Source organism: Apodemus sylvaticus, chromosome 3, assembly GCF_947179515.1.
Source record: "Apodemus sylvaticus chromosome 3, mApoSyl1.1, whole genome shotgun sequence".
NCBI lineage: Eukaryota > Metazoa > Chordata > Mammalia > Rodentia > Muridae > Apodemus > Apodemus sylvaticus.
In genome coordinates, this window is record NC_067474.1 from 85,971,116 (window position 1) to 86,096,295 (window position 125,180).

Sequence of the window (125,180 nt, forward strand, 5' to 3'; positions counted from 1 at the left end):
GTACACAATATAAAGTAAAATATTAATGATGTAGTTATAGATATTAGGTTTGGGGCTCATACACATAATGAGTCTTATTCAAACTTGTGCAACATGTAGGAATAGAATGCAAATCTCCTACCATCTATAGATATCTTTACTCCAAGTTGACAGTAGTTTACAGAGCAAATGTTTCTTTTTTCATATTTTACTTTTATGTGTAGGGATATTTTGACTGAATGTATGTCTGTGTGCCACTATATGGAGTGAAGGCTGAAGCGAGAGGAGGGTGTCAGATCCCTAAAACCTAGATTTAAAAAGGTCATTAGCTGCCATGTGGGCATTTGGAATTGACCCTGGGTCATCTAGAAGAGCAGCCAATACTTTTAAACTCAGAGAATTCCAGCTCCATGTTTTAATTTTAGATGATGTTTTTCTAATCAAAGTCTGAAAATCAGAATTTAAGGCACTGCATTTGTTCACTAAATTGGTGCAGGAGACAATTTCCTAAAGAGAGTACCAGTGGTTCAGGCTCTAAAAGCAACAATTGGTAAATGGGACCTCATGAAACTGCAAAGCTTCTGTAAGGAAAAGGACACTGTCAATAGGAAAAATTTGAAGCTTACTGGTTGAGAAAGGATCTACAGCAACCCTATATTTGACTGAAGGCTAATATCAAAAATGTATGAAGAACTCAAGAAGTTATACACCAATAACCCAAATAACCTAATTTTAAAAATGGGGTACAGAACTAAACAGAGAATTCTCAACAGAGGAATCTCAAATGGAAATGAAAATCAAAATAACTCTGAGGTTCCATCTTATACCCATGAAATGGCTAAAGTATGGTTGGTCCAGAGAGTGGCACTATTAGGAGGTATGACCTTGTTGGAGGAGAAGTGCCCTTAATGGAGGAAATGTGTTCCTGTGGGAGTGGGCTTTTGAGACCTTTTTCTTAGGCATCTTAACAACAGTTTGCTCCTGGATTCCTTTGAATGAAGACATAGAACTCTCTGCTCCTCCAGTGCCATGTCTTGCAGGACACTGCTGTGCTGTGATGATGATGATGATGATGATGATGATGATGATGATGATGATGATGGACTGACCTCTGAACCTGGAAGCCTTTATAAGAGTTGTCCTTTATAAGAGTTGCCTTGATCATGGTGTCAGTTTACAGTAGTAAAACATGAACTAAGAGTCAGTTTACAGTAGTAAAACATGAACTAAGAGAACCCGTCAGAATGGCTAAAATAAAAATCTTAAGAGATAGCACATGCCAGTGAAGATGTGGAAGAAGAGGAACACTTTTTACTGCTCATGGGAATACAAAATTATGCAACCACTTTGAAATCAATTTGGCAGTTTCTCAGAAAACTGGAACTAATTCTACCTCAAGACCAAGCTTGATGACCTTTCCTTCAGTCTCTGCTCCACACTTTGTCTCCATATTTCCTCCCTTGAGTATTTTATTCCCCCTTCTAAGAAGGACAGAAGCATCCACACTTTGGTCTTCCTTCTTTCAGAGACTGCCCCACCTGGGGATCCATCCCATATAGAAACACCAAACCCAGACACTACAGTGGATGACAAGAAGTGCTTGCTGACAGAGGCCTGATATAGCTGTGTCCTGAGAGGCTCTTCCAGAGCCTGACAAATACAGGGGCAGATACTCACAGCCAACCATTAAACTGAGCACCAGGTCCCCAATGGAGGAGTTAGAGAAAGGATTGAAGGAGATGAAAGGGTTTGCAACCCATAGGAAGAACAACAATATCAACCAACTAACACCCTCCCAGCTCACAGGGACTAAACTACCAACCAAAGAATGCACATGGAGGGAACCATGGCTCCAGGCCCATATGTAGCAGAGAATGGCCTTTTCAGACATCAATGGGAGAGAGGCTTTTGGTCATGTGACAGCTCAATGGCCCAATGTAGGGGAATGCCAGGGCAGGGAGGTGGGAATGGGTAGCTGGGTGGGGGAGCACCCTCATAGAAGCAAAGGGAGGAAGTATGGGATAGCAGGTTTCCAGAGGGGAAACCAGAAAAGGTATAACATTTCAAATGTAAATAAATAAAATATCCACAAAAAAAAACAAGCTATACCACTATTTGGCATATATCCAAAAGATGCTCTACCATCCCACAAAGACACTCACCCAACTATATTCATAGCAGCTTTGTTCATAATAGCCAGAAACTGGAAACAAGCTAGACGTCCCTCAACTGAAGAAACAGTGGTCCTCTATACAATAGAATACTACTCATCTTTTAAAAACAAAAACATTGTGGATTTTGTGGGCAAATAATGGAACTTGAGAATATTAACCTGAGTAAGTTAACTCAGACAGAAAATGGCATTCAGGGTATATACTTATTCATAAGTGGATATTAGCCATAAAATATAGGCACCATGCTACATTCCACAGACCCAAAAGTGTTAAAACAAGAAGGAAGGCCCAAGCAAGGAAGTTTGAATCTCACTTAGAACGGGAAATAAGTCATAAAAGGCAGATGAAGGGGGGAAAGTAAAAGGAGGATGGATAAGAAGGGGAATGTGGGGATTCAGGATCAGATAGTGAGGGGGAAGACAGGAGAGATGGTTAGATTGCTATGAAAATGAATGGAAATATACAACTGATGAGGGTTAGTAGCTGGGGGCATCTCCAGGATGAGACAGAGACCTGTGATAAGGTACATGTGATAAGAATAGGTAGGAGTGACCTTAGCTGTTACTCTCTACATTTGGGGATATTGAACCTGAAGAGGCCATCTTCTGTAGCCAGGCAGGAACCCCAGTGTAGTGACAGAGACACCAAACCAACCATAAAGCATTCAACCCAAGATGTATTCTGTCCACAAGAAATGTAGGCATGGGGGAATGGATCAAAGACTGCGGGAATTGCCAACCAATAACTGGCCCAACTTGTACTTTGTGGCATGGGTAAGCACCAATTACTAACACTATTAACAAGACTTTGTTATGCTTGCAGATAGGAACATATTGTCCTCTGAGAGGCTCCACCCAGCAGCTGAATCAGAATGATACAGACACCCACAGCCAGACAGTGTCTAAACATACAGGAGCTGGACCTAGGCCTCCAAGCACATATGTAGCACATGTACAGGTTGGTCTTCATGGGGGTCCTGAACAAGTGCAGCAGGGGCGATCCAAATAGCCTGCATGTGGGCTATGTTCTTCTATCTGGGCTGCCTCAGGTGAGAGAGGAAGAGTCTATGCTCCCAGCGACTTGAAGTTCCAGGGTGGGAGCAGTATCTAGGGAGGTCCCCTCCACCTCAGAGGAGAAGGGAGAAGGGGATGTGGGAAGGACTGTGGGAGTGGGTAACCTGGAGAAGGTCAGTGAGTGGGATATAAAGTGAATAAGTAAGAAATCAATAAATTAAAAATTTAAAAGATATTTCTTCACATGAATAAATTATCAGAGAACTTGGTAGAAATCTCAGGCATTTGAAAAGGTAATGACAACAGTTCTGGGGAGGCTAATGAAAGAGGACCATGATTTTATGGCCAGGTTCAGCTACATAAGGAGATACTAACTTATAAATAAAATGATAATAATGGTAAAAAGTCCAACCCAAAAAACAAAACAAACAAAAACTAAGTGATTTAATTCCTGTTCAACACAGCCTTCATTTATCTGCTTCACAGATTTACTACAAGAATTTAATGCCACAAGATGTCTGATTATTGTACCTATGCTAAAAAAAAAAACTATGCTTATTTTTATATCATTATTAGTTTGGAATGAGGATAGAAGCCAGGTCTTTCCTCAATACTATTCCTATCTTTGTTTTTATAGATAAATTTTGTATCCATTTTTATTTTACCTTATATGTACTGCCCCTGGCAGCAGGTTCAGAGACTCAGCTCCATGCTGTTACCCCTGCAGCCTAGATACCACTCTCTCTTTTTACAGAGCTACACCCAGGCAAAACCAGGACCTTGTTACCACAGAAAAGAATGTCATTATCAGTTGAGATGAAGCAGCATTGAAGTTTATTAAAAGATATTTTAACACATATCTTAAACACAAACCTTAATACAAAGAAATGCTCAAGGAGAGAATAAGAAACATCTAAGTGTGACTGTGGGCCTCTCAAGGGAGAGTTGTCCTTAGTCGTCTTTACAATAGACATATATAAGATTTTCTTAGGTTTCTAGTTACATCTGTAATAGTAGCTAAGAGCCCCTTGTCCTTTTCAACAATGCTCAAATAGTGTATTTTATAAGGGTAAAGTGTTCTAAAGAGGTTGTCAAAACTGATATAAAGGTAGAGAAGTGTCAAAATGGATAGTTGCAAGTCATCCTGGATCTAGGTTAGCACAGATGGCTTTAGGAAACTGAGTAGAGTATTAGAACTCAATATTTCATGTCATTCTGGCCTCAAGTAGGCAAAAATGGCTTTAGGATGTGGCATATAGTCCCTGTAGGCAACTTTTCCTATTGGTCATCTTTGACGTTTACTGGCTCTGTGACTGTCCGAATGAAAATCAAGCCAAAGCCCTGTGTTCTCTTGGTTTTCTATATTTTATCCTGCCTCACATACTGTTTTAGACATCACTGAAAAATACAAAGATGAGTAAAAATAAGCTTGTTATCAGGAAGGTCATTCTGTACCAGAGGAGGTGGAGAAGCAACAAAGCTGCCTGTGATCCACACAAAAACCACACACGACAAAAGAGAGATGAGGAGCTGTAGGCTTTACCCATAATAAAAGGTAAATGATACAAAGAAAAAATATGCAAGGCTCTGTTTTGTTGAAAGATTGGAATTTAAGAAAGTTCCCAATCAATTCAGTTTCTGAGAAGTTAACATAAATTTGATGTTGCCAGTAAGGACATTCAAAACAGAGAGAGGGCCATAACCAACTCCAATCACAGAAACTTAAAATGCAGAGCTAAGATGACTTAAGAGAAAGGTTGTGATGTCTGCCTGCAACTCTTCTACTTCTTTGTAGAGAGGTGGGACCTTGTAATTAGTTCTAAGCAGTGCACTAATAGTCAGGGTTGTTGGCTGGGATAGTTGTAGGAGGTGGAGGAGGAAGCAAAATTAATAACTCGGTGTTTCTGTTTGAGACAGACTACAAGGCAGAAGGCCAGAGAACACATACTACAGGCACAGTTTTACCTAGTAAGTCTTCAATACTATTCATAAAGCACTGTCATTGAGGACCCAACCACACGTATTCCATGAGAGACACATCTTGGTGAGGTGATTCAGTTGTTTCACACCAAACTCAGACTATCTGCCTTGATACCTGAATATTCATGTCCTCAGAGAATGACTTCTTACTGACAGTGGAAACAAATATGCTCATGGAAGATGTAGGGAATCAGGATAACTTTGACCTCATAAATTGGGCAATGTTCATTCTGTTTCTATTTCATGGATTAATATAAAGGTATTAGAATAAACTTTATTGAAAGTCTGGTAGAATTCTGCACCGAAATCATCTAGCGCTGAGGGAGTCTTTGTTTTGTTTTGTTTTGTTCGTTTTTTGATTCTAAGTCTTTTCATGACTGCTTTATATTTCACTGGGACTTATACGTCTATTTAAATTGCTTTGTCTGATATTGACTTAACATTGTTAAGTGTTATCTACTGAGTTAAAATTAACCATTTCATTTATATTTTACAATTTGGTAGAATATAATATTTTCAAATATGTTCTTAGGGGTCTCTGGATTTCTTTGGTGTCATTTGTTATGTTCCCTGTTTTCTTTCTGATTTTCTTAATTTGAATGTTCTCTCTTTGCCTTTTAGTCAGGTTAGATAAGGGTTTATCTATGTGGTTAGTTTTTTTTTTTTTCAAAGAAACAACTCTTTGTTTCATTGATTATTTGTATCTTTCGTTTTTTATTTTATTGATTTCAGCCTTCAGTTTGATTATTTCTTTCCATCTTTTTGGGGGAGGGGTGGAAAGTGATGGTGATCCTAATGAAGACTCCTAGCAGTTGAGGATTACTGAGCCCCAACTAACCATCTCTTATAGCCAGGCAAGGCTTCCAGTGGAGGGACTGGATTATAATCATATGAGTTGTTGGCCACAGAGGCCCCATGTAAATCACCAAATAATACAGGCTAAGACAAGGAATTGCTCTCTACAAACTGACTGTGGGGGCCCCATTGCTGAGGACAACATCTACAAATCTTATTAAACATAGAGAAGTCAAACTGGTGCCTATATGGAGTCTTTATTACTACCTTCTAGTCTCTTTCTCAGGCGATAGAAAAAAAAAATGTGGACACTAAACCAGCCACAAATTCCCAGGCCTATGATCTACCCTACCTACAGAATATTCTATGGCAATGGTAGCACAGAAGTTGGAGCAGTAGCCAACCAAAGTCTGATTTGACCTAAGGCCCACTCCACAAGAAAGAACACATAGTTGACTCTGCCTGGAGAACCAAAAACTAGAGACTAGATAACCAAGAGACCTTAGGTTAAAACATGACTAGCCTAAAACAAACAAGCATAACAATCAATAAAATGATTCCTAATAATATTCTACTATATTAGTAGAGTGGTGGCTTATTTGCTCATTATCAGAGGGTCTTCCTCTCGCAGGAGATAAGAACATATACAGAGACCCACAGCCAGACATCCAAAGTTGGAGGTCTCCATCAAATCTTCCCTCAAAGCTCAAGGAATCCCACAGAAGATGAGGCAGAAAGTTTGTAAGGGTCATATGTGTTGAGGACAGGAGAATCAACTAAGCAATGTGCATATGAGCTCTCAGAGACTGACACAGCAAGTGTAAGACCTACATAGATCTACATCATGTCCTCTGCATATATATTATAACTATATAGCTTAGTATTTTTATGGGACACATGACTAGGAGAAAGAATGGGTTTATGAGTGTACTGCCTGTTCTTAGGACTCTTCCTCCTGTCCTGTTGCCAGGTCCAACTTCAATGTAAACATTTTGCTCCATCTCATCCTATTTTAAATTGTCGTGTTTGGTCATTATCTCGTAAAAACCAGTTCTTCTCTAATAAAAGTGGATCCAGAGGGGAAGAGAGGTGGGACAAATTTCAAAAAGAGGGGGATGGGTAGCTATAATCAGTATATATTGGAGGAGAAAAGAATCTATTTTTAATTTTAAGAAGAAAAATATGTAGGGAAGATACTAGACCCAGATAAAGTTCAGATGGTGGTTGCTGCTAAAGTAACTGGAATTTATTTTTTTATTAAAAATTTTTCATTATTTTTCTTCTGCCTCCACAAGTCATTTATCAGAGATTAAATTTGAAGTCCTAATAAGCTCATACTCTCTGACATGACCAATGAGGTTGTAGCATGTCATTGGGTCACTGTGTACACTTTAGTAAGGCAAGAATAAGTTTTAATCACCTGAAGCAAAACAAATACATCTGTCTTTACATCCATCCTCAAAGATACACTAAGTACAAAATCAAACCTAATAGGGGAAAAATAACAAAACAAAACGTGCTATAAGGCTGGGTACTAGCATCACTTTTAACCTCTTTTTGTGGTCTAACAGCAAACTCTGCCCAACCAACATTTCTAATGTGATTTTGATATACTTCTAACTGTAGCAGTTCCAGTGTAACAATATAATAACCTACTCCTTTTATTGAATTTCTTTTTAATGATTATTTTACCCTTGCCAATCTAGCCTCTGCTGCCAAAAGTTAGAGGGAAGAAAAACCCAGACACAAAGAACATGTTTTTTATGTTGTACTGCCACCTAGCGATGCCAGTGAAGACCTTGCCTGGTGTTTTCATGGGAAAAAAAATAGCCTTGACATAAAAGCAGGATCCTCATCTAGAATGAAAATTCTTCACTTTATGCTACCTGCATACAAAGGCAAAGGATTTTAGTAAAGACAGAAGATTTTTCCTAAATACTAGGAACATGTATTTCATGATAAATTCTTCTTTTCAAAACTATTAATAAAATGAACACTGGTCTGGGAAAGATCAACTGTTAACTGTAACTAAAATAAATGAACAAAATTGTGAGAACAAGTTTTACCATGACTATTTTTTTATATAATTTTCTTCTACCTCAAGGCCTAGTCATGACCTTTCATAGACATCAAACTCTCTCCATAATAATTTTCATTTCTTTTTTCTTTTTTTTTCTTTTTTCTTTTCTATATTCTTTGTTTACATTCCAAATGATTTTCCCTTTCCCAGTTCCCCCTTCCCCATAAGTCCCATAAGCCCTCTTCTTTCTAACCATTCTCCAATCAACCCTCTCCTACTTCTCTGTTTTGGTAATCCCCTAAAGTCTGACTTGACGATGACCATTTACAGTATAGAAACCTTGTCACATTTGCTGCATCAAGCCTTTCCAGGACCAGGGCCCTCTCTTCTTCTTGGGAATGATTTGATATGAGAATTGTGTCTTGGGTATTCAGAGCGTATGGCCTAATATTCACTTATCAGTGACTGCATTCCATGTGTGTTCTTTTGTGATTGAGTTACCTCACTAGGATGATATTTTCCAGATCCAACCATTTGCCTAAGAATTTAATGAATTCATTGTTTTTCATTGCTGAGTAGTATTCCATTGTGTAAATATACCACATTTTCTGTATCCATTCCTCCATTGAGGGACATCTGGGTTCTTTCCAGCTTCTGGCTATTATAAATAGGGCTGCAATGAACATAGTGGAGCATGTGTCCTTATTGCATACCAGGGAATTCTCTGGGTATATGCCCAGGAGTGGTATAGCAGGGTTCTCTGTAAGTGTCATGCCCAGTTTTCTGAGGAACTACCAGACTGATTTCCAGAGTGGTTGTACCAACTTGCATTCCCACCAGCAATGGAGGAGTGTTCCTCTTTCTCCACATCCTTACCAACACCTGCTGTCTCCTGAGTTTTTAATCTTAGCCATTCTGACTTTACCATGACTATTTACAGTATAGAAACCTTGTAACATTTTAAGCCAAATGGTGATGGGCTCCTCTTTCAATTTGGGAGCACATATAAACTCAGTGTATGACAACCATGTTTATTGAAATCCCTTTTTTAAAAAATAACTTTCTTTGAAATAAAAAGTGTATGTGGATCAAAAAATTTGAAGGTGGGTTGGTATTCTCATCCACCCACTTGATATCCTGTCTGACAACTGGAAATGCACTGTTGGCCATTTCAGTTAAGTTCACCCCCACTGCATTCTAGGATCCTCTCACATTTCAGGCGTCTGGGACTTTCTAGAGGTTCCCCCGACCTCCAACCCTCCGCTCCTGGAAGCCACATATTTTCATTCATTCTCCTGGACCTCTGGGCTTCTCTCCTATCTCCCCCCATACTTACCCCTGCTTAACCCTGTTTCCTCTCTCACTCAGGTCCCTCTCTTCCTCTGCCTCCATGGTTATTTTGTTGTCCCTTCTAAGTAGAATTGAAGCATCCTCACTTAGGTCTTCCTTCTTGTTATACTTATATTCTGTGGGGAGTATCATGGGTATTCTGTATTTTTGGCAAATCTCCATTTATCAATGACTACATACCATTCCTGTACTTTTGAGTCTGGGGTACCTCATTTGAATGATATTTTCTAGCTCCATCTATTTGCCTGCAAAATGCATGCTGTCCTCATTTTTAATAGCTCAATAGTCTAAAATAAATGCAGAGACAAAAATGTAGCAAGACAAAAATGAAGGCATGGCCTACTAATGACAGACCCAACTTGGGATCCATCTTAGGGATGGGCACCAAACCTTGACACTATTACTGATGCTATGTTGTGCTTGCAGACAGAAGCCTAATGTGGCTGTCCTTGGAGAGGTTCTAATAGCTGCTGCCTGAAACAGATGCACATACTTACAGCCAAGCACTGGACTGATATTGGGACCTCTATGAAAGAGTTAGAAGAAGGATTGAAGGAGCTGAAAAAGGATGGCAACACCATAGGAAGACCAACAGTGTCAGCTAACATGGACCCATGGTATCTCCCAGAGACTAAGTCAGCAACCAAAGAGCATACGTGGCTGGTCCAAGGCCTTGGCACATATAGAGCAGAGGACAGACCTGTCTGGCCTCAGTGGGGCAGTATGAGCCTACTCCTATAGAGACATTATGGCCCAGGGAAGAGGGATGCCCTGGGGTGTGGAGCAACCTCTCAGTGGCAAAGGGGGGGAATGGAGGGAAGATCTCTGGGAGGGGGACAGGGAGGAGTGCAATAAAGCATGTGTGATCAAAATTTAAAAAAAGTATGTGGAAAGAAACAAAGCCACAAAATTGCAAAGTGTTCTGTAAAGTAAAACTATTACTGCCCATGCAAGTGCAGAACTCAAAATTAAGTAAGTTAACAGATCTATTTCTGGAAAATGGACTTTTGAGGATGAGCAAAACATAATCACCACTAAAGCCACTGCTCCCTTTTGAAAATATTTACTATGGTTCTAGCACTATTTCAGGACATTGACTCAATTTCAACCTAGCTTATGTGGAAGATACAGCTATGTCACCATTTTACAGATGGGATTGTGAAGCACAGAGGAAAATAGTGTGGGTCCAAGCCTAGACTGTCTTTCTCTTCTAAACAAGTTTAACAGAGTTAAACTTGGGAGAGCCCAAGTAACAAATACTTAGTTCTATGTCCTGTTTAATATGGTATCACTGTTGCCACTGCCTGCCCATTCTTTACTTTTGGATGACCATTCAAATGAGATTGTATAGCTTTTGCACATGGTCATAAACCTTCATTAGTGTTCTGGGACCCAGCAGCTTTCTCTCCTGGATTGCTCTTTGTTGTAATCGAACTGTCACTCATCTGCAAGTCACTTCAAGATATATTCTCTCAACTTACCCACTGCTAAGTGTATGTCTTCTTAGTATGCATTGCACAAAGTTCTCTTAGGTCAACTAGTATCTCATGTCTGAGGGCAAATAAACATTTGAATAGGAAAATTTGATTCATTTCTGAGACATAATCAAACCAAAGTCTTTTTCATATTCATGAGGTTTGGGGGCATAATTTCTTACCTTACTTACGATACCTGGTGGGTGTGACGGGTGTGTGGGCATTCTTTTTTTCTCCAAATACTTCAATAATGAGAATCTTACTAATAAAAAATAAAAATCCCTTAGCCAGTAGGAACAAAGTTCATCTGCAATGGTCACTAGACTAAGTATCTGTTTGCTGTACCTGGAAAAATGATCATTTTATCTCAGGTTATAATAATAAGCTTAACCATCCAGAAATGTGGAAAGAGTGGAAGGATATAAAACTTCTAGGTCTATTTCTAATACTTAAGACTATTGAATTATGGGTTTTGTTTCTCTTGTTCAGAAGAACTTAATGAATAAATAAATGAATGAAAGAATCAACAAATCAGTAAAGGAAGAAAAGGGTGGATAAAGAAACAAGTTCTTTAATAAAGATTTTAAAAGTTGCTGATGACATTACTGCTAATTTGTCTGTGCTATAATTGACTATGTAGACTATTTCTCCTGGTACACAGATAATTTCTGAGATTGTAAGGTATATGATTCTGTTAACACAACAGGCCTGGCCACAAGATGGTAGGCTCTGGTGAGCTAAGTTGCAAAGACAGAATACTACTCAGCATTACCTCAAGCAATAGAGTCCAGAGAAGCAAATTTGAAAAGAATTGTCAGGAAACTAGTGGACATGAAGAGAGGGAGAACTCCCAGGACCAACAGGGATTCATATCAGCAAGAGATAAGTCACATAAATTGGAGTAGACTGGCAGTTATGAAGTGAGCCAGTGTTAGGAACCACTCTGCTTTACTTAACTGTGAAGTAAATGAAGGTTTCAGAGAACACCTAAGCATCACAAAATCTGAAAATAGCAAAAATGCAGTTTACAGTAAGGCTGTGCTGAGCCAGTAAGCTCTGTCATAACGCCAGGATTCCTGGGTTCACTTGTCATCTAGATTATGAATTATCAGCAGTCCCCCCCCTCCAAGCAGCAGAAAGTCTTTGTGGGAAGATGGAAGAGGACAATAAGTCTTCCTTAATATATAAAGCATGAACATGTCCAGTATGTAGGAGACACAAAATGTAGCTGTGGCATTAAATTATTATTGGGAGGTGGAATGATTAGGAAAATATGTCTAAAAATGGCCCCTATTGGAAGAGTGTGTGTGCTGAGATATGGAAAGTTTTCAGAAACACTGATGCAAAATACCTTGATGTGAGTGGCTTCTGCTGTGTTGCTCTCACTCCTCCCATTTCTTTCTGACAAAGGAACACCTTCAAAACTAAGGCTTTATAAATATTAAATTGTCCATTAATGGGCTGATAATTTCTTCTTTCTTTTTTTTATTCGATATATTTTTATTTACATTTCAAATGATTTCCCCTTTTCTAGACTCCCACTCCCCGGAAGTCCAATCAGCCCCCTTCCCTCCCCGTGTTTTCCCACCCAACCCTTCCCACTTCCCTGTTCTGGTTTTGCCCTATACTGCTTCATTGAGTCTTTCCAGAACCAGGGGCCACTCCGCTGTTCTTCTTGTACCTCATTTGATGTGTGGATTGTGTTTTTGGTATTCCAGTTTTCTAGGTTAACATCCACTTATTAGTGAGTGCATACCATGATTCACCTTTTGAGTCTGGGTTACCTCACTTAGTATGATGTTCTCCAGCTCCATCCATTTGCCTAAGAATTTCATGAATTCATTGTTTCTAATAGCTGAATAGTACTCCATTGTGTATATATACCACATTTTTTGCATCCACTCTTATGTTGACGGATACCTGGATTCTTTCCAGCTTCTGGCAATTATAAATAGGGCTGCTATGAACATAGTGGAACATGTATCCTTATTACATGCTGGGGAATCTTCTGGGTATATGCCCAGGAGTGGTATAGCAGGATCTTCTGGAAGTGAGGTGAATGGGCTGATAATTTTAAAATTGGATTATACCATATAAAAGTTTTATAAGGTTCAGGTTGGAAAGAATTCAAGCAAGAGTTTGTTTAGGTATGACCCTAACTCCAAGTGCCCCCTGGACTAAAGCATGGGCCCAGTGATCTCCCAACCCTCCCCCTGTTGCTCTCCACTGATTTCCCACCTTTTATTTCATCTTTCTATGAGGCTATAAAGGAAATTAATATGGTTTGCCATAGGAATGAATTCTGCTGGAACTTTCATTTTATTTAATTGTATTTTGTATTTAATTTCTTCTGACCTAATCATCTTGAATAAAGATTCTAATAAAAGTCAAAACAGAAATCTAAGGAACACTATCATTCATTTGGTAATTCAAATGTTGACCTTCAGTTCTCTGAGACCAAATTCAATTACTATTGAATTAAGTCTTAAGATTATTAATGTCTATGGGTATAGGAAACTGTCATTATGAGTCATTTTATTGTTATGTTCCTTTAGCATAATAATAGTATGTTTTCCCCTGGGTTGATGTAGTATCTAGTGTCAGGTTGCAGGACACATTGGCATGGTCCAACATGGATTCCATTTAATTTAGTGAACTGTATTTCTAATCAGAAAGCAGTTAGTTACATCTGTGATATTATTGTACCTGTATTTATTACACTGGTCACTGCTGTTTCAAGATCTATAGTTGGAAGATGTTGATGATTACCTTTCTCCTCCAATAAGGTACAGTACTTTTTAATACAGTGAACACCAGTCAGTAGGGATGACATTTCTAGGTAGGCACCAACTTGACTTCTCCATGTTCAAATATATATATATATATATATATATATATATATATATATATATATATATATATATATATATATATTTGGTTTAGTGATAGATATAGATATATATATATATATATCACTAAAAAATCAGTGCCTTGCTCAGCCCTCATCAGAGGTTTCTTCTTGTAGTAAATAGGAGCTACAGACACACAACTATACAATATACAGAGAATCAGAGATTTTGAAGCACTCAATCCTAAATAGGAAATCTTTATCAAATACCTCCCTTCAGAGCTCAGTCAATTGTACAGAAGTGTATACAGAAAAGCTGTAAAAATCAGATGTAATGGATGACTTTAAGAAAACAGTGCCTCTCAGATACAACAGGATCGATACTCATATATACCCTGGTAGCACGCACAAGGACTGCACAGACACAAGTAAGATGAAAATTCAATACTAAAATGAAGAAGACATGGGCTCCCAGCCTTATCAGTAAGTTATCTGAAATTGATAACTGGTTTCAAAGGAAAATATTCTCCAATGGATTCTCACTGGGTATTAACCAAACTTCAGTGTAGGCCTTGTATCCAAGAGTAGTTTGTCAACGCAAAACTAAATTGGTGGTGGTTTTGTAAACGTTTGTCTCTTTTTTGCTTTGTTTAGAGATATTTTAGGTGTCATTAGGTTTTTTGCTTATTTAAGTTCTAGTTTTGTGGATTTTTTGCGTGCCTGTCTATTTTTTCTTTCATTCTTTCTTCTAAAATAGAGACAAAGAAAAAAGAAAATAAAGTTGCCTGGATAGAGAGGTGAAGAAAACCTGGAAAGAATTGTTGGGGAGAAAAATATATTAAAAATATATATGACAATTGGCAATTTTTTAAATAAAATAACCTTGAAAGGCAATCAATTGTGAAACAAATGTTAAAAAGACTGTTAATGTCTCCCTTCTTCATCATTTGTCCTGAAAGCAATCCCTGTTTTAAAACTGCAACACAGATGTCATTGTAGATATCTGTCCTTACTTGCTGTCCAGAAAAACTATACCTATTCACAGTTTGTTGGTCAGATGAGAAATGTCCCCAGTGCTCATAAATTTGAGTACTTGCTTCCTCATCAGAAGTAATGTTTGGGAAAGATTATAAAACTTTAAGGAAGTAGAGCCCTGCAGGAGAAAGTACATTACTGCAGGCTGACTTTAAGGGTTTATACGCAATAACCCCGGTACCAATATTTGCCTTAGGTAGAGATTCCATTCTGTGACAAAATATCATGACTAAAATCAACCTGTAAGAAAGGCTTTATTTCATTTTATATCTTGCAATCCACCATTCAGAGAAGACAAAGCAGAAATTCAAGGCAGGAACTGGTACACGAGGGAATGCTTACTGGTTTGATATACATGGCTTATTCATCCTGCTTGTTATAGCACCAGTAACCTCCATGCTAGGGGTGGAACCAACAACAATGGACTGGGCCCTTCCCACATCAGTCTTCTATCAAGAAGGCAATGCTCCACGGGCTTGCCCAAAGGCAACTCTAGCAGGAACATTTTCTCAGTTTAGATCCTAGCCTCTTCACAATGACTCTAGCTTGTGTAGTTGGCATACAACCAGCCAGCATAAGAGGTAGGTTGTTTAACACTTTATTCACTGTAGGGAGTGCTAGACAGATACTGATGTTTAATGCACATCAGGGTGCAGCTTCATTCTTTATTTGCAAGATGAAGTCAAGACTTGCCTGATTTTTCACCACTGGATAGTTTTAGCTTTTTTGTCAAAGATAAAGTGACCATAAATGTGTGGGTTCATTTCTGGGTCTTCAGTTCTATTACATTGATCTTCCTGCTTGTCTCTGTACCAATACAGTTTTTATCACTATTGCTCTGTAACAGATTGAGGCCAAGGATTGTGATTCCCTCAAAAGTTCTTTTATTGTTGAGAATAGTTTTTTCTATCCTGGGTTTTATGTTATTCCAGATGAATTTGCGAATTGCTCTTTCTAACTCTATGAATAATTGAGTTGGAATTTTGATGGGGACTGCATTGAATCTGTAGATTGCTTTTGGCAAGATGGCCATTTGTACTATTTTAGTCCTGCCAATCCATGAGTATGAGTTGTTTATGAGGAGGTTTAGAAGCTCTCTGGTAGGATTTTGGGGGTCAATTATGTATTGCAATATATCATCTGCAAATACTGATATTTTGACATCTTCCTTTCCAATTTGTAACTATTTGACCTCCTTTTTTTTTTTTTGTCTAATTGATCTAGTAGGAATTTTGATGGGAATTGCATTGAATCTGTAGATTGCTTTCGGCAAGATGCTTTATTCTATTAATCCTGCCAATCCATGAGCATGCGAGATATTTCCATCTTCTGAGAAGACCAAAGTGTGGGTGTTTCAGTCCTTCTTAGAAAGGGGAACAAAATACTCACGAGAGCAAATACAGAGACAACATGTAGAGCAGAGACTGAAGGAAAGGCCATCCAGAGACTGCCCCATCTGGAGATCCATCCCATATACAGTCAACAAACCCAGACACTATTGTAGATGCCAAGAAGTGCTTGCTGAAAGGAGCCTGATATAGCTGTCTCCTGAGATTCCCTGACAGAGCCTTACAAATACAAACGTGGCTGCTCACAGCGAACCATTAGACTGAGCATGGGGTCCCCTATGGAAAATTTAGAAAAGGGACTGAAGGAGCTGAGGGGTTTTTAACCAAATAGAAAGAACAATATCAACCAACCAGACCCCTGAGAGCTCCCAGAGACTAAGCCACCAACCAAGGAGTACACATGGCTCCAGCTACAAGTATAGCAGAGGACGGCCTAGTCAGGCACCAATGGGAGGAGAGGTCCTTGGTCCTATGAAGGCTTGATAGATGCCCCAGTGTAGGGAAATTGAGGGCAGGGAGAGGGGTGGGATGGGTGGTTGGGTGGATAGAAGAACAACCTCATGGAAGCAGGGAGAGGGGAGTGGGATGGGGGTTCCAGGGAGGGGAAGGAACAGGGAAGTGTGATAACATCTGAAATGTAAATAAAGAAAATATCCAATTTTTTAAAAAAGTTGCCGGTTAAATGGAGTCTCTGGGGCCAGGGAATGATTTGAAAAACTGTTTTATAAAACATGCAGTAGCTTATAACCAGATAATATGACATCAGTTTCTCAGATCTTCTTCTGAAAGTACTGATGAAGTCCTTCCTGTTGAACTTACTAGGAGGAATATGCTGGTTCATATAAAATGATTATTGTTGCTCCGAGGTCCAGACTCTCACTTATAGGTAGGTACTGTATCTAATGGATAACTTATTTTTCTAGAGTCCATAGCTCTCTTTGGAAAGGTGACAGTAATGAGGATATAACTGTCTTTGTAGACATTCTACAGAGATATTTGTTCCCTTCCCTCACTATCAAAACTAGTGAATAAATGGATGTCCTTAACATGGAATTTAGCCCAGGATTCTTGTTCTCTAAGGAGGACAAGTTTGGGTGCTAGAACTTGAGTCAAGGAGAGACTTCACACAGTATTGGTAGATGGCGTGCAGGAAGAGCTGCAGTGGGCAAGTGTGCTTCCTGCATATAGCCTACCATTTTGCTTGGCTGCAAAGGGTGTACCCTGGAGACGCACAACTCTAGCGGCTTTGTCCCATGATTGGTTCTTGTTACTGATGTACCTTCTCGTGTTTGTCATTGCCATAGTCCTCATTTACTGGGCTTGGGGAGATCCTCATTTCCTATAGCCTGGTGTGATTACTACTTAGGTGACAGCCAATTCTGTTGGGCAAGTTTCCTACAGATCCACATGAAGATAAACATCCTTGAGATAATGTTGTTTAGATGAATTAATGATTTTATGTAATTCCTGTTTTGATGTAAGTAGTTATGAGAAGCTAGTTTGATTTAATTCAATTTGGGAAGCTGCCATAGTTGGTAGGAAGTATTTAAAGTTAGAATCAAGAATAGAGCATGTCCCTTCCTCATAGAGTAGCAAAGGTTGTATAGGGTAGCAAAGGAGTACAGTGAGCTTTCATGCACTATAAGCATATAATTGTAGGAGCAGGAAAAATCGGCTAGGAACAAGTTAATGATCAAAGAAAACATTTGTTCTTTCTTGGGTTTGAGTTCCTGAATCTTGTATCTAGGGATATGACCACAGGTTTCAGTGTGTACCCTGAAAAGGAAGGTCATAAACAAAGAACAGGTAATTCTATTGTATATGTAAGGAGAGAAAACTGATGATCAGCCATTTTAACTGATCAAGACTTCAAAAATAAAATGTAAAATATATAATGGTCTGATTCTTCATAAATACAAATTGCTATCAGCTAAGCATAGGAACAAACTTACTACTATAGACTAGATTGCTTAAACTTTGTTAATCTATGACAAAGGAATTATTGTTTTGGGGATATGATGTACTTGTATAGAGAAAGATAGATGGGAAATGTTTAGTTAGGTATAAGTTTCAAAAGAATATATAATCAATAACCTTGTGGTGATTTTCCTTTGTATAATAATTTTAATCTGTTCATGAAGAATATTTTTGTAGTGATAGGTTTTTAGAGAATATATAACTTCTGGCTATGAGGTAATTTTTCCTTACATAGAAAACTTTATCTTAGTGGGTATAAATAAAAGACCTAAGGGGAAAAACTGAAGTTGTTGGAGCCCACTTGTTGAAGCTCTGCTCCATCCACTTGATGTGTGAATGTGTGAATGTGTGAATGATGTGTGAATGCACGGATATCTGTCCATCCGTATGTATGTATGTATGTATGTATGTATGTATGTATGTATGTATATAAAGTTGTTGGGAGTTTGTCAGAACTTGCTTCATCCGGTGTGTGTGTGTGTGTGTGTGTGTGTGTGTGTGTGTGTATTTCCCTTTTCTTGCTGGCCCCAAATAATTAAGTTTTGTTCCCTAAGAAGCCTGCTGAGTGACCATCTGCACACTCAGCCCTCCTCAGTTTACTCTGTAAAGTTGAAGCTGGCCTTCAACACAGTACTGATGCCTTCTCAGACCATTCTTCACAGCACACTAGAGACAACCATAGTTTCTCTGTCAAATGATGAACAGAACCACACCTTGACAGGACTGATTCATTATACATACTACTTATAATCCATTTAAACCTAAACATCTCAGAACTCAGATGGCAATGAGTAGGTTGGGGAGGGGGTGCTGGATCACTGGACTATTTTATCCATTGCTCTTCCCAATACCAACACAGGGAATACAGTCCCTTTCTTGGATTTTCACTATTACTTGTTACTTTGTCTTATTGAAGAGAAGTGTCAAGCACTAGCTTATTATAGATGGAAAGGTCCAGACTTTGATTGTAGAAACTCTGGCAGCATTAGTTACTGTTCTTTAGTCTTTAAGGGATATGACACAGGTTAGGGAGACTGATATTACTTGAATGATTAACATGCATGTGTGGAATGAAGCAGGCATCTGAGCTAAAGGAAGAGCTAAAGTGAAGGCGGAGATGACAGATTTCACCCGGTACTCATTGTAATCTATGTGAGGAGAAAGTGCTTTCAAGCAGAAGCAGATTCTAAATTAAGGGTTTTAAACTGAAAAAAGATGAGATCAATGTCTATCCTCTACATTTTTGATAAATTGCAGGATGGCAATAGGCAGGCAAGGAAAGCAATTAGGCATCTTTCTACCTTTACTTTAAATAAATTAAAGGATTTTTATTTTCTTTCCCAATTTTTTTCTTAATTTCTCTGAACTGTCAGAAAACTAGAGTGACAGGTCTTTAGACTCAACTCAAATGCTATTACCAATGTTTATAACATTAAAATTTAGAAAATATTAGAGTTCAGTAAATGTTCACTGATTTAATTATCAGTCAATGGACAGATAGAAGCTAGGTCACAAATCTAGAAACCATGCTGTTTTCTGAATTTTACCAAAAAGAGTTAAGCATCTGTTTCTTGAATAATTAACAAAATGTACCTATGGCAAATTTAATAATATTTTTGTTACTAAACTCACATTCATGAAACTCTCTCCAAAGCGATCTTTATCTCTATCAAGGCTGTGGAATAAAGTTAGGAAATGGGCAGGAAAAAAGTTTATGGGAAGATATTAAGCAGTCCAATCCCTAAAGGATATAAAGAACTCTATGATCAAAACTACCACAGTTGGCCACAGGTTCTGTGGAGGCCAGCCCACAAATCTTGCACCTGAGACTCAAGGAATACCAAAGAAGAGGGAAGAGAAAGATTGTGAGAGCCAGAGGAGCAGAAAGTCTTTTAAGATTGAACATCCTAGAAATGGCTGCTTTTATATCTGAGCAATGACAATATCAATAGGCATGCAAAGAAGGGGAAATTTCACAGAATCCCACCACCATGCAGAGGACTATACATAAATAATGACTGCCCAGAAAGAGAGAATTGGCCCTTCTCGGGGATAAACCTGCTAGGTGGTTGCCAAATACAAAGCAGTCAGCCCTGAAATTATACACACACAGACACACACACACACACACACACTCCTCTCTCTCTCTCTCTCTCTCTCTCTCTCTCTCTCTCTCTCTCTCACACACACACACACACACACACACACACACACACACACACAAATACACACAAAACCACAAGCCCATGTATTTACATGTGAGTGTGTGCTTATCTATCATCTATTTACCTCTATGAAACAATAATAAAGATAAAGAAAAAGAGGCTGTGAAGCTTAGATAGCCATGGAGAGATGAGAAGAATTGGAGGGAGAAGAAGACAAGAGGGGTTGGATGGAAGAAAGGAAGAGGAGCAAAAATACAAGCTGGAGCAATAATGCAAGAGAAAAAATTAAAGGGACACAAATATGGAAGGAATAAGTCAAAATATCCCTACTTACAGATACCATGAGACAATATACTAGAGAGCTTAAAAATAACACTGTCAGACAATTCCAGAAATGATGATCAAATTTATCAACTTGTTAATATTGAGAAAACAATAGCTGGTCTATAAAGCAACAAAAAACATAAAAAGAAGTAAATCATGGACACATGCACTATCAAAATATCATTAAAGTAAAGTGAAATACCAAATATCTAGGAATAAACTTAACCAAGGAAGTAAAGGAACTCTATGATGATGACTTTAAACCTCTAAAGAGAAAGAAAGACACTAGAAAATGAGAAACATCCCAATGTTCATGAACTGATAAAATTAACACTTCAAAAATGATCATTTTAGTAAAAGCTAACTACAGATTCAATGCAATTACAAGCAAAATCCCCATTAAATTCCTGAAAGAAATATAAAAAATAATCATAGAGTATTACAAATTGTTACAACCACCCTGGGCATTAACCTAGCAGTAACACCAAAAATTGGAAATAGTTCTACCTGAAGAACAAGCTATACTGGGCATATATCCAAAAGATGCTCCAAAATATGACAAGGACATGTGTTCCACTATGTTCACAGTAGACATATTTGGTTGTAATTAACCCAGGTGTTCATCAACAAAAGAATGGATACAGAAAATGTGGAACATTTATACATCAGAATACTACTCAGCTGAGTACATGACAGATTTTGCAGGCAAATGGATGGAACTAGAAAATATCATCTTGAATGAGGCAATCAAGACCCAAAAGGACATTCAAGTCATGTATTCATTGATAAGCAGATATTAGCCCAAAAGTTCAAAATACTCAGGAAACAACTCATAAGCCATCTGAAGCTTAAATGAAGGAAGTTAAGTATGGATGGTTCAATCTCACTTAGAAGGGGGGACAAAATAATCATGGGAAGCAGAAGGAGGGAGAGACCTGGGTGGGATAGGGAAGGGGGAGGGAAAAGAAGGGCAAGATCAGGTATGGGGAGAGATAGTAAAGAAGTCCAGAAGACCATGAGAATGAATAGAAATATACAGCAGCATGGGATGGGGAATGGAGGGAATCACTAGCATCAGACACCTGGAATGTGGACCCAGGACCCAATAGAAATAACATTAGCCAAAATGTGCAAAATCGGGGAGATAGAACCTGAAGAGACCACCTCCAGTCGATAGACATGGCCCCCAGTTGAGGGATGGTACCACTAATCTTCAAAAAATAGACACAGAAGAGTTCCTTTCTAAAGGAAATGCAGGGACAAAAATATACCTGAGACTGAAGGAAAGGCAATCGAAGAGACTGCCCCACATTGGGATGGATCCATCCTATCTGCAGGTCTTCAGTAACAACAAAAAGCCCCAGAAAACCCACACACACCTGTGGGCTGAACAGGTCTCTAATCAATGATACTTGGACAGGAAAGAAAGAAATTAAAGACTTTTTAGAATGTAATAAAAATGAATGCACAACCTACCAACTTATGGGACACAATTAAAGCAGTACTAAGAGGAAAACTTATAGCTCCGAGTGCCTCCTTAAAGAAACTGGAAAGAGCATACACTAGCATAACAGCACATCTGAAAGCTCTAAGGCAAAAAGAAGCTAATCCACTCAAGAGGAGTAGACAGCAGGAATAATCAAACATAGGGCTAAAATCAACCAAGTAGAAAGAATGGGGAACTACACAAGAATCAATAAAACCAGGAGCTGTTTCTTTGAGAAAATCAACAAGATAGATAAACATTTAGTCAAACTAATGTTTTGACTAAATACACAGACAGTATCCAAATTAAGAAAATCAGATATGAAGAGGAACCAAAACTGAGGAAATTAAAAAAAATCATCAGATCCCACTACAAAGCCTATACTCATCAAAACTAGAAATTCTAGATGAAATGAATGATTTTCTAGACAGATAACAAGTACAAAGTTAAATCAGGATCATATAAACTATCTAAATAGTCCCATAATCCCTAAAGAAATAGAAGCTGTCATTAAAAGTCTCCCAACCAAAGCCCAGGACCACATTGGTTTAGTGCAGAAATATATCAGACCTTCAAAGAAAACAAAATACCAATATTCTTCAAACAACTCCACAAAATAGAAACAGGGAACATGACCCAATTCATTTTATGAAGCCACAATTGCACTTATACCTAAACCACAAAGAGACCCAACAAAGAAAAAGAACTTCAGACCAATTTCTCTTATGAATATCAATGGAAATATACTCAATAAAATTCTTACAAACAGAATCTAAGAACACATCAAAATGATTATTCACCCGGATCATGCAGGCTTTATCCCAGGGATTCAGGGATGGTCCAATATACAGAAATCCATCAACGTAATCCACTACATAAACAAACTTAAAGAAAAAAAACAATGATCATTTCATTAGATGCTGAGAAAGCATTTGACAAAATTCAACAACCCTTCATGTTAAAAGTCTTGGAAAGATCAGGAATTCAAGACCCATACCTAAACATAGTAAAAACAATATACAGCAAACCAGTAGACAACATCAAACTAAATGGAGAGAAACTTGAAAATCCATATGATCAGGGACTAGACAAGGCTGTCCACTCTCACCCTGTTTATTCAATATAGTATTCAAAGTTCTCCCAGAGCAATTAGACAATAAAGAAAGGCCAAAGGAATACAAATTGAAAGAAATGTCAAGATATCACTATCTGCAGATGATATAATAGTATATTGAAGTGGTCCCAAAAATTCCACCAGAGAACTTCTAGAGTTGATAAACAACTTCAGCAAAGTGACTGCATGCAAAATTAGCTCAAATCAGTAGCCTTCCTCTATTCAAAGGATAAATGGCCTGAGAAAGAAATTAGGGAAATTACACCCTTCAAAATATTCACAAATAATATAAAATGTATTGATGTGATTCTAACAAAGCAACTGAAAGATCTCAGAAGATGAAAAGATCACCCATGCTCATGAATTGGCAGGATTAATATAATAAAAATGGCCATCGTGCAGAAAGCAATCTAGAGATTCAATGCAATTCACATCAAAATTCCAACTCAATTCTTCACAGAGATAAAAAGAGTAATTCTCAAATTCATCTGGAATAACAAAAAACCCAGGACAATAAAAACTATTCTCAACAATAAGAACACTTCTGTGGGAATCACCATCCCTGACCTCAATGCACAGAGCAATAGTGATAAAAAGCAGTATGGTATTGATACAGAGACAGACCGGTATATCAGTAGAATAGAATGAAGACCCAGAATTACACTCATTCTCACCTTATCCTTGACAAAAAAGGCAAAACCATCCGGTGGATAAAAGACAAAAAGACAGCAAATGCAACAAATGGTTCTGTCTCAAGTGGTGGTCTGCAAGCAGAAGAATGAAAATTGATCCATTCTTATCTCGTTGTACAAAGCTCCTTGTACAAAGCTCAACTCCAACCTCCACAAAAAAACAGATTCACAGATATACAGAAGAGAAAGTGGAAAAGAGCCTTGACTACATTTTCACAGAGGTAAATTTCCAGAACAGAACACCAATAGCTCAGGCTCTAAGATAAACTATAGACAAATGGGATCTTAAAAAATTTAAAAGCTTTTGTAAGGCAAAGAACACTATCAATAGGACAAAAAAGCAACCTACTTCGTGAAATTCTTAGGCAAATTGATGGAACTGCAAATCATCATCCTGAGTGAAGTAACCCAGTCCCAAAATAACACACATTTGTACTCACTGATGTACTCACTGATATGTGGATATTAGGAAAAAAGCTCCGAATATCCTGGATACAACTCACAGACTACATGAAGCTAAAGAAGGAAGACCAAAGTGTGGGTGCTTTAGTCCTACTTAGAAAGGGGAAGCTCTGATTACCCAAGACACAATTCACATATCACATCATTCCCAAGAAGAAGGAAGGAGAGGACCCTGGTCCTGGAAAGGCTTGATGCAGCAATGTAGGGGAATACCATGACAGAGAAGTGGGAGGGAGTTGATTGGAGAACAGGCGGAGGGAAGAGGGTTTATGGGACTTATGGGGCGGGGAGAACCGGGAAAGGGGAAATCATTTGGAATGTAAACAAAAGAATATAGAAAATAACAAATAATATAAAAAAAAAGTGGAGCAAAATAATCAGGGGAAGTAAAGGGAGGGAAGAACCAAGGAGAAAAAGAAGGGTGAGGTGAAAGAGAGGGCAGGATCAGGTGTGGGAGTGGATGGGGAGACATACAGAGGATCTGGAAAATGAACGGAGGTGATCAGCAGCAGTGGAAGGGGAACTGGGGTAGCCACTTGAAAGTCCCAGATGCCAGAAAAGCAAGAGGCCCCCAGGACCCAGCAGGGATGACATTAGCTGAAATACCCAACAAATAGAAGAGAGAACCTGTAGAGATCATGTCCAGTGATTAAGTACTGCCCCCTGTTGATGGATGAAGACACTCACCCATCTGAAAAATATTAACCCATAATTTCTCCTGTCTAAAAGAAATGCAGGGACAGAGTAAAGCAGAGACTGAAGGAAAGGCCATCCAGAGACTGCCCCACCTGGGGATCCCTCCCATCTGCAGACACTAGACCCAGACACAGTGGCTGATAGCAAGAAGTACTTGCTGACAGGAGCTTGGTATAGCTGTCCCCTGAGAGGCTCTGACAGAGCCTGACAAATACAGATGCTGATGCTTGCAGTCAACCATCAGACTGAGCATGGGGACCCCAACAGAAGAGTTAGGGGAAGGACTGAGGGAACTGAAAGGATTTGCAAACCCATAGGAAGAACAACATATCAATCAACCAGACCTCCCAGAGCTCCCAGGGACAAAACCACTAACCAAGAGTACACAAGGAGAAACACATGTTCTACAATAAGGAAGCCATGCCTGGTACTGAAAACTTAGTTAACTACTCAATAAAGTCATAAATATTAGAAAACCTACAAGTATTAATAAACTAAACCAGCATAATCCCTAACTACATTCTAAGTATCTGTCACTATTCCCAATGTGCCCACATGGCATCTCTTTGCAACAGATAGATGCCACTGCGGAAAAAGCACAAACAATCAAAATGCAGAGTTACAGAGCCCAGTACTAGTAGATACATCTATAAATACTCCCGTACTTAAGGCTCAGGGAACATTACAGAAGAGTGTGTGTGGGGGGGGGGGGAGGAAAGAGCCAGAAAGGATCAGGGTGTTTGCTGTGAGACACCCTAGTGATATCAGAAGCTCCACCCATAAAGTCAGCCAATGTAACAGCCTAAAAAGTAAGCTGAACAAGAACATCAATAGATACCAAATGGACACGCAAAAACAGAGAGAAGGAACTGCACAATGCCTTAACACTACACAGAGTACTACAGGCACTAAATAATGCTTAGATCAGGAGGAAATTTCTTTCCTTAGGGAATAGCATAAGAATTTGTTATCCAATACCTAATAGCAGTGAAAACATACATACAATTAACATTATACAGTTTGAGTAAGTTACATTTAGAAATATATAAAAGTGGTGGCTAACCTTGATTGTTAATTTGATTACAGTTGGAATAAAATAAATCCCACGTGGCTAGGTATACCTGTGAAGGAGATTTTCTTAATTAAACCATTTGAAGTGGAAAGACTCACTTTTAATCCGGATCTTTTGAGGCGGAAAAAATGCACCTTTCACCCAAATCTTTTGAGGTAGGAAAAGCAATCCACCTTTCATCCAAGTCTTCTCAGGTGGAAAATTGATCCACCTTTAATGTAGGCTCCAACTTCTTGTGGCAGAAAGGTCTATATTAAGGGGATGCGAGGAGGAAATTTCTGATTTTTGCTTGCTTTTTCTCCCTCTTGCTAGCAACTCCACTCTCTCACCAGCCTTAAATCCTACTTCCTCAGGACTCCAGCATAAACTGAGAACTAGCTGTGAGATCCACCTCACAGACTGAACAAGTGCTGGATTCTGAAAATTCCTGTTGGTAGACAGTGATTGTTGGACTACTTAAAACAAGTCATAAGGCAATGTAATAAATACCCTTTGTGTGTTTCTGTTTGTATGTCTCTCTATGGATCCAGTAAGCAAAGAAAGAAATTTAGTCCTTAAATTTTGTTATATTCAAAGAATGATCAGTTTGAGAAGACAGAAAACTCACATCCTATAAAGACCTGCCTTCCATCTCACCATTATTCAGAGAACAACATAGGAAACAATACTGAAAAGCAGCCAATCACTCTAGAGTCTGATCCTTTCCTCTGGCTGGGCAGTCAGTCTGGTCTCAGATCTGTGGAGCTTCCCTCTATAACATTTGTACTTTTCCTCCTTGTTTCTTTCCGAGTAATGAAAGTTTTACACATAATACTGGCTGTAATTCCTGCACTCTTCCTCACTTGTTAAAAGGTAATTCAGAACAGGCTTCTCATTAGGGACATGTAAATTCCTTTCTACAATCTCAAGTTCAAATGTGATATTTTAAAACAGAAAGAAAGGTCTTCCACCATTTTGTCCCCCGTCAGTGTGGCTGATGGACTATTAGAGAAGTCATAGTTAAAAGACTTTTACTGACATCATCACTCTTTAGAAAATCATGAAACAAATTCCAAAATAAACGTGACACATAAAAGAAAATTTCTGCAGAAAAATAAAAAAAAAGATATTCCTAGAATTTTGCCCATGAAAGATTTTTATGCTGCAATCACAAATATTTTTTATTCCCTTTTTATTTTCAGATAGGAAAATATAACTTAAAATAAATATAACTTACTTTCTACTTAGTAAAGCCCATTATGGTCCAGCACTTTTACTGTCTTACAGATTGGCGGTCTCTGTCAAAGTGTCCTCATGTTTTTCATCCCTTCACTACTGGTTCTACCAGTCACTGGTTAGTGGTGATCTGACCTCAGTCTGGATTCCATTCTGATTTTCAAAGCTTCATTTTCCTCTAATCATTTTCTCCTCTTCAATTCCTCCTTATATCATAGCCTAAATACACAGAACCCCAAATTCAAGTCATTCGCAACAAGAAGAATGCATCCAGGAGACAATCAATTATAGATGAGATATTCTTCTATACGCTTCGTTTCCCATGCCATGCAGAAAACTTACAAGTTTAATTATTCACTGATGCAGAACCTCTTGTCCTAAACCAGAATAAGCCATGATGCTTAAGGTATCAAACTGAGAGAGGTCAGTGTAACAGGAACAATTCTTAACAATTAAAGACGTGGATTCATGTAGTTCTCATGAAAACTCCATGAGAAGTGTCTACTATCATGCTTATTTCACTGTTTAAAAAAACCTATGGCGTTTAGATGCCCTGTTCATTGCTCAGCTACTCTGCTGTAGTATGAGGCCAAGCAAGCTGACTGCAGGGCCCATAGCTGTAGCCATTAAAACAGATTGTTTCTTAGTGAACAACCCTGAAAGGTTAGCCAATACCAAGTATACCAAGTGCTTATCCCTAAAAATATGTTTACAGAGAAGCAATGCTTCACAGCCTCAACAGGAGTGTGTGTGTATATATATAAATAATTACAGTAAGAGTTCATGAAAGTTCTCATGAAGCAGAAAGGACATGGAAAGAGAAGAGATGTTAAGTTGAAATGTAAGTACAGTACAAAATATGAAATTCTTAAAAAGAAAATGAAAGCTAAAAATGGCTATAGCATATCCACTAATGTCATTACAAAAGTCCCTGTGCTGAGGCACCCAATGCACACATGCATTCATTCATTCCTTTCTCACATTCTCCTAGAATGGCATGACCAGAAAAGACAAGTGCCGAAGGAGCACTGTCTCCTGGACACAGTATGGAATCGGCGGCTTCACAATACCCATGGGAAAGCTCAAGAAACTGCCCAGGGGCCAAGGGAAGAGCACTTTATTGTATTTTTAAGGCACAGATTTTGTAGTTCCTTGGATATGTGCATTCTTATGCAACTATATTTTATGGAATCATTATCAATTGTTTGCAAAGATATAAACAGTAGGATGAAATACAGCTCAAACGGTGAAAAATGCAGACCATATGAATCAAAATCATATACATAACAGTGACTCAGTTCTCAGTTGCCTATCTGTCATATACTGAGTTTCTTATATATATATATACAATAAAAACCTACAAAAGAATATTCTGAGGCTAACCATTGCATAAATATGAAAATAAGTCTTTACCGTTAACCTCAATGTTATCTTTAGAGTTTTTATTTACTCAAATCACACCTAGTATTAAATAGTTAAATATGGTATAACATTGTATAGAGCAGCAAGAAGAAAAATAAATTATAAAAATGAACCTAGAAGTTAACAGTGAAAAAAATCCCTACTTCTCCAACATTTTTTGATAATTAATATATTATCAGATGTGTTAGAGTATATTTAAAAGGAGGATATAGCATCGTTGGGATTTTAAACGTTGTCTAAGGAAAAATGAACACAAAATATATTACTTGCAAGAAATGTGTGGATATATCAAAGTAGGCTTAAGCTGAAAACATTATTTTGTCTTTACTTAAAATATACTTTAAATTTGAGAACACTTTCCAGAAATCAAAATAGAATCTCCCAACAAATCAGATAAAAATCGTTTTAATTAGCTTTTCCTTAAACAACTTTGTTAAGCAGAGATGGTAGTCTTTAATTTGAATATTTTATATTCGGATCACTGAGTATGTTGGCTTGTCAGTCACATCACCTAGATGACTTTCTGTTAAACACAGCTGTTCTGGTCCCTCAACCAGAGGCAAAACCCCAGGCAGAACATCTGCATTAATACTAAACCCTTGGTTACAGAGCACAGAAGACCAAAGGACTTTGGAGGAAATAAATAAAGAGAACAGGGTAACATGCATGCTGACAGAGTCTGTTCATTGAGTGCAAGCTATCAATGTATAAGACCCAGCCTTGTCTGAGAAACCCACTCCCAAAGGTGAAACTAATGGCAAACTTCTAACTGTGACACATATGACACAATGACCACTACTCCAACCTGTGTGTCAATTTCTCTATCCATTTCTCACAATCAATGTATTCTTTTTGATCAGAAATGTAACCTTTCAACTGAAGATGGAAACCATTAACCATAAAATAGAAATTCAGATGTAGTTACTAAAGATTCAGTTGTCTTGTTAAAACCCTAGAGTATTTCCACAGAGATAAGGCTTTTGTGCATAAATGTATCTAGTCAGTTCCCATATATAAAAAATAAAATGAAGCTCAAACCATTTAAAATTTGATGACCAAAATCAAAAGAACAGAAGGGATTGGTTAAAGGAAGTGTTATTTAAAAAAAAATATCTTCTACCCTGTGTATGTGTGGACATATATCATTTGTTCACTAGAACACCCATGTGAAGGTCAGAGACCACTCTCAGGAGTCAGTTCTTCCCTTCCACTGTGGGGTCAGGCATCAAACTGGAGTTGGCAAGCTTGTGCAAGAAGGACTTTTACTTCCTGAGACAACTCACTGGTGCATGCAACTGTTTTAGTTCAACAAAAGAATTCTTGAACATACACTATACAACTTACATAAGTAACAATGATTATTTATGTTCTGGGTAAGCTATTCAAAGCCTAGGTCTGTATGAACAAAGACATTTGAGTCTCTTACTAAATAATCTAATTGGTTCATGCCACTGGAAACAGGTTTTTGTTGGCCCATCCTGAGTCAGATAGTGAAGCCTCTGGCTCCTAGAAGACATTTTTGGCCAGGAGGAAAGGAGGTACTGCAGGTTCCAGGAGAAAACCAAAACTAGTGAGGAGCAGTAACAAGTTAGAGTAGCTAAAGGACAGACTTAGCTTTTTAAAGGCTGGTCCTCTTTTAAATATACCACTTTCCCAAGCTATGCTTAATAACATTCTTGCATTGTTCATCAAGGAGGAAGATGGTGCTTGAAGTTAGGGGCTGAGGAACTGGCATTACGCTACAGATAATATGTTAAACCACAGGACAGTGTGAAATAGCAACAATATATTCATTTGGCAAAGTATTGTTATTTTAGTTAGCATTATATTTTCCGTGAAACATAATTCACATTCGTAACACTTCCTTTTCAAATACTGATTTGGTGGCTTTTGCCATACTCAAAATTATACCACGGCTACTGCCAGGCTGATTCCATGAGCCTGTGTCCATGCTCCTAAGAAGGCATATGACCCCTGGCCATTAATGCCAACTCCTTTCTCCCCCCAGCTTCGGGCAGTCACTATGTTAGATACATTTTGGTGGCACTGTTCTTTCAGTAGTATGTGTTATACACCTCTTTCCTAAAATTTTCACTCATGGTTTAAGCCACAGACTTCACAAGTTCTCTTGAAATTGTATTTTTTTGTTACATGCATTTCTCAAACATACCTTCTTCTTTTCATGAAAAGTAGTTTTTATTTTCACTGAAGTCTAAAATATTTCCATTTTCTCAAATAAATTCTAGTCTTACTTCAGAAATTTGAAAAACCAATTCCTCAATATCAAAAGGTAGGCTTGACAGGGTCCTTCATGACTGTGGACCACTGCGCCCTTCCTGTTTCTTAAAATGCTACAGAATCTGAAAGGCCCTAGGGACCAACTTCCTTGTTTTACAGAGGGGAACACTTTAATGTGGTCTGGACATGCACCATGTTGTGAGGCTAGGTAAGAGCAAAGATGAGGTGACAAATGATAACATTCATGTTACCTTAGACCAGCCATGGTTTAAAAATGCAATATATATATATATACTGCAGGTCTCCTAATTCTGTTTTAAAGCCCAGATTTCCATAATACAAATAAAGTATTATACTCTTTTGTCCAAAGTTTTAAGTAGACACTGTCACAGGATAACTACAAACTACAGGTTTTCTTATAAAGCAATTTTATAAGTAGTTTCTCAATAGCGTTGATCTGAGAAATGTTATTTTACCATATCATATTGAAAACTAACACATTTTCTCTCAGTGATCTGTAGGGCCACACATCCCAAATAGCTCACTGAGATAGAGAAAAGCAAGCCTGAGGTTGCTGAAACAGGGAAGAGCAGCGCAATTTGCCAGGTGGTGATTCTTCAGAGGCCAGTGTCATATTATGTACAGCTCCATGGAGAGCTAGGGTCCCACCATCAGTAATCGGAGGCAAGGACTTTGTGAACAAAGGACAGCTGGGCTTTAGCCATTGCAACAGTTCTTCATCTGCAGTGATTTTCTGGAAGTAGATCCAGCCAGACTGGTGATGGATCTGCTGTCATCATCCTCTGTTCTTTTCTTCACTTCCCTGGGAAATGGGAGAAACCAATTACAACAAAAGAAAGCTACTTGTTTATTTACATGTTGAAATTTATTACAGTGCCAATAGAAAATTAAGTTTCCAAATGCAGAGCCTTGGTCATTCTATCATTAAAATATGTCCCATCTGTGCTGAAATTATAGTCTGTCAGTTGCAAAGCTCTGAGGAAGAGACAGATATCTTGATAAAAAATTGCATGGTCAAGAGTATGTATCTAATACACATGTACAATGTCTTGTAGGAACCAAGGGGCTTCTAGGGGAAGCTGACACTCAAAAAACTTCTATAGTTTTTTGAATTAAATGTCACCCACACTCCCAAGAATTTGAGGAGTTTGTCCCTAGTTGGTAGACTGGAGTTTAATCAAAGCTTTGACCTTGCTAGAGGATATCATTCAGAGCAGACTCTCAGGTTTCAAAACCTGGGTACCATTCCATGTTTCTCTGCTTCCCGTTTAAGATTTATCTTTTTAGATATATTGAAAGAGATATATCTACCTAATTCAAGGGAACAAGAGAGCTGAGGAAGCCCTCAGCTCCATCTCCAGTCACCTTGCCTGAGTGCTGCCATACATTTCTGCTATGATAATGATAATGGACCCAAAACCCTTCCTTCTATGAAATACCTTTGTTATGGTGTTTTATCACAGCAATAGAAAATTAACTAAAACCAACTCTTAAAATAATGGAGGTTTCCTCTTTCTCAGCTATGGGTTGCCGGTAGTGCTTCATCTCAAAGGTAGTGTAAATCCTATTATAGCTTATTTAACACCAAGTGGCCAAGTCTAAATATATCTACAAACAAACAAAACTAAAGTGGCTCAGTAGAGGTGTGTGCGTGCATGTGTGTGTGTGTGAGTGTGTGTGTGTGTGTGTGTGTGTGTGTGAGAGAGAGAGAGAGAGAGAGAGAGAGAGAGAGAGAGAGAGAGAGAGAGGGAGTGTCTGTATGTGTATTGGTGTATATGTGCCTGTGTAAAACTGAGACTAAGGAAGTCATAGATTTGAAAGGGAGTCAGGAGGACATAAAAGAAGTTGAAACAAGGACATGGAATCATAGAACTGAGGTAAATATAGGATTCAAGTATGACATTCTCTAAAAATATTAAATTAATAATTAAAAAAAAAGAAGTGACGTTCACCTGCTGTCATTTCATCAGGGGAAGCCCAGATTCAGAAACAGCATGCACAGAGGCTAAGTAAGGCCTAAAAGAACTTAGATATTACTAGACAAAAAGTTTGCTGTGTTGAGAAATTACTTTTCAATTTAAAAAAAAAAATGGATTCTAGTAGAGAGGTGGGCGAGGCCATGAGGATCATTAGCCACATGGCTGCAGCCTGGACTTTATCCTGTACAGAAAGTGCAAGGTGGGGACTATGAGCTAAACCAGAGACTGCTGTTCTCATTATAAAGCTTATTGTAGGGCTAGGCTATATCACAGGGGTGGAAAGCATGCACAGCCCACACTAGGCCCAGCCCAGCTCTGCCACAAAAAACAACTGAAAAGCAAAACCAGGCAACCAAACGAACACATGTACAGTGATTATGGAATGAAGAGTGAATGGATGACAGAGGAAATCTGAACACAAACATTTGCCTCCAAGTAGAAAATTAGAACACTCAATTCAAGAGCAGGAGAAAGTAAAGGATAGTTTCAGCAGACACATGAACATTAATCAATCAACAGTTCTCTGGCAGCGAAGCCAAGTCAAGATCACCCTGCACGACTAGTCATTAACTGCAGCTCTGTATTATGGCTCCAAGTTATACACTTAATGTTATTACAGCTAATGTTAAATAAAAGCTGATCCTAAATACAGAAGTAGATGCTGCCAGTCAACCATTGGAATGAGCATGGGGTCCCCAATGGAGGAGTTAGAGAAAGGACTGAAATACCTGAAAGGGTTTGCAACCCTATAGAAAGAAAAACAATATCAACCAACAGATCTCCCAGAGCTCCCAGGGACTAAACGACCAACCAAGGAGTACACATGGAGGGACCCATAGCTCTAGGTACATATGTAGCAGAGAATGGCTTTGTTGGGCATCAGTTGGAGGAGAAGCCTTTGGTCCTGTTAAGGCTAGATGCCCCAGAGGGAGTGGGCGGGTGGGGGAGAACCCTCATAGAAGCAGGGGGAGGGTAATGACATAGTGATTTCTGGAGGGGAAAGAGAGAAAGTGGTTAACATTTGAAATGTAAATAATTAAAATATCCAAGAAAAGAAAAGAAATAACTAGCAATTAGCTGAGACTTACAGTAATAAAAAAAAAAAGACTGTGCAAAAAATTTTTAATTAACTTAATATCTTATTGAAGATAAGCTGGACTTCAGTTTCTTAAATGAACAAAAAGGCAGGTATGTTATGTTGAGGACACACTGAAAACAAAATTGGAAGTCCAAACCAGGTCATAATGCAATAAAACTTAAGCAACTTGCAATCCCACCAGCAGTGGAGGAGTATTCCTCTTTCTCCACATCCCGCCAACACCTATTTTCTCCTGAGTTTTTGATCTTAGCTATTCTGACTGTTATGAGGTGAGCTCTCAGGTTGTTTTGATTTTTATTTCCCTGATAACTAAGGATGTTGAACATTTCTTTTTTTTTATTGTTATTTTTTATTCGATATAATTTATTTACATTTCAAATGATTTCCCCTTTTCTAGCGCCCCCCTCCCCGAAAGTCCCGTAAGTCCCCTTCTCTTCCCCTGTCCTCCCTCCCACCCCTTCCCAGTTCCCCATTCTGGTTTTGCCAAATACTGTTTCACTGAGTCTTTCCAGAACCAGGGACCACTCCTGCTTTCTTCTTGTATCTCATTTGATGTGTGGATTATGTTTTGGGTATTCCAGTTTTCTAGGTTAATAACCACTTATTAGTGAGTGCATACCATGATTCACCTTTTGAGTCTGGGTTACCTCACTTAGTATGATGTTCTCTAGCTCCATCCATTTGCCTAAGAATTTCATGAATTCATTGTTTCTAATGGCTGAATAGTAGTACTCCATTGTGTAGATATACCACATTTTTTGCATCCACTCTTCTGTTGAGGGATACCTGGGTTCTTTCCAGCATCTGGCAATTATAAATAGGGCTGCTATGAACATAGTAGAGCATGTATCCTTATTACATGGTGGGGAATCCTCTGGGTATATGCCCAGGAGTGGTATAGCAGGATCTTCTGGAAGTGAGGTGCCCAGTTTTCGGAGGAACCGCCAGACTGCTTTCCAGAGTGGTTGTACCAATTTGCAACCCCACCAGCAGTGGAGGAGTGTTCCTCTTTCTCCGCACCCTCTCCAACACCTGCTGTCTCCTGAATTTTTAATCTTAGCCATTCTGACTGGTGTAAGATGAAATCTTAGGGTTGTTTTGATTTGCATTTCCCTAATGACTAATGAAGTTGAGCATTTTTTAAGATGCTTCTCCGCCATCCGAAGTTCTTCAGGTGAGAATTCTTTGTTTAACTCTGTACCCCATTTTTTAATAGGGTTGTTCGGTTTTCTGGAGTCTAACTTCTTGAGTTCTTTATATATATTGGATATTAGCCCTCTATCTGATGTAGGATTGGTGAAGATCTTTTCCCAATTTGTTGGTTGCCGATCTGTCCTCTTGATGGTGTCCTTTGCCTTACAGAAACTCTGTAACCTTATGATGTCCCATTTGTCAATTCTTGCTCTTAGAGCATACGCTATTGGTGTTCTGTTCAGAAACTTTCTCCCTGTACCGATGTCCTCAAGGGTCTTCCCCAGATTCTTTTCTATTAGCTTCAGAGTGTCTGGCTTTATGTGGAGGTCCTTGATCCATTTGGATTTGAGCTTAGTACAAGGAGACAAGGATGGATCAATTCGCATTCTTCTGCATGCTGACCTCCAGTTGAACCAGCACCATTTGTTGAAAAGGCTATCTTTTTTCCATTGGATGTTTTCAGCCTCTTTGTTGAGGATCAAGTGGCCATAGGTGTGTGGGTTCATTTCTGGATCTTCAATCCTGTTCCATTGATCCTCCTGCCTGTCACTGTACCAATACCATGCAGTTTTTAACACTATTGCTCTGTAGTATTGCTTGAGGTCAGGGATACTGTTTCCCCCAGATTTTCTTTTGTTGCTGAGAATAGTTTTAGCTATCCTGGGTTTTTTGTTGTTCCAGATGAATTTGATAATTGCTCTTTCTAACTCTGTGAAGAATTGAGTTGGGATTTTGATGGGTATTGCATTGAATTTGTATAGTGCTTTAGGCAAAATGGCCATTTTAACTATATTGATTCTACCGATCCATCAGCATGGGAGGTTTTCCCATTTTTTGAGGTCTTCTTCCATTTCCTTCTTCAGAGTCTTGAAGTTCTTGCCATACTGATCTTTCACATGTGTGGTAAGAGTCACCCCAAGATACTTTATACTGTTTGTTGCTATTGTGAAGGGGGTCATTTCCCTAATTTCTTTCTCAGCCTGCTTATCCTTTGAGTATAGGAAGGCCACTGATTTGCTTGAGTTGATTTTATAACCTGCCACTTTGCTGAAGTTGTTTATCAGCTGTAGGAGCTCTCTAGTGGAGTTTTTTGGGTCACTTAGGTAGACTATTATGTCGTCTGCAAATAATGATAGTTTGACTTCCTCCTTTCCAATTTGTATCCCTTTGACCTCCTTATGTTGTTGAATTGCCTGAGCTAGTACCTCAAGTACAATATTGAAAAGATAAGGAGAAAGGGGTCAGCCTTGTCTGGTCCCTGATTTCAGTGGGATTGCTTCAAGTTTCTCTCCATTTAGTTTGATGCTGGCTACCGGTTTGCTGTATATTGCTTTTACTATGTTTAGGTATGGGCCTTGAATTCCTGTTCTCTCCAAGACTTTAAGCATGAAAGGATGCTGAATTTTGTCAAATGCTTTTTCAGCATCCAATGAAATGACCATGTGGTTTTGTTCTTTGAGTTTGTTTATGTAGTGGATTGTATTGATGGATTTCCGTATATTGAACCAACCCTGCATTCCCGGGATAAAGCCTACTTGATCATGGTGGATGATCGTTTTGATGTGTTCTTGGATTCGGTTGGCAAGAATTTTATTGAGTATTTTTGCATCGATGTTCATAAGGGAAATTGGTCTGAAGTTCTCTTTCTTTGTTGGATCTTTGTGTGGCTTTGCTATCAGCGTAATTGTGGCTTCGTAGAAGGAATTGGGTAGTGTTCCTTCTGTTTCTATTTTGTGGAATAGTTTGAAGAGTATTGGTGTTAACTCTTCTTTGAAGGTCTGGTAGAATTCTGCACTGAAACCATCTGGTCCTGTGCTTTTTTTGGTTGGAAGACTTTCTATGACTCCTTCTATTTCTTTAGGCTTTATGGGACTGTTCAGATGGTCTAGTTGGTCCTGATTTAATTTTGGTATTTGGTATCTGTCAAGGAAATTGTCCATTTCCTCCAGATTCTCCAGTTGTGTTGAGTACAGGCTCTTGTAGTAGGATCTGATGATTTTTTGGATTTCCTCAGTTTCCGTTGTTATGTCTCCCTTTTCATTTCTAAGTTTGTTAATTTGGATACTTTCTCTGTGCCCTTTGGTCAGTCTGGCTAAGGGTTTATCTATCTTGTTGATTTTCTCAAAGAACCAGCTCCTGGTTATGTTGATTTTTTGTATGGTTCTCTTTGTTTCTACTTGATTAATTTCGGCCCTGAGTTTGATGATTTCCTGCATTCTACTCCTCCTGGGTGAAATAGCTTCTTTTTGTTCTAGGGCTTTCAAGTGTGTCATTAAGTTGGTAGTGTATGCTCTCTCCATTTTCTTTTTGGAGGCACTCAGGGCTATGAGTTTTCCTCTTAGCACTGCTTTCATTGTGTCCCATAGATTTGGGTATGTTGTGTTTTCATTTTCATTGTGTTCTAAAAAGTCTTTAATTTCTTTCTTTATTTCTTTCTTGACCAAGGTATCATTGAGTAGAGTATTGTTCAATTTCCACGTGTATGTGGGTTTTCTATTGTTTCTGTTGCTATTGAAGACCACTTTTACTCCATAGTGATCAGATAGGAGGCATGGGATTAGTTCGATCTTCTTATATTTGTTGAGGTCTGTCTTGTGACCAATTATATGGTCGATTTTGGAGAAGGTACCATGAGGTGCTGAAAAAAAGGTATATTCTTTTGTTTTAGGATAGAATGTTCTATATATATCAGTTAAATCTAATTGGTCCAAAGCTTCAATTAGTTTCATTGTGTCCTTGTTTAGTTTCTGTTTTCCTGATCGGTCCATTGAGGAAAGTGCAGTGTTGAAGTCACCCACAATTATTGTGTTAGGTGCAATGTGTGCTTTGAGTTTTAATAAAGTTTCTTTTATGAAAGAGGGTGCCCTTGCATTTGGAGCATAGATGTTCAGGATTAAGAGTTCTTCTTGTTGTATTTTTCCTTTGACCAGCAAGAAGTGTCCCTCAGAGTCTCTTTTGATGACTTTGGGTTGAAAGTCAATTTTATCTGATATTAAAATGGCTACTCCAGCTTGTTTCCTGAGACCATTTGCTTGTAAAATTGTCTTCCAGCCTTTTACTCTAAGGTAGTGTTTGTCTTTGACCCTGAGGTGTGTTTCCTGTAAGCAGCAAAATGTAGGGTCCTGTTTACGTATCCAGTCAGTTAGTCTGTGTCTTTTTATTGGGGCATTGAGTCCATTGATGTTAAGAGATATTAAGGAATAGTGATTGTTACTTCCTATCATTTTTGACGTTATTTTTTAAATTTGATTGCTTAACTTCTTTTGGGTTTGATGAAAGGTTACTATCTTGCTTTTTTCAGGGTGAAGTTTCCCTCCTTGTATTGGTGTTGTCCTCCTATTATCCTTTTTAGGGCTGGGTTTGTGGATAGATATTGGGTAAACTTGGTTTTGTCGTGAAATATCTTAGTTTCTCCATCTATGGTGATTGAGAATTTTGCTGGATATAGTAGTTTTGGTTGGCATTTGTGTTCTCTTAGAGTCTGCATGAGATCTGCCCAGGACCTTCTAGCCTTCATAGTCTCAGGTGAAAAGTCTGCTGTGATTCTGATAGGTCTTCCTTTATATGTTACTTGGCCTTTTTCTCTTACTGCCTTTAATATTCTTTCTTTGTTTAGAACATTTGGTGTTTTGATTATTATGTGACGGGAAGTATTTCTGTTCTGGTCCAGTCTGTTTGGAGTTCTGTAGGCTTCTTGTATATTCATGGGCATCTCTCTCTTTAGGTTAGGGAAGTTTTCTTCCATAATTTTATTGAAGATATTTGCTGGCCCTTTAAGTTGTAAATCTTCACTCTCATCTATGCCTATAATCCTTAGGTTTGGTCTTCTCATTGTGTCCTGGATTTCCTGGATATTTTGGGTTACAAGCTTTTTGCATTTTGCATTTTCTTTAACTGTTGAGTCCATGGTTTCTATGGAATCTTCAGCATCTGAGATTCTTTCTTCTATTTCTTGTATTCTGTTGTTGATATTTGCATCTCTGTCCCCTGATTTCTTCCCAAGGCTTTCTATCTCCAAAGTTGTCTCCTTTTGAGTTTTCTTAGTTGTTTCTACTTCTGATTTTACATCCTGGATGGTTTTGCTTAGCTCCTTCACTTGCTTGTTTGTGCTTTCCTGTAATTCTTTAAGAGATTTTTGTGTTTTTTCTTTCATGACCTCAGCCTGTTGACCAAAGTTCTCCTGTATTTCTTTAAGAGATTTTTGTGTTTCGTCTTTCATGACCTCAGCCTGTTGACCAAAGTTCTCCTGCATTTCTTTAAGTGTTTTTTGCATTTCCTCCTTGTTGGCTTTTGTATTCTCCTGGATTTCTTTCAATGATTTTTGTGTTTCCCTTGCAAGGGCTTCTAACTTTTGATCCATTTTCTCCTGAATTTCTTTATGTATGTCCTTCATGTGTTCCTGTACCAGCATCATGACCAGTGATTTTAAATCCAAATCTTGTTTTACTGGTGTGATGGGGTATTGGTAGAGGAGAATTGGGTTCAGATGTTGCCATATTGCCTTGATTTCTGTTAGTGACGTTCCTGCTTTTGCCTTTTGCCATCTAGCTCTCACTGGTGTTACTTGGTCTTGTCAGTGCTGGACTCACCAGTGCAAGCTGCCCCTTCCCCGTTGGCCTCTGGTGCACAGCTTACACCCTGCACTGCCTGTAGACAGGGTGCTGCTGTCCAGGCTGTTCAGATCCCGAAGCAGGCACCTGAAGGCTCCCGCTGGGGCCCGCAGGATTTATTGGAGCACACCGACTTCTCCCAGCTGGCCGCCCGGAAGCCCCCACTAGCCTCTTGAGGGACCTGGAGATGTGGTGCGGCCGCCCAGGCTGATCTGAAGCGGAGAGAGTTGACCTGAGGGCTTCTGCCTGAGGCCTTGCCCCAGATTGTGTCTGTGGACCAGATGGAACCCGTGTGTACCCCCAGGGAGCTCCGAAGGTGTATGCTGCTGTGACCTCCCCTGTGTTCCGCTCACTCCGCTGGGCAGCCGATTTCCCCAACCTTGCTGGTGCACACTAGGTTAGCCTTGTCGCCCAGGCCCTGAGTCCAGGCAAAAGCCTGGGAGGCCAAGGTCCGAGCAAAGTTCCCCTAGGGCTATGACTGTTAATTGGGTCTGCCAGGTGACCCGGATGGCGGGCGTGCGTATCCGTGCTCCCCGAAAGCACCGGGAGAGTCTGTTGTGCTAATAACCTCCTGGGCGGGTTGACACACAGATGGCCCACCAAGCCGCCCAGTTCTTGGGGTCAGTCCTGTGCCTTTTGGGGCCTAGACCCCCGTTTTGTTAGCCTCAGGCTACGCTTGTTAGCAGTCTCTGCCCTCCCGAGCACTCTGGGTCCTGTAGGCAAAATGGAGGCTTGTGCGCCGGCCAGGGCAAAAAAAAAACTCCTGGCTGGGTTGGCGCCCCGATGGCCACTCGAACAGCCCAGGGCCTGGGTGCAGGCCAACGCCCGTCAGGCTCAGACCCCTGCGGTGTTGGGCCTAGGATTATGTTTGTGTACCTCAGTCTGTCCGATCTCTGGAGCCCGGAATCAAGATGGAGGTGAGTCTCTCCTGACTGGCGGGAAGCCGAGTTCTGAAGTGGCTTCTGTGCATCGAAAGGCTCCGCAGAACCGCAGCTGCTTGCCGCCCGGCTGGTCAGCGAAGGTCAGTGGTCGTGGGCGCAGGGCCTAACTGGACCCTGTGTCGCCTTGGTTCCACCGCTGATGGCCCTTCAGCTGGACCAGCTACTGCTGCTGCGGCCGCCGCCGCCGATTTAGTCGATGTTGAACATTTCTAAATGGTACTTCTCAGCCATTTGATATTCCTTAAGGGAAAATTCTTTGTTTAACTCTGTACCCCATTTTTAATAGGATTATTTTGGCTCTCTTGAGTTCTTTGTTAGTTAATTCTAATATTGGATATTATTAGCCCTCTTTTGGATGTATTTGGTTGGGGAAGATATTTTCCCAATTTGTTGGTTGCTGTTTTGTCCTTTTGACAGTGTCCTTTGCCTTACAGAAACTTTGTAATTTTTGAGGTCCCATTTGTCAATTCTTGATCTAAGCTATTGGTGATCTGTTCAGGAAATGTTCCCCTGTGCCCATGTGCTCAAGGCTCTTCCCCAGTTTCTTTTCTGGGCATGATCTGAGGACACTATTTTACCACTCCTGGGCATATACCCAGAGGATTCCCCAGCATGTTATAAGGATACATGCTCCACTATGTTCATAGCAGTCCTATTTATAATAGCCAGAAGATAGACAGAACCCAGATATCCCTCGATGAAGGAATGGATACAGAAAATGTGGTATATTTACACTATGGAATACTACTCAGCTATTAAAAACAATGAATTCATGAATTTTTTAGGCAAGTGGGTGGAACTGGAGAATGTCATCCAGAGTAAGGTGACCCAGTCACAAAAGAACACAGATGGTAGGCACTCACTAATAAGCGGATATTAGCCCAGAAGCTCAGAGTATGCAAGACACAATTCACATATCAAATGATGTCCAAGAAGAAAGAAGGAGAGGCCCCTGGTCTTGGAAAGGCTCAGTGAAACAGTATAGGGGACTAGCAGGACAGGGAAGTAGGAAGAGGGTGATTGAGGAACGGAGGGAGGAAAGAGGGCTTATGGAACTTTCGGGGAGGTGGGATCCAGGAAAGGGGATATTTTAAAATGTAAATAAAAAAAAAAACTTCTTCACTGAGTCTTTCCAGAACAAGGGCCCACTCCTCCTTTCTTCTTGTACCTCATTTGATGTATGGATTATGTTTGGGGTATTCCAGTCTCAGTGAAGAAGTATAGGGCAAAACCAGAACGGGGAAGTGGGAAGGGGTGGGTGGAAGGACAGGGGGAGAGAAGGGGGCTTATGGGACTTTCAGGGAGTGGGGGGCTAGAAAAGGGGAAATCATTTGAAATGTAAATAAAAAATATATTGAATAAAAAAAATAAAAAATAAAAAAAACTTAAGCAACGAAAAACCCCAGTAAGTGACTCATGAGAAGTCATCTGTTTTAATAGCCTAAAGCCTACAAACAGCTATGAGCTGACTGTCACATGATTGCTATATCTTTTCCATCAGAATGTCTTTGCCTACCAGTTGTTTTTAAAGACATTTCTATATATAAGTGTCTTCCCTGTATATGTTTGTGCACCTATATGCCTGATGCCAATGGAGACCAGAAAAGGGCATCAGATTCCCAAGAACTAGAGTGTTACATATAGTTGTAAAACACTCTTTGGCACAAATTTCTCTTAGTAGGGGTTTCAATTGCTATGACACAATTACCAAAATGGAATGTGGGGAAAAAAGAATTTATTTAGCTTATAGTTCCACACACCAGTTCATCATTCAGAACAGAACCTGGAGGCAGAAACTAATGCAGGTACAATGGAGGGATGTAACTTATTGGCTTTCTTTTCATGACTTTCTCAACCTGCTTTCTTATATAACCCATGACCAAATGCCCAGAGGTGGTAGCACACATATTGGTACCAAATCAATTATTAATGAAGAAAATGCCCTAGAGGTTTGCTCACAGATCAATCTGGTGAGAATCTTGTCTCAGTTAATGTCTCCTCTTCTCAAATAACAATAGCTTGTGTGAAGGTGACAAAAGCCTAGCCAAGACACACTCTAAACAAAAACAATAATCATGTAGATAGTACTGTCGTATCTAAGAATGCTTGAAGAACTGACATGTACATATACAAGTCTTCTAATGATGAATTTTACTCTAATCCACCTGCCAAAATTCTACATATTCTCCATATCACTGCCTTCTTCTAATAACTACATAGTGAGGAATTCAGACAGTGATTCCAACTGGTATGACAAGCAATTTGAGGTTTTAATTTTCTATACCCTATTTGTCAGCAAAATTTCCTAATATATAATTAGATCAGTAGCTATTGTTATTACTGTGGTGTTTATATTTTGGTTTCAGGGGATGATTCTAATAGTCAGTTATTACCTTTCTTGACAATATTTTGACAAAAGTTTAAAAATACTGCAACTACATCTGATTTGTGCAGTAGGAAAATATTTAGGCAATGTTCACCATAAACGAACAAAGTTATTAGATTTTATAATAGACACATATAGTGTTTTCCTTACCATGACTGATACTATGTTCAGCAGAAGATTTTTTAACTGAGTGCTAAGTACATATCCATTAAGTAAGTGAAAATTTGATTTACACTGATATTTCTAAACACAACCAACTTTACCGAGCAAGATGGAGAACAGCTTCCACCACGTTGGAACCATCTTTGGCACTTGTTTCACAGAATAATGCCCCATAGGTCTGCAAGAAAGAAACATACGCAATCCAGTGAAGGCTGTGATAAAATTTTTCTCAAATTTGTTATTACATTAAAAACACTGTTTATGCCAAGCATGGTTGCATACACCGTTACTCCCAGCACTTGAGAGGCAAAGTCAGGTTGGTTTCTGAATTCGAGGCCAGCCTGGTCTACAGAGTTTTGATACTGTCAGTGCTACATATAGAAAAAAAGCCTACCTTGAAAAGTGAGGTGACAGCAAGTGTGTGTGTGTGTATGTGTGTGTGTGCATTTTTTTCTATCAAGAATGCTAAGAATAGCTAGGAGTACAAGAAAAGTAGACTCCCGAGTTTCAAGACTTATAAACAACAAACAACAAAAAAACACTCTGACTGTCCAGATGCTGTAGAACATGCCTAGAATACGAGTACAAGAAAGGTAAGCATATATTTAAATCCAACCTGATTCATAATACTCTGTCACAAACAAACAAGCAAGCAAGCAAAAGACAAACAAAAAGTCTACACATAGTAATTCTAGGAAGAGTTCCTAATCAGAAGATTTATATTTTACATTTAAAAAGTACAAAATTTCATTTTGAGGATGTTTATAATAATTAAGCACATATATTCTTTTCAATAATTTGAGACAGATGAAAATGACAGTTTAAGGTAGCCATTCGGGAATGATATAAATATCAAAAGAGTGTTTGCAATATTGGATCAGTTGTAACTACTAGGGTTGCCTTTACTACATAGCAATATCAGGTTGCAACGAGGGGGCAAGGATGTGTTTGCTTGGTCCAGTGGTGAAGACTTCCTCCTGCATACTCTCAGCCTCTCCCTCCAGAGCTCCTGTGTGGCTGGAGTGAAATGTTCCCACCCATAGACAACTCCCAGTGGTTGCCCATGTATGGTTTCTTATGTTGCTCCTCTGCTTCGAACCTCTAAATGACTCTCTTTTTTTATTAAATTACTTTTATGCATTCACATTCCAAATATTGCCCCCTTCCCAGTCCTTCCTCCCTGAGTTCTTCACCCTATCCCCTCTACCATTTCCTTCTGAAAGGGTGCTTAGATAATATTAAAGAGCTTTTCCACAGCAAGAAGACACTGCTTAATGTTGAGTTGACGTAATCTTCCAGCTTTACCTTAGATCATATTCTTTAGCTCATAAATCTCTTCTCTAGTGGCCTACATCCCCACTGATCTCAGGACACACATGCCTGCCCTTCTAATAGCTAAGTTGCCCTTATCTCATTAAAACTCCTGTTTTTAGTTTGATTCTTTGATAATCGCTAAGTTGTTTTTAATTCTCAAAAGTATCTATCAGGTCTTCCTGTCATAAAACCTCACAGGATTTTGTAATTCCAAGAGTTATTTTTGTATGCTATTATAAACCAAGATCAAGACAAATTATTTTAATAAAGGAAAATTAGAGATACAATAGCCTTCACTGAAGATTCAATATTAACACAAAATTCAAGGGAAAGATTTGGCAACTATTCTGTAGCCCCTAGAGAGAAAATCTGGCAATAAAAAAAGATTCCACCAGGTTTATATAAGCAAACTGATGGAAAATCTATACAATTCGCAAATGCACATGTAGTAGAAACAGCATTGGTGATGGTTATGTATGACAGGGATGACAGGAAGAAGCAAAGTAAATCTGGAGGATGGCAGATTAAGTAACAGGATGCAAAAGGAAGCAAGCTGAAAACTCAGACTGGAGCTAGCAGATGCCAAGCACACGTCCTAGGTCTGAAAAAGGGTAAGTAGAAAACCTGTGGTATATGAACCAAAGATGTAAGACCATTTTGAAGAACAAAATGAATAAGCTTTGTAGATTGAAAGACTGTTCCTGAGAGTAAAAAATAGAGGTAGAGTATTGTCTCATGGTGAGGGCTGCTTTCAACGAATGCAATATACAGGATGAGAAATGTCTCCAGTTGAGTGAACTACATAGAGTAGGATCTGTGTTCCAAACTGCTAAGAACACAGGATAAAGAGCTTCTGTACACATCGTGTAGGTGGCTGTTTTAGGAAGAGTTCATACTTGTGTGCTTCACTGACTTAGACAGTCATCCACTCCTCTCCAGTTTCTCATATGAGAAAGTACTTTTCATCTATGTGGTTCATTGTGCTGCAGAAGCTCTTAATCCTATGTTGTTAGCAGGTTCAGACACAGATCTTACTCTATGTAGTTCACTCTACTGGAGACATTTCTCATGTAATGTAGTGTAACTATCTCCAACCAAGTGAACTAAACAGTATGACAAGTATCCCAAACACACTAGATTACACAAATTAAAGGCTGACTCCAACACAGTGAACAGGGTGAGGTCAGTCTCCAACACACTGGACTACATATACAGTATAGGGTAACTACAATATGGTATACACATAGTGTAATGACTGTCTCCAACACAATCAACTACACATGCTGAGAATTGGCTCCAGAGCAGTCAGATACACAGGATGATAACTGCTTCCAAATTGTCACCTACATACACACACACACACATACTCTCTCTCTCTCTCTCTCTCTCTCTCTCTCTCTCTCTCTCTCTCTCTCTCTCTCTCTCTCTCCCTCTCTCTCTCTCTCTGTCTCTCTGTGGAGGAAGACTCCAATATAATGCAATTCAGAATAGTGGAGTAAGTGTGAGCTTTCATTTGTTCAGCAATGTGTGTGTGTGTGTGTGTGTGTGTGTGTGTAAAGAAGTGTTTCCCATAGTATTGAGCTTCTCTGACTAGTTTTTATGTGTGTCACATTTAGCTTTCATTTCCTATTATCTAATATATAATTCTTTACCTTCTCATAATTATTTGCCCTTATGAGTTCTTTGCTTTGATGACACAAGTGAATATCATCATCAAATCACATTTTCATCAGGCTGCCTTGTTTGGTTCTATTGCAAAGCTTCCTACTATGATACAGAAGACTCAAGAACAAAAATTATCTTTCAATAATGATAGCAATAACAGGATAACAATGTACACATTGGCATTCAGAGTAGGAGTGTACCTCATTCTCTGTACAAATCCAGAGGTACAAATATTTTCAGATAATTCCTACTAAGCACAATTTGTAAGAAAAAGAACCAAGCCTTCACATTCCTTTCCATCAGCCAAGATGCTGCTATACTTATATCACTGGCAAGACAAGTCTCTGCAGCCAATCACATCTTCTAAAAATAACTATATTTCAGCAAGATTCCCATACTAGAGAAACATTCACACAGCCAGCAGCATCAATCAAGAAAAGTAGGAAACATTTTGCCTGATCTTCACAAATTCCAAACACTAGGAAAACATTGATGGGGTCATCTGTCCTTCATCTGAGTGGCTAAGTTAATCATAATTAGGGAAATCTATTGATAGGAAGGTCAAGTGCCTTATCAGACAAAGCGCAGGTCCAACAAAGGCTGAACTGTTTGGCCCCTGATTCTGAGAACAATAAGCTACCATAATATTGCCTAATTTGGACAACCCCCATTCTTACCATGGCAAGTTTCTCTCCAAGATAAGCTGAGATACACTTTTGATTCTCTGCAGTAGCAACATCACGAAGATCAGCCTTGTTTCCTACTAACATGATAGGAATAGTTCTGTGGGTTCCATCCTACCAGGGAGGAAAAGAAGTGGAAATATATCAACCACTGAACCAACTATGGTATGGGTCTGTGACAATGATACCAGCTGCTGCCATTGTCCAGTTGTCTTGAGGTGCCAAATTTACTATTCATTATCATTTACAGTTGTAGAACAAAATTGATAGCTATTGTCATTGTATGTGTTTTAATGCTCATATAAAAATTAAATTGCTTATATTTAAGATAATATTTTTGAAACTCAGCATGCTTTGAAGCACAATCATCTTCTTCTACATTTATAACTGTGAATTATGAAATTCAGAGAGGTGAAATAAGAATATGTAAAGCTGAAGGGTTTGGTCCAAAGTGACTATATTGTCCCACTTAGGAAATATTCCATTCCTGGATAATAGAAAAGGTAAAGGGTATGAGCAGAGCTAGCTGTACAATGCACAGTGCCCAGTGTACAAGAATCACTTCATAACCCAATGGCATGACCACAGAATTCTGTCCAGGTAGGATGGCCACAGAATGTTGGGTGACAGTATCTCCTGAACACAATGGTCATTCCATATCAACAGTTTTATCCCATGGGCAATGTGTAGATAATTGTTCATCTATTCTAGAATAAAACTTGATTCAAGGTTCCACACGCTACTCTAATTTAAAATAAAGCATAATAGTCCCAGATACCAATCCTCTTAAGTCATAGATTCCAAAACCACTCAATCAGTATTGCATTCTTCCATATGATAACAGAACCCTTGGAGGAGCCAGAGGCTCACTTCTGGAGGTGAAGACCTCATAGGGCATATATCATCTTGTCATGTTACAATGTAATTAAAGATGGATGCACAGGACAGAACAGAAACAAATTTCAGATTCATAGCTAGGATAAACAGCAGTCCTACAGCAAACACATGAGAATTAAACTGAAGTACTTAAAGGGCATGCTCACTCAGTTTCATATGTTCCTCATACAGTGTCAGATATAGGCCAAACAAAAGTCTGACTTCAGACATATAAATGTATGTAGTGCAAAGGGCAGCAAAGAGCACATGGCTCTCCTCCATGCTTCTTGTTCCACATGTTCAGTTGCTCGTGAACTATGTTCTTTGTGACCTCCTCAGAGTTCACATTGAAGACAAACGAATAATCATTCATGTGTCTAAGTGAGTTTCTAAAGTCTTAGAAACAGAATGGAGAACCCCTTCAAGTACGGACTTAAACACTGCTTTCTCCATCAAGGCCCCTTGGTCTCGCTGCCTCATCGCAGACCTGGACTCCATCCTCTTTAATCTCTGTCCCTTTAACCCCTGCACCTTCTTGTCTTGCCATGTCTTTAGTATACTTTTATGTTAGCCAGCTATCTTCACCATGTCTGCCACTAAGAATGGTGTCGCTCTTTTCACCTAATCACTAGGGACTGTTATAATGTCAATGTCTCACCTTAGAATGCACCTTGGGGAAGGCTCTTTCTTGCCATCCTTTTACTACAGGGAGATCCAAATGCAATGTGACCCCTACCTTCTCTCTCATAAAAATTCTACTAACCCATCCTTTCTTCCTTTTCAGATCCCATGAGAAAGTGATGTGGATGGCTGAAAATCTCACTTATAATATGCACATGTAGTGCCTCACTTAACGTAAGGCCATTTTCCTCATTGTCTAACCTGACCTTTTAAATTGCAATTTTCTGAGCATGTTCTTCAGCATATACAAAGCCTGAAAACGGAGACTAAGTCCCAAATATTAATGATAAGATGACTGCCAGAGTACTCTGAGCTCTGGTCCACTGTGTTTTATTCAACAACAGGAGGCTCTCTTGCTCATTCCTTAGGCTTCCTTTAGTTTCATTAAGGCAACTGCTATTCATTTGTAACTCACTCTTGTCCTTTACTAAAGTCATGGACAATGTTGAGTCAAAAGGCTGTGAGCTCCACCCATTCCATCCTTACATAAATACTATTATGAGCACAAGCAAGTGCCATATATTTTCTAGGCCTCAAGGTTCTCATAATAAGTAAAATTTGCTTATTTGTGTCTTATTTTTTTAGATGTTATAGAAATAATGTAATACATAGATAATTTATTTAGTAAAATATTACAGAAACAAGAGTAACTTTAATTAAATTTATAGTGACTTTTAAGATAGGGTGCTCTGGTAGAAACTTATGTTTCACCCTCTAAGAATTATTCCAATCACACAATATCTCTTCCATTAATTCTATAGTCAGAAAGAGACTATTAATCCACAAGCACACTTGAGATCAGACAGCACTTGCCTTTGGTCACTTAATTTAATATGTTTAAAATTCAGGTGATATACTCACTTAGGACGTTGTGTTTACTACTCTTTTATATTTTCAAAAAAGTACCCTGTTGTTTATATGCTCATTGGTAACATTTGTTAGTATACCTCCTATTTTTAAAAATCCTTGCTGTAGATATGAAAAGTACTTAAGTGGAGACATAGCCATCTTGACACTGAAGTCCCCCAATGTCAATTCATTTTTCTAACATATCTATGATGTCTGACAATCCCACATCGCAACTAAAATAAGGTCAGCTTTCAGTCTTAGCCATTGCGAACATCCGCGAACAGTTATTTCGCGGATTGTTATTTCGATTGTAAATACATATCGAACATTGCGAACAGTTATATGAGCTGTTTATAAAATTCCTGCCATAGTGTACAGCCAATTCTACTAATGTCATGTTTGTAAACGTTGCTTTCTTAGCTACCTGTGTTTCCACTTTGATATACAAGTTGAAACCCAGCTGGATATCTTGACAGTCCATGACTCCCTTGTTTTCTAACTCTTTGTAATACTCCTTACCTCAACCATATCCACCCATTCTCTGACGTTAAGAAAGCTTTTCTCACAAGTAACATCATATAGCAGTAAGACACCATCTGCTTTTCGGAAGTAAGACTTGGCAATACTCCTAAATCTGGAAAAGACAAAAGACAATCTCATTGCCATCTCTCCATCTTGCCATTCTGGTGCACTTTTTCTCTACTATGTCTTTTGGTTTTTACTTTCTATAATTGATTCCAAGAATTAACCCTTAGTAGTAAACATTACTGATAAACTTCATTAAAAGCAGTGAAAAAGCCCATTCTTTCTCCAGACAATCCCAAGAATGTCTCCCAACCCCATACTTTAGCCACAACAATGGTAAAAGCATAATGACAACAAAATTCGACCCCAGAACTAGCTACCAGGCAGATGGAAAACCAAAGCTGCTTCAAAAATGAGGCTGAGAGTGACAGAAAAAAATCTGATATTGAGCAATATGACCTTCACAGGCACACGTGTACATGTGTTTATACATATACCCCAAAATACAAGTGGTAGAACTTCTTGATGCTGGATAATAGTATTCTGAAAGAACTAGAGAGGGTTTTGTGTTTGTTTTTTACATGAAAAGAGATCATTTATTAAGGGGCCGATAGAGAGGAACCTAGATATAAGTTGTGTCATGCCCATAACCTATCTCCAAACAGCTAAAAAAGGAAAAAGTTGTGCTGTGAAATCTATAGGGACCAAGAGCAGGAATCAGTTCCCTGTTCATTAATAAATTGTAGTACAATGAATAGAGTTTGAGACAGACACAGAAATCTCAAATGCTCATTGCATACGTGAATAAATTTTGACCTACAGAGAACAAGAAAAAATTAAAATTTGTGCTTCAAACTTCTTGTGTGGGCAAAAATTTTAAGCTATGGAATCAACAAAGTGGGTCTGTCACTTATCTGGTGTCATTACCCTTCAACCAAGGATATTTAACAGAGTCTCCTCAACCATCATTTGTTGTTTCAAAAATAAGTACCCCTCAACATGACACTACATTCAGAAACGCTGACTCCTCTCCGCAGTGAAGTATGGTGTCCAAACCAAACATCAGCTCAGTGGAAGTTTGAACACCCTCTTCTCATACAAATCATATATACATATGGTAGTAGATATTGGGAAGATGAGCCTTATTATTATATATATGCCTTATAATTGTAAATACAATATCTTAACACATAGTACTATATTGCAAATAATAATCACATAGCCAACCCTATGAGGCTTGCCTTTGTATTTTTTTAATCCAAAACATTGTGAAAAGCACTTGCCTCTCTTGCCCAGCTGTATCCCAGAGCTGAAGAAGTGTTTGTTCGCCATCTACAATTAGAGTCTTCATTTGGAAATCAACTCCTGAAACAGAAAGATAGATAATTCTGTAAGTTTATGACTTAGACGATAGGAAAGCTGAAGCCACAGCCAAAGTAGAAGGAAATACACTTGGCTTTCAAAGATTGAAGTTCAAATAAGTTAGATTACACGTGTATATGTAGATGTACTATCTGAAGTCAGGCTGATTCAAGGAAGGGCTGGCTCTATGGAATAGAGAAAGCTCGGGTTTTTTTCCAAGATGATGCATCCATATGTATACACGCAACACTATGTATCTGTATGTACATGTATATATATGTTGTAGGTGTTCTGTTTATATATTTAAGTATATGCATGCATATATATGGATTCTCACATGTAAACACTATGCAACCACTATGTATGCAAAATGCATAGAAACATATGCATATACATATGTATCCAAATGGCTGTATATATCACACACATACATATGTATGTCAGGGTCTCTAGCAACCAGAGCAACATTTTAGTTCTTTTCTGAATTAAAATGAGGTAGATTTTCAGTTTTGTTTTCTCAGTTTATCAGAGAGTTATAAATTTACAAATGTCCCCAATGTGATGAGGGCAATCAATTCATTTCATCATTTCTCATTGTCTAAATAACTCTTCAGATGGAGAAAAGCAAATGAGAAAGTATTTCAAACCCCTTCTACTGATTATTAGCTCCTTGTGTAGCTTTGGTACCAGGATAATAATGGTAAAAAGAATTAGAAAATGCTCCTTCAGTTTCTATTTTGGAGAATAATTTTATCAGTATTTGTGTTAGTTCTTTAAAGCTCTGGTAGAATTCTTTGCTTAATCAACATGGCCCTGTACTGTTTGTGCTTGAGAGATTATAATTACTGCTACTATTCCTCTAGCTGCTATAGGCCTTCTTAAATTGTTTATTTCATCTTGATTTAACTATGGTAAATTATGTATATGAAAATATTTATACATTTCTTTACCAGTTTGGTCAAATACAGATTTTTATTTTATTTTCACTTTTTAAATTTTAACATATCTATTATTATTTTATTTTAGACACACACACACACACACACACACACACATATATTCTCAACCTGTTGGCAATGACTTCTGTGGGAGTCAAATGACCCTTTCACAGGAGCAAATATGCTGCATACCAGATATGTACATAACAATTCATAACAGAAGCAAAATTACATTTATGAAGTAGCAAGGAGAATAAATTTATGGTTGCAGTCACCACAACATGGTCAACTGTGTTAAAAGGATGCAGCATTAAGAAAGTTGAGAGCCACTGATGTAAAAGAATGATAATAGATCCAAACTATCACCCAGGTACAAAATGCAGCTATAAACGAATTAAGAAGATTAATATAAGACCAGGTACCCCAAATAGACAGGAGAGTAAGTGGGGAATAAGTTTGAACCACTGATTCAGAAAAGGACTTTCTGAACAATACATCAATAAAACAGTCATTATGACCAACAATTAATAAATGGAACCTCATGAAAATGTTCTGTACTATAAGAACACTATCATTTTAACCAACACAGTGATTAAAAATCCTTACCAATTATATAACTTATAGAGGATTAACATCTAGAATATATAAAGAACTAAAAAAAAAACCTGAACATCAAGAAAACAACTTAATTAAAATACAGGATATAGAATTTAGTGTAGAGTTCTCAAAAGATGAAGCACAAAAATGGCTGAGAAACATTTAAAAGACATGTCCAATATCCTTGGTCATCTGGAAGTAGTACTTTGAGATTTCATTCTTACCCAGTCAAAATGATAGAGGAATAAAATAAATGACAGGGCTAATATTGGTGAGGATATAGGAAAAGGGGAACACTTATTCATCGCTGGTAGGCCTGCAAACTTGCACACTTACTATGGAAATCAGTGTAGTAGTACCTCAGAAAACTGGAACTGGATCTACCTCAAGATACAGCTATAATATATTAGGCACAGAACAAAAACATTCTACATCCTACAAAGATACTTGCTCATCCATGTTCTTTGCTGCTCTAATCTTAATAGTAGAAATTATAATAGAAATTGGAATCAGGCCAGATGTCTATCAACTGAAAGATAGATAACAAAAATAACATACATTTACATAATGCAATATTTCTTAACTGTTATAAAAAGTCAATTTATTAAATTCATAGGCAAATAGAGGTAGAAAAAGATCATCCTGAGTGAGGTAATCAAACCCAGGTCCCCCAAAACATATTCTACATTTTCCATTACATGTGCCTATTAGCTTTTATGCTTTCAATATGCCATAAAAAGGCAATAAAATGATTCCTAATAACATATTGCTACATGAACAGATAAGTGTTTATGCTGCACACATCAGAGAAGATTCTTCTTAAGTACATGGGAATTAACACAGAGACTTACAATAGGACAGGGTACAAGTGAAACATTTTAGAGCACTCAGTCCTTAAAGAGATCAAGGCTCGGTAATCCATGTGGAAAAGGCAGCAAAAAATTCTAAGGGCGAGATTGGATGGATGACTGCAATGAGTCTGTCTTCCAGAGACAACAGGCCTGATGAACATATGAACTGGTAGACTATGTTAGCATGAATGGGATCTGCACTAGAAAGATGGGGTCCCAGGACTGAGAGGAAAATTAGACACTGGGTCCTACCTCTAACAATGAAGATATTTTCGATTGATACCTGTTGGCAAAAGGAAAATCCTTTCTCTACAATGCCATGTTAATGGGTATATTAACCCCACACTAGGGCAGGCCCCATGCCCAGGCATAGAAAACCAACACAATTGAACTCCAGGATTTGGGTATGGGGAGCTTTTGAGTTTGGCTTGTTCTTTTGTTTTTTTGTTTGTTTATTGTCTTATTTCTTCTTTGTTTTGATTTTCTTTTTTCTTTCCTTCTTTCATTTTTAATGTGCATTTTGTTTTTGAAAGAGAGAATGTGAAGCTGGGTGGGCGAAGATATGATAGTACCCGGGAGACAAGTGGGCGAGCCAACATGATCAAAACTTACTGTGTGCAAAATTTAATTAAAATGGTGTTTCAAAAAGACTCAGAAAAAAGAAAAAGTGAAGAAAACAAAGAAAGAAAAGAAACTAAGAAGAGAAAAATACTACTGCCTCAACTCATTTTCTGGTGGACATGTGGAAAGGAACACAAATACAGATTCAACCTTCAACTTCAATTTGCCAGGCTCATTACAAAGTTCTTAGCATAAAATCGAAGTGTCTCAAAGTTCTCCCTAGCCACCTATGGAAATATGCACTTCTTTCAGCATATCATTTTTAAAATTCGTTTTGATCAACTTATTTTCACTGGTGTGAAATTTCCTTAAAAACACATATTTATACAGCTTTCTTCACTGTGTACCTTCTGCAGTACAATAGCAGACAGGCTATCTACAAAAACTTGAGACATACATGCTGAGTGAAAAGCGTCTGCTACATCTAAGCAGGGTTTGTGTGACTGAAGTCCACAGGGTTTGTAGTCCAGAGACTTCCATCATCTGTCAGATTTTTTTTCACATCAGATTTTATTCAATGTGAAAGGTTATTCTATACACACATACACACACTGTCTATATACATGAATTCATACATAGGTATTTTGATCTGTGAATGTATGTATGCAATGCTAAAAGAAAAAAGATCAAGCTAGAGCTGGCAATTCTACCATTATCAGTGATGGAAGAGCCGTACCAAGAGTTGCGCTTGTGTTCCCCTGGAACTCATTCTTGCAGAGTCGCATGAGGAAGCTGGACTTTCCCACTGCGGCGTCACCAGCCAGCACAATCTTGTAAGCCTTCTGAGATGTGGGCTTGGAGGTGTTATCCACTATGTCTGTCTAGAAGGAAATAGCCACATGGGTGATGACAGGGCCATTTGTCCTCTTAAGCAACACGCTATAAAGAAAAGAGTGTCAGAAGCTACATACGTACTTGAGGTGAAAGAGCTGAAATGGTCTTTCTGGAGGAACTAGCAGTGCTGCCCTCGCCAGCAGAGCCCTGGGGCTGCCAGTGTAAGACAGAGGCCACACTTTCAGAATCAAGTGCTTCTTCATCCCTTATATCAGGAACCTGTCAAAGAAAAGCATTAAAAACCAAATCTTTCACATACATACATCACAGACCAAAGAAAAGTAAAACTATGCCACTAAGTCTACTGCTGGTGTGGTTACTGAGCAGACCTCTTCAAGGCAAACCTTTGAGATTCCTTCCTGGTGTGCTAGGAAAAAAATCCATTCTAATCAATAAGCTTCCTAAGTTTCCTATTCTATGACCTTAACAGCACAGGTTATGCACTGATGAGGTAGAATTCCATAAAAAATCATGGAAGATTTCAGTCAAATAAAATCATCATAGCATAGTGACTTCTGGCTTACATCTGTGTCTGAGGCATCTCCCGCAAGGCTCTCCTCTGTTCTGTGCAAACTCTGAAAGCCTCCCTGGTGCTTGTAGTCCACCTCGGAGTCACACTCATTGGAATCTCTCAGAGTAGACAGGCCACTGTCAAAACAGCTTTCGGGCAGGCTGTCAACTTCATAATTCGTCTTCTGCAGGGGGTCACAGAGAGCCAAAGAGTCACAATCCTCATCTGCATATGAAGAATGGAATGACCTTGTGATAGAAGAGGAGACAACTTTACCAAGGAGTTCACAATACACAAGAGCACAAAGGGACAGGCTGACAACACTGTCATTTGCTCGGTGATACAGGACAGGACATTGGCAAAGGAAGTATGCAAAGTGTGATCAGTTCATTCTGCTCAGTTTGCTATGATGACAAAAGCCCTCAATGGAGGAATATAATATATGTTACTCTTTGAACCTGGCTGGTCTCTTTCCTGATACAAGAATGAGTATCCTAGATACAAATACAATGTCAGACCACTATTTTTGCTATATCAGTAGACCATATTCTGAATAGTTTGTCTACTTTTATATTGTAACTCTTTTCTATATTGTGATACTTGTTTATTTTTCAAGACAAGGTGTTGGGAAATTTTTTTGTGGGGGAAAGGAGGGGCAATAAGCAAAATAATTAACCCAATGTCCTGACAATGAAACAAAGTTCAATTTCACAAAATTTGCCCCTGGAAAACCATGAGTTTATTGTGCTCACTTACAGAGCATGTGTGAGGGGCTACCCACAGGAGCCTGAGTGAGCCAGAAGGAGCTACACTAGAAAGTGTCACCCAGTGTGGATAGCTTCCTCACAGCTGAGCAAGTGGAGCACCTCTACTAGTCCTCCCCAACAGATATGCACTCTAGCCCCTCCCCAAGGCTTCAAGGCCATGTGCAATTAGTACAAAACTACATATGACTGATTTAGGGGCAATGACTGAATATTTACGTTAAGGTCTCTTGATCTTCTCTATCCTCTTCTTCTATGACAGAAAATAAACAGTCAATATCCCAAGCCTAATGATATTCTGTAAGCAGGCAGAGCTGTATATTAGCATAGAAAAGAAAAGCACCCTGTTAACTTCGTACATCAAACTAACTCCAAAGAAGGAAAATTCGCACAGGCCATGGTAGTTTGTAGTTGGGTTCAGAAAGAAGAGCAGGAGAGGACGTTTGCCTTTGAGGGCCCTGGTGAGGCCCTTAGAACATACTGGAGAGAAGTTCTCATTCCTGTACTAGACCGCATTTGTGGCATCATTCTTCCAAGAATAAATTCTAATGAGATTTTTGAATTAATTTTGTTTTGTATGCTTCTTTCTACATCTTTTGATAACTGTTCTTAACTATTAGTCCAGAAAAAGTAGTATGAAATTTGCATTTTAAAATGGTATATTTTTAGTAATCTTATTGTCACCTGCTTATAAATACACAAGTCATTCATTTTATAAAATTAATGAATCAGCAAAGAAAACTCAGGACCATGTTTTTACACAGACTGTAGTGAGAGGCATATCTCTTAAAAGGCATGTTAAATTCTAACTTTTGGTGTGTCTCAATGATTCCTGAAATATTTAGTAACTCATAAACATAGCCACATTTTCTACTTATTTTAATCATTCAAAGCATATGGAGAAAATTACTATTGTCTATGAAATATGTTTACTTACTGTTTTCTCCTTTTTCCACATTTCTGGACATTAATATAAGATCACAATAAATATTAATTATAACTTATATATATTCCTTTCTTTTAATTCAGTTCTAAGATAATGTCTTGCTTTTGACTTTGATCTAGAACAGATAATACAGAAGCAAGTGCTACGTACCTATCATAGGCCAGTGGTTGAGAAGAATGGTGATTAAATTTGGGACTGCTTCTAGAAATTGTATTCCCTGGTGATATGTTATTTATACGCTGTAATACACAAGTGGTTGTTAATACATAAACATTTACCAAGACAGATATGCTGATGCATACTTACACAATTTAACTCTCAATATACATAAAAAAAATCTATGACACGCATATGAACAAATGTGAACATGAAAAAATCATTTTGCAAGTTTCAGTAAGCATAACAGACATGGTCTCTCTTTCTCATCAGATCTCACTTTTATATAGCTCTACTGCAGACTCCACAGAAATCTGCTTGCTCTTTTGGTATGCCAGAACAGGACAGGCCTTACGTTGGCTTCCTCAGATTTGTCTCTTCTGGAAGCAAAATCTTACTGAATAACTATAACACATACGAATATGACATTAAAGTCTCATTCCTAAAGCTGAGCCACAAAAATGCCTTATTATAAATGCAATATGGTGACAACATTTGAAATGTAAATAAATAAGATACCTAATAAAAATAAAATAAAATAAATGCAATTTGGGAAAATTTGTTTCTGCCAGGAAGGTTTGGACCCCAAACCCAAAGCCCACGGTCTAGTGTGTGCCGTAGAGAACACTACTAGCCAGAATCATAGCTATGTCATCCTTACAGGCAACACTGGTTTTAATGACCACAGGATTTCTCACATTTTCTTTTATTTGCTGTCCTCTGCAAACTAATCAGCTCCTATATCATTAAAACCCCTAAAGAAAAAAAAATCACACATTTCACATCTTTCCCTTATTTCTTAGAACATTTAATTTAAGAATTTCATTAACATCATTTCATTTATTTATACAAGTGGGCAGACCATATTTTTAATTTAAAAAACATTATCCTTTTACTTTATGTTAACACTGTCCCTAAAGTTATCCTAAAATCAACATGAAGTTATCCTAAAATATCTCATGGTTTTCATGCCCTAAAGCATGTGAATAAGAGAAAGAACAGAATGTCTTGTAAGAGGACACTGCATACCAAGGATCTGTTGAGCTTGCTGTAAGTGTTTTCCAGTGCACTCCTGAGGCCATCATTACTGTCATGCAGCTTCCGGTTAGCTGTTCTGTATGGGAAGAAGCAGACAAATATACAGGAAGCACTGGGGGACCAAGGTTTTTGCTCTTTTTTAAAGTAGTGACATTTAGAATGTACAGATATGTCACACTTCTTATAATATTCTGTTTCCCTTCAAACCCCAGAAACAAAGTCAGAAACACATACAAATTACAATGAATGGATTAATTAGTTTAATTTCCTGACTATCTGAAAGCATTTTAAGAATAAATTTGGCCTTCGTTCTGGTTTAAACCTGCACCTGGAGCAGACCTAGGGCTCTGGCTCTGCACCCACTCCTAAATCACCCAGAGGAAGCTCTACCCCAAGGTGCTCTAACATACCCAGGATCATGGGTGAGGTCACAACATCTGCCCCGCCACCTGGAGCCACTGGAACCCCCAGGATCAAGGGACACAGAAACCCCCTCCCAGCCTGTGTCACAGGTTCCTTCAGGTTTGAACCTGCAATCAGAAAAGATCTGGGGTGCTGTGCTCTGCACCCATTCCTACAACACCCAGAGGGAGTCCGATATCCAGGTGCTCTGAAATGCCCAGGATGACAGGTGCTCTGACACACACAGGATCACCAGATCTAAGAGAAAGCTCAACTTCTAGAAGATGGAACACACCCAGGATAACTGGAGCTCTGACACACTCAAGATCACAGTTGAGGACACAACATCTTTCACAACACCCAGCATAACTGGGATTCCCACATGAATGAGGGAAACACAAACTTCTGCTCAGAAGCACACATTGCTTCAACTTGTACCTGTCCCCATGCAGACTCAGGGCAGGGCTTTGGCTCCCCACCCACCCCTGCAACACACAGAAAAAGTTTGACTTCCAGGAGCTCTGACAGAACAGGATCTCAGGAGCATGATAACCAGGATATCAGGTTCCCAGAGGCAGCTTGACTTCCAAGAGCTCTTATACCCAAGATCTCAGGATCACAGGATCCCAGAATCACAGGATCATAGACACAGCTGGACTCCAAGGAGTTCGGACACAACCAGAATCACATGAGGAACAGGATGCAGTCAGAAAGAGCAAGGGCAGTTAGTACTAGAAATAACCAGATGACAAAAGGCAAGCACAAGAACCCGAACAACACAATCCAATTCTATTTGACAACATCAGAACCCAGTTATCCCAACACACCAAGCCCTGGATACCCTAACACACCTGAAAAGCAAGATTCTGATCAAAAATCCCATCTCATGAATATGATAAAAGAATTTAAGAAGGACATAAATAACTCCCTTAACTAAATACAGGAGAACACAGGTAAACAAATAGTAGTCCTTAAAGAAGAAAAAATATATCTCTTAAAAAAATACAAGAAAACACAAACAGGTACAGGAACTGAACAAAACAGTACATGATCTAAAACTGGAAATAGAAACATTAAAGAAAACACAAAGGGAGACAACCCAAGATACAATTCGCAGACCACATGAAGCTCAAGGAGAAGGAAGACCAAAGTGTGGGTGCTTCAGTCCTTCTTAGAAAGGCGAACAAAGTACTCACAGGAGCAAATACAGAGACAATGTGTAGAGCAGAGACTGAAGGAAAGACCATCCAGAGACTCCCCCACCTGGGGTCCACCCCATATACAGTCACCAAACCCAACACTATTGTGGATACCAAGAAGTGATTGCTGAAAGGAGCCTGATATAACTGTCTCCTGAGAGGTGCTGCCAGAGTCTGACAAATACAGAGGTGGATGCTCGCAGCCAACCATTGGACTGAGTGAAAAGTCCCCAATGGAGGAGTTAGAGAAAGAACTGGAGAAGCTGAAGGGGTTTGTACCCCCATAGGAAGAACAACAATATCAACAACCAGACTACCCAGAGCTCCCAGGGACTAAGCCACCAACTAAGGAGCACACATGTAGGGACCCATGACCCAAGTCACATATGTAGCCGATGATGGCCTTGTCAGGAGTCAATGGGAAGAGACGCCCTTGGTCCTGTGAAGGCTCGATGGATGCCCCAGTTTAGGGGAATTCAAGGGTATGGAGACAGGAATGGGTGGGTGTGGGGGGACATATCGTCATAGAAGCAGGGGGAGGTGGGATGGGAGTTTTGGGGGTGGGGGACTGGGAAAGGGATAACATTTAAAATGTAAATAAAGAAAATATCCAATAGGAAAAAAAAAGAAAGAAATGGTCCACATTCTTAGTCATCAGAGAAATGCAAATCAAAACAACCCTGAGATTCCACCTCACACCAGACAGAATGGCTAAGATCAAAAACTCAGGTGACAGCAGATGCTGGAGAGGATGTGGAGAAAGAGGAACACTCCTCCATTGTTGGTGGAATTGCAAGCTGGTATAGCCACTATGAAAATCAGTCTGGCAGTTCCTCAGAAAATTGGTTCTACCTGAGGAACACACTATACCACTCCTGGGCACATGAAACAAGTACACATGTTCCACTATATTCATAATGACCTTATTTATAATAGCCAGAAACTAGAAAGAATCCACATGTCCTGGAATAGAGGAATGGATACAGAAAATGTGGTACATTAACACAATGGAGTACTATTCAGCTGCTAAAATTAATTATTTCTAAATTATTTCATTTAGATTGAAAACCAAAGAATATATTATATACGTGAACAAATTGGGGAACATCATGATTTCTTGAAACAGACCCTCAGAGGATTAAAGTACCACAATTATTGTGAAATTGAGAGTTTAGTACAGAATTTTTTAGACAATAGTGTTTTAAACAAGAAAACAAAACCTAAGGGCATATATATATATATATATATATATATATATATATATATATATATATAGAGAGAGAGAGAGAGAGAGAGAGAGAGAGAGAGAGAGAGAGGAGGTGCAACTGTAGTCAGCATAGCAGAGCAAGAAAATAATGACTAAACACTAACCTATGACCGCATTCACGTGTGGACCTGAGGAGCTCTCCAGATTGAGGGTAAAGGGAACATTCCTGACTGATATAACATGAATGCATGACATATGCTTTTCTAACTTGCAGACTCTGAGAACTAGATGGCACTGGAGGAATTCAGTTAGAGGCAAATGAGTCAGAAAGGTAAGTGACCAGGCGAAATGTGCTGCAATGAGAAAACCTAAGCCCTGGTCATGGCAGGCTGTGTTACATGTTTCATTAACACAAATGGACTAAAATGCAGTGAGCATTTCATAAAAGAACTTACTGGAGGATTTCAATTTGCCTCTCAAGACTACTTCGATCTTCTGTGTACTCTCGGATTATTTCCAGATCCCTGCAAAATTACATGTTATCTTTCAGTGAGAAGAGAAGAGACATCAGGTTTGAGCATGAGACATAGGCAAATGCATCACTATCTCCCAATCCTCATGGACTATAAGGTTTCATTTATAGAAACCTGTCGATTTGAGTTAAAAGCAAGTTGCATAGAGAAATTCAGTTCTTTAGCCAAAAAGCTGGTCCCTATCAGAATGCCTGTAAATTAGCATATCAAGTTTTTGTTTTAAAAGATTCTTTCTTATTCAAAGTAGTGATCTAATCATCTCTTTCTCCAAGCCAGTGTTTCTTCTCTGTGACCTTGCTTCTCTGATTTTCCTCTTACCTACATCTTTAAGATGTTTTGTTTCTCCCATCTGCAAAGTGGAGATAATAAAGGTCCCTACAAGAGAGGCTATTCTGTGGATGAAGTCACAAACACTAATAATGTGCTAAGGATGGTCCTGGTAGGTGGCAATGCTACTTGCTTCAGCTGATATTGCTGTCACTGGTTCCTCTTGTTGCTTGGCCAACACAAGCAGGTATTTTCTCTTGTACTCACCTCCTGTGTCTCCTTAACAAAGGCTGAAACCGGCCCTGGCGTTGCTAATATTATTACTGCTGGCCCTCCTCAGTGTACACTGCTTAAGTTTTTGTTTTGGCTTTACCAGCTAAACTTAACGTTTTTAAAGAGCAGTAGCATGTTTCTTTTACCTTATATATGCTGAACACACGCCTCATTATCTCTAAGGATGCAGACAGAATAGATGCAGTAAAAATTGTACCATTTAATAAAGCTATAATGCCTTAATTCTGAAAGTTTAAAAATAAATAAATAAATAAAACCTCTTTCCTCTAAATGTCCAAATTTATTCACTGTATATACATATAACTGTATCTCTCATGTAAAATGTGTGATTGTGTGAAGTTATATGCTATTAATATCATAATTAATAGGTGGGACTTCCATCAGATAGGGGAGGGAAAGAGATAGAAGACAGATTGGGCCACGAGGAGAGCAAGAAGAGATCATAGGAAACTACATCTGAAGTCCAGAGAGCCAGAATATACTCAGAACTAAAGCAATGAGTAATGGCTCTCATTCTTGTTTTAGGCCAGGATTCCTATCTGACAAGAACTTTAACACAGGTTTGTTTGTACACAATATTTTCCTCCCAAGGCTACTTAAAGCAAACCTTTTTTAAGCCCTGCGCTGTCCTGAGAGGACTATAATTCAAAACTCTTTACACATACACACATACACACACACACACACACACAGAGAGAGAGAGAGAGAGAGAGAGAGAGAGAGAGAGAGAGAGAGAGAGAGAGAGAGAGAGAGAGAGAGGAAATCTCCCAGTAAAGGTAGCATCTTTACAAAGCAATATATATTCCCCAAAGTTAATGAATGAGCTTCTGTTATAAATAGTTTCATACCGTTCAGAATTCAGACTCTGGTCAGCATAATCACTTTTCAAAGCATCTAGTTCACTTTGAAGAAAAGCAACATTTGTCTGTGCTTCCAAAAGTTCTTTCTTGAGTTTTTGATTTTCCTAAAGCAAATAAATCACAAGGCACATTAGACTCAGGCTTTTCTCGCAACTTAAATATGTATGCGTAATATTGTGCACTGTGTAAAATTTATCCTTGAAATACTCAAATGACGACTTTCTGACCTTATATCTTATTTCAATCTGGACACAGCATTGCAATGTTTATGTCAAAAATCTCCTTTCTCAAGTTCGTGTAAACAATGCTTACCATTTATTCTCTGCCTTGTCAATAAAAGCTGATCATTCAATGACTGGGCATAAAAAAGAATAGGGTGGGACTTCCATCAGCTAGGGGAGGAACAGAAGCAGAAGACAGATTGGGCCAGGAGGAGAGGAAGAAGAGATCATAGGAAACTACATCTGAAGTCCAGAGAGCCAGAATATATTAAAATGCCAGTATCTCAGGCATTTTGGCTGGGAAGTAGCCAGATTAGCCTAAAGGATTAATTAATACAGATCAATGACTGCCCGGGTATTTCGGTAAAGCTTGATTAACTATATATTGGTGTCTCTGTGTCATTACTGATGAACCAGCTAGGATAAAGAAAAACAGCTGCTGTATTAATTTGCAGCTTCCATTTATGTTAAAATTACTATTACACACTATATAGTACAAGCCCATAAAAATAACATCTACCTTTCCTCAGTTCTTCACTTCTTCCTGCTCAAAAAACCAATTATATATTCAAATATTGTACATTATTAAAGTTTAAAGTTGTTTGTCATTTTGTACTTGGCTATCCCAAATTATAATAAATAATGTTTGATAATAACGCACTGTCAATGGAAATTAAGCAAAAATCGTGTTCCTCGGGTCAGTTGGAGTGCTGTACTTGGAAGTGATTTCTGGGGGTGACTTGTTATTTCCTGTTTAACCTTTTAGCTCCTTTTCCAACCATCTATCACCAACTCTGCAACAAAGTTGACACTGCCCCATGTTCTTGAATACTTCCCATTGTGAGGTAAATAAAGATAGCCTGCCTCCAGTATTTAATTATATTAATAAAAGGCACCAAGGCAACATTCAGTGCTTAGGAGCTTCTGCTGTTGAACAGAGAAAGGCCAAGTTGCCTAGTCAAACACCCAAAGGCAGACTGAGAAGTGGAACTAGGGAGCTAGAGAAGTGGCTCCACAGTTGAGGACACGTGTTGCTGTTCCAGAGGACCTGGGTTGTACTCCCCAAACCCACATGGTAACTTGCAACCACCTGTAACTCCCCTTCAGAGGGTCCAGTGCCATCTTTTCGACTTTGTGGATACCAGATTTATTCATTTTTATTTTATTTTTATGGTATATTCATATATCAGGACAAAACACCCATAAAAATAAAATAAAAATAAATACAATTTTTAAAAGGAGAGGGGGCATGGGAAATAAATTAGAATCAGCTGGTCAAGGTAGAATTTGTCTTTAATATCAACATTGAAGAGGGAGAGACTGCTGCATGTCTGAGTTCGCAGTCAAGCTCTTTTTTTTCTTTTTTCAGTATCTATTTGCATATTTTAATTTTTTATATTACTTTTTTTGGATATTTTCTTTATTTACATTTCAAATGATATCCCCTTTCCTGATTTTCCCTAACCCATCCCCCCTCCCCCTGCTCACCAACTCATCCACTCCTGCTTCCCTGTCCTGGCATTTCCCCTACACTGGGGCATAGAGCCTTTTCAGGACCAAGGGCCTCTCCTCCCTTTGATGTCCAACAAGGCCATCCTCTGCTACATATGCAGCTGGAGCCATGGGTTCCTCTATGTGTACTCTTTGGTTGGTGGTTTAGTCCCTAGGAGCTCTGGCGGGTACTGGGTGGTTCATTTTGTTGTTCCTCCTATAGGGCTGCAAGCTTCCTCAGCTCCTTGGGTCCTTTCTCTAGCTCCTCCATGGAGACCTTGTGCTCAGTCCAAGGTTTGGCAGCCAACTTCTTCTACACAGAGTTTCTTATCTAGTCATTTAGACAAATTTTCAAGGAAGTGTGTGTGTGTGTGTGTGTGTGTGTGTGTGTGTATACACGTGCATGCAAGCATGCAAATCTGTCTGTCTGTCTGTCCATCAGAGGCATAGTGACCAGCTTTTATCTATCATAGTTTGGTAACAGATGCCACATAAAAGAATAATGAACAATATTTAGAATGTAAATATTCATTGGATAATGCACAATAGTTAAATCTATAATTATTCTTTGAACAAAAAGATTTCAAGAAGGGTGAAAAATAAGATTGTGACAGTTATGCTATGTACTACTTCATTTTTCCCAGAATCAAGAAACACTGAGTATAATGAAGCTCGAGGTTCATCAAGTCTAGGAAATATAGTTATGATGAAGGGCTCAAAATAAAGAAATTTTAGGTTGATATATAAATGTTACAATATATCATTGTCATTTCATGACCTCTACAGTTAATATTTTCAAGGGAAAAATAAAGAATTTTATAGTAGTAGTAACATAACAAAGATGGCTGAATATCACTGTGCTGCCTAATTTTATATCAACGTGACCCAAGCTAGAGTTTTTGGATCTGGCCATAGTCAAGCCTGTACAGCATTTTCTTAATTAGATTGATATGGGAGGACTCAGTCCATTGTATGTGGGGTTTTTTTCCTGAGCTGAAGCTCTGGGCTCTATAAAAAAGCGGGCTGAATAACCCAGAGGCATCAAATCACTATGCAGCACTCTCGCCTGGCTTCAACATCAGCTCCTGCCTCCAGTTCCTGCTCTACTTGAGTTCCTGCCTTCACTGCTACTGATGAACTATTAAATGAAACTGTGACTGAATTAAACCCTCTCCAAGTTGCTTTTGGTCACAGTGTTTCATCACAGCAACAGTAACCCTAGTTAAACAATGTTTTAAAACAAGAAACCAAAAACACAATCAGAAAGTCTAAGAAAGCAGCACCTCTTCACGAAAGTCATTATCCAAATGTAAGGCCAAGTACAATGCAATAACATTAGGAATGGCTAAGACTGTGAAGCTAGGTCAAATCTCTCCTCAGATGAATAATGCTGACTAGACAGAAAATTATGCAATGCCAACTCAAGAGCCAGAGTGCACAAAGCACTTTTAATTTTTGAGATTAATTTAAAATCAAAATAAATAAAATAACTTGTCAAAGGTAAATGTCATTTATGTTTGCAAGAGAGAAAGGAAATAAAAGCAGAAGGAAAAAAAAATTTTAAGGCCAGAGAGAACAGCTGAAGGCAGGGGAAATCACACATACAAAAGCTATATTAACCACATAGCCTAGTTTTCAACACCATGTTGTATTTCTTTAAGTAAATAAACATAAAAATTAAAATAAAACCATGCAAGTGGTATATAATTGAAGGGAAAATCTTCTATAATACAGTTACTCAAATATATTTCAAAGACTTTACAATTATTTTATCAGTTTCTCTTTAAGCCTTTATTCCAGAATCATAAAAACAATAAATACCAGAAGTATTGGCATATTGTCTGTGCTAGTTATGGTCTTGTCAACTTGATACAAGAGAGTCATTTGGGAAGAGGAAATCTCATTTGGAACAAGCATCTCCATAAGACTGACTTATAGAGAATGCTGTTGGGCATTTTCTTGAGTAACAATTGATAAGGAAGTTTCCACTGTGGATGGGGTCATTCCTGGACAGGTGGTCCTAGGTTATATAAGAATGAAAACCATGGAAGAAAGCTGTGAAGCAGTGTTCCTCATAGGTTTGTGCTTCTCTGCCTGCTCTGACCTTTCCTGGTGATGGTTACCTGAGAGGACTAAGATGGAATAAACTTTTCTCCCCAAGTTGTTTTTAGATCATGTTACTTTATCAAACCTATAGAAAGTAACTAATGTCTAACAGGAAATAAATGTTTCCAGTGAAGCATGATTCTTACCATTGTTAAATCATGGATTTGTTTCTTTAATGCAGTCACATCTTGCTTTTGACTTATCTGTCTTGACTGCTCTTCAAGCTAAAAAGGGAAACAAGAAGTGCTTTGGTGAGGATTAGAGATATTCTTGAATATGAATGTGGGAATTCTAGTAGTTTTCAATTTTTAAGATTTTATGACTTTACAAATTATTAAATGACATAAAATCTATAATGTTAAAACATTTGTTTTAACTAATAAGAACATTTGGAGGGAAACATTTTTTTATTGAATATAGTTTCTTTAAAACACTGGAAAAGCTCTTTTGAAAACCATGACACTATAAAGCAATCCTTACTTTCCTTATTTGCTAAAGTAATATAGGTATTCTTTTTTATCCTGTGTGGTTTTTAAATGAAATCCCAAATGTTGATTTGCCAAGTGAAGATTTAAAGGTATGTGCTTGGACTGACCCCACCACAACAACCTGTTTACAATAACAGAAAGCTCTTGATCCAAGGTCCGTGCTGGGGCCACATCACGACAAGGTTTGTCCAGTGCACAGTCTTAGGGTTCACAATGTGATCAAATATCCTACAACACATCTGTGCTTAACACTTTCTGTTTTACTTTGTATTCTTAGCAATATTCATACTTTCTGTTAGGGTGTTAAAATGTTTTGTTGTTGTTTTGGGTTAGTAGATGCAGCCCCATAATGCAGAGTCTAGCCTCAACTTTGCTTTGTGGCTAAGGCTAATACTGAACTCCTGACCTTCTTACCTCTCAAGTACTGAGAGGGCACATGAATAATAGAAATAAAATTTAAGACAAGTGTTAATGTCAGACTCACCTGTTTTCTTCATATTGAATTGAAGAAATGTTTGCAATAATAACTGAAATCATTAATAACTAAGCATAATTTTTAGCTAAACAGACACAGAAACAAAATTAGCTGTAGTTGCACAGATGAGGTCTGTTTGCTAGATGATACATTCATACTAGAGTTCAAAATATCTAAGTATGTCTAAGAAAATGATCAAACCCTAGCACTGTAAATGGAAAGACTTGACTACCAAGAAGTAATTTACAGATATGTGAGGATATGTTTGCAGGTAACCTCAAATCGGGGCTTCTTTCTGCACTAGCCAAAATGCTTACCACACTTTGTCACACTCATGTGCTTTAGCTATAAGCTGTCTTCATCTTGCCAGAAAGTATCATGTGATATGGCATGTGACTAACTATGGCATACAGATGCATATTAATCAGGCTTTGTGCCTGGCGAAGACTATTTTCTAGGCATTACTTTCTGCTGTATCCTTCCATAGACAGAGAAAACTTTCTTTTCATATACATTTTTGAGTTGACTCTCCTATAGAGCGAGAAGCAGGTAGATCTGACTACAGCTTTCTATATGTGAGTATCAACCTGCTGGTTCTCCAATATTAGAACCTTATAAAAGTCAGATGGTTGTGGCTTTGAGGATCTACTTCCAGACGTTTTAGTCCATTAACTTGTGTGTCCCTCTCCATGCCATTTCGGTGTCATTTCTGTTACTATGCATGTGTAGTATATAATCTGAATTTAAATTGGTTATTGTGATTTTTTTTTAAAAAAAGAAATGCATTATGTCTTCACAGGAGAAAAATTATTAAGAATTAACTCAAGACTCCCAGAATTTGATGTAAAAATTAGTGACAACAACAATGATCTGTAAATAATACTATATAATTTTGAAAGCCCTTAAAATTCTCTCCTATAAATTGTGACAGTAAGAGGGATTTTTGTTGTTGTTGTTGTTTCTATATATGGAGATGTCAATTTGATAGCACAATATCAATTACACTATAAACATCTGCACCAAGGCAGCTTCAGGCCTCCAAATCTCCCATATCCTGCTGCCTCACTCCACAACCACTTTCAACATGTGTCAGCAAATCACAGAGCACAAAAACACTATTCGTTGAAACCAAGAGGGAGAATGCCAGTGCTTAAACATGCTTTTGCTCATATTTCTACAATTTCTTTCTTACCTCTTAATGATCAGGTGACTGCTAGACATGGATCTATCTACATAAAAGAACATTTTTTATTTCACTTAATATTTCCTAATTAACTATTACACAGCTTGAAGTCAGGTAGAAACAGGAATACAGGAATACCCGACCTATCCAGATAATGTTTCACTAAAAAACAGACTTTCTACTAGAAACAGAGGATTCACTCAAAGCACTTAGTGAATGGAAACTAAAGCAACAGGTATGATAACTGTTCAAGAATAATACATCGTATTATTCCCATGTTAAAAGTCAGATGGGCCTTTAGTGGATATTAACCTAGAAAACTGGAATACCCAAAACATAATCCACACATCAAATGAGGTACAAGAAGAAAGGAGGAGTGGCCCCTTGTTCTGGAAAGACTCAGTGAAGCAGTATTCGGCAAAACCAGAATGGGGAAGTGGGAAGGGGTGGGTGGGAGGACAGAGGGAGAGAAGGGGGCTTACGGGACTTTCAGGGAGTAGGGGGCTAGAAAAAGGGAAATCATTTGAAATGTAAATAAAAAATATATCGAATAAAAAAAAATGAGTCTCCCAAGGAGTTGGACCAACTTAGAAATATCATTCTTTCTTCTATTTTAATATAATTCTAAATGTTTTCCAGTTTCAATGTCTTAGGCACAGTGAGATACTGAGGCTCTTTCTAGAATGTCTAGATGTCACATACACACCTTTTTTAACCTTTTGATGGTCACCTGTAAGTCTCCTACTTCTGTTTCATACTGACGTCTGAGGTCCGTGAGAGCTTCCTCAGCTTTGCGTTTTTCCTAGAAGGAAAATAAAAGACATTATATGAGTCATTTCTGCTCGTAAATGTCCTCAAACCCACATTAGCGTGAAGCATTTTGTATCAAGCTAAACTGACCAAAATCCTCCTAAACAAGAACAGTGAAACTAGATAGCAGAAGAATGCCGGGAAGTCTTAGGTGTGCACTGGAACAAATTCCAGTAAATCTACTGAAAGGGTGTCTCTTGGAAAGACGGAGAAGCTACCACCAATAAGCATGCTAAAGTAGGAGGGGGAAATCTCATGGGTACCTACCTCCAAATAAAATTATGGAATTATGAGAGGAGAGAATTACTCTTCCCCAGGGATTAACTCTTTCACTGTTAATACTAAGTGGGCAGGCCAGAAATCATATACAGACAAGCAAAATTAAGCAGGCTCAGCATATTGCATTTATGCACATATTTATGCATATATTTATGTACATGTATGTACCAGTAACAAAGAGAAAGAGGCCATGAATTTGAGAGAAAATGAGGGTTGAGGACCTGGTAGGAATATGACAGACAAAAAATAAGGGGTAAATGATGTCATTTCATTTTAAACTTTTTGTAAAACGTAATTTAAAAATATTGATGTTTGTTCTGGAAAGACTCAGTGAAGCAGTATTCAGCAAAACCAGAACGGGGAAGTGGGAAGGGGTGGGTGGGAGGACAGGGGGAGAGAAAGGGGCTTACGGGACTTTCGGGGAGTGGGGGGGGCTAGAAAAGGGGAAATCATTTGAAATGTAAATGAATTATATCGAATAAAAAAAAGAAAAGAAAAAAAAATATTGATGTTTAATGCAGAAAAATCTCAGAAAACACTGAAATACATTAAGAAAAAGGCAATCAAGTATTCAATGATAAATATAAATAGTTGCTTTTCTACTATGTCTTTTATTTTCTTAATAAAAATGACATCATTGATCAAAAGCAAAGACCGAAACATAAAAATAAAAATCTCCCACCTGGAAATAACCAGTCCCTAATTGCTAGCTATTCATTTGACCCAATAACTTGTCTTTTATAAAAGAAAAATAATTCCTAACTCCCAGTAAGCCCTAGGTTTTACACTAAATGACTAGTCTCAGCAGAGATAAATGATACTCAGCAGAGATAACTGAGAGTGTTTACCTCTTATATACATAACTATGATGCCAGAAAAACAGTCAATTCTGGTCTCACAAATTTTTTTACACTTGTTCCTTGGCAGGTTACTCCAGAACAACAAAAATTATCTATATTTGCCTTTATAAATGTTCATACGTGAGTACTCACACTATCTTGTACTAGTTTAAAACTGATGGGAACTGAAATATTAACAGATTTATGAACACACACTGTTTCGTATTACACACTGTAAAATTACTACTTTACTATGATATGATTTCTGATACATGGCTAAGTCTCACGATAATTATGCTGAGTAAAAGAACCCAGGTTTTATTATAGGACATCCTGTAATATTCCTTTGATATACAGTTTTAAAACTTCAAATAAGTCTACAGTGACAAAAAAAAATGAAGAGTGGTTGCCAGGCAAAGATAAAGATGGTAAAATGGACAAAATAACAAAGGAGTGTGCATGAGAAAATAGGCAGTATCTCAGTTGTAATGACAGTTTTACTACACACACACACACACACACACACACACACACACTCACACACACACACACACACACACACGCATGCACACACCATATTCTTTTAATTTATATAAGTACAGTTTACTGAACATAAATTGTAATTCAGTAAAGGTGTTACAGTGAAAAACTGTGTATTTCATATACATGAAAAAAGTGATGGGGAAAAGAGATTCCCTTGGATAGAGAACTAGATGCAGAAAATTGGTACAAGATGGAAACTCAATTTTGCAGAATTTAGGAAAGTAAAAAAGTCTGAAAAAAATTACCAAGGCAGCTGGACAGTAGTGGCTTAAACCGTTAATCCAGAGATTACTCTGAGTTCAAGGCCAGCCTGGAATACAGAGTTCCAGGACAGCCAGTGCTATACAAAAAAGTAAAAAAATAATAAATAAAAAATCACCAAGATAAAAACAAAACAGTTGAAATAAAATCAGATTCACAAGCAGTGGAGTGATGGCCCTGGGAGGCAGGTACACAGGGTGTACATCCGGGAAACAGAAAAAACATCATGGTGACTGCCGGAACCTAAGGAAAGCCTCCACTGAGCCAGCATGTGTGAATCCAGAGAAAACACGATTAAAGGTATGAGGTTGGTACTGGGAAGGGCTGGCAAACACAGTTCTTCCCAGTGCCAAAATATTCAGCTGGCAGAAAAGTCCTTGACTGCCATGCTAAAACATCTCAGGGTTTACGTGCCTAGAAACTGACTGGCCAGATAACAATAAAAGAAAGAAGCTATACATAAGTTTCATTTTTTACTTCTAGAGTGAAGCCAGGAAAATGCAAAGATACCATCATTAGTAAAGCATGAAATTATAAGAGATAGGGGCCATGTGGTTATCCACATTATCACAATTGATTTGGGACGCACTGGAAGCAAGGAGAGTTAGTCATAGTGTATATGTGACTAAGAAACTGTTTGATCCATGAATGGAAGTACAGATACAACAGTGGTAGAGAGCTTTAAAGGAAGGGCAAAAAATGAATTTACTATTTCAAAACCCAGTTAGACTGTATGTAAATGTAAATTTTGAAGATGATCAATCACAAATGAAGATGATCAAATACACTGTATGATATTCTCAAAGAATTAATAAATATATTTTTATTAAAAGAGATAGAACAAATAAAGATATCTTAAGGGATCTAAGTATGTAGTAAAGACAAGTAAGGTAAATTCTCTGAAAGGAAGGAAAGAAGGAAGGAAGGAAGGAAGGAAGGAAGGAAGGAAGGAAGGAAGGAAGGAAGGAAGGAAGGAAGGAAGGAAGGAAGGAAGGAAGAGAAAAAACAATCTTAACAGCCATGGTTGTACCTATCACAGACAACATTTCTCATTACATTCTATACATCTGGATAATTAATCCTCCTTGCGGCTGGTAGGTGGCAGGATTGTTCTGTAAAATTGACTGACAAGAGATTACTTTACCATCACCACGTGGCCTTGGTAAGGTGAACTCAGGATGTAGACTTAAGTGTGTCAGAGGCCAGAGCTCAGGTCTGCACTCTTATTGCCTCTCAGCATCAAAATAAAATGTTAGTCATAATATCACTTACTCAGAGAAATGTATATATTTTCTATCTTCAACAAAGATCAACTGCCTGAATACATTTTGTACTGAAAAACACACCTTTCTAGGGAAATCACTAGAGACAGCATAAAGCTTTCAACTTAAGAGTTCCTCCAATAGTAAGCACGACAGGCCAATATAAAAATAGATCTTCGGTCACCTCATCAAAGCCAGTCCCCCACTCCATGACATTCTTCTCCAAGAGGCCTCTGCCTTTCCATGAAAGCTGACACCTTTCCCACTCACTGGACCCTCATTCCATGCCATGGGGGGCATCCTTCACTTACTTGGTTATTTATCATCTTTGTACCTCTTTAATTCATGAGCACAAAACACTTACGGTTATAAAAAATAAAATTATTCCCTGCTCAAAAATCCAGAACATTGATACTCTTACATAGAGTACTAAATAGTAAGGCCTGCTGTCCCCAACACCTTAGCACCAAGAGAAGTGCTCATAGTGCCACAAGAAAAGGTACTCGCCAAAAGTCCGCCAAATAAGTAAATGGCCAATGCACAACACAAACTCACATCTTTTCGGGTCTCGTTTTCCACAGCTTGAATCCTCTGATCCATTTCCTCTTCCAGCTCACTTAGCTGAATGGCTGCCTTGTCCTGGGCTCTGAAATTTAAAAAATGCATTGTATACTTGGACTAAACTGAAGAGAAATTCAAAACTCATCAACGTCAGGCTTCACATTATAGACATGCTGTATATGATATTTCCCAATCCATCTATATCATAAACTAAGGTTGCCAATGTGACTGGCTGTAAAATGGCATTAAACACTAACAGAGACTAAATACTGGGCTGAAACAAACAGTAAGTAAAGTCAGAAAGCTTCTGGGAGACTGTAAGAAAATCTGAAAATACTGTTAGAACTGAGTCACAAACCTAGACAATGGAAAGAACTTTATGGCAATAGACAATTAGATCTAATTTCCTATTTCTATTATATATTCTTCACAGTTGTAGACTAAAGTGGAAGGAACACTCTCAAGAATGGTTTCTTCTCTCTCTCTCTCTCTCTCTCTCTCTGTCTCTCTCTCTCTCATGTGTGCACTTGCACGCGCACGCACGCACGCACACACGCACACACACACACACACAAATGGTTTCTAATCACCACTTTAAACTTATTATTAGCATCCTTCTGTATTTTATCTATGAGGTAATTTTATAAGAACTTTTGGCTAGAAGGTATAAATTGCCAGAGAGAAGAAATAAAATGTGGCTTTGGGGACTCTGCCCCATTCACCAACTGTATATATGTCTGTCTACTTGTATATACATACAAGCATACGTGTATAAGTATATGTATATGTGAGTAAGCATGCATGAACATTTGCAGAATTAATGAGACAAGTGTTCAGGCCCTGCCAAAGTGTGTGTGTTTATGTGTGTGTGTGTGTGTGTGTGTGTGTGTGTGTGTGTGTGTGTACACACACGTGCAACTATGTTTGTCTCTGTGAGTCTGTATAAGCTTAACATCTCCCTTTCTTCCATTTTCTTTTTTCTCTGACTCACAAAGAGTTAATGACCTTCAAGTCTCTCCTCTGTCCAGAGAGGAACCCTGAGCCAGAGAGAAAAGAGTTCAAGTAATTAAGCCTTTTTTTCTTAATCCCCTGCTACTGTCAGCAAGAATCAAATCACCAGAAGCCAGCAGCTTTCAGTCACAGAATAGCAAAGAGTTAAAGAAGACAAGAGACTTGGCAGAAGTGAGGAGCTTTTGGCTATGTAATCACCACAGAAGAATTTCCAAAGGTAAAACAGCTTTGGCCCTGATCACGAACTCCATACCCCACTTCACTGCCTTCCTCAGTGAACTGGGTGTCAGGATAAGGCCCTAGCATCTGTTTATGTCAAGTAGCTGGATAAAAAAAAAAAAACATTCTGAATTTTTCAGGATGGACTCATCAGTTCTGAGGAGTTGACATCATAGGATGGCAATGATCTACCAACGGACTGCTGTTTAACCAGGCAATTACTACCTGACAAAACTTACCCTGTGTGGAAGATTCTAGAGTGTTCTAGATTCCTAAAGTTGCATTATAATAAGATTGTGCCATTCATTCCCTTTGCCACCCAGGTCACAGAACAAGTTAAAGGACCCTATGTGTCCTTAGGAAGGAAGTGGTTTGATACCTCTTCACTGCAATGGCCAAATTTTCCATTTCTGTGCTCTGGAGTTTGATCTCACGGAGAAAGTTCCTTATCACACGTTCATATGGTTGGATTAGTCTTGGCTCCACAAGGTTGATGTTCTGGTACAGGATACTAACTTGTTCTTTTCTGCCAAATATATGAAAATTAAATGGTATCAGTTTAAAACTACAACAAAAAATATATAGGGAAGAGAAAGACAACTAAAAAAGAAACAAGAAAGGTATAAAAATCCATAGACTGACCCAGAAGGAAGAGAACAAGGCAGAGTCGGTAGTGTTTCCCATGTGGGAAGATGGCTACTTGGAACACCAGTGGAAGGGCAGTGGGAACAACTTTGAAAGGTCATCACTGTATTTGTTAAAAATAGAATTGTAAAGAACTTCAGAAAATAGATTTTAAAAACTGGTTGAGTGCATACAACTTTTAGTTTCAGAAGATATCATGAATATTTAAGAGACATTTAACTATTATAAATTGTTTTATAATTTATAAAATAAATTATTTTGATGAGTTAAAAAAGATCAATTTTGAGTTTTATATTTTAAAATAAATTTTATTAATTTAATTTTAAAAAGAACTTCAGAGAAAGTTAAACTAATTATGAAATTCTGTGTTTCCACAGTCTCTAACAAGATATGTATTAATCCTTAAACTTTGAAGAATAGATATACCTATTATTTTGTGGTCAGTGAAAATCGCTCAAACAAGTCCACTTTTGTGGATACATTCATACATTTTCTTTCCTCTAGGGTTTCAAACCCTAAATGTTTGGAGTTTTCTCATACCGATTAATTTTCTTTTTTTTCCAGGCACCAATTAGATGTTCAACATTTTCATTCAGTTAATGACTACTGAAAGTTGGCACAAGCTCCCAGGCTAAGGGCTTGATCCACACTGCAGCTCCACTTCAGATACCAGGCACCAGTTCAAGTGAGGCTTCTTTCTAACTAAACAGATGTACATCAGAGGTTCCCATGAAATACCCACCAGTTTATCTGATAGTTTCCTAAAATGGCTCATGGAACTCAGGAAAGCTATTTACTTTTAACAGCTTACAATAAAGACTGGCAAATTGGAAGGACATACAGGGCTGACATTAAGGGTCACAGAGTTTTCAAGTCCTGTCCATTCTACTTATTTGCTTACACTTTGATGTGCTCGCCAATTAAGAAGTTTCCCAAGCACACTCAAAGCCATACGTCAAGCTCAATTCCATTCTTTTTCTTCCCCAGAGTCAGGGATGAAACGCCAAGTTCCATTGCTCTGATAATACTTTACATTTGTTTCTTGTTTGTCTAGTTTGTTTTGTTTTGCTTTGTTATAATCAGCCTCCATTCTTAAGCAATTCACAGCCTAATGGTGTCATCTGTCTCATTACATGATAGAAGATAAGACATGGTTAGACAAGCTAGTGGTGTTGTAGCCTCAGAAATCAGCAGCTAATGACCTACATGGAACTGGGCATGTTTTTTTTTTAAGTAAGAAACTATTTATGTCTTTATAGAAACACATACTGTGATGGCTAGTTTTATATCAATTAGACATGAGCTAGAGTCACTGGAGAGAAGAGGGAACCTCAGGTGAGAAAATGTCTCAGTAGAATGAGGCTATAGATGGAACTACAGAACAGTTTTAGACTGATATGGGTAGAGCTACCCCTGGCCAGATGGTCCTAGGTTCTACAAGAAAGAGGGCTGAACAAGCCATGGGGAATGTGCCAATAAGTAAGACCCCCCCCTCCAATGCTTCTGCATCTCCTCCTGCCTCCAGATTCCAGCCCATCTTGAGTTCTTGTCCTCACTGCTCTTGATGGTGAACTGTTATATGGAACTAGGAGTGAAATAAGCCTTTTCTTCCCCAAGTTGTCTTTGGTCATGATATTTTATCACAGCAATAGTAACCCCAGCTTAAACACATACTCTGTGTGAATTTAATAATCACTGAACTGTCTACAAGCACCAACATTTTTCTCAAGAGATGGGCTGTATACTATCTACTTTGGCATGGTACATCAGAGATGATACAGTCTATCCTTCCTCCTTCCTCGAGAATCAGGAATATTGTAATTTAACATGAACTGTGACTGTGACAGTGCATGATAGTAACAGGGATTTTTTTTTTTTATGGTTCATAATGATTTGTTATCTTGGTTTGGTTTTTCTTTTTTTTTTTTCTTAATTAGGTATATTCTTTATTTACATTTCAAATGATTTACCCTTTCCTGGCTCCCCTCTTCCCCAAAAATCCCATAAGCCATTTCCCCTTCCCCAGTCAACCCTCCCCCACTTCCCTGTCCTGGTATTCCTCTACACTGCAGCATCAAGTCTTTCCAGGACCAAAGGCCTCTTTTCCCTTTGGTGTCTAAGAAGACCATCTTTTGCTGCCCATGTGTCTGAAGTCATGGGTACTCCATGTATACTCTTTGGTTGATGGTTTTGTCCCCGGGAGTTCTGGGAGTACTGGGTGGCTCATAATGTTGTTCCTCCTGTGGCTCTGCAAACCCCTTCAGCTCCTTGGGTCCTTTCTCTAGCTCCCCCATTGGGGACCCTGTGTTTGCTTCAATGGCTCACTGATAGTGTCCCATTCTGTATTTGTCACTCACTAGGAGAGCCTCCCAGGTGATAGCTATATCCAGATTCAGTCATCCAGCACTTGTGAGCATCCACAATAGTGTCTGGGCTTTGTAACTGTATACAGGATGCATCCCTGGGAAGGGCAGTCTCTAGATGGTCTTTCCCTCAGACTCTGCTCAAGCTTTTGTCTTTGTATCTCCTTATGTGGGTATTTTTTCCCTCTCTACAAAGGACCCAAGGATCCATACTTCCTACTTCTTGGGCATCATTTGATATGTGAATTGTGTCTTGGGTATTCCAAGCTTCTAGGCTAATATCCACTTATCAGTAAGTGCATACCATGAGTGTTCTCATGTGATTGGGTTACCTCACTCAGGATGACATTCTCCCTTTCCATCCATTTGTCTAAGAATTTCATGAATTCATTGTTTTTAATGGCTGAATAGTACTCCATTGTGTATATACACCACATTTTCTGTATCCATTCCTCCACTGAGGGACATTTGGGTTCTTTCCAGCTTCCGGCTATTATAAATAGGGCTGCTATGAACATAGCGGAGCATGTATCCTTATTACATGCTGGGGAATCCTCTGGGTATATGCCCAAGAGTGGCATAGCAGGGTCCTCTGGTAGTATTATGCCCAGTTTTCTGAGGAACCACCAGACTGATTTCCAGAGTGGTTGTACCAGCTTACAATCCCACCAGCAGTGGAAGAGTGTTCCTTTTTCTCCACAACCTCCCCCCTTTTTAAAGCAAGTAACATTTATACCTACTAAAAGACACAGCAGGTATTTGAAAATTATTTAATTTCTTAGGTCTGAAATAACTTGTCACAACACCATCACAAAAGAAACATTGCCAGTTTTCATCAGGGTTAAAAATGTTAGAGACAGCTAGTACTCACAACAGACTAAATCTTTTTCATGCACACTGCATTACTGAAAAAAGCAGCAGCAGCACTTGCTTATTTCTTCTGCTTGATGTTCTGACACTGTGATTTTATAGTTACTCCCTGAACAATGAAAAATATCTCTTGTCTCCTGACCCCGATATGGAAAGGTTATTCTTGATGTACATGTATTACACTGGAAACGCTTCTGGGGAGGGCAAGAAATTGAGAAGCTCAAAAGCTTACACAGCCATCAACAGTACCTATGAACAACAATTTGATGATCACAGATCACTCAAATACAAAACATCATCCTCTCCATCTACTTTAGAATCTGTGAAGGGCATATGCTTTCATGTTTCTTCTAGATATATTATGTTATGTGTATGAGTATGTTACGCCCATGTTTATCTGTGTGTCAGTGCATGTCTGAAATCCTCAGAGGTCAGAAAAAAACCTGAAAAGCTAATGCAGAAAGATAATGAGTTTAATCAAGACCATTCTAGCTGAATGTAGCAAGTTGTTGTTGTTTAATTAAAAAGAAGAAATAGAAGTACAAAGACTGAAGGTTGAAAGGGGTGAAGGGCAGGAGGGAGGGCAGGAAGGGTGGGTCAGGTTACAGACTCTCTGGACAGTGCTGAGAAGGTGTTTCAGTAACCTTGTAATTCTCACAGAGTTCACTCCCTCCCTTGGGCAGGTGCAGACCATCTGCTCCTAAACTCAAGACAAGCTTGAATTATTACCTTACTTTATCGGTGTCTTGTGACTTTTACATGTAAGCTAGGCTACAGGGTATGGAACTTAACCACCTCCCAGCTTACCCTTGAAATCATTTGAGAGCAAGAAATCTTTTGTTCCTTGGCTCTGAAGGTCTGCCTTTCCTTTCAGGATCCCATTGTGCTGTAATTCTCCTTTGTCCTTCAGACCTGAGGAAAGTTGAAGGCTCTGTCCCTTCTTGACCTGATCAACACTATCCCTGAGAGCTGTGCCTTACAATAAAATTCTTATCTGGACCTGAATGCTTGTCCTCCCACCACGGGCTGTGATGCTGTAATTCTTCCAATAAAGCTTATCTACATCTACGGGGTAATTCTTTTCCACTTCCTTTCTACAAAGCCGCCATTATCTGCAATAAGCAGAAAAACAGCAAGGTAGAAAAGCAAGCAGGAAGAATTAGAATAAATGTTCTTTGTTTGTTTTTTTTTTTTTAAGTCCTCTGCTACTGTCCCGATACTCTGCTACTGTTCCCACACAGTCAGAGATTATGGTAATAGCAGGAAGCCTGGCTCTCCACTTGTGTCAGAAGGGAGGCCAAACTTCATGGTCTCTGATGAATGGTGTCCCAGGAAGCAAGCCTTCAATAAAAAGAGGCTTTGGCTATGGTGGGAAAGATCATACTCACCAGATCCCAGATTAACTGCTGCAAAACTTGAGTGTATCATATGTTGAAATGTTCACAACAACCCCAGAATGTATTTCTATTAATTTATTTTGTGAATAAGGCAAATATAAAAGTCTCATAAGATAAATTATAACCTTAATGGTCCCAAATTCAATGAAACCCTACCATTAGGACCTCAGACTCTAGCTCAGTGGTTCTCACTCAACCTTCCAGATGCTGCAACCCTTTAATATAATTGTTCATGTTGTGGTGACCCCCAACCGTAAAATTATCTTTGTTACTACTTTATAACTATACTTTTAGTGCTGTCATGAATTGTAATGTAAATATCTGTATTTTCTGATGGTCTTAGGTCTTGCTAGTGGACTTATAAAAAGAAGCGATTTGGACACAGATATACAGAGAGAAGACCATGTGTAGACATAATTGATGATGGCAGCTATAAACCCAGAAAAAGGCACAAGGACAAGCAACACCTTCAGGTAACCTGGTACTAGAGTATTAGAGAATTCCCTGTTGTTTAAACTCACTGTGGTGCTTGATACTAGAAATGCCTGGGCAGTGCATAGGATCCAAGGACACAGACACTGAATGGCAGAATTAAAATTCTGTTTTGTGCTAACGACATAATAATTAGCCACTTATACACCACCCCTTCTCATTTATGTTAAATACCTGCACTTTGGCAGAATACATGGGATTCAAAGTTAATCCCAGAACATTGAAACACTATATGACATGAGTTATGTATTAATTCTGCTGCTTAATCAGGAATAGCTAAAAATATATGTCCACGTTGCTTTAAATTCTTTGTAACTTTTTCTTCTAATTAAATTGCTCAATATATTGAGAGGCTAATCATGATATTCAAAAAAACTGTTTAAGTTAAGCATTATTAATAAAGCCATAACAGTAAGTCACATTATATGATGAGATAAGATACTAAAACCTATCATCACCCCTCCTATTATAGCGGGAGAACAAATACTGGTTTAAGAATGACCCACGTTATTAGATAATAATAAAGCACCAACAAAAATGTCTTCTCTGAGATTGTCCCAAACACTTTCAACACACAGCAGGACCATTATGCCTTTACCTGTATCATTTAGACAAACAGGATATGAAATCTAGACACATACTATCTGTCAGAGAAATCATTCCATAGTCTTATTTACCAGCAACTGAACAACAATAAAACTCTGAGTTGCGGAAGCCTCAACAGGTCTGCCCCTTTCTGTAAATGTTTAAAATGGGAGCAAACTAAAATGACATAAATTCACTTTTGTCATTTTATGTTTGATTCATGCTTAGTGCAAAGTTCCAGGGCTAACTTGTAGTGAAATATACACATAGATTAATTATAAAAGATCAACTACTGATAGAAAATGTATATGCTACACAATCAACTATTATATCAGAATGACCTGTATCCCCATTTGCCCTACTTTGTACACTGGGGACTTGTCTAAGGAGCAAAGCCATGAGTTCAGTTCTTAGCACCACGCAAACTGGATGTGGCAGCACACAACAGTATTCCCAGAACTCAAGAGTTGAATGTAGGATTGGAAAGCCAAGGCCATCCTGAGCTATGTAATAACTTAGGCCCTAGACTTGTTTCCATATGATATGGTCTCAAAAGAACCCCCCCCCAAAAAATGAGGAGGGGAGTCTAACTCAGTTCATCTGGCTCAATGTTTCTCTCTAGGCAGGAACTAGGTTTTCACATCACAGCAAGAAAAAAGAAAAAACTGGCAAAGCAAAATGTCTGTGGATTCATCAAATGTTCTGATGCCATGACTTTATGTCATGATACTCTTTTGTTCCAGTAGTGTATCAGTAATCTGCCTACCCAAGGACACTCACTCTTGATGTCAAAGATTAAAGAAGCAGAGAATACACAACTGCTGCACAGAGCTCAGTGTCAGGTGCAGGCATGCCATGAAGGTGTCAGGTAACTGCTGACACTAGCAGCATGCTACCTTCACCACTCTCAGGAGCTGGTCTGAGCCAGTTACACATGCATTCACAAGTGGAGAGTTCTTTTTCGATGGGCTTGAAAAACATTAGGTAAAGATTAAGAGCCAGGCGATTTGTGTTATCAAGACCAATAAATAAATAAATAAATAAATAAATACTACTTCTGTGCTAATAGAACCATTAACAAGGAAAGCAACCTAAAGCATGCCTGAGGTATCAAATGAGCACCTGGTAAAAGACACAATGAACTGTGGATGAGTCTTAGATATATAATACCTAAGCCTGTACTTCTTTTTAAGTTCAAAAAAAAAAATTAAACAATGATTTGTATGAAAAATACTATTAATGATTTATTGCCAATGAAAAATTACAACTTAAAATGTTGAAATGATACTAATATATTAGTATTTTAAGTTGCAAGTATTACCATCAAGGTTGGGAAAGATAACAAAGATTCTTAAGGAAAAAAATCAAATCAAATAAAGCATTTAAAATGTTTCAAAAGTTCACATATTTTTTATAAAACAAACATTTCACTTAGATGACATATGTTTGTGTTTGTATCTATAGTGTACTGTGGGGTCCTGCTGCAAATGTATGCACACCTAGTTTTAAGACACTCCTACCGAACAATCAAATAAAGACACCACAGTTCCAAACAGAGGAACAGAGTGACCCAGAATAACCAGAAATGTTCCTTAGAAAACTGGCCCTCATGGTACAATTCCTGAAAATTCAGCCTTACACTAGAAGGCTAAACTGTTTATTGAAAAGACACATTGTACATATCCTGAATCCTCATACAAAATTACACTAGACTAAGTGATAAAAATCTATCTTCATTATTCTAATTAAGGAATATCACAAAAGAAAAAAATCTTATACTCTAATCCTAACATCCAAGCACAGGAAATCAACATACCCATGCTTCTCCAGGGCTATCCTGAGATTCTGGGAAAAAAATCAGACTAAGTTCTATCCTACATAAGCTCATCATAGTTGAAAAGTTCTGAGACAATAAGTCAGTACAGAGCAGGTGTGATTGGGTGCAGTAAGTACTTGGAGCATGTGAAGATACCAACAGGCAGACCTGGGCTTCCCTGACCTACCCTGGCTCTGTTCTGCTGCTAAATAATCTAGGAACAGTCACATGATATTATTGAATCAAGGTCTAAGTCAGGATGCCTTGCCTAAATACATCTCTAACAGTTAAAAATCCAGATGTGTTGCAGGGACACATTTTAAATACCTAAGTAATTATTTGTGCCTCATTCTCCCAAAAGTTTTAATAAGGAGAGTTCCTTGAAGATGAGAAAATTAGCTAGATTTACTCAAACAAAAGGAACAATTCAAAATGCAAATGGCTTCCTATTCAAAACCACTGACATTTAGTATTTGGGAGTTTGCCAACAAAAACAGTAAAATAGAACAGAAGGCAGTGTGCTGCAAGCTGAGAAAAGGCACCAGTGTCTCTGACATCAGGGATTAACAGAGAGCAGGACGTGCATCAGAATGTAGGCAGATTTCAATGCTATCTCCACCACTACAGCTATATGTGCAAGAGCCAACTCCTACCCTCCCTTGCTTCAGTTCCTGCATCCACTATGGGACAATAGAATTGAATGTTGGAACTCGCACTTATGCGAAGGGTAAGTTCAAACTTATATTGATTTTCACAATGTAAATATTATGTTTTCCTGCTCCTCTTTCATAAAACAATTAGACTCAGATTTAAAAAAAAAAAAGGAGACAGACAGCTCCTTCAGGGCTCAAATTGTGTCTAGAAAAGCTGAGACACTATAGCTAACAAGCACGGAGGGCAGGAAAAGACTCTCCTGACTCTGAGCAACTCGGTCGTCAGAGCTCTGTCTACAGTGATTCAGTCAGTTGTCAGATTGTTTAAATTTACAAGTCATGTTTTAATTAAATGATAATATGTTTACATTCAGCAATAAACCCTTCTAACACCAACAGACTAAGAAAAACAAACAAAAACATTTATCTCTTAATAAAATAAAAAGTATTGAACTTTAACAGGAATGTTCTGTTCTCTTAGTCCAAAGCAATCTTATTTACAGAGAACAGTCAACTGCTAATATCTGCAAATTTTAACTTAATAATCATAGTAACAAGAATAATCATAACCATGTACCTATCAACACTGAAAGCAAGACTATGAATACGGCACAACAGAACAGGATCACAGTGAAGAAAGCGCTTCTCCAAGGCGAATGTGACACAAGCATGGTGAAGGGTGGCCAGAGTCCACATGGCTGTGATACTTCAGTCCTGAGGAGCTGGGAGGACACATACCTGCACTGCCCTAGATAACTTTATGTATCTCAAAAGCAATGTTATTTAGAAAGCATTTTGAATAGTACCATTTTATAAAACTACCTATAATAAAAGCAATTTGTTAGACTAGAAAACATTATTCCAATAAAATTATATAATTTAAAATATATTAACTATCTTTATGTTCAGTGTCTTGCCACTGTGACAGCACATAAACATTATTTCTGTATCTCTTAATCAAGAGGTTTTGAATAAACTGAATTATTCCCCAGTGGTAGAGGGACAGGCCTCAAGTGACTAGCCAAGGCCTTGAGCACAAAGTACTAACTCCCAGATAAAACAGGATCACACTACTTCCTGACCTTCATCTCCTCCAAGTCTCCTTTCCAGTCTCCAGCCTTCCACCAGTTTCAAGAAGTTTGAAACAGCCCCATAGCAAGTTAGGTCTTTGAAATCAACCAGACTCTCACTAAGCCAGAATGATCTAGGCGATATATACATTTATATATTCATATACATTTTTTGCTTCTCCTTAAAAACTCCAGTAGTGTAAGTCACTGTACACTGTCTGGAGCAAAACTACACATGAACAAATTTAGCTTCTTAGAGTTACATAAACTACAGAAACTGGACTGAAACTTCAGTTTCTGTTGAATGTTATTCAACACACTCTCATTTTCTAAGACTCCTATTTTAATTTTAGCCACTATACCAATGTGAATAATACTTGCAACCTTTAACGTAAAGTTACCTCACTTTACCTTGCAGGTAAGAGGTGCTGCCCTTTCCTTTTACATTAACACAAAACCCTCAAATTTTCACTCAGAATCAATCAACTGCACCGGAAGCCTTACTTCAAGCCTTTATATCTGAGTCTATATCTGAGTAGGCTACGGATAGCTGTATATAGCAGTCTCTGGATGAAAGCCACACTGGATGATACCTCTCGAGCCACAGTTTTCAAGTGGACAGAGCCTGACACTTGCCTTCCCTGGGCTCTCTCCGACACTTGTGTGCTCACTCTGGTGTTGAAAACACAGCTAAGTGGCCACAACCCAACACTTCTTTCCTTCAATCTATCTTTACCTTAAGGAAAGAAAATATCAAAATCCTATATTTTCATTTTCTCTCAAACACCTACTGGTTCTTAGAATACTGAAATTTGATTGTTAAGCAACTAACATGGCTTCCTTATGGCATGTCTTTTTCATTTAGTGTGTCACTGTTTGAGCATTCTGGTTATAGAAGTATGCAGACATGTTCTGAGGCAGAAGCAGGATAGAAAAATGGAAAAATATTGAGGCATGGGAATGAAAAGGAGACTCATTTTGGCATCCAGTTGAAACCTCTCATTTGCTGAGAATCAGAAAGTCCAACACTCCTAGGCTAAGGTTTGCCCCCTCTTCCTAGCCATACTGAGACCACTTCTGACACTAATACACAGTGACCCCAAGTCTAAACAGCAAGCACCACTTTGTTGGACCATATTGGAGACTGGTTCTAATGCTTTGATTCAACTGGGAATCTGCATATCCAAACACTAAAGGTCCCTCTCCACAATTGGTTTTTGATAAATCAATAAAGAAACCAGTGGCCAATGACTAGGCAAAGGGACATAGACGGGACCCTTAGAGTTGTGTGGGCTAGGACACAGTGAAGAGAAAAAGGAGATTGTTAGGAGTCAGGGAAGAAAGATGGGTCATAGGAGCTGCAGAAGAGAAAGCCAACCAGCCATGTGAGAATTCAGGTAAGTGGCCACTGGTCACTTCTCTAACTGAACCTAAGGCAGCAGGGGAAAGTTTAGGAGTGCCTGGTCATTGAGTTAGCCAAGACATTTCAAAAATAAGCTAATGTGTGTATGCCTTTCATCTGTGAATCCAGAGTTCCCTGGGCAGGTGGCTGGAAGCATGTGACCCACAAGGAGCACAAAGAAGTGTAGCCAAGCTCATTGCTGACTGACAAGGTGAGTAACAACAAACAAAAATCCTAAGAAGCACTAAACATATAAGAGACTAGATATCCAGACCAGAAAACATTACCAGGGTCCATATTCTAGATACCTAAACCCCATCCCAAAAAATGTCCAACAACATGAATAAACAAGACAACATGTCTCCTCCAGAAATCAGCAACTTTGTTGTAATATTCTCTGAGGAAATCAACTTCTTGATAATACATAAAACAAGGATGACAATACAGTAACTATAAAGATGTTCAAAAAAACAGAGTCAATTTGGTACCTAACTAGAAACATCACCCCTACTGACTTACATTCATGGGACTGGAATATACTGTACAGTGCTAGAGGAGAGAAATAATTATCAGTATCACCCAGCTACAAGTCCTATGGCCTACTACCTGTCTTCAAGACATATTAGTGGAATAGTAGCACAACCACTTTTATTATTAGACTTAAGGTCCACTCAGTAATATGAAACCCATAGTGACATTGCTATGTGGCCAAGAATTTGAGACTAGATAGATTAGCTGGGACCTAGTGGAAAACTTACTGCTATAATTACTCTGTTAAGGTGCACAGCAATAAAATAACTCATAATGACATACTGCTATACCCATAAATCAATGCATCAACCAAGACACATCAGAGAAGATTCTTCTTACAGTACATGAGAATTAACACAGAGACCCACAAGTAGACAATGTCCTGAGTGACTGACTTTAGAGCACTCCATTCCAAATGAGATGTTTTCATCAAATCCTTCAAGACCAGAGAGTTATGCAGAAGAGGAGGCAGAAAAAAATAAAAGGAAGAGCCAGAAATAGGAGCCATGTGAGCAGTGTCTTCTGGACACCACAGGAGCAATGCACACATGAACTCCAAAACTGGCACCATGCACAAGGCCTACAAAGGTTCAATTTCGACAAGATTCCACCACTGAAAGGGATAAGTGGGCACAGGATCCAACCTCTAAACAAACAGCTATCTACAATTTGATACCCATTGGCAAAGAGCTTATTACAATATTCAGGGCAAGGCCCCATGACCAAGAGTAGTTGATCAAAGAAAAATGAACTTGTTGGTATTTTTGTAGCCTTTTCATTTTACTTTGTTTTCATTTTTTTTTTCATCTTAGGAGTGCTTTGTTTGATTTTCATTGTGTGGCTTCCTCTCTGTTATTTTTTTCCTTGATGTTTTTGTTTCTCTTCTCCTTTTTTTTAAAGATAGAAAGAACATAAGTTTGGATAAGTAGGGAGGTAGAGAATATCTTTGAGCAATTAGGAAAGTGGAAATAATCAAAGTACATTGCATAAAAATTTTTCAACAAAAAACTAAAAATGGAAATGGCAAAAAGTTCAAGAATATGAAGGAGAATATGAACAATGACTTAAATAAGGACTGTAAAAACAAATGAAGAAAATAAAAGCAATTCAAGAACAGAGGTACTCCAAACTGTCTGAAGGTGACCTTACAGTTCATTACAGTAGTAAAATGCCCAGTCCTCCAAAGAGATGTGATACCACAGGAATCCCTCAAATTCTGTAGGTTATGATGATTGCTTCTGGTTGCTAACCACAACTGGGAGATCCTATTGCTGAAGACATCTCACATCTTGGTTACAGATGCTAGAACTAACCTGAAAGTTTCCTCATGATGTGTGTGTTTGTGTGTGTGTGTGTGTGTGTGTGTGTGTGTGTAAATATGTGTGTGTACATACATATATATATATGTATGTATGTGTGTGTATGTATGTATGTATATATGTATATGTTACACATAAAAAGTCTCTATTCTAGCAGCTGGGGAAGAAAAGTCAACAATAGTCTTCCCCAGCTTTATCCCTTATGTTCTACAATCCCAACTAACTTGCTCACTGGAGATGCTTACGGGTGAAACAACAGCACAACTGCTTCAGGGAAATCACCATCTGATTTGTGATCAGACCTGAGACCCACCTTTAATAAGAAAATCTGTGCCCTAAACCTACTCAGACAGCTCTACCAAGTAGGGATTAAGTGTTCAAAGAGTTGTGCACATGGTCAAAGACCCATGTCTGAGAAGGTTATAAACACTAGGGGTGAACTTACTTATGTCGTTCTGTGTAATGGTTTGAATAAAAAGTTCCCCATAGGATCAGCTATTTGAATACTTGGTCCCCAGTTGGTGGCACTATTTGAGTAGGTTTAAGAGGTGTGGTCTTGCTGGAGAAAGTATGTCATTGGAGAACAATTTTACTGTTTCAAATCCACCCACCCTTTCCAAATGTTCAAACATCAGACCTCAGCTCATTCTCTAAGCTACTGTCTGCTGCTTGCCGCCATGCTCTGCAGCCAGGACAGACTCTTACTCTCTGGAACCGAATAAACCTTTCTGTTTGGAGCAAGGCTAATCCTAGAGTTTCTCAGATCATGATGAAGTACAAAGAGAATGCTGCATCGATGTTCTTGCACAGAGGCAGACCTGACAGGGTTGTGGATGTGGCTGGAGCCAGGCAGGGCTTCAAAGAAGTTAAGGTTCCTGAAACCTGAAGTTTCCTTCTGATGAGAATGAGGTTATCAGTTCCAAACCCACTGTGTTCTTGATTTGGTGATGCAGTTAAGAACCTTTTGCAAAGCATTAGCTTGATTAGCTGTGAGTTGGTCCCATTTTTTTTCCTGAAAACTATATAAATATCTCTTAATAAACTTGCTCGGTATAAGCCTTCATATCATGCAAGACCTTGTCACAACTTTCTTATATTCTTTATTATCTCTTCCCCAACCCTGCCCCTTAGAAACTTGTCACTGAAAAATGACCCCCTGGTCCAGATCACACTTCCTTCTATGAAGTCATAGTACATTGTCACTGTAACAGAAAAGTAACTGATATAAATATCTTCCTCTTTTTTTTTCCTCCATATTGCCCTCCTCCTCCCCCAGCTAAAGTCCTGACTCATTCCTGTTACTTTTCTATTGCTGTAATAGAACACCATGACCCAAGGCATTTTATAAGATAGAAGGGTTTATTTGTGCATGTGGTTTCAGAGGGTTAGAGTGCACAATGTCAGAGCAGAGGAGGTAAGCAAGGCAACTGAAAAACCAGCTGAAAGCTCACCTCTTGAACCCTAAGCTGAAAGCCTCAAGAACAAACTCAAACCGCAAAGGCTGTCAAATCCTCAAAGCTTGCCTCCAGTGACATACCTCCCTCATCAAGGTCTCAAGTCCCAAGCCTTCCCCAGAAGCACCACCAACTGAGAACCAAGTATTCAGATGGCAAGATTACAGGGGACGTCTCAATCAAATCACCATAGTTAAAAATACATTTTGCTGAATGGACATATTGTCAAACTTCCCTAAAACATTTATGTTTATATCCATAGATTAATGCTGTGCTAGGCCTTAATTTAGAAAGCTTCTTTATCCAGTGAATAGACATTAATGTAGAGTCACGCTTGGTCAAGGTACTGAGAAAAATAGTGTTGAGTGCTCAGCGTTAGTCCTTCCCAAGCTCAGTACAGAGCACTTAAAAGAAGATAAATGAATGTGAGAGCTCTGCTAAAAGAAGGTGGGCTGTGTCATGGGCATGGCATGACTGTGATTCTCACAGGCACAGCATCTGTGGCTGCCTGCATAGTTCTTACACAACACCAAGCCAGTTAACATACCAGCATAAATGTATAGAGCCTCCTAGGACTGCACACTAACCAGGAGAGCTAATGGCAGTTTAGGGTTATGGTAAAGGTGGAGGTAACAAGGGGAGACAAGAAATAGTTGTCTTCAGTGATATAGCCACTGGTTAATTACTCATGCTCTAGTGGAGAGTTGCACTGGTAGTTGTTTTTGTTTGGTTGGTTGGCTTGGTATAGTTTTTGTTGTTGTTGTTGTTGTTGTTATTGTTTTGTCAACTGAACACAATCTAGAGCTAAAGAGAAGGGGTAATCATATTTTAAAAATGGTTCCATAGACTGGCCTATAGGCAAGCCTGTCTATAGGGCATTTTCTTTATTAGTGATTTATGTGGGAGAGGCCAGCCACTGTAGAGCATGCTACCTCTGGGGTATTGAGATATGTAAAAAAGTAGGTTGGTAAGCTAATAAAGTAAGCCTGTAAGCAGCACTCCTCCATGACTTCTGCTTCAGTTCCTGCCTGGAGCCCCTTCCTTGATTTCCCTCAGTGATGGACAGTGACCTGAAATGTGTAAAGTGAAATAAACTCTTTCCTCTGCAAGAATTTTATCATAGCTATAGGATCTCCGACTAAGGAAATAGCTGCACACCTGCGCCCACATGAATGAACCTAATTAAACTGACGAGACCACAATCAAAGGGAAAAAAGAAAAAAGAAGACTTGCAAATGGGATAGACACTTGGTAGAATGAGGAGTTGATTCTGGGAGAGTAAGATTGGTTAGAAGGAATAATGCAGCTAGACTGAATTATACACATGTAAGAAACTGCCAAAGAATCAGTCAGCTTAAAGAAAAAGAGATCTAATGGAGCTTGAACAGGAAAGCCTGACCGGTCCTAAGGACTCTCAAAACCCAGAATTTCTAAGATGAAAGCTGTAATTCTTCTATAAGTAATCGGTGTCTTTTTTTACCTCCTCCCCCCCTACCCCCATCCCTCCCCCCCGCCCCCCGGGCCCCTGGAAGAACCTGTTTCTGCTACTGTCTACCCATCTCTGGTCAATTCCTTTTTCTGGGAGACAGGAACCAAGAATCTTCCTCCACTCAGTATGGGACATGATCATCAGGAACTTTTAAAACAGCGGTGGGATCTACCCAAGGAATGAGGAAAAACAGCCTGGCGTTCAGTGCTCTTTGCAAAGACAAGAACCAAGCCTTCACCCAACAAAACTCCACAAAACTCCGTTTAACCAATATAATGACCCAGGCACCAGAAGTTGTCTAGGCTGCACTGTATGTCTGCTCTATATCTGAACACCACATCCCAGCCGTTGTTCTCCCTAGGATAGTGAAAGGGAGGTAAATGCCAGAAGCCATCAGCAATGGCTAAGGGAAAGCAAAAGAAAGCTGGATTGCCAGGAGCTACCAGCTTTTGCCCCACCCTCACCCCCTGCAACACCACACCTCGCTTCCTTCTTCAGCTTTCCTCTGGTGTTGAAGCTTCACCTCGTCTCATACTCTATTTTCACTGTTATAAGACCACATTCTATCTTTATATCTACCAGATGCAAAATTACAAGTAACGAACTTCTAGAAAGTAAGCGAAGTAGTCCCTCAATTTCCTAAGAGAAAACAAAATGAAGCATGTATTGACAAACATCATAAAGATTTACATTCTTTTGCAGTCTGGTGTGAGTTAGTCTGATGCTACTTATATTCAAACGCTAAATTCTATGCCATAAGATCTGGTTGCTCTCATTCGAGCAGATCCTCACTTACACTAGCTTTTGACGTATAAATGCTGCCCCCGAAGCTACACATGACTGGTTGATAAAGACTGAAGATGCCTACAGTCTGATGTTAGGCAGAAGAGAGGCAGGCGGGCGGGGCTTCAGTTCTCATCTTGGGGTCTAAGGCAGGGATCAGGAGAAATAAGAACAGAGAAGTTGCCAAGGGGTAGCATGGGGTAGCACGGATCATGAGCACACGATCATGAGGGCTGGCCTGTAGGAATAAAAGCTGCCTAGGCAGAACATGACAAGTGATATATCAGAGCTACTGAGAGGGAAGTGGGCAAAATAGCATAGAGTGTTTTTAGGGTTTATTATACCTAGAAAGGTTTGTGTCTTTTATTTGAGATCTAAGGTGGAGTAGAAACTCTATTAATATTTACCTCAACAACAGTGCAATATAGCTTTCAAAATTATTGTGGATTATAGAGTTTAAACATAAAGTCACCTCATATTTTTGTTTGGATGATCTAAAGTGCAGAAGCTGTCATCACTAACTTGCTTTACCTTTATGGGAAGGAAACATTCTTATATCTAGTATATTTCTGTTTTAAACTGGATATGTATACATCCTAAGACAGGCATGGTACACCCCCAAATAAGATAGAATACTAGTCAAAGAATAAGCTAGAATGCTACGTCTTTCTGGAAGTTTCTTTATTACTGCAGAAGAAAACATAATATTTTATATCAAAACAACCCCAATATATCACACATAATTCTTGAAGATTAAAATTCAAGACTGTGGGGCTAAAGTGATAGCTCAGCAGGTAAGAGCACTGGCTGCTCTTCAAGCAGGACTGAGTCTGGTTCCCAGCACCCACATCAGACAGCTCACAGCTACTTGTAACGCCATCTCTAGGCAGATCCAACACCGCCAGTCTCTGAAGGCAGCTGCACCCAAAGACAGATACAAACAATTAAATAAAATAAATCTCTTTTTTTAAAGTCCTCAAAACATTAAAGAAAATTCTCATTTAGAACTCATAATTTATGGTTTCCTGAAAATAACCAACTGGTCTGTAAATATTATTTAAAGAAATGTCTGAGAAATGTTATAGACACACTATAAGCTTTTTTTCCCTTAAGATTTATTTATTTTATGTGGGTATACTGTTGCTGTCTTCAGATACACCAGAAGAGAACATCTGATCCCATTACAGATGGTTGTGAGTCTGGTTGCTGGGAATTGAACTCAGGACCTCTGGAAGAACAGTCAGTGCTCTTAACCCCTGAGCTGTCTCACCAGCCCCACTATAAGTTTATTAAACATGTGAACTTCATCCTTCCTTGACATTTTCCCAGAGGTCTGGAAAAATGCTTATGATAGTATTTGGCATCTTTGGGTCATTCAGAAAAGTTCGCAGAATGAGTTTGCCTAAACTACTGCAGCAGAACATCAGTAACAAAAGTTGTGGGGTGTTCATTTTGTTGTGTTTTTTTTTTAACCAAGTTTACACAGGAGAGAGAAAAAATGGACAGCTGTTTGAGGAAGAGGAGTGGCAGCAACCCAACTTGCCAAACAGTTTATTGCTGCCATGGTAACAATCAGGCGGCTCACCTCAGTTTGGTTATTTTTCACTAGACCAACGTAGGAAGGCAAACATTGTACTTGTTAACCTCCCATCGGAAGGGCTCAGGACAGGTCTATCAGGTGACACTGATAATTTAATAACCTCTGACAGCATTTGGAAAGGTAATCATCCACTAGGTATGCTAAGTCCTGGTTCATCAACCAGTCTAGAAAACTCAATATAACCTTGAGAGGTTAAGTGTCAAACATCTGCTGCTGAAATCAGATAAGGATAAAAAGGGAATGATCATACTCATACATAGCATCTCTCCCTGTTTCACTTTTTTTAAAATCGTTAATTAAAAAGTAATAACTCTCAGGAAAATATATGGAACTTGAAAATATCACCCTGAGTGAGGTAACTCAGCCACAAAGGAACACACACGTTATGAACTCACTGATAAGTGGACCTTAGCCTTCACATATACATCACCAAACCCAGGCACTATTGTGGATGCTTGCTGACAGGAGCCTGATATAGCTGTCTCCTGAGAGGCCCCGCCAGAGCCTCACAAATACAGAGGTGGATGCTTGCAGCCAACCATGGAGGGACCCATGGCTCGGGCAAATATGTGGCAGAGGATGGCCTTTTGCGACATCAGTGGGAGGAAAGGCCCTTGAGACTGAGGGTGTTCAATGCCCCAGGGGAATGCCAGGGCGGGAAGACAGGAGTGGGTGGGGGAGCACCCTCATAGAGGCAGGGGGAAAGGGGATGGGATAGGAGGTTTTTGAAGAGGAGACCTGGAAAGCAGAAAACATTTGAAATGTAAATAAAGAAAATATCCAATAAAAAAGAAAATTATTATTATTGTTATTATTATTATAACTAGATGTGCTGGGAAGATAGCTTGAAGAAATGGCATAGCCTACAGCAACAGTGTTTAAATGTTCCTACTTCCCTGGCGGAGACACTGTGGGGTTTGCTTGTTTTTCTCCCACGTGCTTGAAAGGGATTAGTCCTCACACCCAGTTTTACAATATAATGAGTCACTCAACCTCCTAGCACGGAATTCCCTTACCTGAGGGAGAGACTAGGACGATGCAGCCTGGGCTGTGAAGCAATCTAAAGTAGCCTGAACCTCCAGGGACCCTTTCCTCTCTCTGACACCAAGTCTCACATATACAAACTCCCACTTAAAACGAAGCCTTTCCCTTTCTTATTAAGGACAGCCAGAGCTCAATAAAATCGCAGCTAAATTCCAAACACAAAGCAGAAAAAAAATCCCAGTGAAAAGCAGAATTGCAGCAAAGGTGAGAGCGAAGTTCTCACCCTAAAATCTCCCCTATACTCCTTCCCTCACTGAGAATAAAGTTAATGACATGGTAATTAGTTATTTTCCCTTATCTGCAAGGTCATGGTGTGATTGTGTCATTTCATTTACTGAATAAAAGCGATTTTTCAGCTTAGAAAACCTGGGATCAAATTTCTGTTTTAAATTAACTGAGCAAGTCATCTGAGGCTTAATAATTTAAATGCCTAGTATTTTTCTCATTCAGCCATAAAAAGACAAATGTACTTCATAAACTATTCTTAAAATAAAACGAATGATGTCGTGCACATCAATGAGTATGTGAATCCAGTAATGCTGCAGCTTCTTTTCGTCTTAGCAAAGAACAAGTACTTGACTATCGTATAGAATGCCAAGCTAGCGAATTGCTGAGGGGAGCTTCTTAGTGCGGCAGAAAAACAGCAGGAAAAAAAAGCTGACGGGTGAAGTCATTGTGAGCCACAGGGAGTGTGCCAGCTTGGGCTGTGCTAGAGGCTACAGGTGTCAACCATCACAGCCTTGCAGGAAACCCTGAACTCCTTCCCTACCAGCAACTCCAGATCTCCTTTCCTTTTCTTTAGCGGAGAAGTCACCGCCAGTTGTTGAACAGAAAACACAACTCACAGATTGGGTGTCCCGGTTGCGGAGCGCACGCCTCCCGCGCTCGCCCGACCACGCACCTGGGAATGAGCTGGGCCTCGTCTCCGAGGCGCGCGTGGAAGTCCCGCCACGCGGGGCCCGGGCTCTCCGGCTCTGCCGCGTCCCAGGCGCCCTGGGTCTCCGCGCTGTCCCGACCGAGCGCTCCGCGGAAGCCACGCGCGAACTCCGGGAAGGTGATGGCGCCATCGCGGTCTGTGTCGAGCCCCACAAACACAGCCTCTGCTTCGGCCTCGGCCACGTGCAGCTCCGCGCACAGCGCGCCGAACTCCGCACGCCCCAGGCGCCCGGACCCTTTCGTGTCGTAGGTGGCGAAGACTGAGCGCAGCCGCGACAACTCCTCGGGGTCCCCGTCCGCCTCCATCGCGCCGCTCGCCACCGCGGGGCTCCGAGCTCCGGGGCTCGGCCAGTGGAGCAGGTCCGGCCGGTTCCGCCACCTGCTGCGGGCGGGGGATGTCCGGGTGAGGCGGGGCGCAGGAGAGCCAGACGCCCGCCTCTAGCTGCAACCGCACGACTGGCGCCCAGAGCCACCGAGCGCCAAAGGCCACCTCCATGGTAGTAGGCTCCACCCTACCTTGGAGCGAAGACACAACCCGGCTCTCAGACTTTCTTCCACAACAGCCTGACCATCTCGCTTTGAGGGACTTACTACAAGCACTCAGCACAGATCATAAAGGCCTCTTACTCAAATTCCCTGCACCCCAGATACTGATCCTGCCTGACTGGGCATGGAGGGTAAACGCACCGACCAAAGGGGACAAGTAAGGATAAGGTTCCAAATTGGCTAAAGTTGTTAGCCATGTATACTTTTGTAATTCTAAACATGTGCTATGTCTGCCTATATACAAGATAACCCGTTTAAAAAAAAAATCAAAGAAAACTATACTAGAAGTCCTTATTCTCTAATGTTATGTTCATTGTCATGTTGATCTCTCATACCCCTAAATAGAAACAAACTTTGTCATTCCATGATTTCTTGGCCTTAGAGAAAACGAATACCAAAATCACTTAGAGAAAGCATTCTTCTTAATTTTTGTATTGAAAAAAAAATGTAATCATGTTTCCCCTGTCCCAGCTTCTCCCACATTCTCCTCTCCTCACCTCCTTTCCTACCCAACTTTATGCCCTCCCCCTCTCTCCTTCCCTCTCTCTCAACAAAACAAACAAAATAAAATATCTAAACAAAAGAAAAAAGACCAAAACAACAACTCAAGCCCTGTGGCCCAGCCCAGAGCCTAGTTGATGTACTCAGTGACATTCCATTAAAGAAAACTCAATTTTCCATCTGCCTTCAGCTAGCATATGTAGTTTCTTTATTAGTGAAAGAATTTGCCTCTACCTCCCCTTTTCACTTTGGGATTTTAATTTTTCTGGCTTGATCATGTGTGGATATCGGGCGTTGCCACAGTCCTGTTACTTCATAAAGGATATCATTCCTGCTGTGTGTGGAAGACACTATTGCTTTGCAGTCACCCACTGCCTCTGGCTCCACACAGATCCCTGAACCTCGAGGAAAGTGGGGTGAAAGGGGCATCCAATGTGTGAATGCTCCACAGAATCACTCTCTGTGCATCGTTCAGTTGCGGGTCTCTGTGTTGTTACCATCTACTGCAAAAAGCATCTCTGACAAGGGTTGAGCAAGGCACTGCCCTATGGGTATAGCAATATATCATCAGGAGTCATTTAATTACCATCTTTTTAGCAGAAGAATAGTAATAGGGTTTCCCCTAGGCCCATGACCTATCTAGTTGTAGGTTCTTGGCCACTTTAGCAGTTTTAAGTATGAGTTTCATCTCACGGAGTGGGCCTTAAATCCAATCAAAAGGTCACTCCCTAACATTTCTGCCATGACTACATCAACGTATCTTGCAGGCAGGTTGCTGTTATAGGTCACAGGATTAAGACCATATTCTCTAAACAAGAATTATGGATGTTACATACATATTCCTACAGTTTTCAACATTTATACTGACAAAGCTAATTATTTCCTTGACAATGACTCCTTCCTGCATAGTGTCTTTAAAAATGGTTTCACTTTCATCTTGTCCAGATAATCAGAATTGCTCAAATCTCTAATCTCAACACCAGGAATGTTGAGGCAGGAAGATTGCTGTGAGTTCAAAGCTAGTTTGGGCTGCAGAGCAAGACCTAATTACATAATATTAATAATGACAATAATAATAGCTACAACAAAATAAAACTTCCCTTGTGCCTCCATTTTCAGGAAACCCTCAGACTGTCTCAGGCTCATTTAAAAATTTCTTTGTGTCAAGCTCCAGGACTCTGAAATACAATTGTATTGCTTTGATGGTAATCATGTTATTTATTTCCCTTACCTTTAAGGCTTTATTGCCATTTGTTTTCCTTGTCTACTTTATGAGTGAGGCAGAAAAAACAGCAGCAACTGTTTATAGGTGTAATGTTTAAGAAGAGAATAACAGGAGGGCTGGGTTAGAATGGACTGGGATGTACTAGTGTATTTTGATTGGCTATGTTAATTAGGTGAACTAAATAGGGTTTTTGATCGGTACACTTCAAACTTTTGATAGCTAGACCTTGGTAATCAGGAGGAAGAAGTGGCCAACAAAAGGAATATACCTAGCTCAAGAAATGTAATTAATGATTTTTAGCAAGGCAGAGGGAATGGGGGAGTAGGGCAAGACACTACAGAGCCATGCTGTTCAGAGTCCCTTCACAGGGGTCGTCCCAAAAGGTGATTGGGCCAAAGCAAAACTGAAACTCAGTAAGTTAAATACCTTACTTTCTCATCATTCTAGCTTATTTAGAAAGCTTTCTTACTACTCCTGTGTCTCTGTGTCTAGCACCTGGACTTATTGTGGAATCATTTATTCTGCAAACATATGAGCAGCCTCATTCCTCTATCTTTGTTACCTATAGCATGCAAAACCTCTCTATTAATCTGGCTTTAAGCCATGCCTGCAGATTTCTTCAGTGAAAATCCCATGAACGTTGGCATCTCTGACAGCTACAAAATTTACCTTCACAGCTACATGCAATGGCTTTCAAGAACCTCCTTATAGTCAGGCTTTAACCCTGCCATGATCTGCCTCATCTCAGACTCCAGGACCCCTTCAATCCTACATCATTCATGCCAGTAGAATCTGCACAATGTAGATGGCACTATGAAGTTATAGGACCAATTCTGAATAAAGCCTGGCTCTCTAGGGCCGTCGTTGTATAGACTTCTGTGTACCAACACTGAAAAATACTTCCTTAGGTGGCTGTTTTGAACAAGGTAGTTTTTCAGATTTTAGTTTCAATTTTCAGTTTCAGAATTTAGTTTGGGCTTTAGGTGAGGCCTTTCCCTCAAGGAACCTTTTGCCTGATGTAGAGCCCCGGGCTTTCACTTTAGTGATGCTGAGTTCTTCAATAAGACAGATGCTGTGTCATCTGCACTCTCGTTTCAACTAGTGTTCATCAAAGTTTCCAGACTTTTCATGTTTCTTACCTTTCTGCTTAAATTTGCTCTCTTACTATAGACTTGGATGAAAATGGTAAGCAATTACCAAGACATTATCAAACCATTAGACTTTTACCTTTAAATTCTTCTTCAGTTAAATGCTCAAGGAACAGGCAGAAGGCAACCAGATTCTTTGCCAGAATATCACATAAGTAACTCCTAGCTCAGTTCCTCATAGAATCTGTTTCCTGAGGAACCTCATGAGTTGGGCATCCACTGTCTATATTTCTCTTGATATTCTAGTTTTCTAACACTTCACTAGAACAAGCATGAAACACTATGCACAATATTCAAGAACTTTTTAATCCAGCTGCAAATTCTTCCACATTCAACTCAAAACCTATTTCCAAAGCCCCATGAACTTGGTCAGTTTTATCATAACAACAATACTAATTTTCTGTATTTCTTGACATTTTCCCTGTTGTGGACACAAGACTTTTCCTGGAGAGATGCAACATACTAGTTAACTTACCCCATAGGGAGCCTATGACAGACCAAAGTATTGATACCACCAAAGTTCATGTTAGTGAACCACTGAGTTGTATTTGGGTTATTTATAGAAATATTGGTGAACAATTATGCAAGAGAATCCTTATCTTGTATGGAAGTATCACCTGACAATAAAAAATGCTGTTGGGAAAGCATTCGGAACATAAACAAAGAATATAGGGGGAAAAAAAGGAAGAAATGCTGTTGGTCTATTAACTTAGGGAGGAAATAGAAAGACAGAAGTTCCAATACAAAGAGATGAATTCTGGGAAAATACTCAAGTTTGGGAGATTTGTCCCAGACACAGAAGAACTGGGTACCAAGTTGGGAAAGCATTCGGAACATAAACAAAGAATATAGGAAAAAAAAAAAAAGGAAGAAATGCTGTTGGTCTATTAACTCAGGGAGGAAATAGAAAGACAGAAGTTCCAATACAAAAAGATGAATTCTGGGAAAATACTCAAGTTTGGGAGATTTGTCCCAGACACAGAAGAACTGGGTACCAAGCAAGTAACCACCCACATGGCAGAATTTGGAATAAAATAAATGGATAATTTAGACATGAGCTAGTTGTAAAGCAGAACTACACATTTATTCAAATATAATTAAGTCTCAGAGTCATATTTCAGGGAGCTTATGCAAACCATGGGAAATCTGTAAGTTGCAGCAATACTTACAAGGACATAAAGTCCCAAAGAAAGTTGTATCACTAATACCCACTCCAGCACTAGTGACAGCTCACTAAGTTGGAAAGCTGAAACAGATTGCACAGCCTACAAACAAGTGTTCCTTCCAGGTGGCTTAGCTGCCTCTATGCATTCCTGGACACTTGACTTTACAACTTGACTTTTCTGAAAATGACTCTTAGTAATCTTTTTTTTTTTTATCTTCTCATCTTTTTTTTTATTCGATATAATTTATTTACATTTCAAATGATTTCCCCTTTTCTAGCCCCCCCACTCCCCGAAAGTTCCGTAAGCCCCCTTCTCTTCCCCTGTCCTCCCACCCACTACTTCCCACTTCCCCGTTCTGGTTTTGCCGAATACTGTTTCACTGAGTCTTTCCAGAACCAGGGGCCACTCCTCCTTTCTTCTTGTACCTCATTTGATGTGTGGATTATGTTTTGGGTATTCCAGTTTTCTAGGTTAATATCCACTTATTAGTGAGTGCATACCATGATTCACCTTTTGAGTCTGGGTTACCTCACTTAGTATGATGTTCTCTAGCTCCATCCATTTGCCTAAGAATTTCATGAATTCATTGTTTCTAATGGCTGAATAGTACTCCATTGTGTAGATATACCACATTTTTTGCATCCACTCTTCTGTTGAGGGATACCTGGGTTCTTTCCAGCATCTGGCAATTATAAATAGGGCTGCTATGAACATAGTAGAGCATGTATCCTTATTACATGGTGGGGAGTCTTCTGGGTATATGCCCAGGAGTGGTATAGCAGGATCTTCTGGAAGTGAGGTGCCCAGTTTTCGGAGGAACCGCCAGACTGATTTCCAGAGTGGTTGTACCAATTTGCAACCCCACCAGCAGTGGAGGAGTGTTCCTCTTTCTCCACACCCTCTCCAACACCTGCTGTCTCCTGAATTTTTAATCTTAGCCATTCTGACTGGTGTAAGATGAAATCTTAGGGTTGTTTTGATTTGCATTTCCCTAATGACTAATGAAGTTGAGCATACTTTAAGATGCTTCTCTGCCATCCGAAGTTCTTCAGGTGAGAATTCTTTGTTTAACTCTGTACCCCATTTTTTAATAGGGTTGTTCGGTTTTCTGGAGTCTAATTTCTTGAGTTCTTTATATATATTGGATATTAGCCCTCTATCTGATGTAGGATTGGTGAAGATCTTTTCCCAATTTGTTGGTTACCGATTTGTCCTCTTGATGGTGTCCTTTGCCTTACAGAAACTTTGTAATTTTATGAGGTCCCATTTGTCAATTCTTGCTCTTAGAGCATACGCTATTGGTGTTCTGTTCAGAAACTTTCTCCCTGTACCAATGTCCTCAAGGGTCTTCCCCAGTTTCTTTTCTATTAGCTTCAGAGTATCTGGCTTTATGTGGAGGTCCTTGATCCATTTGGATTTGAGCTTAGTACAAGGAGACAAGGATGGATCAATTCACATTCTTCTGCATGCTGACCTCCAGTTGAACCAGCACCATTTGTTGAAAAGGCTATCTTTTTTCCATTGGATGTTTTCAGCCTCTTTGTCGAGGATCAAGTGGCCATAGGTGTGTGGGTTCATTTCTGGATCTTCAATCCTGTTCCATTGATCCTCCTGCCTGTCACTGTACCAATACCATGCAATTTTTAACACTATTGCTCTGTAGTATTGCTTGAGGTCAGGGATACTGATTCCCCCAGATTTTCTTTTGTTGCTGAGAATAGTTTTAGCTATCCTGGGTTATTTGTTGTTTCAGATGAATTTGAAAATTGCTCTTTCTAACTCTGTGAAGAATTGAGTTGGGATTTTGATGGGTATTGCATTGAATCTGTATATTGCTTTTGGCGAAATGGCCATTTTAACTATATTGATTCTACCGATCCATGAGCATGGGAGGTTTTCCCAGACTCTTAGTAATCTTTATATTTACTCTTGGGAGGGAAGTTCCTAGGGAATCTGATTAGTTTAGGTATTTGCTGAAGTCAATTTGAGTTGTTCACTTTCAGTCTTAAGGAGCGTCCCTTCCCTGAACATGACAATATTTCTATTTCAGAGGAAACTACCACACACCATTGCCACAACAGAATGCAAAATCTGTTTAAGAAAGGAAAGATTTATTATGGTTTGCAAGTCCACAGGATACAAACTATCATGGCAAAGAAAGCACAGCAGTCAGAGCGTGAGGCAGCTGTTCAGATTGCACCTGCAGTCATAAAGCAAAGACAGATGAGTGTTTATGCTTGGTTTTTCCCCTTCTTCATTCAGTCTAGAAGTGGGATTTAGGCCTATGGAATGGTAGCACTGCCCATTTACGATGAATCCTTCCGCCTCAATTAATTCAATGTACATAGCACCTCACAGACAGGGCTGGAGGCTTGTCGCTTCCAGAATTGAGATCTTGTCAAGTAGGGAATATTAACATCATACTCAGAATTTCAGATTTTTTTCTGAAGATGGATTAAATTATTGTGAATCACTGGGTTTTTTTAAACATGGCAATTGTAGAGGGGCCTGCCTGGTACATTCCTGTTGCAAAAATTCCATTAAACATCAATCTCAATGCTGAATTTCTGAAGTACTCTTCCTACTTGAATGGTGCACTAAGTGTTACCACACTCTAAGGGATTGATGTTTCCTGAATGTTAGACTGGGCATGGTCAGACTCACAGAACTCTCTGGATTCTAAGACCTACAGAGCCCCATCTGAGCAACCTGATCCCTAACTGAATGTAGTGATGTGTGCTCTGAAGCCTAATACACCAGTGGGCTTTATCATCATTGCAATAAACTTTATCATAAGCAGTAATTTCATGAAATTTCTTATTGATTTTAAAGATTGATTTTTCCATGTAATGTAAAAAAGATGACTAGCTTGGAAATCCCTTTACAGGTTTACATGTAAGCTGATTAAAGTGAATCTTTGTATGCTCAGCCTCATGAGGTTAGACAGTAGTGGCCATGTTTCTTAGACAGATGAGTTAATCATTCTGTACTGCTTAAGTTGAAGTGCATTCTTAAAGATTGTTTGGGCAACTTCATTGATGACTGTCACCCAGTATTTAAGTCTTTTTTTACCTGCTCTTCTCATCCCCCAGCCTTTTCATTAGACATCAAAAAACACAGATATTAAAAATATTATGTGCAAACATTTTATTTTTCACTAATGTTAACCTACTCCAAACCAGGTAGATGAGTATTTGTTTTCGTTTGTTTGTTTTTTGTTTGTTTCCTAGTAATATCACCAATACACAGTCATTTTAGACAGTAGCCATTTCTTTGTGCATACGTTCTTTGTCACCCATTTGGGCAGGTTTCAGCTGGTTGGTTTTAGTACTTAACTTTTTTTTAGTCACTTACCAAGCTCCTGTAACATGGAGAAGGGTGCTGGGTGATTGCTAGCCTGAGCTTTTGGAAGATTGGCACTGGCTATTTTACATGCCCGTAGTATCCCAAGATAGCGAGTCTCATGCACAGGTATACTTTTGAGGTCAACATATGTTATTGTTGGTGTTATTCCATAAACCAGTACAAGTCACCTGAGTCAATGTGAAAGGGCACCCCACAAAGTCAGAGATGCTGAAGTATGTGCTTCTCTGTAGACGATTACCAGACAACAGCTCACATCAAGGACACTGTGACAAGCACTACTATATACCCTCCATCTTGTCAAGTTGGCTTTCAGATCATTAAGCTGCCACAGCTAGACAGTCATTTTTAAACACTTGTTATTCTGTTAATCACCAACTGAAGGTCTCCAATCATGTGGCAGTGTTGATCCTCCTGTCAATTTGACACTACATGGAAACAGTTTTTGACATTTGTCTTAGTTCAAGAAGAGGACAATGGTACCAGAATCTAATAGATAGGCTAGACATGCTCCTGGGCATTCTGTAATGCTCAGATGAAACATCAAAAAGGAATCTGGCAAAGATATCAAGAGTACAAAGGCTTAAAAAGCACCCTAACTCAAAGCATATTACATTGTGTTCTAATTAGAGAGAACCAAGAGAATACTCTGGATGGGCATCCCAAGTCCTCAGCAACCTAGTGCTATTGTATAAATGCAAATTTTTCTCCCTTTAGCCACTTATCATATAACTAAATTAATAGCTCTTTGTTAAGAGAATAAATATAAGCCAGGCAGTGGTGGCGCACGCCTTTAATCCCAGCACTTGGGAGGCAGAGGCAGGTGGATTTCTGAGTTCGAGGCCCGCCTGGTCTACAAAATGAGTTCCAGGACAGCCAGCGCTACAGAGAAACCCTGTCTTGAAAAAACCAAGAGAGAGAGAGAGAGAGAGAGAGAGAGAGAGAGAGAGAGAGAGAGAGAGAGAGAGAGAGAGAGAGAGAGAGAATAAATATAAGCACAATTCTGGCATTTTCTTTCTCTCATCTAATGATACTATTTATCAGTGTCAGTGAAATAGGATCTAGTTCCCACAGTTTCATTGCAATCTGTCACTTACAAGTTCAAGGCTTATCATCCTTCTCTTGTATCACGTAACACGGGCTGCAGGAACCTTTGGGACATCACTAGCAGTGCTCTGTGAGGAAAGCCAAGAAAGACACAGACACTCTTCTTTTACTATCTTACAAACGAAAAGAATGAGCCAGGCATTGGAAATAACACAGGAGCCTTTGACAGCCAAAGCCACTGTGGTTTCTAGGGACAGTCTGCTCCCTGGCTGTTTGAGAAGTTTGGAAATCAGATATAAACGTGGAACAAGATTTTTAAAGATTTCCTTGGGGAGGAAGAGGTTTGTGATCTGAAATTCTGCAAATACAAATTTGGGAAACAGTTCTACTGAATCTTTTCTGGAGTGAGATAAAACTATTAATATCTCCTAATTGTATTTAATTACAAAAGCCTTGAGTTTCAGGTTTGATGTGGTATTAATTTAAATAAATTCCTACAGAATAAATGTTCTTAAAAATATTTTGTGATGCTTCATGTTAGTAAAAAGTAGAGACTCACAATAAATGACTCATTGTTGTACATTAGCCTGCTTTCCCATAACCGTAACGAACACCACCCTGGCAACCTGCTTTTTACCTGAGAAGTGGGAAAAGCATTTAATGGAACTGCATTGTAATCACAGTGTAGAGTTTCCATCAGGCACAAGAGCCTTGCTCACACAGTGGCTTAATTCTGCACTTACTCTGCTTTAGCATGATCCAATAGGCCAATTAAGATGGAACTAAATATCCCACAAATGCCACATCACTGATGGATTATTCAGTAAGTCCAGATATGCTCAGAAATAAATGGGCATTACTTCTCAAGAATAAAGGCTCATGAACTGCCATTCCCAGGAAATGAAAGGAAGAATGCTGAAGATATACACAAAAGAATGCATTATGAAATATATATGAACTCTGTATACTTAAAACACTTAAAATATTTTTATTTTATATATATTAAATATGTGTATTTAATATGTATAATATATTATATATCAAATATATATTTAAAATATACATATGTAAAAAACATATAATATATTTAAAAGCATGAGAAAATTTGACACTAATATACATACCCCTTATTGAAAATTATCAAATGTGAACATTGTATAACATTTACTTCTGGTCTAGTTTTCAAATAAAACATTAGACACATTCTCCTTTGATGTCTTTTGTTTCTGTAAATAATACATAACATGTATAACATTAGCAATAACCAAACTTCAGTAAAACTCTTAATATTATAAAAAACATGGCTGTGGGGTGCTAAGATGGCTTAGCAGGTAAAAGCTCTTGTGCTGCAAACTTGACAATCAGTGTTTAATCCTCAGAACCCACAGTGGAATTAAAAACTGAACTAGGTCCTGAAGGTTGTCCTCTGCCCCCCCAACGTGTGTGTGTGTGTGTGTGTGTGCGCGCGCGCGCGCGCGCGCGCGCGCGCGCGTGTGTCCTGTGGCCTACAAGCTTGTCTACCTCTGACAATTTAACAATAATAATATGTTAAACAAAAGAAAATCAATGATGTGTATTTTCACAATGTTCCAAGCGGTTTAAATAGCACTTTACATCTCGGCCACAGCACTCTTGGCACTCATCATTAGAACTGAAGGAGGAGTAGCAGGCTCAAACCTTTGCTGCCATTTTGTGATGGCAATCCAGAGTTCCCTGTGAGCAAAGGTGCAGCCTAGACATATTGGTCTCCTCAGCTGAGTCAGAAGTTTGTCTTTCATGATGAAGCATGGGAAAACAAGATAGAATCTGAACACCGTGTACATGGACCTTATTTCAGCTCTGTGATTTCACTAGATTATGGAAAACTCAGTTACTCTGCTGCCTTACAAGAATGGAGGTACTATGTTAGAAGAAAGACATACAACTCAGACCCAAATGGCATGTAGTTACAGTAGACCCAGACTGGCAGTTAAAAGTGTAACTTCACTCCTACAACTAACTGTAGCAGACCAGCAAACTAAGTGGGTTCAGAAGAGGATATTGATACAGGAAGATGATCAAGTGCACACTGAGAACAATATGGTTTTCAATATTTCTGGCTCTGTTTTTTTTAATTTAATTATTGTGGTTAAATTTTTGCTGATTGATCTGAAACACATCTTGGTATTGTTGATTTTTATGGATATTGTTTGGGGGGTTGATATGTTCATACATTTAACTTTGCTAATCAATAATCATGATGCTCCATTTGTTCATTAAATATATACATCTGTGTACATATATTTTTAATGTATCTGCATTTTTATGGGGATATCTCTTTTATCATGTCTCTTAAGAGTAGTTAAGACATTCTTGTGCAGGCAGCTCAACCAGGTTCGCAGAGGGCACCAGAGTGAAGGATTGCCCAGGACACAGCCTGCCTGGGTTCCTTCCACACCAGGGAGCCAGGCATTTCTACAGCTGCCTGGGCACGCATCCTGCAGGGAGCGTCTGGCCTGCAGAGGGTCTCCCAGTTAGACAAGCCCCATGGTACAAAGTCACCAGCCACCATCCTGGCTCCAGCAGCTCAGCAAGGGAAGGGCCTGACCTGCAGGGAGTCCTGCTGTTAGACAGAGCCCTATGGTCCAAGGTATCCACCATCATGGCACTGGCAGCTCAGCCAGCTCAGCCAGGGGAATGCCCCAGAAACTACATCCTGGAAAAAGCAAGATAGTAAACTTTTTTCATCAAGCCCAAAAGAAGATAACAACTCAAATATAAAAATAGCATCAAAAATAACAGGAAGTAATAATCACTACTCCTTAATATCTCTTAACATCAGTGGACTCAATTCCTCCAATAAAAAGATATAGACTAATAGACTGGATAAATAAACAGGCCCCTACACTTTGCTGCATACAGGAAACACACCTCAGGGTCAAAGACAAATACTACCTCAGAGTAAAAGGTTGGAAAACAATTTTACAAGCAAATGTCCGTAGGAAACAAGCTGGAGTAGCCATTTTTTTCAATGTATTTTTATTTTATTCAATATATTTTTTATTTACATTTCAAATGATTTCCTCTTTTCTGGCCCCCCCACTCCCCGAAAGTCACATAAGCCCCCTTCCATCCCCCTGTTTTCCCACCCACCCCTTCCCACTTCCCTGTTCTGGATCTGCCTTATACTGCTACACTGAGTCTTTCCAGAACCAGAAGCCACTCCTCCTTTGTCTCCTTGAACTAAGCTCAACTCCAAATGGATCAAGGACCTCCACATAAAGCCAGACACTCTGAAGCTAATAGAAAAGAAACTGGGAAAGACCCTTGAGGACATCAGTACAGGGGGAAAGTTCCTGAACAGAACACCAATAGCATATGCTCTAAGATCAAGAATTGACAAATGGGACCTCATAAAATTACAAAGTTTCTGTAAACCAAAGGACACCATCAAAAGGACAAATCGGCACCCAACAAATTAGGAAAAGATCTTCACCAACCCTACATCAGATAGAGGGCTTATATTCAATATATACTAAGAACTCAAGAAGTTAGACTACAGAAAACCAAATAACCCTATTAAAAATGGGGTACAGAGTTAAACAAAGAATTCTCACCTGAAGAACTTCAGATGGCAGAGAAACATCTTTAAAAAATGCTCAACTTGATTAGTCATCAGGGAAATGCAAATCAAAACAACCCTGAGATTTCATCTTACACCAGTCAGAATGACTAAGATTAAAAACTCAGGAGACAGCAGGTGTTGGCAAGGATGTGGAGAAAGAGGAACACTCCTCCACTGCTGGTGGAGTTGCAAATTGGTACAACCACTCTGGAAATCAGTCTGGCTGTTCCTCAGAAAACTGGGCATAACACTTCCAGAGGATCCTGCAATACCGCTCCTGGGCATATACCCAGAGGCTTCCCCAGCACGTAATAAGGATATATGCTCCACTATGTTCATAGAAGCCCTATTTATAATAGCCAGAAGCTGGAAAGAACCCAGGTATCCCTCAACAGAAGAATGGATGCAAAAATTGTGGTATATATACACAATGGAGTACTATTCAGCCATTAAAAACAATGAATTCATGAAATTCGTAGACAAATGGATAGAGCTGGAGAACATCATACTAAGTGAGGTAACCCAGTCTCAAAAGATCAATCATGGTATGCACTCACTAATAAGTGGATATTAGCCTGGAAAACTGGAATACCCAAAACATAATCCACACATCAAATAAGGTACAAGAAGAACGGAGGAGTGGAGTAGCCATTCTAATATCACATAAAATTGACTTGCAACCTAAAGTCATCAAAAGAGACATGGAAGGACACTTCTTACTGGTCAAAGAAAAAATCCACCAAGAAGAACTCTCAATTCTGAACATATATGCTCCAAATGCAAGGGCACCCTCATTCGTAAAAGAAACTTGACTAAAGCTCAGAGCACACATTGCACTTAACACAATAGTTGTGGGCGACTTCAACTCTCCTCAGTAGACAGATCAAGAAAACAGAAACTAAACAGGGACACAGTGAAACTAATTGAAGCATTAGAACAATTGGATTTAATACATAGAGAGAACATTTCATCCTAAAGCAAAAGAATACACCTTTTTCTCAGCACCTCATGGTACCTTCTCCAAAATCGATCACATAATTGGTCACAAGACATACTTCAACAAATATAAGAAGATAAAAATAATCCCATGCCTCCTATCGGATCACTATGGAATAAGAGTGGTCTTCAATAGCCCATACCTATACATAGTAAAAGCAATATAACAGCAAACCAGTAGCCAACAACAAACTCAATGGACAGAAATTTGAAGCAATCCCACTAAATCAGGGACTAGACAGGGCTACCCCTCTCTCCATATCTTTTTAACATAGTACTGGAAGTTCTAGCTAGAGCAATTAGACAACATAAGGAGGTCAAAGGGATACAAATTGGAAAGGAAGAAGTCAAGCTATCACTATTTGCAGATGATATGATGGTATACTTAAGCGACCCAAAAAACTTCACCAGAGAACTCCTACAGCTGATAAACAACTTCAGTAAAGTGGTTGGTTATAAAATCAACTCAAGCAATCAGTAGCCTTCCTATAAGCAAAGGATAAGCAGGCTGAGAAAGAAATTAGGGAAATGACACCCTTCACAATAGCCACAAACAATATAAAGTATCTTGGAGTGACTCTAACCAAACAAGTGAAAGATCTGTATGACAAGAACTTCAAGTCTCTGAAGAAGGAAATCAAAGAAGACCTAAGAAAATGGGAAAAATCTTCCATGCTCGTGGATTGGCAGGATTAATATAGTAAAAATGGCCATCCTACCAAAAGCAATTTACACATTCAAGGCAATCCCCATCAAAATCCCAACTCATTTCTTCATAGTGTTAGAAAGGGCAATTCTCAAATTCATCTGGAATAACAGAAAACCCAGGATAGCTAAAACTATTCTTAACAGTAAAAGAACTTCCAGGGGAATCAGTATCCTGGACCTCAAGCAGTACTACAGAGCAATCGTGTTAAAAAAAAAAAAAAAAACTGCATGCTACTGGTACAGTGACAGGCAGGTAGATCAATGGAATAGGATTGAAGACCCAGAAATGAACCCACACACCTATGGTCACTTGGTCTTTGACAAAGGGGCTGAAACCATCCAGTGGAAAAAGATAGCCTTTCCAACAAATGGTGCTGGCTCAACTGGAGGTCAGCTTGCAGAAGAATATGAATTGATCCATTTTTATCTCCTTGTACTAAGCTCAACTCCAAGTGTATCAAGGACCTCCACATGAAACCAGACACACTGAAACTAATAGAAAAGAGACTGGGGAAGACCCTTGAGGACATGGACACAGGGGAAAAGTTCCTGAATAGAACACCAATAGCTTATGCTCTAAGATCAAGAATTGACAAATGGAAACTCATAAAATTACAAAATTTTTGTAAGGCAAAGAACACGGTCAAGCAGACAAAATGACAACCAACAAATTGGGAAAGGATCTTCCAACCCTACATCTGACAGAGGGCTAATAACCAATATATACAAAGAACTCAAGAAGTTAAACTCCAGAAAACCAAATAACCCTATTTAAAAATGGGGTACAGAGATAAACAAAGAATTTTCACCTGAAGAACTTCAAATGGTTGAGAAGCACCTTAAAAAATGTTCAATATCATTAGTCATTAGGGAAGTGCAAATCAAAACAACCCTGAGATTTTACCTTACACCCGTCAGAATGGCTAAGATTAAAAACTCAGGAGACAGTAAGTGTTGGTGAGGATGTAGAGAAAGAGGAACACTCCTCCACTGCTGGTGGGAATGCAAGTTGGTACAACCACTCTGGAAATCAGTCTGGCTGTTCCTAAGAAAACTGGGCATAACACTTCTGGAGGACCCTGCAATATCAATTCTGGGCATATACCCAGAGGATTCCCCGGCATGCAATAAGGATAAATGCTCCACTATGTTCATTGCAGCCCTATTTATAATAGCCAGAAGCTAGAAAGAATCCAGATGTCTCTCAATGGAGGAATGGATACAGAAAAGGTAGTATATTTACACAATGGAATACTACTCTGCAATTAAAAATAATGAATTCATGAATTTTTTAGGCAAATGGTTGGCACTGGAAAATATCATCCTAAGTGAGGTAACCCAATCACAAAAGAACACACTTGGAATACAGTCACTGATAAGTGGATATTAGCTCAGAAACTCTGAATATCCAAGACACTCCCAAGAAGGAGGAAAGAGAGGTCCCTGGTTCTGAAAATGCGTGTTCCAGCATTGTAGGGGAATACCAGGACAGAGAAGTAGGAGGAAGTTGATAGGAGAATGGGCAGAAGGGAAGAAGGAAACTTATGGGGAGGGGTGAACGGGGAAATGGAAAATCATTTTGAATGTAAACAAAGAATATTGAAAATAAAAAATTATTAAAAAAAAGAAAAAGAAAAAAAGAGTAGCTAAGACACATGGCAAAGATTCATTCAATCAATTGCTTCCTTTGCTGTGCAGAAGCTTTTTACTTTCATCAGCTCTCATTTGTCAATTGTTGACCCTTAATTCTCTATCTAGCTCCATCCTTCTCACACCCCTTCCAGATTCATGTCATCTTCATCTTTGCCTCCTCTTCCTCTTCCTCCTCTTCTTCTTCCTCCTCCTACTTCTCCTTCTCCTTTTTCCTTATAACCTTCCATACTCCTGGGCATGGAACCATCCACTGAAGTGTGATTATACTATCCAATAAAAGAGCCTTAAAAAAAATTAACTTGCCCTTTTCAGCACTAAGCAGTTGCCAATAGCTCCTCAGGTAAGGGAGCATTTGTTATCTTTCTTCATACTGGGATTTTGTTGCCTTTTCAACTTAACCTGATACCTGATTCTGATTGAAAAGAGAGCAGGGTCTCGGTGGAGCCTTTCATAGAACAGTTATTCTAGGATCCTGTCTTTAAGCCTAAAAGCAGCCAATGGAAACAGATGCAGAGGCCCATAGCCAAATATTAGATGGAGCTGGGTAGTCTTGTAGAAGAGTTTGGTGGAAGAACTGAGGGACTCAAAGAGGACCAGGACTCCACAGGAAAACCAACAGAGTCAATTAACCTGGACCTTTGGGGGCTTCCAGAGACAGAATCACCAACCACGGTGTGAGCATGGGCTCGACTTAGGTGCCATGCCCATATGTAGCAAATGTACAGCTTGATCTTCATGCTGGTCCCCCAATGACTAGGGCAGGGGCTGACCCTGAATCTGTTGCCTGCCTATAGATACCATTCCTTTAACTGGGCTGCCTTGTCTGGCCTCAGTGAGAAAGGATGTGGGGAAAAAAAAAACAGAAGAAAGGCAGGGCACTTCAGCTAAGGAAGCAGGTAAGCTAAATGCAGATCTTTACCACTCCTTCCTTCAGCTTCTTCAAAACCAATTCCCAGCCTTATAGGAGAAACCCTGTGGAGGTGTCCCTTCCCCAGACAGCCCCCTCCCACAATCTCTCATGTATCACACAAATACTTCCCTGTTCAACTCATTGTTTTATTCCAACACCAGTAACATGCACAACCTAGGAACCAGCAGACCACTCCACCACAAAAGCAGGTAGGGTAACTATGGATCTTCACCTCTCTAAGTCCAGTCCCACAGTCTCTTCCCCAGATCTCTAGCAGCCCTGCTGTGCTACTCCTCACTCTCTGCCCCCATTCCCACAGGAATAAGCAGATCCTGGTGAAACACTCCGTTCTCCTCTTTCCTGTGAACTCCTCTTGCCCTCCTTCCTTATTCATCTCTATTCCTTCTTCACCTCCCTACAACATAGAATCATATTTTACACGTAACTCTTGGTAGACATGCCTATTAGGGTTCCAGAAGACTCCCTACTAGAGAATACACAGCCACCACACTCTCCTTAAAACAATAGAGAGCAACAGAAACCAAGTAAAAAAAATATCCACCCACAAAGACAATGTGTTTACATATCACCTCCTAAAATTACGATTTTTCCAACCCAGATACCTAGAGGCCAGCATATAAAAAAAAATCAATAAAAGGACAATATGTCTCTGAACATATGTATTAAGGAAATCTGTTGCTAGATTCAGCAACCCTACTACAACAGGCCCTGAATATTTCAACATAGCTGAAGCTCAAAAAAAAAAAAAAAGGACTGTAAAAGAGGCTTTATGAATATGATAGCAGTCTTTAAAGAGAAAATGAATAAATTCCTTAAATCTATAAAATCACAACTATGGAAGTGAAGAAAATAGCTCAAGACCTAAAAGTAGAAATAGATCAATAAAGCATAAAATTAAATGAGGGAAATATGGAAATTAAAGTTTTAGGAAATCAAACAGGAACCTCAAAGAAAAGCCTCACTAACAAAATACAAGAGATCAAAAGGAGAATCTCAGATTCTTGAGACACAAGAGACACAATAACTGGATACCTTGGGCAAAGAAATTGCTAAATATGAAAAAATTCTGGCATAAGACACCCATAAAATCTGAGACACTATGAAAAAAATAAAATTTAATAATACTAGAAATAGAGAAAAGAGAAGAAACATAGGTTAAAAGGCACAGAAAATATTTGCAACAAGATAATAATCAACTTACCTCAAGATCCAGCTGTACCACACTTGGACACATAGCCAAAAGGCACTTTGTCATGTCATAGAGACAATTGTTAAGCCATGTTCATTGCTACTGTATTCATAATAAGCAGAAATTAAAAAAAAAAAAAAACTAGATGTCCCTGAACAGAAGAATAGAAAAAGAAAATGTGATTCATTTACACCATGGAATATTACTCAGCCATTAAAAATAAATAAATAAATAAATAAATAAATAAATAAATAAATAAATAAATAAATAAAATCAAGAAATTTAGAAGCAAATGGATATAATTAGACAAAATCATTCTGAATGAGGTATCTCAGACCCAGAAAGAAACGTAAGGTATATATTTGTTTATAATGTGGGTATTAACTGTTAAGTCGGTGATAACCAATCTACAATCTATAGACCCACAGGTATGAAGCTTAGAGTAAAGGACTAGAGAGAACAGCTAGATCAAGAAATAAGATAGATAACTTTAGATGGATAGGGCTAGAATGGGACGATCAAATGGGGATGGGGAAGAGAGAGGAATGAGGGAGGAAGCATGGAGAAAGCTTAAAATTACGGCCATCTGAAGGGTGTATGGGAACCTAATACAGTAAAAGTTTTCTAAACTATTTTGATATATGAAGGTCCTTTAAACGGAATCTACAAATAAAGGAGGAGACAAAAGCCCTACTGGATATCTCTTGACACCATCTCTTTGAGTTGTTGGCCAAGGGATCCCATAGAAATTCCCAAATAATACATGCTGTTGCCAAGAATTCCCACACACTGTTCTCCACAAACTGACAGCAATGTTCCATTGCTAAAGGCAACACCTACATAATTCTGAACATGGAGGAGTGAAGCTGGTGGCTACATAGAGCCTTAACCCCTAGGTTCTAGTGTCTTTGGTACAGGAAGTTACTCTGCATGTTACCGAAAGATAAACAAAAACAGTAATCCAGTCACAAACTTTTGGATCTACAATGGTGTCCTGCCTGCAAGACATGCTAATGCAATGGTGGCATGAACAGAGTAACCATTCAATATGTGATGCGATGTAAGGCTCAGTCTTTAAGGTAGAACCATTACCTGACACGGGTTTTGTGACCAGTAACTTGATATATGAAGGTCCTGATATATGAAGGCTACTTAGCTGAGTAGCCCAGGTACCTAGGCTAAAACCAAATACTACTGTTCTAAAACAAACAAACCAGAAAAGGAACAATACAGTGACTCTTAAGGAAGAAGTGTTCTACTCACAAATCAGTGCAGGCTTCTTCCTGATGCAGATGGGAAATAATACACAGACCTATAGCCAGACATTATGCAGAGGGGGTGGGGAAGGGAGAGAAGGAGGGTGGGAGAGAGGGAGGGTAGAAGGGAGGGAGCCAGAAAGCTTGGTACACTCAGCTTTAAACTGTATGTCTCCGTGATATCCCTTGCAGCCCCCCCCCCAACACACACACACACCTCCTCGCTGCTCAACATCCACTCTCCAGTCATCTCTCTTCAAAAAAGAGCAGGCCTCCCAGGGACAAGAATAAAAGAAACTCCAATAAGGCAATGCAAACTCCCTAAGACCGAGGCCAGACAAGGCAACTGAACAGAGGAAAGGAGTCCCAAGAGCAGGCAAATTTGTCAAAGACACACTGTCTCCCACAGTTAGGAGTACCTCCCGAACACCAAACTAATTCACAACATATTAGCAGAGGATCTGGTCTAGAATCATGTAGGCCGCATGCCTCCCACTTTAGTCATTGTGAGCCCATATATACTATGCTTACCTGATTCAGTGGGCTCTGCTCTCACCATCCACTCTGATGCCTACAATCTTTCTGTCCTGTCTTCCATGGGATTCCCCATGCTCTGAAGGGAAGGACCTAATTGAGAAATCCGATTTAGCCTAGGTAGGAGAAAAAGAAAATTAGAGCGGAAATGAGGAATCGATTTTTAAGACTACTACTTGCTGATTCGGGGTGTTGAGGTCCTTGGAGGAAGTCCAATCTTTGTCGTCATGATATCCCCAACCTGCAACCAGCATTCTAGCAAACAGCAGAAGCAATCAACAAACTACAATCCATCAAACAGCAAAAGCAGCAGCAGGAACCAGTTGTAGCCAGGCAGGAGCAGGGGGAGCAGCAGTTGCCATAGCCTCTCAGGTCTCTGGCATTTTTACACTCTCTCAAAACTCCCTAGAAATCCAAATGTAAACTATTTTTAGTTGGCAGGACCATACCCCTGAAAGATCACAAAACAAACCATAGCTGGCTTCTGTGGATAATCTAAAGAAACCCCATACCCACACCTGGGATTAAACCAAAAACATTCATTTAACATAACAGAGTTTTTAAAGAAATTCTCACTACAGTTATGTTGATGGCTTGACATGAATTCAGAAAAGTCCTACCATTTCTCTAACGATGAACCTCTTACAAATATGGTATGCATTCATTTATAAGTGGGTATTAGCCTTCAAGTAAATGATAACTATGCTACAGTCCATAGACCCAGAGACATTAGGTAAAGTGGGGAGTTCTAGGTGGAAGACAAAGATTTCTAAGGAAGGGGGAAAAGAATAGATTTTGTGAGTGGACTGAGGATAGGAGCAGGAGAGATCAGTTGTGGGAGTGGAGTAGAGGGAGAGAGTATGAGGAGAAATGGCTAGAAATGGGGGCATTGGGGAGCAGTGTGGAAACCTAGTTCAATGGAAATATCCTGAAATCTGTGAGGTTAATTCTAGTGAGGACTCCTAGTAATGGAGGATATAAAGTGTGAACTGGCCATGTTTTGTAGCCATGCCCAGCCCCCAGTGGAAGGACTGAGGTGCATCCAGTTAAGCTGTTGGATGAGGGGTCCCCTAGAGATCTCTACACAACCTATGCTGATGTTAGGAGAGAGGATCACTCTCCAAAACTGACAGTGAGAATACATAGATAGATGGATTATAGAATAATCATTATAAATACAATCATGTTTATTTACAGTGTTCCTGAAAAGTACTAAAGAAATCATGGTAACGCTTTGTATTCTATATTGATGGTGTCAGGGGTTTATTAGGTCTTATTGTTGGTATCCCTGGGGCAATGTAATTAAAACTTGAAGAATTCCATTTAAAAGTACAAATAGTCCAGTTGGGTTTGTTAAAAGAAGTTCTGATAGCAAATCCAGGAATCTGTCACATTTTTCTGAATATGCCAATTAGTATTAGCCAGGTTAATTTGACAATTATCTCTCCACAGTTTGATAAATTGCAGTTTTCTATAATGAAAGAATTTCCTATAAATTCTATAAAGAGGAAAATTCTATAAAGAGATTTTTACTAAATGACATCTAAAAACTGCACTCATCTGTGGATATAAATATTTAGAATTCAGTTTGGAACTGCACTAGTTTAGCAATAAGTTGTAGGGTCTTTTCTTAGATCCATGACTTCACTAGCCCTGGAAAGTTCATTTGAATGAAAATGGCCCCCATAGGCTCAAAGGAAATGGCACTCTCAGGAGGTGTGGTCCTGTTGGAGGAAGTGTGTCACTGAAGTTTGAAGGTTTTAAATGCTAAAGCCAGGCCCAGTGTGACTCCTTCTGCTGCCTTCTGATGTATACATAGAGCTCTCAGTTACTTCTCGAGCACTATGTTTGCATGCATGCAGCCATGCTGCCTGCTATAATGACAATGAACTAATCCTGTGAACTGTAAGCCAGTCTCCAATTACATGTTTTTTCTTTTTAAGAGCTGACATAGTGTCTTTTCACAGCAATAAGAACTCCTAATTAAGATATTATGTTTCTTGAATTAGATTTTCCTCTTGTTGACCATGTCTTAAGTCCAATTGGAGCACTGCTGGTTGCAGTCAAGGTGCACCCTCAGGATTATAACACTGATCATAACTGAGTATGGTTGCCTGTTGTCTCCTCCTTTGGAACCTTTTTCCATCAAGCTAGTAGCATTCAGATCCGATACAGTTTGCAAGACACTAAGGTCTATTTCAAAAATGCAGTGTCTTCAGACCTTCCACTTCTGGTTTTCTTCCTCTTTTGATTGGCTTTCTGATATATATTCTTCATGCTGTCTTGTTTGTTATTAACCTTATCACCCTAAAGTTTTCCTTATAGTGCCTTTTGTAGAGCTGTATTGATGGATATAAATTTATTAAATTGACTTATATTATGCAATATTTTTCTTTCTCCATTAATTGTGGTTGATAACTGCTGTATATAGTAATCTGAGCTGGCATCTATGATCTCTCATCTTGTAGAACATTCATTGAGTCCCTTCTAGCTTTCTGGGTCTCCACTGAAATCAGGTGTTTTGTTCTATACATTTCGTTTATTAATTACTAGATGTCATGAGGAGGCTTTTGGGTTTGTAGTTTTTTTTTTCCTGTTTTTGTTCTTGGTGGTGGTAGTGGTGGTGGTTTTTTGTTTGTTTGTTTGTCCTTATTTGGTATTTTCTTTGCCTTTTTACCTTGATAGGAAAGTAACTTTTATTTGCCTGATGTACTTGTCATCTCAGAAGCTTATTCCTGAATAAGTTCACCCTTTCTAACTCTTTCTAACTCTGCCTGGCAGGTTCAATTCAGCTGTTCTGGCTCAAACTCTTCTCTAAGCTAACTGATTCAATCTGGCTTCTTTCAGCTTCTGACTGAATAGTTCTGCTTGTCTTCAAACTAACTCTACAAATCTGTTCAAATCTTCTGGCTTCTTCTCACTCTCTGACCCATTCTATCTTCACCTGAGTCTAGCTTATTCTCTCTGCTACCTGTTTTTGTAAAACTGTCCCAGTAAAACTGACTTCTATTCATGAGCTGAATTGAAATCATGAACAAACTCAGCTCTATTAACTTCTAGTCCACTTAACTTTGAACTGCATCAGATTCCACTGAACTCTACAGACCCAGTGCATTTCCTGAACATAACTGACCTGCACCAAACTGACTGAACTGATTTCAACTCAACTCAACTCCCTCTCCCTGTGTTTTCTTAAATAACCTATCATTCCTGTGCTGTTCTCATGAGAGGTGGGCATATCCTATTCTTTCAAATCTTTGTCTGATTCATTATTTTGTTTGTGCCCCAAGTAGATGTTTGGGACTAAAGGTGTGCACTCAGGGCATGTCTATATTACAGTCAGAGTAGCCATGTTGCTGGATTAAAATTTCACTACTACTTTCTCTAGACTGGGGAAATTTTCTTCTACATTTGTATAAAATTTATTTTCTGTGCCTTTAATCTGAGTTTATTTCCCATTCTCTATATCAATATTTTTGTATATTTAGTCTTTTCATAGTGTCTCAAATTTTCTGAATATTTTGTATCTGGACTTTTAATTTAACATTTTCTTAGATTGAGGTATTAATTTCTTCTATCTTGTCATCCATATTCTCTCTTCCATGTCTTTTAATCTGTTATTAAGATTTACCTCTTAGCTTTTTTTTTTTTGAGTTCCTAAATTTTTCATTTCCAGTTTTATTTTGGTTTAGCTTTTCTTTAGTGATTCTATTTTATTAAATTCTAATTTCACTGGGTGTGGTGGTACACGCCTTTAGTCCTAGCACTCAGGAGGCAGAAATAGGAAGATTTCTGAAAGTTTGAGGCCAACTTGGTCTGCATAGCAAGTACTACGGCAGTAATGTAGTTTCTGTCTCAAAACAAAACACCTACTTTCGTGTCTTGACTTGTTTTCATTATTACATTCAACTGTTTGGGTCTTCATGGCCTTCATTAAAGTTCTGTGTTTCAGCTCTTCTGCTTCTCTCAGTGTTTATCATATTAAGATTGCTGACATACCATCTTGGTTGTTCATGTTTGTGGGTTTGCACTGGGATCTAGGTACCTACAGTCAATGTTTGAAGTTGGTGTAGACATCTGGTTTCAGCTTTGCTCAGGGGGTGTTGCTTTCTTTGTTTGCGCATGCACACAGCACTGGCTAGTTTTATGTCAACTTGACACAAGCTTGAGTCATCAGAGAGGAGGGAACCTCCACTGAGAAAATACCTTCATAAGATAGGGTCATAGAAAACCATGTAGGGCATTTTCCATAATTAATGATTGATGTGGGAGGGCCCCACCCTGTGTGAATGACACCACCCCTGAGATTGTGGTCCTGGATGCTACAAAAATGTAGGTTGAGGAAGCATTGAGAAGCAAGCTAGTAAACAACACTCTTCATGTCTTCTGGATCAGCTCCAGCCTCTAGATTCCTGTCATTTTTTACTCTCTGCCCTGGCTTCCTTAGACGATGAACAGGGAAGTGGGAGCATAAGACAAATAAACTTTCCTTGCCAACTTGCTCTTGTACATGCTGTTTCATAGCAATAGCATCACATAGCAATAGTGAACCTAACAAAAAATATGCCTACTCTAGGTCCTAGCTAGCTATGGCAGCTATGGTATTCTTTAGTCTCAACAAAGTATGGCGGCTGGTCTCTGGTCCAGCTAAGGTGATGTTTGTGGGATTCATGGTATACAACAATTCTAGTCTGTTGGTAGTCACAGAGGGATGAAGGAATGGTTGTGTCCCAGCCGATGTGGTGGCAGTGCCAATAGAGTGCTAGTAGAGGGCTGTCCTTGAAATTTTTCCATGTTGTTGCCGTCAATCCCTTTCATCTTTTTATTTTTCTGGGATAACTTAAAAGAAATCCAGATATATTATTTTTCCTATAAGTACTTTATTTAACCTAATCTTATGTAGTTAAAATATAACCTATAATGATAATAGTGTTTGAATTTTTCTATCAATTTACCCCTCAAACATACAGAAAGATATCCAGTGGAAATCAAATAGTACTTACTATTTATTGCTTGATCATTAAAAAGACTTATATTAAACACCTTTTCGTAACTTTCCAATGTTTTCAAACTACATGTTGGTGTGTAAACTAGCATGTTAACTTAGATAAAGAAAGGAAAGTTTCATTAAAAATGTTCTGTTTCAGGCTAAGAACCTATACTCTTCCTTCTTAACAAAAGAGAAGTGGTCTTTTGTTTCGTGTTGTGCTTAGATAGCAGACAGAAAATATATTTTAACATCTCACAATCTTTTTACCTCATTTTTCTGCTTTTCCTTGTACTTGTTTAGCAGATCTACAACTTCCTCTTACTTCAAAATGAGTCCCCAATGTTGAAAAGATTACTCTATCCTCCTGTGCTGAGAGGTTCCCCATAACTGAAAAGGTAAAAGAATAATCAGACTCTGGCTCTGACTCCGGACATGGATCTGGGTCTGACTATGAATATGTATCCGGCTCAGCAAGACCAGAGAACATCATATGCCTCGTGCTCAGGCTCCACCGAGACTAGAGGTGACCAGGTCTCAGACTACAATGTCCCCAGAGGTCACAACAAGGTAGGAATTTCACTCCAGTGGATCCAGAATCACCTGAAAAACTGGGGCCTTTGGCTTTAGCAGTCTATTATTTGTTTGGTTATGAGCCTAGCCTTTAACACCTCAGCCATCCCTGCAGCCCAGCTCCAATAGGCTCATATGTAGACCTAGGGATCCAACTCCTGAGATCATGTCTATTAGAGTTCTAGATAATCTGGGATATTTATTGATTTCTACTTTAAAATTTTTAATTTGTTCTTTATTTAAAGAGACAATAATCTGAGAAGGCAGTCAGTGAGTGAATGCCCTGTTTTGTTTTTCATATCACAGGATTGTATATAATTTTGTTATGAATTCACAAATCTCTGTTTTCACTGAACTCACCAATATAATGAGAATTTTATTATTTGGATAATTATGCTTTAAAATGAAACAAAAAGCTGACTCTGACTCAAGGTACTGTCATTGGTTTTTAGCAGTTACTATTATTAAAGCCTCATAATGCATCAGAGTATGCAAATCTAATGGAGTATGGACATCTAATGGAGAAAGATCTTGACTATCAGAGAAACCATATTTCAGAACTAGATTACAATCAAAAGAGTGGCAAGTAGACACTAGTTGCCATGGTTAATGATCAATAGGTAATATGAGAAAACATCCCTTCATTGCTCTTATCATCCCTCACTGTTTGAATTGAAGCCAGTTATTTTGTCCCTCCAGCAGAGTACCAGTAACATACCTCAAAGTATACCCTGTTCACAATTGTTAAATATCCACCATCACATATGAAGTAAGAATAGGTATTTGCCAATTCTTCCTCACACTAACATCACAACCCTTTGACATTCCTATTTGAGTGGTTAACAGCTTGATTTATATTTAAAGTGATAGAATATTTCTCACTTCATGTTTGGAGATTATCAGAGACAATACCTTTTGTTGTTCAAAGAAAGGAAGGGGCTACATCAATGATCCACCTTCAGAGGAAGAACAAAGCATGCTCAAATCCTAACAGGAAGGCATCATAAAATTATTTGTCTTCTCTTTCCAATGCAATTATTCACAATTGCATTGGTTTTCATTTGATTTTGTGGCTTAATGTAACACTTACATAGCCTGAAAAATCCTTATGCAGTAATTTTTTTTAAACATGGTTATTTGTTCTTAGTGCCTAAAGAAAAGAAAATGAAGCAAAACTTTACAGGAGAAACACACGTTCATTTGTCTTTTAGGTGTTACAGAAAGAACACCAAACATAAATTGATTTTAAAAAAAGAAAATCAGGCCAAGCCAAGCTGCCCTAAGCAACGTAGTATCCCAAGGGGAATCTCCACTCTTCCACCACGGATCCTCCACTCTTCCACCACGGATCCTTCACTCTTCCACCATGGATCCTCCCACCTTCATCAGACCTGGATGCTGAACCATACAGTTAGCTTCCCTTCCCTTCTCTGTTCCTTAAGTCCTCTGGGCCAAGCCAAACTATCCTGGGCAGCCTGCTAGCCCAGAGGGACCTCCATTCTCCAGTTACCTCCCTCTCTGCCCACCTTCATCAGACCTGCAGATCTGGAACCCAGCTGGGCAGACCAAAGATAGTCATCAGAGGCCTGTCATACCAGGACCATTTAGGATCACATCTCTCCCAATACCTACTACAACAAGAACATCCAGGGACCCAAACCACCCAGATGTCTGAAGGCCCAAAAAAGAACAATCAACAAAAGCCAGAGCAATACGGCACCTTTAGAGCACAGCTGCCTAATACAGCAAGTCCTGGATATCCTAAGCCAATGAAAACACAAAAAAATGACCTTAAATCCAATCTTATAAAGATTATAGAGGCTTTTAAAGAAAAAAGGAATAAATCTCTTAAAGAAATACAGGAAAATACAATCAAACAAATAGAGGTCTCTAAAGAGGAAACAAATTTCTCTTAAAGGCATACAAGAAAATACAATTAAACAGGGGAAGGAAATAAATAAAACTGTACAAGAACTGAAAGTAGGACAATAAAAAAAATCTGAGGAAATCCTGGAGATTGAAAACCTATGGAAGAGAACAGGAACAAAAGATGTAAGCATCACCAACAAAGGGCAGGAGACAAAGAAACGGATACATCAGTCAAAGAAAAATGTTAAATCTAAAAAATTCCTGACACAAAACATCCAGGAAATCTGGAATACCATGAAAAGACCTCACCTAAGACCTAACCTATGAGCATGAGGGAGATGGGAGACTCCACAGCCTTCTGTGCACAGCCCACCAGGAGAGGGTGATCTCCCAGCAGGCTTTCACTTCTGAGAACAGAGGTGAGATCTCCAACTTCTCTCTGGAGGGGACCAGCTAAGAGCACACAGAGCCTAAGATCAGTGAAGCAGCTGGGACAGAAGTCTTCCCACCACCATTTGCACCAGGGTGCTGGGAGAATCCACAGCCTTCTGTGCATAGCCCTCCAGGAGAGAGAGATCTCCCAGCAGTGCTTTCACTTTTGAACTCAGAATAGTAAGGACACAGGCTTAAAGGCCTACAAGAGGAACAAACTGTAGCCAAAGAAAACAATACCACTTCATTAGTCATTAGAGAAATGCAAATCAAAACAACCCTAAGATTTCATCTTACACCAGTCAGAATCGCTAAGATTAAAAATTCAGAAGACAGCAGGTGTTGGAGAGGGTGTGGAGAAAGAGGAACACTCCTCCACTGCTGGTGGGGTTGCAAATTGGTACAACCACTCTGGAAAGCAGTCTGGCAGTTCCTCCGAAAACTGGGCACCTCACTTCCAGAAGATCCTGCTATATCACTCCTGGGCATATACCCAGAAGACTCCCCACCATGTAATAAGGATATATGCTCTACTATGTTCATAGCAGCCCTATTTATAATTGCCAGATGCTGGAAAGAACCCAGGTATCCCTCAACAGAAGAGTGGATGCAAAAAATGTGGTATATCTACACAATGGAGTACTATTCAGCCATTAGAAACAATGAATTCATGAAATTCTTAGGCAAATGGATGGAGCTAGAGAACATCATACTAAGTGAGGTAACCCAGACTCAAAAGGTGAATCATGGTATGTACTCACTAATAAGTGGATATTAACCTAGAAAACTGGAATACCCAAAACATAATCCACACATCAAATGAGGTACAAGAAGAAACGAGGAGTGGCCCCTGGTTCTGGAAAGACTCAGTGAAACAGTATTCGGCAAAACCAGAACGGGGAAGTGGGAAGGGGTGGGTGGGAGGACAGGGGAAGAGAAGGGGGCTTACGGGACTTTCGGGGAGGGGGGGGGCTAGAAAAGGGGAAATCATTTGAAATGTAAATAAATTATATCGAATAAAAAGAAAAAAGAAAAAGAAAACAATACCAACTAGCACCAGAGATAACCAGATGGCAAAGGCAAGCACAAGAACCCTACCAAAAGAAACCAAGGCCACATGGCAACATCAAAACCAGTTCTCCTACCACAGCAAGTCCCAGATACCCCAACACACCATAAAAGCAGGAGTTGGATTCAAAATCGTATCTCATGATGCTGATAGAGGGATTCAAGAAAGACTTAAATAACTCCCTTAAAGAAATACAAGAGAACATCGGTCAACAGGTAAGTGCCCTAATAGAAGAAACACAAAAATCCCTTAAAGAATTACAGGAAAACACAAACATTCAAGTGAAGGAACTGAACAAAACAATCCAGAATCTAAAAGTGGAGGTAGAAACAATACAGAAATCACAAAGTGAGACAACTCTGGAGACAGAAAACCTTGGAAAGAATCCAGGAGACATAGATGCAAGCATCAACAACAGAATACAAGAGATAGAAGAAAGAAGTTCAGATGCTGAAGATACCATAGAAAACATTGACTCAACAGTCAAAGAAAATGCAAAATGCATAAAGCTAGTAACCCAAAACATCCAGGAACTCCAGGACACAATGAGAAGACCAAATCTAAGGATTATAGGTATAGACAAGAGTGAAGACTTCCAACTTAAAGGGCCAGTGAATATCTTCAACAAAATTATAGAAGAAAGCTTCCCTAACCTAGACAAAGAAATGCCCATGAACATACAAGAAGCCTTCAGAAATCCAAATAGACTGAACCAGACCAGAAAGTCCTCCCAGCACATAATAATCAAAACACCAAATTCACTAAACAAAGAAAAATATTAAAAGCAGTAAGGGAAAAAGGACAAGTAGCTTATAAAGGCAGACCTATCAGAATCACACCAGACTTTTCACCAGAGACGATAAAAGCTAGAAGAACCTGGAAAGATCTCATACAGACACTAAGAGAACACAAATGCCAGCCCAGACTACTATACCCAGC

General features: G+C 39.1%; 1 protein-coding gene across 1 annotated transcript; it reads right to left on the bottom strand.

Moving 5' to 3' along the window:
* Nucleotides 1–31,404: 31,404 nt before the first annotated feature.
* Rasef (RAS and EF-hand domain containing) lies at nt 31,405–95,750 on the bottom strand. The gene is made up of 17 exons (XM_052176668.1): nt 95,410–95,750; nt 75,375–75,521; nt 73,760–73,850; nt 69,917–70,012; nt 67,211–67,288; nt 63,235–63,350; nt 61,748–61,816; nt 58,476–58,560; nt 57,441–57,529; nt 55,594–55,828; nt 55,151–55,288; nt 54,912–55,056; nt 51,150–51,231; nt 49,861–49,975; nt 46,930–47,049; nt 43,375–43,451; nt 31,405–31,704 (listed from the first exon to the last, which is right to left on the bottom strand). Exons 1-17 carry the CDS (start codon nt 95,748–95,750, stop codon nt 31,599–31,601), a joined length of 2,130 nt encoding a protein of 709 aa, XP_052032628.1. The 3' UTR covers nt 31,405–31,598.
* Between the last annotated feature and the right edge of the window lie 29,430 nt (nt 95,751–125,180).

Bases quoted from the DNA above. Each gene is read 5' to 3' on its own strand.
- Rasef (XM_052176668.1), bottom strand. From the start codon at position 95,750: ATGGAGGCGGACGGGGACCCCGAGGAGTTGTCGCGGCTGCGCTCAGTC. The intron at 73,851-75,374 runs GTATCAAACCAC...TTTAAATTTCAG, and splicing joins TTGGCCATTGCAGTGAAGAG to AGCCCAGGACAAGGCAGCCA. The intron at 55,289-55,593 runs GTAAGCCAGAAG...TTTCTTTGACAG, and splicing joins GAGATGCCTCAGACACAGAT to GTTCCTGATATAAGGGATGA.